This window comes from Lytechinus pictus, chromosome 13, assembly GCF_037042905.1.
Source record: "Lytechinus pictus isolate F3 Inbred chromosome 13, Lp3.0, whole genome shotgun sequence".
Classification (NCBI taxonomy): Eukaryota; Metazoa; Echinodermata; class Echinoidea; order Temnopleuroida; family Toxopneustidae; genus Lytechinus; species Lytechinus pictus.
This window is the reverse complement of record NC_087257.1, coordinates 1,735,853-1,880,031: the sequence shown is the minus strand read 5'-3', so window position 1 is coordinate 1,880,031 and position 144,179 is coordinate 1,735,853. Positions and strand designations below refer to the sequence as shown.

The 144,179-nt window shown below is 35.1% G+C and overlaps 4 protein-coding genes across 9 annotated transcripts; 1 reads left to right on the top strand and 3 right to left on the bottom strand.

Annotated features, from left to right (window-relative positions):
• The first annotated feature begins 27,549 nt into the window (after nucleotides 1-27,549).
• LOC129274888 (cyclic AMP-responsive element-binding protein 1-like) lies at nucleotides 27,550-48,044 on the top strand. 4 transcript variants are annotated; one of them, XM_054911631.2, is made up of 7 exons: nucleotides 27,550-27,682; nucleotides 30,916-30,998; nucleotides 32,884-33,020; nucleotides 36,013-36,159; nucleotides 41,412-41,574; nucleotides 42,431-42,576; nucleotides 43,585-48,044. In XM_054911631.2, exons 1-6 carry the CDS (start codon nucleotides 27,566-27,568, stop codon nucleotides 42,573-42,575), a joined length of 792 nt encoding a protein of 263 aa, XP_054767606.1. In that variant the 5' UTR covers nucleotides 27,550-27,565; the 3' UTR covers nucleotide 42,576; nucleotides 43,585-48,044. The 4 variants fall into 4 exon arrangements, with proteins under 4 accessions (XP_054767606.1, XP_054767605.1, XP_063964261.1 ...); XM_054911630.2 differs by having other exon boundaries at nucleotides 36,013-36,168; XM_064108191.1 differs by having other exon boundaries at nucleotides 27,551-27,613.
• Nucleotides 48,045-51,009: 2,965 nt separating this feature from the next.
• On the bottom strand, nucleotides 51,010-75,532 carry LOC129274889 (tRNA wybutosine-synthesizing protein 4-like). Of its 3 annotated transcripts, none has more exons than XR_010295406.1 (15): nucleotides 75,133-75,532; nucleotides 73,869-74,072; nucleotides 71,559-71,751; nucleotides 63,820-63,973; nucleotides 63,049-63,115; nucleotides 61,772-61,803; nucleotides 61,295-61,385; nucleotides 60,273-60,380; nucleotides 59,454-59,538; nucleotides 58,158-58,442; nucleotides 57,439-57,752; nucleotides 56,102-56,286; nucleotides 55,389-55,521; nucleotides 51,750-52,899; nucleotides 51,010-51,224 (listed from the first exon to the last, which is right to left on the bottom strand). XR_010295406.1 is itself a non-coding variant. In XM_064108189.1 (14 exons), the coding sequence occupies exons 1-14, from the start codon at nucleotides 75,181-75,183 to the stop codon at nucleotides 52,726-52,728; spliced, it is 2,076 nt and encodes a 691-aa protein (XP_063964259.1). In that variant the 5' UTR covers nucleotides 75,184-75,532; the 3' UTR covers nucleotides 51,010-52,725. The 3 variants fall into 3 exon arrangements, 1 of the variants encoding a protein (XP_063964259.1); XR_010295407.1 differs by having other exon boundaries at nucleotides 52,000-52,899; XM_064108189.1 differs by having other exon boundaries at nucleotides 51,010-52,899.
• A 6,230-nt stretch (nucleotides 75,533-81,762) lies between these two features.
• On the bottom strand, nucleotides 81,763-93,023 carry LOC129274369 (SH3 domain-binding protein 5-like). The gene is made up of 7 exons (XM_054911191.2): nucleotides 92,671-93,023; nucleotides 88,307-88,369; nucleotides 86,516-86,644; nucleotides 85,580-85,765; nucleotides 84,822-84,952; nucleotides 83,473-83,729; nucleotides 81,763-83,112 (listed from the first exon to the last, which is right to left on the bottom strand). Exons 1-7 carry the CDS (start codon nucleotides 92,725-92,727, stop codon nucleotides 82,418-82,420), a joined length of 1,518 nt encoding a protein of 505 aa, XP_054767166.2. The 5' UTR covers nucleotides 92,728-93,023; the 3' UTR covers nucleotides 81,763-82,417.
• Nucleotides 93,024-99,606: 6,583 nt separating this feature from the next.
• LOC129274890 (cyclin-dependent-like kinase 5) lies at nucleotides 99,607-121,238 on the bottom strand. The gene is made up of 8 exons (XM_064108333.1): nucleotides 121,054-121,238; nucleotides 115,109-115,197; nucleotides 114,336-114,521; nucleotides 113,617-113,712; nucleotides 111,246-111,417; nucleotides 109,309-109,439; nucleotides 105,601-105,681; nucleotides 99,607-103,577 (listed from the first exon to the last, which is right to left on the bottom strand). Exons 1-8 carry the CDS (start codon nucleotides 121,088-121,090, stop codon nucleotides 103,485-103,487), a joined length of 885 nt encoding a protein of 294 aa, XP_063964403.1. The 5' UTR covers nucleotides 121,091-121,238; the 3' UTR covers nucleotides 99,607-103,484.
• Nucleotides 121,239-144,179: the final 22,941 nt, after the last annotated feature.

Sequence of the window (144,179 nt, the reverse complement as noted above, 5' to 3'; positions counted from 1 at the left end):
CCACTCCTTGCAATGTAAACTGTGACATTCAAATATTGTTTCAAACAAATAGATGGTTTTCATGATGGTCATGCCACTGTAGGTTCAATTTCAAAAGTGCTGAGCTTCTGTAGGGGGGGGGGGGCTATGAACAAAGTGTGCTTTTTGCAAAAAAAAAGAGGACACACTCTGTCTATTTTCAATTTCTAACTTTTGTCTGTCATTTATATCATGTTCTGTTGTTTTTAATTGGACAGGAGGGACATTAACATGTATGTACAATACATACATGTATATCTGTAGAGTATGAAGGTTCACTTTTTTTTTTTTTTGCTCATGAATATTGAATTAATACATCGGCCAAGTGAGCCAACCATAATAGCTTGATCCTGCTTTGTGTTTACCTTTTTAAACCCTTATTGCTGCATCCCAAAAAAGGTAAAATTATGTCCTTGATAAATCAAGGTCAAAGGTCCTATTTGGCAGGTGCACTTTGCTCAATAAAAAGTCAATAGGTTTGTATTATTTACTATTTTTGCATTTCTGGGCCTTAAAGGCATAACACATTGGTCTGACGTCACAGGTTGGTATTAATGGCTGGCATCTCTGGCTGTGTGCGCTTCGCCGTGGCTCGTTATAACCATAGTGATGTCATCACTGACGTAGACTGTTCCTTTTACAATGAAGAGACCTGTCAAGTCAGCTAGAAGACTAGATGCAGTGGTGCTCTCTAGTGTGTTGTTCCATTGGTGGATTAATTGTTGATCATTTATATTTTAATCCCCTGTGTTTCACTCTGCCAATACACAGTTTATGCTGGTTGTTCATGTATTGTGAATCAAATACATGTATGTCAAGTGTTTGTTTTTAGGCAATACTGTGAGAACATTCCATGAAACAAATAGTAATTTTCACTGAAAACTATTGATAATAAAGCTACTGAAATCCTTGCATCTGATTGGCTCAGAGAAGATTTGTCAGTGAAAATCAGTGACACCATGCTTCATTTATAAAGACTCCCTGTGTCAGTATACACTGTCTTGGAGGCAGTTCTCATTATGCTTTCTAAAACTAGTTTACTGGAAACCGATTCAGGAAACCAGTTTGAAAGATCGCTTTGCTAGCTTTCCCACTTGATCACACGAAAGTGGTTCTCAAAATCACTTCACGTAAAGCGATCTTGTCGCTATGGAAACGCTCTCAGTGGGGTGACATGTTTCGTGCGAAATTTGAAACCTAGGCGTAGACATCCTACACATGTCATGTGGAGTAGCGCTCTCAAAATGTGCAAAGATCGCTTCCCGAAGAACAGTTGTGTCCTCAATACGCTAAAACCAGTTTAACGAGGCAAGGTGATCTTGAAAACTACATCGCAAGGTGGTTTTCCGAACTGGTTTGGAAGATCGCTTCCAAGACCGCTTCGACCGTTCTCACTACTCATTTTGGGGATAAGTGAGAGTAACTTCACAAAGATTTTTAAACAAGTTTATGCTAAGGAGCCAATCGTCCAGTGGGGGGGGGGGGGGGCTAGTCAAATGTATTGCGGTACACACATGTGGCCAAATTATTTCCAAACACCCCCTAAACAAGTTTTTCTCTGTGTGCAAAATGTTCCCACTTTAGAAACAAGTTTTTCGCGGGCTTTATTTACACATTTTGGCCCCTAAACAAGTTGTCGCCAGAATATGACCCAAGGTGAAAATACCCTAAACAGGTTTGGCTAGTCTTTAGAAAAAAAGCTTTTGGGAAAAAAATATACCCAAAATACGTTTAACCCTGCAATTGACCATGTTTTTCAAAACTACCCCCTTTTTTTTAATTCTGTTTTTTTGATAACCTTAACGAGTGCACGTGCGGCTCGCTCCAAAATTGAAAAAGACCCCTTTAAACACATTTTTTCGTCACGCCTGTGTACAGCAATTGTATCATCAAACAATCTTGTCCAATTTTTCTGTGCAATCTGACACTTTGACATTAAGATTTCAAACTCGTCTTGCTCATTATTAAAAAGGGATACTCCGGGGGAGATGTTAATAAAATGCTGAAAATTTCATGAAAATCGGATAAAAAATCACAAAGCTATTGAATTTTTAAGATTTGCATTATTCTGGTGAAACAGTTCTTGCCATGTCTATATGAATATTCATGAGGTGGGCTGATCATTGTCACATCCCCACTTTCCTTTTTCTTATTACATGAAATCCCAATTGTTTAATTTTTTTCATAAATGTGTAAAAGATGTGTCTCCATTATGATGAAATAAGTTGCTGCAATAAATAACTAATGCACTTTAATAATCAGTTGTCAATCCAATTGCTTTAGTTCTTGGTAGAAAAGTTTTGAATAAACCCAATTTCCTATTATGGTAAAATTGGCATTGCATATATATGGGAAAATTATGAAAACTCATAGAAAATCAAAACAAAACTTGTGAGATTTAGTCTTTATAGGTGGGACATGGACCCCCTATTTTACATCTTACATGTATTACTTCTGGGGAAAAAAGTGGTGTCATCTAATTAAATATGCAAATTAGGTCTTGTCCAAGGAAGAAATGTCCCATACACAACATTTTGAGGATGTTTTTTTAAGTTATTTCTCAGAACACAATACTTGTATTGTTTGCATCTCTGGGAAGTTCTGATTTATTGAGTATGAAAATGTTATACTATTAAAAGTTTAACAAATATAGTTTACTTTATGATTAAAAGTTGATTAAGAAATTGTTATACATGTATGGGACATTTACACACAATGTCAATGGGGGAGATTTGAGTACAAAGTGAATGGAGAAAACAAATTTCAAGAGTGCTCTTGAAAGTGATTTATTTACCTTTTCTTTCTTTTCTTGAGACTGAATTGTTATAAATACTGATATTAAAATGTAAACAATTGAAGCAAAGAATTGTGAATATGGAAGAAATATTGAAGAATAAAGAACAATAGAAATACATATTAAAGAAATTCATGAAATCATGAAAAACAAGACAAAAAATTGTTGAAATGGCCAATTCCTTTTCAGTCATATGATGTCGATAGAACATTAATATACATTCTAATTTTTAAAAGTACATGGGGAAATTTGTGTATGTTCTCTATGGGGACAAAATGTCCCATATGTTCATCATCAATTTGTTTAATTTATAGCGTCTGTAATTCGAGGGTTTTTGCTTATGACATGAAACTTGCCTTAGATATACTAGAGTGTTGTGACTTTTATCAGTTATCACACTATTAAAGCTTAAGTTGTGAAACACTTTCAGAGAATTCTCAGCTTGAAAAAATGTTTGAAAAATTGTCTTTTCTGCGTCCCATATGTAATGTCACGTCTTTTCTCTCTTAAAGGTCAAGGTCATGTGTCACCATTTTTTGCATAATTACTCTTGTTCTAGATATCCACCATCATCAGGGTATTCAATCTAATAAAAGTCATTTATTAAACACTATTTTTCAGGTCATTAAAAACCTCTGAAATGTCCCAGGCCATACGTAATGCGCGCAAATTCTTTGACTTGCCCATTTGTAATGTTGGGGGTATAAATTTGTTAAAATGCCATCATAACTTTGAAAGTCTAGATGGATCTACACTGAAGTTCATGAAACGTGAACAAAAGGTATTGTATCACTGATCCTTTTGTACACATGATCAAGGTCAAAGCTTAGGTCACATGATCAAGGTCAAAGGTCAATAAGGGTCAATGAACCTAGTATTTCATTACGGAGTGGTGTTTTTGTGAATAATTATTAAACTTAAGTTTTCAAACTCAGTATTGCTGCTATGATATTGAATGACCAGTGTATACAAAATGAAAATTTGGGAGACTGCAAAAGAATGAAAGGTTTTGACGAGGCAGACCCATATGATTTTCACACTGCACTTTTTGTCCTAAATTGGTGGGGCTAAGGGGGGGGTCTTAGCCCCACCAATTTCCCGGGGTTAAGCTTAGCCCACTCCGTTTTCACACTACGTTTTAGCAAAGTGGGCTAGCACGGTAAATAGTACGGTACTATCTGGCCCTGCAAAAAAGCAGGGTTAGCCGGCATATTGCGGTGCTAGCACTACAATTGCGATGCTAAGAGATGCAGTGTGAATTGAAACCGGGCTAAGGAAAAGTGGGGCTAAGCATTGGCCAATCACAGAAGTCGAAATTGCACGTTAATCGCGCTCTGTATGGTAAAATCATCAATATTAATGAGCTGTGTGATTGCCCGGGGTTAAGGCGTTAACCCCGGCTAAGCAAATAGTATGGGGTTAAGAAAGACAGTATGAATCGAAAAAAAGATAGTATGGGGTTAAGGATAGTCCGGGGTTAAGGATAGTATGGGGTTAAGGAAATGCAGTGTGAAAAGCATATCTGAGTGCCATCATGGCAATACATACATTGACATTTAGGTTAAAATGATAAAATGGGGGAAAAATGAACTTATGTCCTACCCCCCCCCCCCCCCCCCCCCAGTTTAAATGTTGATTGAGAATAATGCCAAGAAATTCAACATTTTTTCCTTTCAATTAGGGTATTGTCTATTAAATGGATGGTCCAGGCTGGAGAGATTTGTGTCTCAATAAATGGAGTCAAATTCACAGAGCAAAATGCTGAAAATTAGATCAAAATTAGATAACAAAGCTATTGGATTTTAAAGGTTTGCATTATTCTGATGAAACAGTTCTAGGCATGTCTTTATGAATATTCATTAGGTGGGCTGATGATGTCATATCCCCACTTGTTCTTTGGTATTTTATTATATGAAATCACAGTAGGTTTATTCAAAATTTTTCTACCAAGAACTATTTAAACAATTGGATTGACAACTGATTAAAAGTGCATTAGTTATTTACTGAGCACTGCGACTTATTTCATCATATTAGATACATGTACACATGTATGAAAAAAATGAAACATTTATGATTTCATGTACATGTAATAACATAAGAAAAAAGGAAAGTGGGGATGTGACATCATCAGTCCACCTCATAAATATTCATGATGATGTGCACATACATGTACCTGTTTTCACAAAATATTGATAAAGTTTAAAATTCAATAACTTCGTTATTTGTTATCCAATTTTGATGAAATTTTCAGCATTTTGTTCTGTGAATTTTACTCTATTTATTTAGATGTAAATATTTTCAGCCCGGACCATCCCTTAAAGATTTGGCACTGGTCTTCCATAATCAGTTTGGGTTGTGAAATACAATAATTTGTTTTACTGAGGTTAAGAGATAACTTATTACTATGTAATAATAATAATAATAATAATAGCTGTATTTATAAAGCGCCTTTTGCCTGAGGATACAAAGCGCTGCTATTATTACCCCGGCTTTACCTCGAGCTACCATCACCGGCGCTCAGTGCATGCAAGGAATTAATCCTGCCGGGTACCCATTCACCTCACCTGGGTCGAGTGCAGCACAGTGCGGATAAATTTCTTGCTGAAGGAAAACACGTCATGGTTTGGATTCGAACCCACGACCCTCTGTTTGTAGTCAGGTACATACGTACATGTACCTGTAGTTTACACAATTCTACATTGATAGTGACGATCATTTTATTATTATGAGAATAAAGCATTGTCGTATCATCTGCAAATAACACATACTTGTAGCTATTACATTTCAGAAAACTGTTCAATGTCGTTCATATCATAAAATGAAGCGGCCCAAGTATGGATCCTTGTGGGACGCCAAACTGGAGTTCTAAAATTTGTGATTTATTAAAGTCGACCTCAGTGTGTATTGAATTCTATTTTTTAAATAATCTTTAAACCATGCAAGAGGCGTACGGCCTATACCATAACGTTCAAGTTTATATTAAAATTGAGTGATCAGGCGCGTTGAACGCTTCTGAAAGGTCAAAAAATAATCCAGTTATATTGTTTTTTTTTTGCAAGGATACCAATTATGTATTTCTCTGATATTGTATCTTGTGTTTTTATTGAATGGAATTTGAATATTGAATGAAATGTATGATACATGTAGAAACGTGTACATGTAGCTACAAATGTATAATTGACTCTATAAATCACAAGGCTAGATGTGGGATTTTCTGGCCGCCCATTCAACCTTCTACATGTATGTTTATTCGGCTGCTATTTTAGGCCATATTCTGGCCTCTTTGGCACACTCACCTTTATTCTGCTCTGTGTTAGAATGACAATTTTGATGGATTTAGAGAGGTATTTGAGGCCTTCTGGGCAGATTCTCTTTGTGATATTCGGGTATACTTGGCTAGTAATTTGGGTCAATATTCGCTTAAAATGTAGGAAAAACATGTAGCACTTATACACAATATCTGAATTCATACAAGAAAGCTTGCTCTTCTTTAATATGGTTGTTGTACTAATAGATGGATGATGAGATTCTGCCTCATGCAACCCTACATAGGGATCGCATCAATAGAAGCCAATGACCTTTCTATCCCTTGTCTGACGTCAACATAGCGTTGAATGTCAAAAGGTTTCTCTCTTTTCCCTCATTGTAATGTATGAGTTCACTGTATTTTCCAGTTTTCTCTTTTATTGTTTGTTTTTATAAGTAGCTTTAATACCCTGTCCTTTTCATGAACAGTGTTTTCTTGATATATCTATTTTTTCTTTCTTTTTCATGCTCTTTATCCTTGTTTTTTTTTCTTCTCCCTGTTGCTCATGAAACATAAATTGTTTGTACACTCTATTCTATTAAGAGACGAGTAGTTGTCTGGATGTAAACTACATGTAGATGTACTACATGAATAGTATGTTTTTTTTTACTATTTCATAGGTAGAGAGGACTGTGTAGTGTGTACCAGAGAAAACTTGATGTACATTAACTTCTACCCTTTCTCCTAGTCATTTTGATAAGGGAAACCAAAACCCAAGAAGAGAAGCAATATTTAATTGGAAAGAGTAAAATTAGAGGAACAATTTAAAACAAGTGTCATCAAAATCGGTTATGAAATAAGCCAGTTATGGGCGTTTAAAAAGTCTTGTTGTACTTTCTATGGGGATCCTCAAATTAACAAACATGCTTCAAAATCGCTGATTTTGTGGACAACTCTTCATTTGTTTTGTACACAAATTTTCAGATTTTCCACTTTATTTTCACATTATCTGACCTTGTGGTGTGAATTATAAATTTTCCCATGACATATGTTGTGCTCAGCAGGAGGCAAGATGCAATAATAAGATAGCCTAATAAGGAAAATTTGTGTACAAAACAAATGGAGAGTTGTCCACCAAATCAGCCATTTTGAAGCACGTATGGCCAATTTGAGGATCCCCATAGAAAGTACAAGAGTTTTCAAACTTCCATAACTCGCTTAATTTTTTTCTGTAACCTATTTTGATAAAAAAAAGTTTTATATTGCTCCGGCTCTCATTTTTGTCTCACCTGCATAGCAGAGTGAGACTATAGGCGCCGCTTTTCCGACGGCGACGGCGGCGGCGGCGTCAACACCAAATCTTAACCTGAGGTTAAGTTTTTGAAATGACAGCATAACTTAGAAAGTATATGGACCTAGTTCATGAAACTTGGCCATAAGGTTAATCAAGTATTACTGAACATCCTGCCTGAGTTTCATGTCACATGACCAAGGTCAAAGGTCATTTAGGGTCAATGAACTTAGACCATGTTGGGGGAATCAACATCAAAATCTTAACCTAAGGTTAAGTTTTTGAAATGTCATCATAACTTAGAAAATATATGGACCTAGTTCATGAAACTTATACATAAGGTTAATCAAGTATCACTGAACATCCTGCTTGAGTTTCACATCACATGACCAAGGTCAAAGGTCATTTAGGGTCAATGAACTTTGGCCGAATTGGGGGTATCTGTTGAATTACCATCATAACTTTGAAAGTTTATGGATCTGATTCATGAAACTTGGACATAATAGTAATCAAGTATTACTGAACATCCTGTGCAAGTTTCAGGTCACATGATCAAGGTCAAAGGTCATTTAGGGTCAATGAACTTTGGCCAAATTGGGGTATTTGTTGAATTACAGCCATAAATTTGAAAGTGTGTTGGTCTAGTACATAAAACTTGGACATAATAGTAATCAAGTATCACTGAACATCCTGTGCGAGTTTCAGGTCACATGATCAAGGTCAAAGGTCATGTAAGGTCAAAGAACTTTGGCCACGTTGGGGGTATTTGTTGAATTGCCATCATATCTCTATAAGTGTATTGGTCTAGTTCATAAAACGTGGAAATAAGAGTAACCAAGTATCACTGAACATCTTGTGCGAGTTATAGTAGTTTTCAAAATCAGCACTGCTGCTATATTGAATCGCGTGATGCAGGTGAGACGGCCAGAGGCATTCCACTTGTATTTATTCTTTCTGATATTGATAAGATACATTTTCTCCTTTATAAAAGTTTAACTGTTCGGATATATAGTTTTTGCATACAGTGTACATAGGATGAGGTGATATTACTTTACAAGTCAGATTGTATTTGATAGTCTGCAGACTGCAGGCACAGATCCTGATTGAAAACTTTGATCAACAGGTGGGTCTTTACGCAAGACTAGCAGAAATACATACATCCGTATACATTTCAACCTGTTTATCCTGAATGAGAGCTCTGGCTTTCTATACACCAGTCATTTGCATTGACTTTTACTAGGCTGTATAGAGGTCTTTATGTACGTGTTTGTAGTCCACTTTCCTTGAATGAAGAGCATGAGAGGATTCTATAACATGAGTCACATTACATTACGTGCCCCGTAATATTTCGCTGTAAGAAAACAAACTAGGCCATTTTGGGGTCCTAAAAATGTTGAAGGTTCAAATGATTCTTCTTTCTTGTGGCAGAGTTTTGTGTAAAATTGAAATACCATTAATAACAAAAGTTCTATAGGCCTATGAATTGCAGTTAAAGGGGAAGTTTATTAATTAGGAAAATACCAGAAAATAGTTTAAAAAAATATTGGGTGAAGGCTTGAGGATAATCCATTAAAGATAGATTTAAAAGAATATCAGAAATTTGAGGGTTTTTTCTGTGGCATACTACATGTAGATCTATACGAGAAGCTGCCGCATACATGTACTACAGTACGTAATATGCATGATTTTTTGTTGTCGTTTATGATTACAGATATATTTTTTCAGAAGCAGGTGTGAAATTGTTTGTCTGATAGAGCACTGCAGGTACAGTACGATAACAAATATTTACTGATCTAATATTTAACTTTTTAAACCTTTGATGGATGAACTTCCTCTATGATAATTTTTTGGTTTATCGCTCTTTCTTTGTCTTTGAAAAGTTTTAGTTTTTCCACCCTTCATCTTTTTCTTATAATTGATCATGCACGAAGGAGTGTGAATTAGGCCCAGTGAGGGATGTTCATGAATAGCATGAACAAAAAAACTATGAAAATATAAAAAAGTAACAAATTTGAAATTACAATTCCACAATTTGAAATGTCAACCATTGAAAGTGATACAAAAAGTCTGTTCATTTTGTAATCCTCCAAATGGAAATACCCTTTACGGCTTAACTGATTTTTTTGGAGGGAACCAATAGTATGATAAGAAAAAAGTGAGGCATATTTACAAGTTGCAGGTGAAATTTGCATGTATCACGTCACATGACATGGATAGCGTACTCAAAACCCAAGCACCCTCTGAACTCACAAAAGTGGTGTGCCAGCGCACGTGGATTGCCATGATTGTAAGACGGCTCACTGTTATGAAGTATCAATGTAAAGAGACACGTGGTCTATCAACTGCGCGGCACTTGCTTCCCCCGCCTCCGAGATTACTATTTTCACTCTTTCTCTGCTCTGCTGTCGGGCGGGCACTCAATCTTTCTCTCGTACTGTCATCCCTCTCTATGCTTGTCATATTGACATCATTTCTTTGGACTATTAGTGCGCCGGTGAGATGCTGGCAATGACACGACGCGGCTCTAGATTGTATTTCAGCACGTCAGCAGCAAATGAGGTAGGTATGCTTGTGTTTTGGGGATTGCCAACTGCTGATTGTGGTTTACACTGTATGCCTTGGGCCCTTCTGCCGTTGACAGGGGTCTAGTTTAAGGTCATGACATCTGGCCATTGCTTGTAGACACTGGGCAGTTTCATTAATATTCAATAATTTTTCTTCTGTGATATGATAGTGAAATGGTGTTTTTTTCTTAATTGTTTGGTTGCTCTGCTTCAAAAGAGTGTCCTTTGGTGCAAAAGTTTTGAGAGTAATGTTTATGATGGTCTTTGGGTAGAAAGTATCAAGTGACACTGGATATAATGTTTATGATGGTCTTTCCAAGGTAGAAAGAAAAGTGACACTGGATGTGTGGAGTATGGTATCAGGAAAGCGACTTCAAGTGTCTACCATTACCATATATTTTCTCTTTCTTTCATTGATTCATTTTTGGGTGTTTAAAGGTAAATTCCAGTTGTGGGAACGATCTCAAAATGACTTTTTACAGAATTTAATATAATGATTATCAAAGTGTCTGTTTGTATGAATAAAAAATATGTGCCAAAGGATTCTGGAAGAAATTGTGTAATTGCTGAGAAATAAGCAAAATAAGCGCGGATTCGGTCACTTCCGTTGGGTCTTTATTCTAGCAATAATAATACACTGTCCCACGTGTGCTTATCTGTGTTGGCGATCTTCAGTGTGATCGTGTTTTAGCTAGATATTATGATTTCACAAAGTTCAGTTTATGTAACTCTACCAGATGATATCTAGATCCACGATGATATCAGTACTTTACCTTGGTTTTACAGACTTTCTCACGAAATCAGTGTTTTACAGCAACTACGTTCATTTAGCTTTAATGTAAAATATGACTCTTAATTGTAGTTGGTAATTATTTACATTAGCAATCAGTCTGACTATTAAAATGTATTTGTACTGTACTGTATTTCTGTTTATATCAGTAGAATTAAGAGAGAGAGACAGACAGAGTGATTAAGTGAGTGTGGATGTGTGTGAGAGAGAGAGAGAGAGAGAAATGACTATTAAATCACATTTATTTTCCATTGTATCTCTAGTATGGGACCAATCATGCTACGTGTATTTTGCTATTTTAAATTTGCTGCATGGCAATCAGTTTAAGTATGCTTTATATTGATATTATTAAAGGGATACTCCAGGCTGAAGATGTTTTATATATCTTAATAAATTAAGTAAAATTCACAGAGCAAAATGACGGAAATTTGATCAAAATTGGATATAAATAGATACTGAAGTTATTGAATTTTCAAAGTTCATTTTGCATTATTCTGGTGAAACAGTTCTAGGCATGTCTTCACGAATATTTGAGGAATGATGATGTCATATCCCCGCTTGTTCTTTTGTATTTTATTACATGAAATAGGTTTTTTCAAAAATTTTCCTTCCAAGAACTAAACAAAATTTTGGATTGACAACTGATTAAAAATGCATTTAGTTATTTATTGCTGCAATTTATATTTCATCATAATGAGACACATCATTTATGCATTTATGAAAAAATGAAACAATTATGATTTCATGTAATAACATAAGAAAAAGGAAAGAGGGGATGTGACATCATCAGCCCACCTAATGAATATTAATGAAGATATGCTGAGAACTGTTTCACCAAAATAATGCAAATCTTTAAAAGTCAATAACTCTGTTATATTTGTTATCTGATTTTGATGAAATTTTCAGCATTTTGCTCTGTGAATTTTACTCAATTTTTTGGTTATAAAAATATCTTCAGCCTGGAGTATCCCTTTGAGAGGTCAATGTCTTGATTTCTTTTATAGAATTGGACAGAGTAAAACTGAGCACCTGATATAAAGGTCTAACCCAGTTGTTGTGTGTCCAGACAATTGATGTCAAACAGCCATTTGGAAAAAAAAGTCAAAGCAAAGCAAAATTTCTTCAGTTTTTAGCACAAAGTCTTTATAGGCAATATTATAGAGAATAAAATCAAAGAAGATTACAACTTGAATTAATATTTTTTGTGTACTAGTAATCCAAAGACAAAAAAAGGGCTTCAATATTTTAAAGTGTCCCGACACCCAACCCCCCCCCCCTTCCTCCCTCCCCAATTCTGCATGTACCATTACACTACTGTAACTAGCACTCGCAGCAGTTGCATAGTACATTTTCGAGCTGAACAACAAGATGATGTCATGTATGCTGTAATATGCCTTCAGAGTTGCTCCAGACTTTTGGGGCAGGGTTTATTGAAAGGGTCTTTAATATAAAGAAAAAAAACAAAAAGAAAAGGAAAAGTGAGACCATGTGAGTTTGACTGCTCAAATACCATACTGGGACCCAAAGTAGAAGAATATTAAAGTGAAAGTGGATTGTTTCATGAATCCTGTACCAAGCCCTAGCCTACACATCTTTCACATTCTCAATTGCTTTTTGAACTCATGGTTATACACCAAAGCATTATTAACAACTCTTTTTCATTGCCTCTCTCTTTCTTTTCTTCTTGTGTTGATTTTTTTTCTATAATTTTATTCTTAATTGTACTTCTCATTCCTTTCCTTTGGACTTTGTTTAAACTTTAATGTGCTTCTTATTTCACCATTGTTACGATGAATGTACACATACAAATTAAATAATCTTTTTTAAAAGTTTCTATTCCTTAGATTTTCTCTGTGATCTACTTACATGTACATGTATGTACATACTTTCATACTTTTGTGGACAATGGTGCACTGTGACAGTAATAAAGTACTGTGTGTTTTTTAAAGCTGTACAGTCAACACTTTTTCTATTACTTTTTCATTGCTCTGACATTAATTTTCCTTTTGTAATGTGTATTTATACACATGTTGAAAACTCCCTTTTTTCATTTGGAATTTGCTTCACATCATTTCATAAAGGCTGTCATTAGTAAACAGGAAACTTTAACAGTTGATGATCCCTATCTTGTCAATTAAAAGGATTTTGTTTTAAACTGACAACTTGAGTCGAAGAAATAATCAGTTGTCTCACGATGCATCAAACATAGTTGGAGAGCGATGTTTCATCTGCAAGCTTCTAGACTTCATCAGGCAATGAGCAAACTGACAACTTGTAAAACTTGCCCTTTTGTGGTTTAAGTTTTCAGTATCTGTTTAGAAGTAATAAAAAAAAATAATTAAAAAGCTATTTGTATTGTTTGAATTCCCTTCGATGAATGTCAAGTCGACCCCAGAAAAAAATGCTGATTTGAATTCAAATATTTTTATATAAAAAATGCTGAAAACATCACAACATCAGATGTAAGATAAATTTTGCTCAATAGTTTTCACAGATCTATGTGTTTATAACTCAATGACATGCCAATGAGAGAATCAGTGATGTCATTCACTACATTTTTTATAGTTTAAAATACTTCTGTATACAATATTTCAAGTTTTACAGAATAAGGACTTAGCCACAAAATGTAAAAACATTCAGGTTCAGTGTGATTCTGTGACATTCAAGGAGGAAACCAACTATGAAACCAATGCTAAGAAAATTATAATATTTCATCTTTCATATACTAGAATGAAATAGTGAGTGGGTGATATCGATACCCTCATTTGTATACTAACCAAGCTATATAACTTTTTTTTGTGTAAAATGAACCGAAATATAAGAATGTAACTTTGTTATTTTACATCAAATATTAATGAAGTTTTATATTAGCCTTTTATTAATATTAAAATTGTTAACTTTTTGTTGTCCAGGGTGGAATTGCTTGAACTCTACCTAAAATCCTTTAAAATTTGAATTTCCGGATTTTTACTTTTTTTCATTCATGTGCATTAAACAAAACGGTCATACAATGTACATTTATACTAAATCTGGATTTTTGACATTTTTATTTGTGTGCTTTGATTTTCTGTAGGCCTACTTTAGTATTTTTATTTAAATGGTTATTCTTTGTATTCTCATGTTGATCAAGGTGATGCTGAATTGTAGATTGTAGTCAGAAAAGGGATTCTTGAAATATAATTCTAAGTATGGAATTTCATTTTTGGAACAATTAGGAAGTTCTTTCTTGGCCAAAATATCCACATAACAATTTTCTGTCTCTCCATGTTTTATATTTTCAGGTTAATCCTTCCAATTTTAGCAGGTCCGGTAAAATGGATGTTGTGGAGGAGGGCAAAGCAGTTGGTCAGGAGGAAAACGGCGGGCAGGTAGGGGAATGTTCAGTGCTTGCAGCTTGGCGCTTGTATTGGCTATATTTGCACTTGCTTCTCAAGATAAGCAAGAAAACATGGATTTCCCAGATAATGGATGTGGGATTATATTAGGTTTGCAAAGCAAATATTCATTCTGAATTACCTTTGATCATTTCTCTTTTTGGGGTGTAAAGGAGTAGATGGTGTATATTAATATTTTCTTCCAGCAAAGCATGGCAATTATAGATTGGCCAAATATTTAGAGCTGTAAATTGATTTTTTACTTGAGTATTAAAAAAATCCTACAAATGTACTTGCACATGAATATAAACACAGAATTAATCACCAAAATGTCAATTTGATAGCACACAAAATATTTCAATGTACTTTAAAAAATGAAATACACCTGTAGTGTAAGTAGCATCCCTGAGGTATACCATTTGTAGGTGTTGGCTATGCCTTGATATAGGACTTTAATTTCATTTGCTTAAATTTTAATCCAAGACTGTCCACTTAAATTCTCAAGAAAATGTTAACTTTCATTGGCCTTTTACATGAACCACTCGGTGTAGTGGGCAAAATTCTCATTAAAAATGATACCCAATTGTGACAAGGAAAATATATATCAAATGAAGAAGATACACATGTAGTAAAAAAAAAGGAATGGTTTCAAGGTAATCATGTTTTGTTTGATGATTAAAGCTGAAGACCTATGTTTACATTATCCAAGAGGATTATATAAGGAAAGAAATATGTTCTGAAAATAGCCAACTCAAGCTTCACACAATTGTAGCAGAGATAGAGCTGCATACCATTGCTTTATTTATACTGATATTGGATGTTTTGTGCACTAATACTAGTATTGTACATGAACAGTGTATTTTCGGGGTACTGCAGTACTGGAAACTAAGAGGCTGTTCTCACTACGTTCCTAAAACTAGTTTACTGGAAACAAGTTTAGTGGAAACTAGTTTAACGCGTAGTGAGAACGGTCGAAGCGGTCTTGGAAGCGATCTTCCAAACCAGTTTGGAAAACTACCTCGCGATGTAGTTTTCAAGATCGCTTTGCCTCGTTAAACTGGTTTTAGCGTAAGTGAGGACACAACCGTTCTTTGGGAAGCGATCTTGGCACATTTTGAGCTCACTACTCCACACGACAGGTGTAGAATGCCTATGCTGCGGTTTCGAATTTCGCGCGAAACGTGTCACCCCACTGAGAGCGTTTCCATAGCAACAAGAGCGCTTTACGTGAAGTGATTTTGAAAACCACTTTCGTGTGATCAAGTGGGAACGCTAGCAAAGCGATCTTCCAAAGTGGTTTCCTGAATCGGTTTCCAGTAAACTAGTTTAGGAAAGCGTAATGAGAACGGCCTCTTAAATTCAACAAGCAAAATTCTGAAACTTCTTCAAAATCTGATGTAAAATAACAGAGATATTTGATAACTTTTATAGTAATATTTTGTGAGAATGGCCATCATGAATATATGCAATAGGTAGGTCGATGCCACCCCCTATTTTTTCCCTCTCTTTTTCTTTATTTGAATAAAAAAACAGTTGTCATTCATGTTTATCTATGTCTCACTTGTAACAAATTATTTTGCACCAATTATTGTATCAGTAGTTTTTATAAGAATAACTTCATATACTAATACATCAGTAGTTTTTATAAGAATAACTTCATATACTAATACATCAGTAGTTTTTATAAGAATAACTTCATATACTAGTACATGTAAATGATACAAATAGAGGTGGGCTATAAAATGGGTGATACATGTATTTAAAAACCATCTCATTTGAAGTAGATTGTGTTCCTAAAATATGACATCAATTTTGTCTCGCCCACCAGAGGTGAAGGCGGGACTTTAATAGGGACCAAATGTTGTCCGTCCGTCACAAACCTCATTTGACGCACAACTCCGCAACCGTAAGTCACTTTTCAACCAAACTTGGATGGTAGATGGATTTGGGGGATCTGCATGTTATGCTGCAGTCGGAGGTCACATGGTAAGGTTAAAGGTCATTTTCAGGTCAACGTTAAAGTTTACATGCAAGACTCTCTTATGATACCTAACTCCCCGTAAGTCAGTTTTCAACCAAACTTGGATGGTAGATGTACTTACATTAAATTTATCTTGGTCCATTCATTTATAAAAATTCTCAGTTTGGGGGTTGGCATGAGGTCAAAAGAAGTCATATAATTCCCTCGTAGTATGACAAAATGTTATGAATTCGGTGTCAAAAGATGCGCAATTCTGTAAGAAACACAATTCAAGAAGCGGCCCGGTATACAACGCAGTGGTTTCAATGCAACTGCAAAATCTAATGAGGTATTTTTTTTAGCCATACTGGCCCATAAACTTTCTTCTCCTTCTTGTTTGGGTTTGGTTGGCAACCAGTCAAGAAATGACTATTTTTGCCACTACTTTTGGAAATTTAAAAATTGAAAGGATGAATAGCTTCTTTCCATTCTTCTTTTTCTGTTCTATTTTTATTTTATTTTTCTTTTGCTTTTTTTTTTTCTGTTTCCCCTTTTCTTTTATTTATTTTTTCTTCTCTGTTAATCTTTTTTTTTTTTGGTCATTTTTTGGTCTTTTTTTCTTCCCCCTTTTTTATCTCTTTTCTTTTTATTCATTTTGTTTTCTTTTCTTTTTCTTTCTTTTCTTCTTTTTCCCTCTTTTTTTTTCTTTTCTTGTTCTTTTCTTTTGTTATCATTTTTTCCTTCTCTTTTCTTTTTCTTTTCTGTACCTTTTTTCCTTTCCTTTTATGTTCCCTTTTCTCTGTTTTCTTTTTTTTCTTTATCTTCTTTTTCTTTTGTTCTTTCTCTTTTTCTTTCCTTTTTCTTTGCTTTTTTCTTTTCTTTTTTGTTTTGACTGCAAGAATTTCTTTTAGTACCTTCTGTTACAAGTGCCAAAGTAGAGAAAGCAAAAATGAACTGGGTTTGGGGCCTGAGTGAAAGGGAGTGAAGAGTGCAGGAAGGAGAAAAAAAAATTATAAAGAATTATGATAATTATTTATTTAAAAAACAGATGGGTATTAAAGTGAATAAACAAAAGAAAAATTCAGTACTTTTTAGAATATTATGTGGCATTTTTGACAATGCCAATGGATTTACATAGACACCAGAATCGTCACAATAGGCCTTCAATAAAGAAATATGAGGACTTCTCAAGAGACGGTGCCTCAACATCATTTTTTTGTCTGCACTGTCCCATTTTTCAACCAATTTTGAATTTTCTTAAAAATGATGTCATCGATGACAACATTCCGTTTTTTTTAAGTGAGATTTTGATTCTTGGATATCACACTGGACCTCTCTATACATGTAGCCCACCTCTATTATAAATACGAAAAGATAATGTTAGGAAATGTGTTTCAGCTAGAATTTATAGTTTATCCCAACTGTACAAAGATATTCATAGTGAATAAAACACTGAAAGTTCCATTTTCGTCTCACCTGCGAAGCAGAGTGAGACTATAGGCGCCGCTTTTCCGATGGCGGCGGCGTCAACACCAAATCTTAACCGAAGGTTAAGTTTTTGAAATGACATCACAACTATATCACAAGTATATCAACATCACAAGTATATGGACCTAGTTCATGAAACTTGGCAATAAGGTTAATCAAGTATTACTGAACATCCTGCTTGAGTTTCACATCACATGACCAAGGTCAAAGGTCATTTAGGGTCAATGAACTTAGACCATGTTGGGGGAATCAACATCAAAATCTTAACCAAAGGTTAAGTTTTTGAAATGTCATCATAACTTAGAAAATATATAGACCTTGTTCATGAAACTTGGACATAAGGTTAATCAAGTATTATCCTGCTCGAGTTTCACGTCACATGACCAAGGTTAAAGGTCATTTAGGGTCAATGAATTTTGGCCAAATTGGGGTATCTGTTGAATTACCATCATAACTTTGAAAGTTTATTGGTCTAGTTCATAAAACTTGGACATAAGAGTAATTAAGTATCACTGAACATCTTGTGCCAATTTCAGGTCACATGACCAAAGCAAAGGTCAATGAACTTTGGCCATAATGGGGGTATCTGTTGAATTACCATCATAACTTCAAAAGTTTATGGATCTGATTCATGAAACTTGGACATAAGAGTCATCTCGTGCGAGTTTCAGGTCACATGACGAAAGTCAAAGGTCATTTAAGGTCATTGAACTTTGGCCATTTTAGAGGTAAAATTAGATTGCTTTCATATTAACTTTCAAAGTCTATAGATATCCATGTATAGTGTATAAAAGGTGGATATAGGGGTAATCAAGTATCACTGACAAGTTTTAGGTCACATGATCAAGGTCAAATATCAGTGAACGTAGTATGGTATCATTATATGAATAGTGTTTTTTGTGAATAATTATTTTATAGTAGTTTTCAAAGTCAGCACTACTGCTATATTGAATCGCGTGATGCAGGTGAGACCGCCAGAGGCATTCCACTTGTTATTTATATGTGGCATGATTTTTCAGTTTCAATTTTATAGACCTTACTTTTTTTACCCCTCCCAAGGCTCCCATATTCAAGTGAGCAGTGAGAGAGAGAGAAAGAGAGAGATGTAAAATATTGTAATTAAAAATTTACATGTACTTATTATCATTATTGTTATAATTTATTTTTCTTTATATTATTGTTTCATCTCTCATCATCATAATTTATTATTCCAGCCAATATAGGCTGTGTAGATTAGTTTTATTAATATTTTGGTGACTGATATTCTCGTATGATGGGCTGAGGGCAGGAAATAGGGGGAGAAGTCAGGTGGACATTTCATTCTAATCTGGGCTCTTCAGGAAACGACTACATGACTGATGTTTCTAGGGAAATACTGTACTGGGATACACAGACGGAGGTAGACTGCTTGATTCAAACAAAAGTGCAGGATTCGTGATGTTTTCAAGAATCTATATTTAACCTGATAGACCAAGGGAGTATAGTGATAATTACAAGTTTACCCAGAGTCAATCAGATGCAAGAATTTCACTAGCTGATAACATAGTAAAAACCGCCATTAGTTTTATGTCTAGATTGTAGATCAATAGCATTATACACGTTATGTACATGTACCTCTTTCAATAAAAAGTTGAAACTATAAAAAACCCATTTGGCCATGTGCATTTGAAGGTGGTTTTTGTCTCGCCTGCATAGCAGAGCGAGACTATAGGCGCCGCTTTTCCGACGGCGACGGCGTCAACATCAAATCTTAACCTAAGGTTAAGTTTTTGAAATGACATCATAACTTAGAAAGTATATGGACCTAGTTCATGAAACTTGGACATAAGGTTAATCAAGTATTACTAAACATCCTCAGTCAGTCCGCAGCCCGTCCGAAAGTGCTCTATTTTATTCAGCGGTATGCAGAGCCGTCCGTGGTTATGCATACGTAATGAGCTGTGAAGACGAACTTTCCGATCGGTGTTTTTTGCTCTTAGAATCGTTTATTCCTCACATAATTGGTCTTATTTTATAGATAAAACTTTGAAATTTCTGATCAGCTAAATAAAATGCACATTTAATGTATTTTGAAGACCGATATTTAGCTTAGAAAAAATGATTTTTTTCAAGAAATATATGTGAATAAACAGAGCGCATTTTTGCATCGAAATCACACTTGCGTCAAATTGATATTATAATCAATATAAAGCGTAGAGATTCTTCTTTATGACTGAAAAAGAATTATGAAATTTTATGATGTAGCAAAGTCAGGAACCACAAAAAACCACGGCAATGTCCATCGCGAAATGATTGGAATTGTAGTAGAATTGCCGACGCGTTCTGATTGGTCAACAGCGGCGCACAGACTTACAACATTATATATAGCTTAAAAATCCCGGAAGTAGTACGGAAGAGATCGATGGCGGATTGCGTGAGAGTTATGTTTTGACGTGTGTAAGGACCCTGGTTCGAACCCGCCGGATTGTGTTTTTTTTTTTTTTTTTTTTTTTTTGGGGGGGGGGGGTTGATGGGGATATGTTTATGCTTTTTCTTTAAATCATATTCCTTCATCGTTCCTACCCAGCTTTATTCTCTTTTTACTTTCATATGAAGTTCTATTTAGGCCTGTATTTATTAAATCATGGAGCTATTAATAGCTCTATGATTAATTCTTACTTCTTCTTAATCACTGCTTTTGATTTTCAAGTTCTTGATTACACTTATTTGGGCAGGGGTGGGAAGGGAAGTGAGTTAAAGGTCAAGTGCACATCAACAAAAAAGTATTTGAATAAATACAGAAATTTCCCTGTTTTAACACAAAACAGTTATATACACAAAACAATGGTATGCAAATAGAGTTGATTATGTCACTCACATCAAATTACTTTTTAAAATTTTGTTGCATTTTTATTATATAAATTTTAGCAAATTTGATGTAAAAAATCATTCTCGAATCACAATAGGTTACGTTTATGGAAACTACGAATGTTAATGGAGGAATTAAAATCCCTCTCAAAATTTGTTAATGAAAATTAAAATAAAATATACATATGTCATGTACATGTATCAAACAAAAAAATACACAAGAAATTAGAGTGCGTGTGACATAATCGGTTCTGTAATTTGCACATTGACCAAGATGAGCATATAATTGTTTTATAAAATTAGGCAAATTTCTCAATGTCAAAATAGTAATTTTTTGAATTTTGAATCATAGTTTTTATGAAATTCTCTGCAATACTTAATTCTTCTTTAAATTCAAATTAATTTTTTGGTGGGGTGGACTTCTCCTTTACTCTTTGCTTGGAATAGGGAATGCACATTAATATTTATCCACGAACAAAATTGTCTAAACATATGCAAATCAGTAATTGGACACATGCTCACTTTCCTTTCATCCAGGCCACTCCCTCACATCCACCAGGTTTACAGTCTTATAACAAAAATTATGAATTAATTATAATACCATCACACCATAGCTCCATGATCACACAACATTCATACAGTGCTTCACAACAAATATTTCACTTCTGTTCATATATGCAATAATTACTGTGGAAAACAAAAACAAGGCGTAACCACATTCAAATACCGTTTAAAAGGACAAATATATTATACCTTTCGAAAAAAAAATTGTGAACATACATGGCACTTAACCTTCAGCACATTAGATAACATATAACACAGTTGCTTGAGAACAAAATATAATTATGGGGCATTGCAAGAAACTTATGTTCAATTGCAAATCAACTACATGTTTGTGTTTAATCAAAGGACTTACCCTTAATTTTGGAATGTGTGATTGAGTAGAAAGTTTCTTGCAATGCATTAAAAATGTTCTTTGGTTTTGAATTGTGAATTTTTATTTTTGTCAAGCTGTATTCCTGTCCTAGTCAGTATTCTTAGTCCTCCCCAAAACTGTGCTCTAATTTTTTTGTTTCCAATATCGATAAAGATCAATTTTCTGTTGTATCATTATCAGTCCAAAATTTGCAAACGAAAAAAGGGCTTTGTCCAAATCATGGTCTGACCATTATTGTACATGGAATCTCCCAGAATGAAGTAGCAAGCAGAGACCAGAGTCAGCAAGTATGCAGATCTGTGTGTAGAAGAGACAAAAAAGAGAGAAATAGTCTAAATTATTCAAAGTATGAATTATGTTACATGTAAGTCAATTAAGAGACTAACTAAGTACTGTCTGTGATAGCCACAATTTTTTTATTTGAACAAAATGGTTTATAAATACTACTGAGTACGGTAGTACCAGACTTTTTACTTTGACTTTAAACTGTTTATAGTCTCTAGAGTAGACTGTCTGAGCTAATCATCATTTAATTCTTAACCGCAGCCTGGGGCAAAAATCATCATGGGGCTCAACTTCAACTAATAATAATTAAGAAAAAGGGTTAACAATTTTCAACATAAATCAAGAAATATCTCAATATATAAAAACTTGATGGAATTCGGAAACCTGATAATCATTTGAATAAAACTTTAGAAGGGATCTACTTATTAAGCTTCGTTTATATTAAGTCTTAATTTAAAAAAAAAAAGTCCACCGTCCACAGTCACAAATATAATGCGAGCCATCTGCCATCATTACAGAAGTTTCAACGTATGGGACCAAAGGCGAAATTCTACCAACCCGCGACGAACGTAATTTTGGCATTATTTCGCGCCATCGTGGAGTGAACGAGAAGGTTACTTCCGGGTAAAACGTAAATTTCTTGATTTTTAGGGTATCATTTTCTCTAAAATAAAAATATAAGGTGAGTTTGCGTCAAGTTGGTTCTGACATATTTTGAACAGTGACTTTTCTGCTTTCTAAAAAACCCCGATAGAAACAATTTGATTATGTAGCAAAGTCAGGAACCAAAAGTGAAATTCCGACTACAAAATCGCAGTTAAAATATTACTAAAATAAGCATCAATTAAAGAGGTAAAAATGGTAGGTTGAAAATGTCAAAATATGGAAAATTATATACCAAAATGTAGATGAAGGTCTTGAGAATAACTTACCACAATTCGTTTCGACGTAAACTGAAGTTAGCGACCAGTACAGAGCTATAACTTCAGCCCCTCGGCCTCCAATTCAGTGGGAAAATCAAGCCAAATTGATCGCACGTTTTCCTTCGGAGACCGCTAGAGGGCCGCTGAATAAATCTCCGTGAATATGCTCATTATCGCGCGAGCTGCGGTCTGACTGTCCTGCCTGAGTTTCAGATCACATGACCAAGGTCAAAGGTCATTTAGGGTCAATGAACTTAGACCATGTTGGGAAAATTATTTTCAAAATCTTAACCGAAGGTTAAGTTTTTGAAATGACATCATAACTTCGAAAGTATATGGACCTAGTTCATGAAACTTGGGCATAAGGTCAATCAGGTATTAGTGAACATCCTGCTCGAGTTTCAGGTCACGTGACCAAGGTCAAAGGTCATTTAGGGTCAATGAACTTTGGTCAAGTTGGGGGTATTTGTTGAATTACTATCATAACTTTGAAAATATATGGATCTAGTCCATGAAACTTGGACATAAGGTTAATCAAGTATTAGTGAACATCCTGCTTGAGTTTCAGGTCACATGACCATGGTCAATGGTCATTTAAGGTCAATGAACTTTGGCCGTGTTGGGGGTATTTGTTAAATTACCATCCTAACTCTGAAAGTTTATGGATCTAGTTCATAAAACTTGGACATAAGAGTAATCAGGTATCACTGAACATCCTGTACGAGTTTCAGGTCACATGACCATGGTCAAAGGTCATTAAAGGTCAATGAACTTTGGCCATGTTGGGGGTATTTGTTGAATTACCATCCTAACTCTGAAAGTTTATGGATCTAATTCATAAAACTTGGGATATAAGAGTAATCAAGCATCACTGAACATCCCCTGTGAGTTTCAGGTCACAAAACCAAGTCAAAGGTCAGTTAAGGTCAATAAACTTAGGCCATGTTGGGGTAATTGTTGAAGTGCCATCATAACTTTGAAAGTTTATGGGTAGAGTGAATGAAATGTGGACATGGGTGTAGTTGACAGTCTTAAGTCTCCGTTCAAATGTCATTTATGGTCAATGAACGTGGTATTATGAATATATGAATGATGTTTTTGTGAATGATTATTTGATAGTAGTTTTCAAAGTTAGCACTACTGCTATATTAAATTACGTAATGCAGGCGAGACTGCCAGAGGCGTTCCACTTGTTAATCTAAAAAGTTATATTTTTTCCTTTAATAATACTGTCTTAGTGTCTTTTTAGACATATGGAGGAAGCAGAAAAAAGACCCTCCATCCTCCCCCCAAAAAACTCATATTCTTCATTTTCTATTATTATTAACAGGAGAAATCCAAAATTTGCAAGAATAATTTCAGTAGCTTTATAAGTCAATCTATGTTTCTTGAAAGTACTCCCAGTATTACTGAAAAGTGAAAACATGAAAGTTTCCAATGGATAGCAATCATGGCTGTACGCAGCAGGGGGGGGGGGGGCAGTTGCCCCCAGAAAATTTGCAAATTTGCATTTCTTTGCTGAAAAAAAAAAAATTAACCCAAAGTATGCACCAAATCCTTGAATTTTACTTTACAAAATGCAAAGCGCCCCCATGACAAGCTCAGTCACCAGCTTTGCTCCTTCGCTTTCAAGTTATTTTTTTGAAAATGTTTGTGACCCCCCAGCAAAAAAAATCTGTGTATGGCCATGTTAGCAAGTGTTGAACATGAAGTGTTTACTATAAAATGCACATGTACATGTATGCACAATGATTGGCCATTACTGAGCCAAGGAGATTTTAGCTCAGTACATGTACATGTATACATGCAGTGGACGATTATCATCTTTAGATTTTTGTATGTTGCCCAATCCAGGGCCTACAAGATTCCTGTATAGACAGGATGTGTATGAATTTGACTGGAGCTACGTATGGGGTCAAATATTTACAATATTTTTTTTGTCACTTCAAAATTTGAAACGTTTTCTACAAATGTATTCATGTACAAAATCATGAAATTGAAAAGCACATTAGATGACTTGTTTATATGATCTTTATGGGCATACAAAACAAAACTGAAAAAGATGCATTTAAATGGAAAAAGTTTTATACAATGTCGAAATATATACAAAGTCTACATAAAAATAAAGAAAGGCTACGAAAAAGTACATACTGTAGAAAATAAACTTGTTCAGTGATTATTGTGGTTATACATGTAATTCCTACCATGGAGATTCCCAATTCAAATGCTCCTACTTTTAATACCGGTACATGTACTATAGTATATTATTTCTAGAGGTACATGTACATGTAGTAGAAAAATGGTGTGTTTTCAAAATCTCTCAAAGCTACATGTATAAAGCATAAGCAATCATGAATTTAATAAATCTCAAGTATTACCATTTGATCAGTCTTTCAACTTTATGTTTCTCATTCCTTTAAATAATATAAAATGACTTTTGAGAGGGCACTATTCATGACCAACCAGATGCAGAACCAGATGAACTCCTGGGGAGTGTTTCATCAACATTTTTGTCCGACAAGTTATCAGATCTGACAACTTTCTTTGACTTTGATTGGCTGAGAAGCATTGTTGCTTTGGTTACTGTCGGATAAAATGGGACTTGACAGATAAAACTTCCGACAAGTCCTTTCATGAAACGCTCCCCTGATGGATTGCAGGATTAAATTGCATAAAAATCAAGCTGAATTAGACGATTGAATTTATAGAAACTTTTTTTATTCCCAGTGTCAATTAGGTATTAAAGGGCAATAGGCATCACAACCCGAATGAAATACTTTGGTTTACTATCTTTTCTAGAGTCACCTCAAGATCTGCCATAATACTCATGAAAAACTTTTTTTTTTAAATTCCACATGCGTATACATGTACAGCATACCTGAAGACCTTTTGTTCCTAGAAATTCTTAAAAAACACCTATTTCTGTTTAGTTACGTGATATATCCGGTTTTATTTGCACTTGTGTATTTAAAAGAAAGCAACCCTTGAAATGAAATAAATTATTCTCCCCTCCACAAAAAAGTGTTATTATTATTAAAGCAAATATGAATTTTGGCTGAAGTTTCCTTCATTGCCCCCTTTATAGTGCAGGGGGCATAAGTTGGAGATCTTCAAAGATACTGTACTTTTCTTGTGAAAGTAGCACCTGGAAATACATACATGTACTACACACATACACAGTGTGGGCCTTTTGTAGATTTTGCATTAATTGATTTTTTTTGTGCAAAATTATATTGAATTTTCAATACAGGTGCACATACTACATGTACAATGTATAGCATTAGCTACAGTAAATTTTTTGGAGTGTAATGTTTTTGGGGCTGCATATACATGCAAGTATGTATTACCACTAGAGGTGTTTTTCATAACAATTTCAATAACAACACCCTGGAAATGGATATGAATCACAAATACATACTGGAAATAGGAAGGTCAACAAAGTCATTAGAAACATATTCAAATATCATGTGTTTTCAGAAGGGAGGTGGGGAGGTGCTTTCATACTTTTTTCTTGCACCAGATTACACTGTTTGACTCTGATGAAAGATTTTTATAAAAAGATCCACTGTTGGCCCCCTTATCCCCTCCTTTCTCTGATTATTCTGACTTGGTCACTTTGTTCTCTCACATCTTTTGCAATTTCAGAATTTTTTTGGGCTAACCATTTACAAAAATTATGATTTCATGTACAATTTCAATACAAGATGTGTATTCAGTCAAAATTCATAATTGTGTTATTATTTTCGGTTTTACGGGTCAAAATTCATTAAATTTATGCAGTTTATGCTAGTGATAATGTCGACATTAAAAATCATTTTTTAAAAGCTAAAAAATGAAACTTAGGTAAAAAACTTAGAAATATATAAGAAATTCCAAAGACAATAGAATACATGTCCATAATAAATCAATCTTGATAACATTTTTTTCTATTGAGAATTAGTTAAGAACATTGGAAAGAGTATGTACATGTAGATACAAAAAATCAGTCATTGGGCCTTCATGATGATGAAAATAAACATTTATAAATTGTTTTATGCACTTTCCATTCACTTCATATGTACAGTAATGTCCATACAGTATGTCCTATACTGTATCGACATGTATTAGGCAATTGTCCCATACATTATGTTAAACACTTTTTAATTAGTTATGAAAATAAAAAACTACTAAACTTTCAACACTCTCTTTTGTTTCTAGAAGTCAAAGTAAATAAATTAAAACTTCTAAAATATGATTGGTCAATGTTTGATATTCAAAGAAAAAAACATTAAAAAACATACTCAAATCCTTACGTATTGGACACATGGATCAAGGAAATCGCATAATTTGCATAATTAATGAGCTGATCCTGTCTTATCAATTGCAAATTAACCAATGTCCATTGATAAACTAGATCAAAGATATATTAAACTTATTTTAGGTGAATATTTTTAAAGACCTATCCCTGTCCCATACATAAGGTGCTAAATTTCAAATTATGCAAATGAGGGCATGCATTTTTGCATGAATTTGCATAATTTATATGTATTGCACTACTGGAAATAGATTCTTCAACTCTTTTGATACAGTATCATAGTAATTGTTTTTACATTATTAAGTCAAGATTAAATTTTGACATTTAAAGGGACATTACCTTGGACTTGCCCCTCATTGTAATTCCATGAAAGATATCTATTCTTCGAGCAACCATCGTGCCCCCTCCCCCTTCCCCCCTTGGTCTTATTTTGAGCCATTACATTTTAGGTAGAAAAGAACTCTTGAACCACCATGAATGCAGCCTCCAGATAAACTCCAACTCCAAGGTCTAAGAAAAATAAATAAATAAGGGGGGGGGGGGTACAGAAATCGGCAAATTCATGAAGTAAAATAAGGAGCACAAAATTGACCTCGGGTACTATTACCCAGAAGGCCAGAATCCAATAGTAAAGATAGGATTTAAAGATGAAAAAAATGAAGCTAAAATTTGGGTGAGCAGATTTCCACTAGAAAGATCTGATTGGTTTCACTCTTTGTTCCCCCTTGCTAACAGGTGAACAACTGCTCACCTATGCCGGTTTCCATGGTGATGACGCCAACCACCACACCCCTCAATCAGGTGCAGTCAGTCATACAATCAAACAACCAGCATTCCGTCATTCAGGCTACACCTGTTGTACACATTCAGGTTGGCTGACAAATTTTAGTTCATTTTTTATTCCCCTCCCCCCCAAAAAAAAATGAAAAAATGAAAAATAAAAATAGATTTATTTGATAATAATAAAGTCAGACAAAATGTATGAATACTACATGTTTTGGGGTGCTTGGTAATATATTTAGTAGAAGATCTTCAGGCTTTTAATAGGATATTGATTTCATATGTACATGAAGACATAATTTCTGAACTTTGGTATAGTTTAAACTCTGGTCAAATTGTGGTTTAACTAGGGGTACATGTTGCATATATTCTAGCACAAATCTCTATTACAGTACAGGTTCAATTCACTAGCTCATTTGAAACTTAATAAAATCATTCATACATGTACATGTAGTTGTCTTGGAATTATATTAAAATACATTTGTTCACCATTTGCATGGGGAAAGAGATTTACACACAATTTTAACATTTTTGGTATTCCATGGTAATAGCAGAGTCTGACCATGGCCTACGGGTAAGCTTGACTAATAGAATATGTCCTTTTCAAAACTTGAGAATGAGATTCAAGGTTAATATACATGTATGCACCATTGGCAACATCGTTTTCATATACAGCAGAGTTGATTTAGTCTTTAATAGCTCTGTGGAAGCTGTAATACTGGGATCATGTGTACACTTTGGAGGTGACAAAGTGATTGATTTGGGGCGGCCTATTGTCTCTAAATGGCCATTTTTTTGTGTCGCCCACCAGAGGTGAAGGCGAGACTTAGGGATCCGTCCGTCCGTCACAAACATGACTATAAACTCTGCAACCGTTAGTCACTTTTCAACCAAACGTGAATGGTAGATGTACTTGGGGGACCTGCATGTTATGCTGCAGTCGGAGGTCACATGGTATAGGTCAAAGGTCATTTTCAGGTCAACGTAAAAGTTTACATGCAAGACTCTCTTATGACACCTAACTCCGAAACTGTAAGTCACTTTTCAACCAAACTTGGATGGTCCATGTAGATGTATGTACTTGGGGGACCTGCATGTTATGCTACAGTCAGAGGTCACACGGTAAGGTCAAAGGTCATTTTCAGGTCAACGTTAAAGTTTACGTGCAAGACTCTTATGACACATACATGTAACTCTGCAACCATAAGTCACTTTTCGACCAAACTTGGATGGTAGATGTACTTCTGGGACCTGCATGTTGTGCTGCAGTCAGAGGTCACATGGTAAGTTCAAAGGTAATTTCCAGGTCAACGTTAAAGTTTATGAGCAAGACTCTCTTATGACACATAAATCCGCCACAAGTCACTTTTCACCCAAACTTGGGTTGTAGATGTACTGAGGAGACCTGCATATCAATTCACAATCAGAGGTCACATGGTAAGGTCAAAGGTAATTTTGAGGTCAATGATATGACACAAAACTCTGCAACCGTAAGTGACTTTTATACCAAACTCGGGTTGTAGGTGTACTTAGGAGACCTGCATGTTATTGTGTTCGGAGGTCACATGGTAAGGTCAAAAGTCATTTTCAGGTCAACATTAGAGTTTACATGCAAGTGTATGACAAGTGTTATTCCACCCCAGTCATTTCACAATGAAGTTTAGATACAATTCTGTTGCGTGCCCTCGCAAATCACGATATTTCTGGTTATTTTCATAAGTGGGCGAGACACAAAATCGCTTATGCCTTGTTTCATGAATTCTGTAATCTGGTTGGTCAATTTCTTTCTGAGACAAACCCAAATTTACCAAATTTCTTTGTCAAAAAGATCAAACTGGTTGTATGAGCCTGTATCACCTGTTTGATGTTTTGTTGTTTTCATTGTTACCTGCAAGCCCCGTGCTGATTTCAACCACGTAGTATTAATTGAATGCTCAAGCGTCTGTTTGTTTCATATAAACTACATAATTCAGATGCATTTGTTAAAAAAACACATTGAATTTCTTGAATCCAATTGATTTTCAAGCAAAGTTCATTTCATTTGCAACAAGCAATCTGTAGAACATTATTTACAACAAGCAAACGGGAAAACATTATTTAAGTGAAGAAAAAAAACCTTATCAAAATGCATTCATATCTACCTAAGATTCAAGAGATTGTATTTTTTTTTTAAAGAACAAATGACATCAAGTATTAAAAGTCACATTGTATCTATGATGAAAACGGATCAACCTTTTTTTTTACAAATGGCTTTCTGAAGGCCAGTCTGTCACATGACCATGAATGATATGTGTAGTGGCGTATCTCGGGCAATTGGTGCCCAGGGCAAGTGCTATTAAATTTGTGCCCCTTTCAAAGTGTATGATAGTTATATGTGAGGTTCCCCAAGGTTCCCCACAGCTACCAACCCTTTGGAAACCTTGGTTAGGCCGAAAAATATATCTGGTGCCTTAACCACTTGACCACAGATAAGGGTTAGTGGCTAGGGCAAACCCGATATGATTGTCGACCCCACCAATTCAATTTCCTTTGTCAGACCGTGTACATAAGATGAGATTTGAACATTGACAAGCTGCCATGCCTCAGCTGGATCAAAGAAATTTTATGCTTTTATAGATGGAAAAAATGACACAAATACAAGAAATTCCATTTATGTACTATATTGCATGGAATAAGAGCTACATGTATTAATAAAAGCAAAACTATGAAAGGGCATAAATATTCTTTTTACATGTTACTCTAATTTTGATGAAATCTTCATTGTTGTACTTGCTGGATTTTCTGTTCGGGTTGACTTTAATTGCCGAGCTATTAACTATACATTGCTCACTGATTTTGACATAGTTCTTGAGTTTCATCAAGGGTCACTTTGCCTCATAGAGGAATGTACCTCGTAGTGTGTGTGTGTGTGAGGGTGTTTTTTTTTTTAATAAGAAAAAAAAAACCTTTTCAGTGTCTTTTTTTGGTTGCAGTTTCTTTTAAATCCTGAAAGATAGCAATCATAGGATCTAAGACCAGAGAAAAAAATTGCTGGTAATCTTGATACCATTGCCAGTGACCTCGATGCCATCCTTGAATAGAATCTGTGCATGTTTAGTTTCAACAATGTACATGAAATTGGCAACACTACAACAATATCACTGTTTAAAAATGTTAATTTGAAATTATTTGTGTAATGTTCGAAAATATATTTGATTCATTATACGGTTTGTATTTGATCAATGTTTTATTCCACAAAAAATCTAGTAATTGTTGCCAATTTGAGGATCTTAATTAGAAAAAAATTACCTTGTTTCCTTTCTTGTTGTTCTTGATTTGTGTAGGTTGAGGAAGATAGTTTGACTGTAGATGGTGAGACTGAGAGAAAGAAAAGACAAGAAATCCTGTCACGAAGACCTTCCTACAGGTAAACTCCTTCATATTACTCAAATACTTTTCTAACCCATATTGCATCATTCTGAGCAATATAGTCTTGAAATAAAGGCCCACTTGAATCATACAGTGAAACCTGTGTTTAATAGTGGCCATTTGTCTATAGCAGCCAACTGCCGATATAAAGACCACATTTTTGTGTTTTTCTTGGGTGGTCACTATCTAGACAGGTTTGACTGCACTTCAATTTTCTACTCAATGTGATGATTAAAAGTACCAAAATTAAGTACTTTGCTTCTCAAAGCATTTTAGTTTTTGTATAGAAATAAAAATATAAGCTAGATTATTCTCTGCATTAACTCTATTTTGACTGGGGTATTTCAGACCAACATAATTTATACTGGGGGGTCAATTTGACCCCCCCTCAGATCTTGGCCGTTGATAGCACGACCGCAAAAATTTGCTTGCGCATAGAGCCGGATGTAAACTTCAAGACTGTATAGTAAAATTTTCAAAAAATGAATTGCTTATAGTTATATTTTTTTTATTAGTTAATTATGCAAAAAAGCGAATGAAATTTGCCCTAATTTTTATTTTTTTTGTATGTTTTTGCCTTTAACTCAATTTATATAGCTAGTAGAATGCCAATTTTTGGTGAACATATATATTTTTACATTTCTAACAAAAATCTACAAAAAATTGTAGAAAAATAATTAATTTCATATGTATCTCATTGTCTATGTTTTCCTTTTTTTTCAAACCTTTGTTTTATTTTTTTTTTTCGATGAAATTTGTTGGGGACCCTTTTGCAATCATAAAGTAAAAATAATCATACATTTATGATTTTTGTTGAAAAACACAATTTGCATTGACTTTGTACACGTAATCATGTTTTTGAGCAATTTTAGGACCGACATGCACTAACAAAATATTGTGTTATTTCAAAACTGCATACCCGGGCATCGCAAATTTGGTCTCAAAAGATGCGCAAGACTTGAAAGTAAAAAGTTGGGGAGTGGCACGGTCAAAAAAATTTGTGCGCCGGCGTAGCGGCGAAATTTGTCGAGGGGGGTCAAATTGAGTCTTGGTCAATTCCCTCCTCCTTTTAAAGTGAAGAGAATAATATTATCAGTCTCTTGAAGGTTATATTAGATTTGGTGATAAGAGTTTTTATTTGATTGCTATTAAAAAATATGCACAAATACTTGGTTGTAAGCAAGTAAACCAGAATACCAAGAGTTTTAAAATCCTCTCTGAGGGACTTTGTAATGAGGAAAACACTAGTGCACCAAGTGAGATTCAATCCATATTCTGCTTTACTGACTAAACTCAGTTCCCCTCAAAATCTCAGGGGTGTGAGAGTTCAGATTTTTATCTGATTTTAGATTTTTTTTGTTTCGATTTTCAGCTGAATTTCAGCTTATATTTGGCTTTCCTCTGTACAAAAAGTATGGGAGCTCTTTCTATTTCAGACTTTTTCAATACTCTTCAGCTTTTTTCAGATCTTTTTATTTGTGACCACTCACCCCTGAAATCTGGAAAGCTATGATTTACTTCATGACCACTCAATAATCAAGGATCTGAATTATTGAAATTGACATTCACCCCTAAGAATTTGTATGAGTGGTGTACAATGAATATTTAGATGTAGGAGTATCGTCACAGTAACTTTGCAGTTTGCATGCCTGTTTGTTGTTTTAATGAAACACATATTGAGATGAAGTTCGGCTTAAGAAGCTTTGTTGTTATACAAGTATGCGCTTCACCATGTAATGCCTGAATTAGATATATGTACAATTGATGCATTTATTCAAAACTGCTATTAAGGTTGTTTCATTTCAATTGCTTCAAAACAACCAGTAGCAATATGTACATTGTGTTTGAAGTCAATGTTTGTAGTTGTTTTGTGTGGTCTATAGGAGGATATTAAATGACCTGTCATCTGATGTTCCTGGAGTACCAAAGATTGAAGAAGAGCCAGCAGGAAGTGATGAGTCTGAGGGTACACAGAGTATCATTGTATCTGGAGGAACAGCTATTCAAAACCTACCAACTGGTTAGTATAGGCCTCAGTCATTACATTTATTTTGAAAAAAAAGTTGCTATTAATAAACGGGTGCTTACAGTTAACCGGCAGGGATACATGTATATAATTTTTCATTTTCTTGATTGTTTCCAACTTAGCACAATTTCAAGGAAGTGTGGAAAATACAAGGGCATTTCATGGATGTTACATTTCAGCCACTTTGGGGGAAGGTTTATTTTTACTTCCCCCCTCCCCTCTCTAACTGCTGTTTATTATATAGTTTTTAAATATTTTTTCAAATAAACATGATGACTCTGGCCTACAGGTGTAGTACTTGGTCACTAATGTCTTTTATGTACTATGTGGGTTTTTGAGGAGTGGAAATGGTTAGGGAAGTTACATGTACATGAATTAGTTTGATGGTCTCTTTCCCTGGTAATTTAATGTGTAAAAACACAGTTTTATTTATTGTACATATCCTTCACAAAACTATTCTGTGGCCTACAATGACTTGGAATGGTGACCTACACTTAATACCACTTAATTACAAAACTTAAATCAAAATTGGCTTTGCTGGGCATGACATTCTTTTTTTTTTCAGAACAAAATTGAATAAATAAAGTTTGACAAATAGAATACTGTATATAGAAGATGTTTTTCAGGTAGGATACAGGTTGTTGGTCAGAACTATTAAAAGAAAAGGGAATCAAGTCCATACTGAAAGCAGATAATTATTTGACATTGGCGCTGCCATCAGCCCCTGATCACGTGATAAGATGATCGTAGATCCTCCGGGGGGGGGGGGGGGGGGGGGTAAACTAAATCTCAGGGATCAAGATACCCCTTGACAATTTACGCAAGTAAAACACAATTTACATTTCTATGAGGTATTAATAGGTACACTCTCAATGGCTTCATGTGTGGGTCTTTTTACCGACCACGCTTGATGGTTGTGTCTAGTTTAGTATTAATGCTATGTTGATGGTATTTGGGGTATTATTATCAATCTGTGTCCGTTATCCAGGCCGTGATACACGTGTGATTGGTGCATGACCAGAGAACCCTTGCTTGGTGTGCCTGATTTCCTCTGTTTTTATATCTTTGTCATACTTTGTTTGTCATCTGGTCTGATTCTTCAAATGATTCTTTGGGGAGTACCTTGCCTTTTTTCCTTGAATTGAAAAAAAAATTGAGGGCAATTTTTTAAAGTATAATGTAAGGATTTTGATTAAAGGGTTTGTAGTTTGTTTCTGAGATGTAGGGTCAAGTCTTGTATTCAGTACATTTTAATGTATACATGAGAATGTGGATTTCAATATTTTTTTCTTTCAATGTTCATTAGTTTCATTTTATTTCTTTATTTCTCTTTCATTTTCTCATTGTGGCTGTCTTTCTTTCATTTACCAAATCCTTCTCTTTATATACTCATTTCTTATTACTACACTTCATTGATTAAAAGAATTTATTTTCTTTACTCTGTATTTCTCTGCCTCTTTCTTTTTTTTCTTTCATTCTATCTAATTTTTTGTTCTTTCTTTCTTGCTTTCTTTCTTTCTTTGTCTTTCCCTATTTCTTTTTCCTTTATTTATTTATGTATTATGTATTTATTTCATTATTTATTTATCTATTTATTTATTTATATTTCTTTTGTTTCTTTTTCCCTATTTTCTTTCTTTCCTTCATTCCATCTTTATTTGTTCCTCTCTTTTTTATTTTGCAGTCTTTCCTTTCTCTCTCTCTAATTTATTTTTTTCCCTTCCTTCCTTCTTTAATTTGTAGTCTCTTTTTTTTTCTTCTTTTCTTTTCTTCCCTTTATTTTCATTCTATCCTTCATTTATTTCTCTTTTCTTTCTTTTTTCTTCTTTTTCCTTTTTTCTTTATTTTTCTTTTTATTTCTTCTCCTTTTTATCTTTCTTCCCTTATATCCCACACATTTTAACCCTATCTAGGCCGGGGTATTTTTGGAGTTCATATGGCCGGGGGGGGGGGGGGGGGGGGGTCTCCCAGGCTCCCCTTGAGATATTGGCCGATTGCACGCAAGTTGTCTTTGACATAATCTACAAAACTGTGTAGTAATTTATTTCATGCAAATTGCTATTTAGCGATTATGCATAATTAGTATGCGAAATCATACTTTTCCCTCTAACTCCCTAAATAAAGCTCCAAATGGTCTAATTTTCAGTAGAAAAACTCTTTTTGGTGTTCCTAGCAAGTGTGCATGAAAAAAATTGCGATATCAGATCAATTTCTTATGTATTTTATTGTTTTTTGCAATTTCTTATCTATTTCTTTGTTTTTTTGACCTTTTGTTTTTCATAGTTTTTTCAATGAAATTTGTTGGGGACTCTTCTGAGATCATAAACAACATAAAATAAATACATTTAGACCAGCAAAACTTAAAATAATTATACATTTATGATATTTCGTTAGAAACACAATTTGCATTGACTTTGTACACAAAATCACGTTTTTGAGCAATTTTGGGTCTGACATGCACTTACACAATGTTGCGTAATTTCGGAACTGCCGTGTCCGGGTGACGCAAAACTGGTCTCAAAAGTTGCGCAAGACTTGAAAGTAAAAAGTTAGCGAACGGCGCAGTAAAAAAAAAGTAGGCAATTTAAATCTGCATTGAAAAGAATATTATCAAAGCATTACCAGCAGCTTTCCCTCATTTTTTCTTCGTTTTCCTAATGCGTATTGAGACCTTTGTAAGGTATAATGCGCTATACAAAAACTGTTCTATTTTACTGTTTTTTCCTTCTTCCTTCCATTTCTACTTGTCTTTTCTTTTCTCTACTCTCACCCTTCTCTTTCTCTACTAATTTGATATAAACTGTGAAAGGTACAACATTATAAACTGTGAAAGGTATTATAACTGTGAAATTAGTATTATATTTTGTCCTTTGACATATGAAATTGGGGGGGGGGGGGAAATAGACCTCAGATATAGATTTGGTATTAAAAGACTTCAAATCTCCTTTAACCATTTTATTATACCTTTCTTTACTTTGATATGAAGGAGCAGCAACAATCCAGATAGCAAACCCTGCTGGTGATGGTGTCCAGGGTATCCAGACGTTAACAATGACCAGTGCTGGTGGCTCAGGAATTGTCCAGTCCATTCAGACCCAAGACGGTCAACAGTTCTTTGTGCCAGCTGCTACGGGTGAGTACCGTGAGTACAAACAATAGCTTTATCTTTTTTACACATGCCATGTCATTTACAACATGCATCCTATGATTTGTGGACTGTTAAAACCTTGTTTTATAAATTAAAATTTGAGACAGCTTTGAAAAAGCTAGAGCTATTTTAGAATTCTGACATATTAAGTGGCAACATTCTTTTTCTTCGAAATAGTTCTCTTCTAGAATTAGGAGACTGTTTTCAGACAATACTGAGGTTACCACCATTCTCATAATTCTAACATACTTATCACTTTTTTTTAGCTTTCTTCAAAACTGTAACTTATTTTGAGATACAAGGTTTCAACAGCCCATCAACACTCATTTCAAAACACACCTTTCACTAGCCAATAGAATCATTTTGAATGATGAATAGGTTTCTCCAGCTCCTGTCATGATATGAGATTTAAATCTCATATGACAGCTCCTGTCATGATACGAGATGTAAATCTCTTATGACAGCTCCTGTCATGATATGAGATTTAAATCTCATATGACAGCTCCTGTCATGATATGAGATTTAAATCTCATATCACAGCTCCTGTCATGATATGAGATTTAAATCTCATATCACAGCTCCTGTCATGATATGAGATTTGAATCTCATATCACAGCTCCTGTCATGATATGAGATTTGAATCTCATATGACAGCTCCTGTCATGATATGGGATGTAAATCTCATATGACAGCTCCTGTCATGATATGGGATGTAAATCTCATATCACAGCTCCTGTAATGATATGAGATGTAAATCTCAAATCACAGCTCCTGTCATGATATGAGATGTAAACCTCATATCACAGCTCCTGTCATGATATGAGATGTAAATCTCATATCACAGCTCCTGTCATGATATGAGATGTAAATCTCATATCACAGCTCCTGTCATGATATGAGATGTAAATCTCATATCACAGCTCCTGTTATGATATGAGATGTACACCTCATATCACAGCTCCTGTCATGATATGAGATGTACACCTCATATCACAGCTCCTGTCATGATATGAGATGTAAATCTCATATAACAGCTCCTGTCATGATATGAGATGTAAATCTCATATCACAGCTCCTGTCATGATATGAGATGTAAATCTCATATGACAGCTCCTGTCATGATATGAGATTTAAATCTCATATCACAGCTCCTGTCATGATATGAGATTTAAATCTCATATCACAGCTCCTGTCATGATATGAGATTTGAATCTCATATCACAGCTGTCATGATATGAGATTTAAATCTCATATGACAGCTCCTGTCATGATATGGGATGTAAATCTCATATGACAGCTCCTGTCATGATATGAGATGTAAATCTCATATCACAGCTCCTGTCATGATATGAGATGTAAACCTCATATCACAGCTCCTGTCATGATATGAGATGTAAATCTCATATCACAGCTCCTGTCATGATATGAGATGTAAATCTCATATCACAGCTCCTGTCATGATATGAGATGCAAATCTCATATCACAGCTCCTGTCGTGATATGAGATGTAAATCTCATCACAGCTCCTGTCATGATATGAGATGTAAATCTCATATCACAGCTCCTGTCATGATATGAGATGTAAACCTCATATCACAGCTCCTGTCATGATATGAGATGTAAACCTCATATCACAGCTCCTGTCATGATATGAGATTTAAATCTCATATAACAGCTCCTGTCATGATATGAGATGTAAATCTCATATCACAGCTCCTGTCATTATATGAGATGTAAATCTCATATCACAGCTCCTGTCATGATATGAGATGTACATCTCATATCACATCTCATTTCTTGATATGAGATGTAAACCTCATATCACAGCTCCTGTTATGATATGAGATGTAAACCTCATATCACAGCTCCTGTCATGATATGAGATGTAATTCTCATATCACAGCTCCTGTCATGATATGAGATGTAAATCTCATATTTCAAATTCAAATTTCAAATTTCAAATTTATTTATTTCACTTCCATCAATTGTACATACATGAATTGTATACCATATATAAACATAAATATTTGTATACGTTGCAAAAAAGAAAATAATGATACATATGTTGTGAAAAAAAACAAAAAAAAAAACACTTAGACAATTTTGGCAACACATTGTAGGTTTTAAATAAGTATACTATTTTTCAATAGAAATTAAATTAAGATGGAAATGGAGGGACCCACTAAAAAGCAATGCTTGTACAATGTGGGCCCCTCAAAAAATAGATAACACAACAAATAACAAAATAGCAAAGTATAAATACAGATAATCAAATGAGAAAAAAATCAATAACTGAGAGGAAAATACTCACAAAATAAATACAAAGTTATCAAAAATATACAGTTAGATAAAGGACAAAACAACCCGTCCTAAAAATATCCACCCTTCCCCACCCCACCCCCCCCCCCCCAGAAAAAGAGAAGGGGAAAAAAAATGCCTTGAGAAGATGGATGGGTGTTGTTGTATGTAGATAGAACACATGCCGTCGTGGACTCAAGCAAACTGGATTCAATGATGTGTATAAAAGGAGAAAAAGTATATAAAATAACCTGGAAAGAATATAATGCACGAAAAATGTGATTGATGCCGTAAACAAATAACCGGTAGGAAGGCGGAGAAACCTACCTCGTGTTTTTTTTTTTTTTGGTCTCACCTGCATAGCAGAGTGAGACTATAGGTGCCGCTTTTCCGACGGCGGCGTCAACACCAAATCTTAACCGAAGACTAAGTTTTTGAAATGACAGCATAACTTAGAAAGTATATGAACCTAGTTCATGAAACTTGGCCATAAGTTTATTCAAGTATTATTGAACATCCTGCCTGAGTTTCAGGTCACATGACCAAGGTCAAAGGTCATTTAAGGTCAATGAACTTTGGCCAAGTTGGGGTATTTGTTGAATTACCATCATAACTTTGAAAGTTTATTGGTCTAGTTCATGAAACTTGGACATAAGAGTAATCAACTATCACTGAACATCTTGGGCGAGTTTCAGGTCACATGACCAAGGTCAATGGACTTTGGCCATGTTGGGGGTATTTGTTGAATAACCATCATAACTCTGAAAGTGTAGGGATCTAGTTCATAAAACTTGGACATAAGAGTAATCAAGTATCACTGAACATCTCATGTGAGTTTCAGGTCACATGACCAAAGTCAAAGGTCATTGAACTTTGGCCATTTTGGAGGTGATTATTAGATTGCCGTCATAACTTCCAAAGTTTATAGATATAGTTTTGAAAATGTCGATATAGGGGTAATCAAGTATCACTGACAATTCTGAGGTCGCATGATCGAGGTCAAATGTAATTTATTGTCAATGAACGAAGTTCATAATTATATTCCTAGTAGTTTTCAAAGTCAGCACTGCTGCTACATGTATATTGAATTGCATGATGCAGGTGAGACTGCCAGAGGCGCTCCACTTGTTTATTTCTCACCCTAAAATCCTTCTGCATTAATAATCAAATACAAAATTCTAGTTGACCAATTGTGACTAATTCAATTCAAAGTTTAGAAACTGCTTTTTCAATCTATATACATGTCACTAAAAATTATTCTGGCCCAGCTTAATGTGGGTTTTAGCTGGATGGTCACTTGTATTCATCAGCCCTAATATGTCACTATTTTAGATATATAAGAAGCTACAGTATGTGTATTGTAAGGGAGGCAATGATGCTTGTAACATTGCAAAAATAATATACATCTCTAAATTCTTTCAGTATTATGATCACAAATATAACTTTTAAAAAGTATATCAAAATTATTATACCAAATATGTGTCAATTTCAAAGAATGTTCCCCAAGTGATCTCTAACTATTGATAATCAAAACCATCATTAAGAGATGCACTGCATTTCACGCCAATCTTCCAGTACAGTTTGTGGGTACCATTCCAGGCATATTAGCTGATACATATAGTAATATATTTTTTTAATCCGGTTTAGACCCTGAATAAATAATTGGGTGTATCTCACACTCACCATTTCCCTCTGCTTTACTCTATTTGATACACCTTCATCCTTCCATTCAACCTTCACAATATCCTTGCTTTAATACTCCATGTACTCCCCCCCCCCCCACCCAAAAAAAAAAGAAACAAAATTAAATTTTAGAAACTATTTAATTGTCTCCTTGCAGACTGTGTTGCACATGGGAGATGAATCAAAGAGTTTAATGTCCAATCCATACCCCCTTCCCCCCAAAATGATGATAATATTAAGAATGGTGAAATATAAATAGATAAATTAAAAAAAAACAAATAAAGAAGAATAATCATTTCAATGAAAAAAGTAGTTAAAACATTTAAAGGAGAATGAAACCCTTGAAACCAGCTGAATCCATATCAAAGAGAAAAATCAAAGAAACATATTGTTGAAAGTTTGAGGAAGATTGAATGAATAATAAGAAAGTTATGAGCATTTAAATATTGAGATCACTAATGCCATGTAGATCCTCCCATTGGCAATGCGACCAAGATCTGTGATGTCACACACGTACAACTCCCTCATTACTTTAGTACTTATTTCACTTATATTCTCACTTTTATAGAGTCTATCACAAGGTGATGTGTTCTCTTTTTGAGAGGACAAGTACAGAGGTTTCACGACATTATATCATTGATGAATCGTTTGTCATATGATTAGAATGAGCAAAAAGAGATGTTTTGGGGTATATTTTTAGTGTCCAAAAGGGGAGAGTTGTTCATCTGTGACATCATAGATCTTGGTCGCATTGCCAATGGGAGGATCTCCATAGCATTAGTGATCTCGACATTCAAATGCTCATAACTCTTCTATTGCTAGTCCTATTTTACTCAAACTTTTGTTGATCTTATTCTTTGATTTTTCTGCTTTCACAAAAGCTAACTTGCTCCAAGAGTTTCATTCTCCTTTAAAAAGTTAAGTTATTTGTTTGCCTACATGTATTTCACCCCCGCAAGTACTAATCATAACTAAGTAAAGTAACAAACATCCAATAGTAAGTGTACTATATTTATAAATGTATTGTTATTTTATAGTAGTTATTAAATAAATAAGTACATAAATAGATAAATAATAGATAAACTTAAATTAGATTATGATTGCAATACTAATTATCATAATAAATTAGTAAAAATGATAGATTTTGGGTACCCTTCTGAAGACTTTTCTATTGTGAAAGTTTGAGTGAAGTACATGTAGTCCATAATATATGCAGAAATAACGCTTGATCATCACCTTTGTTATCATTTGAACAGCTGTGAACATTGCCCGTCTTGGTGAAGTGCAAGCATACCAGATTAGACCCGCTACATCATTACCTCAGGGTGTGGTTATGACTGCACCATCTAACCTACAACAACAACAAGTGATGGTAGAAGAGGCTGGAAGAAAACGAGAACTCAGACTTATGAAAAACAGGTATATTATTATTGCTCACAGGTCCTTGGCTTGTCACATGAAATGTCGTATACATATAAACCAGGCTTTGAGTTTAAAGTATAACAGGAATTATTTGTCCAAGGTTGGACTGGCATTACTATTTTTCCAGTACAACTGAGGAGGAATAATTCCCTCTATACTTTCAAAATAAAGGCCTGGTATATTTGTTTTATAGTACATGTACATTTAAAAAGAACAGATCTGATAATCTAGTTCTTCAATACGTAATTCATCTTAATCTGAACCAAAATATAGATATAATGCGCTGCGCTGAGTGACCTTCTATTCCTGAAGCTGCGCGCTCAGCGTAACGCAGATTTGTGCCTGCACCTGACAGATTGCACGATCTGTGACATCAATGATGGTATAGTGCACTATTCCATCATTGACATCATGGAATAGTAATTTAGTCGTTGTTTAATTTTCAACATCATCGCAAAGTAGCGAGAATATGTTTGGTCACATGATGCTATTCAAACCAATCAGCATACAGGATTTAATTTATGTAGGATATAATGGGTTCTGACCCTTGTTTTGTAATCGTATGGCTGTGTGTTTAAATACTATAGTGTCGATTGGCTTGGCAATCAATCTCTATTTTGTAACTCTCCTAGCTAGGTTTAGGTAGGAACCTTTTAAGATGTGAAAGCCAATGCTGTATGTGCCTAGTCTGGATACTCTTATTGGAGCGCTCCCCAGGGAGTGGAGTGAGTTTTCTGATTCATCATTGGATTGTGTGTAACTGAGAAAGATCTCCCTCCTTCCTCAGTAAATTCTACCCGACTGGTGAATATTGCAATCATAAACCTTTTTATCTTATCTTTGTGAATTCTAGGGAGGCAGCTAAAGAGTGTAGACGGAAGAAGAAAGAATATATCAAGTGTCTTGAGAACAGAGTGGCTGTCTTAGAAAACCAGAACAAAACATTAATAGAGGAACTCAAATCACTCAAAGAGTTATACTGTCATAAATCAGATTAAGGTAAGAAGGTATTTGATCATTGCTTGTCTGTAGGAATTAGAATAATCCACAGTTGTAGTTTTTTGTTTGATTTCCCCCAAAAATATTTTTGAAAAGATGTCCCCTCCCATATACAGGCAACACTCAAATGAAGATGTAGCAAATGTGTTGATTCCTGAAATCTATGATTCCCATGGGCTTTATACAGGAAGCACCCAGGTCTAATAAGTAACAGATTAACAAAGACTTAACATCTCATTGTGTAAAGATGACAAAAGAAGGATTAGGTCTCTATTATAAAGTGAGATGATTACCAAGCTACACCTGGCTAAACACATCTTGTTCTATTCTATTATATACATCCTGGTCTGAATCGGTCTTATATAAAACTTGTTCTATCCTCATGGTTTGGGAAATGGAATGAGCTCATAGATGTAGTCTTGCAAAAAGACAATTGGCACTTGTATGAATGTGATCTCTCTGGTTGGTTTTAGATGAATGAGAGTAGAGAGAGGGCTGAGAGTTTTGACCGCATTTAACTTTGTATAGGTGTTGCAAAAGTCTTTTCATATGTTATTTCATGTAAAAAATGACTGAAGCCAGTCGATGAAAATATCTAAGAGTTTTATATCAAATTAAAATATGTCATCTCATCTATGAAAAAAAAAGGAAATTTGTTGTAATCATTGAAGTGATCATGGATGACTGATAACTCTTTGCAACTAGGTAAAAAACATATTGAAGTCAATATTCTTTCAGTTCGTTGGGTCTTATGAAAGGCTGGTTTATAGGAACTTTGGATTTACAGCATAGTTCACCATCTCCTTTTACAGTGATTGATAAATGTATTGTGTGCGAATAATTCCTTGGGATGCTGTATAAAGAAGAAAAACATAACAAAATATTATAACTGAATGAAAGCATGCACCTCAATCACAACTACATTGTATTGAAGGGACAAGTTTTCAGTAATAATGGAAATGTTTGAATATGAACAATTTGTTTATATTCGTCCCCTTTTCCCATTAGGTATGCTGGACATTGTGTCGGAGCTTATTTTGATGAACGCAAAGTGCCACAGAGAGTGCAAGATTGTGGAGTACTCTACGTGCACTATGTCAAGAACGTCAAGAGTTCTGTAGACTGAAGAAGATACCTGCTGGAAGTGCTTCTAATCATCATGTATTGCCTTGTATGCAATCATTGCACAATGCTCATTGCACAGCCACATCACCAATACAGGCAACAGAAGAAAGACTCTGGATGTGATCAATCAAATGCTGATGATTGGTTTTATTGTATATAAGTATTTTTCTTTTTACTTGTAAAGGAAAAAGGATGTCTGATCGCTCATTTCTTGTGCACCTTGACGGAAGCCATGAGAGCACTTTTTATAAAAGTTGTCAAGAAGTGTTATTGGTATATAATTGTAAGAGTGTCTATATTTTCATACTTGATTAAGACAATTTAAGGGGAAAGGATTTCGATCTTATCAATTGTACAAGAGCTAGTTGTTTGACAGAGTCAAGTTGTTGAAATGAATTTATACATAATCAGCTGAATCTTCAACCTGGTTCATTTGAAATATTTGAATAGGAAAGCTTGCATTGATTTTATCACAGAAAAACAATGTAATATTTATTTAATTTACTTTGAAATTTGATTGTATCTAATAGTTCATTTATTTTTAATATTTTCCAGGTTTTTATGATAATTGGTATATAGTTGTTTTGGTAATCCCAAAGAACAACTTTATGGATTTTTTTTTCCATAAAGATGTAAAACATGCAATTTTATTGTCAGCGTTAGGGAAACTAATTTCTTTATGGTTAATCTGACTTCAATAAGAGTTTAGTGGAATTCAAAGATTCCCATGTTTTATTTTTATGTTTGTGTGAAATAATTTCTTCCAAAATGAGGTCAATTATTAGGTTTAATATTGCAGGATACTCCTTCTGTACCTGTATTACACCATTAGCTCTGAACAGGTCTGCTCTGAACTTGACATACCACATAGTTTAAACAAGGAATTTCAACATGCATGTGCATGTAATATAATTTATATTAAGCATAAGCATAAAAAACCTAGTTAATCATATACTATTTCTTGCCATCATAAAGAAATTGTTAGTAATTGATCTGATAGCTGAAACAATTTAACTCTTGCACACAGTTTTAAAGTAAAATGCCCATATCCTTGTTTGTGTACTAGTTTTTTTTTCATTGATAACACCACAAGAAAGCATTTTAATACTCCATACAGTCCCAGCAAATTTGTGCCTTTTCTGAGGAACAAGTTTTCTTCATTTCAGAGGATAGAGAATTTGACAGCCTTACATCAGTCCTGTAACTCAAATTATAAGAATACAGTGTATTTAATAATACCCTCCCCCATTCACTTTTCCTCTCTTCTATGTATTTTGTTGAAGTTACAGGGTAATACTTTACTGAATTGAATGTGTATTTTCTCAGTCTATATGAGTACTGTCATTTTAAGATGAGATCTGCGTAAGCCCAGAGAATTTATAGCATTTATAGATGTCCAAAGTAAATTAAAAATGTAAATTGAAAATTTTACAAAACTTTGACAATGCCACTTGTTTGTTTTTTAACCTTTATTTGTTGTTAATTTTTGTCTCAGCAGCAGAGAGCCATTCAGGCCCGAATACACAAAGGTGGTTTTGAAGTTCATCGGTTTATGCAGATTTCAGGCGTCCATTTTGTCACTATGTGGCAAATGGACGCCTGTTGCCTTGGTTGAGTACGCCATTTATTCACGAGTCCACCTGTCATGAATCAATTCAGCACAGTGGATTTATCAGGCCTTTATGGCTGCCTATCCTTATCTTCATTCTCAATACAGAAATTGTAAATCAAAGGGCTGGTTTCTGCTATTGTGGAGTGATATCTCCTTGCATATATTTATGTAGCCATCTGAGCCATCTTATACCACACTTTAGTCAAGTGAGTAAATTAAGTAGTCAATGAAAATTACAGACAGCACTCTTCATGAATCGCTCCTCTGATTGACATGTGGAACTTAGGTTTGGAAATGTAACATTTTAGAACTTACAATGTAGGTTTTGAAATATAACATTTTAGAACTTAGGTTTTGAAATATAATATTTAGACATCACTCCTTTGAATAAAAGCCATTTTGCCAGATGTATGTTTATATGATGCTATGGGGGGCATTGGTAAAGCAATGGCAATAAAAACAATATTCATTAGGACTTTGTGTCCTAGCAAACCTAACATCCACTCTGGACACAGAAGATATGACACAAGAACTAGGATAGAAACAAGGAAAGTAGTTTGACATAGTAATTAAGATCACGTTTGGTTGCACTGTAGGCAACTCATAAGTATTATTTAACATCTAAATTTGAATTCAATTCAAATTAATTTCTAACAGAAAAGATACAGTTATTACATGATTATAGAGCTAAAAACAGATTCAAAGGGTTTATTTTGGTTTTTATAAGCAAATGAAATCTTAAAGCATGATGGCATTGTAATAGATCTCAAAATGTGGTTGTAATATAATGAACAACTGACTTATTTTTCCCTCTTTATTTTTATATGTACATAATATATACACACTGGGCCCAAAATATAAAGCTTTGAAATTGATAATTGGGTTGATTTTTATGATTGACTGTATTATGATCAATAGTTCCAAGATGAATCAATAAAGGCCCTGGTCTGCCTTGAAGTAAATATTGATGAGTCAAAATGAAGACTGGTTGTAGTTTCTCTCACTTGTTGTTGTACATATTTCATATCTTAAAGTGATGAGAACTACAAGACTGGTGCTTGCTGGGCAAGTGGTCTTTCAAGATGAAAGACAATCTAGAGAGGCAGAATTATTTTTTTTCTTGGTATGTTACATCGTCATAAATGCTGAATTTAGACTTTCCAAGCCGTTTGAATTTTCTCAAATTGGTATTTCTCTGGTGTCTTACACTGGATATGTATGTATGTGTTCAGATATGTGTACTTTTCCTACTTCTATGTTTGAATTATTGTGGTTTGTTAATACCATCCATGATCGAGTTGTAGATTGTATTTAATTTGTAAACACTTGAAATGTATAAGAATTAACAAGTAAAATTTAATGACAGAAGGATACATGTATGTTTCTATATGGACTTAAATTCTAAAGTTTTCATCTTGAAATTATTGCTAGTTATTTTTAATACAATGTGTTGTGAGAATTTTATTTGTAATCAATTTTAATTTTATTATGATTTGAATTATTGAATCTTTCTTTCAAATGACTATGTTTCATAAAACTTGTGAATGTTCATTGCATTGAGGCTAACAGGGATCCTTGCATTTGATTGGTTGTGCGAAGCTGAATTCTAGGTCTGTAGCCATTCTTATTGATAGACAAGTTTTATGAAATAGGGTCCATTGTCTTACTCACTTGCAACACAATCAAAATTGTGATTCACTTTCACAAACTTGCAAATTGTATTTGGTCATATCAATGATGTTCATATCAGTCTTGTGATTAAAGATATATAAATGTAGTTGGAATGAACACTGATTTCATGAGAAAACCTGTACAACCAATGTTGATTATCACTGTATCATCATAAACAGTTAAACCCGGGAAGTTGGAGTTAGAACTTAACTTTGTGAAATCCTTCCAACTTCCCTCCAACTCCAACTTTCGATCCAATTAATAAAAAAATCACACAGAAGACCGTCAACATAGATCAGCACAAGTGGGGCAGTGTATTACTACCGATATTGGATAAAGACTCCAAATTTCAGCTGGAATGCCAAGATTACATGTACTTTGCTAATTTCTCAGCAATTACCGGTACACAATTTCTTTCAGAATATGTTTTACACCGTCAGATTCTGAACAACCTCAGTTTGAAATCATTACCACAACTGGCACTTATGCCTAATCCCGAACGTTCATGTGGCATTATTGAGTTTGTGAAACTATTGTTGATCGTTGTATACTTGTTCACCATACTGTGAGGCTATTTATGTGGTTCCCATGTGTTAACCCTAAAAGGACTGAGCTAAGAAGACAGGGAGGGGGGGGGGGGGTGATTCAGCCCCCATATGATCTCGGCCATCGACCGTACAATCGTGATGAAAATTGGCATATGAATTACCCATGGCATAATTTACAAAACTGTAATATCAAATCCTACATAAATCTTTTTGCTGCCACATAACCATCCTCACATTTCTCTCCCTTTCACCCCTTCCTACAATTAATACCAGCGTAGGGATCAAGTTTTAATTAAATGTATGTATTCATGTCTATTTTTTATTCTCCGCTCTCTGTCCATGTTTGTATCATTTGAAATTGTAGATTTTTTTTCTAAATGGAGTTCTACAAGTGTCTTGAAATATACTGTGTTAAAAGTTCTGTCAATTGTCACTTGCAATTTGCTATTGTACTTCTGCATGTACATTGTATATATGGCATGCTTTCCATTAAATTGGAATATTTCAACAAACATGTATACTTTTGTCTGGATTTCTTAGGTGGACTATAACAGATAGTTGAAACACTGAAAATTTCATCAGAATTGGACAAAAACAAAGTTAAAACAATTCAAAGATTTGCATTATTTTATTGAACCAGGTCTATGTCCTCATCATGTGCATTGAGCGAGCTGGTGATGTCGTCTCCATTTATTTATTTATTTTTTTATTGTATGAAATTATGTTTTATCCAAAAATTTTCCTCCAAGAATTAAAAACATGATTTACTACTGATATGCTGTGTTAGATAGTAAGTTAAAATTGTTACAATGGAGACATGTTTTAAACATGTATGAACATATGAAATAGTTTTGATATCGTGTAATAAGAAAGAGGAAAGTGTGGGCTTCACATCATCAGCCCACGTATTGCATTTTTATGACAGCATACAGTTGAGGCCATAAGTTTACATACACCCATGAAATTCAGTGAAATTTGTTCACTTGCCAAACATCGTAAAATTTACTGTATCTTCAGAAATATAAATACTACCATGATGAATTTGGTATCAAATGAAAGAGTGTATTACGCTCTTTCACATGACTGGGATGCCCTTGGGATTAAAGTATATCTCAGGAGGAATTTTCTTTGAAGAAAAACAAAATATTTGTGCCAAATGTATTCTATTGTATTATATTTTCAAACATTGTTTCATAAAAAACATAAATGTCAAATCTATGATTTATATTACATTTTCTATCATATGTCACCACTGAACAAAAGTGTAATCTGAAATGTGTGTGTTGAGAACTAGCACAAATATGAAATGATTTTGTGAAGTTTGTATTTTTGATTGGTCTAAAATATGATTTTTTTTTTGGGAAAAAATTACACCTAAATATTTTTCAGCTCCTGATGACAAAGCAATGTGATGAAGGGGCATGACATACCAATTAGTTTGATATCAATTTTGTCAAGATAGCACAAATATTTTTATAAGATAGTAAATTTTATGATGTTTGGCAAGTGTAAATTTTTCTTTGAATTTCCTGGTTGTATGTTAACTTCTGGCCTCAACTGTATGTGTCACTCTTCTTGACTTTTCACATATAATTGCCAAACTCCAATTATCTTCTTTTTTCTTGTCCGATTTTTACGAAATTATCAGTGTTTTGCTTGTTGAAGTTTACTGTTTGTTTTGATATCACTTTTTGGGGAGAGTACCACTATAACCCTATATAACCCAGGATATTTTTAACTGCATAGAGGGGGGGGGGGGGTGGCCTTCCCTCTGATAGGAGTCTTGTACAAATCCTAACCTAACTGAGCTATTTCAGACCAGGATATATTGGGAGGGGGAGGGGGAGGTCAATTTGACCCCCTTCAGATCTCCGCTGCAGATGGCATGATAGCTGGGAAAATTTTCATGTGCATAGAGCATGATTTGGACTACACGAATGAATAGTAAAATTATTTTTAAAAATGTTTATATTTTTTAATTAATTATTACTCATTTCCTTCCAGAGCCATTTGCCACTTTTTTATTTACACATTCAAATATTTGGGTGGTCATTTCATTGATTCTGTTCCAACTCATTTGAGATCGTTACCACAACTGGTATTTATCTTTAATATAAAACTTGGATGGAGAGGTTCCCTGATGTGTAATGAATAAATGCTCATAATCTTTGTGATTATTGAACCATATCACATAAAATATCATTCAATTGGAGAAAATGATTTGCAGTTTTTGGCCCGTATTCTGAAGTCCGGTTTAATATGATCTCTGGTGTTAAGTTTTGGTTTAATTACTGATGGAAAGCCAATTGTGACATACATCTTTAACAGCAGAGTTTCATTGTATCAGCTCATTTGACCCTCAAATTATTCTTAACTGTCTGGCAAGGATAAATCAGATAGATGTCTTCATCATTAAGGCAGTAGGAAAAAGGAAAGTTAACAGAAGAAGCATACACTGTAAACAAAGCCGACTTCAAAATACGGGCCTATGGGTGTACAGATATGATTAATATAATGTCGTAAATAATGTTCCATTAGCATTTTTTGTAGCACACTGCAAAGTTTGTGTGGAAATTTGACCTCATTCTATTGCCCTAACAGTAATACACAAGGTTAGACAATTTCAAGTTCAGTATGGATCTTTTGGTCAAGGGCGTTAGACCAATTGTTCCTCAGCACAACACCAAACTTTGATTTAGTCTCATCAGGAGTTGAGATAATGTGAGTTGTAGTATTTTGTAAATTCATGTGAGATTTAAAGGCATAGAAGGGCAGTCTCAATTGTGCTTCCAACACAAGAACCAACACCAAACCATTGTATAAAAAAAACTCACTTTAAAGGTCAAGTCCACCACAGAAAAATGATGATTTGAATAAACAGAGAAAAATCAAACTAGCATAATGCTGAAAATTTCATCAAAATTGGATGTAAAATAAGAAAGTTATGAAATTCTAAAGTTTCACTTATTTTTCACAAAATATTGATATGCACAGTTCAGTGACATGCAAATGAAACAGTCGATGATGTCCCTCACTCACTATTTCTTTTGTTCTTTATTGTTTGAATTATACAATATTTCATTTTTTACAAATTTGACAATAGGGACCAACTTGACTGAACTACATCGTATTAAAAAAATGCCAATTCCACATGTTTAGGGAGGAATTAATCGTTGTTTCACTTGACAATGAGGAGAAAATTAGAATATTTCCTATTCCATGTAATAAAATACAAAAGAAATAGTGAGTGGATGACGTCACCAGTCTCCTCATTTGCATACCGACCAGGATGTGCATATTACTGTTTTGTGAAATTAAGCGAAACTTTAAAATGTCATAACTCTTACTTTACATCCGATTTTGATGAAATTTTCAGTGTTATGCTTGTTGGATTTTTCTTTTTTTTTCAAATTAACTTTTTGTTCGGGTGGACTTGTCTTTTAAATACACAAAGGAAAATCTGCTTTAGCTTCTGTATATAAATAATAATTAATTGATTTTAATGCGACATCATCTCTCTTCACACTAAGAATATCATTATGGTGACACATTATTTGCTACAGTGATAACTGCTCTGGGCTTTATTACACCTAAGATATAGGGGTTAGGATTGCAATAAGGTTTTATATTAGGTTTATGATAGGGCATAGTCCAGGGTTGAACTTGGTCTTTACATTAAAGGAGAATGAAACCTTTGGAACAAGATAGCTTGTGTGAAAACAGACAAATCAAAGAAACAGATCAACGAAAGTTTGAGAAAAATCGGAATAATAATGAGATAGTTATGAGCATTTGAATGCTATGGATATCCTCACATTGGCAATGCCACAAAGATGTGTGATGTCACTTGTGAACAACTCTCCCCATTACTTTAGTATATATTTCACTTAAACTGCCTCTTTTTTCACATCTATCAGCAGATAATGTGTTCTTTCTATAGAAGGGCTTGTAATACAGATTAAAAAAATACGCCATGGATAAAGAGTTTGTATCACCATAAGAAAAAGCAAAAAGTGACATTTTGGGGGTATTTTATAGTCCATCAAAGGGAAAGTTGTTCACATGTGACATCACACATCCTTGTCGCATTGCCAATATGAGAATCTACATTTTCACTTTTCACTACACTTTCTTTGTTCTTATTCTTGGATTTTTCTGTTTCGACACAAGCCTATTTGTTCCAAAGGTTTCATTCTCCTTTAATGTGTGGAATTTACAGCTGAGCAGATGTCATGGAACCAATAGTAATGACCTCCAAACCTTTCTTATTGGAAAAATAGAAATGACTTTCATAAAAAATAAGGAGAAAAGCATTTCTGAAAGAGTCGGTAGTAAAACTATTTTGAATAATTGGAAATAGAAGAAAGAGCTCTTTGATTGGCAAAAATTCTAATTCCTCCATCCGAAGATTGGAGGTCTTCTTGTATGATTACAATTAAACCATCTGATCCCTTGGAATGATTCTACAGACAAGAACTAGGAAGTGTTTCACAAACCCCCAACATACTAGACACACATACATACAGCTATATCAATATTGTGATTGTCAAATGAGACACATCACACCCAGCTACCCTTCGTTCAGCTATAGAACTGTTATGTGCTAATGAACTGCTCTAGTAAAGCTGAAGTTAGCAATAATAATAGGCACTTATATAGCGCCATCTATCTAGAAATATTCTATTCCGAGGCGCGTTGTTATTATTACCCCGGCTTTAGCTCGAGCTGCCTCTCAGCGCTCATGCATTCAAGGAATTAATCCTGCCGGGTACCCATTCACCTCACCTGGGTCGAGTGCAACACAATGTGGATAAATTTCTTGCTGAAGGACATTACGCCATGGCTGGGATTCGAACCCACGACCCTCTGTTTCAAAGTCAGAAGACTTATCCACTGGGCCACAACGCTCCACAAGAGAAAGCGAGACAACTGTGATTTGTTATTCATAATGGATGCTTTTGCGTTGCAGTTTCATCGTCCTGACAAACTTGTTTAAACCTCCATTTTCCTTGTATGCCATGGTCATACTGTGTGCTACAATGTACCTGGTTGACTTATTCTGAAGTGCGCCCTCAATGATGAAAGGTGTTTAGTCATGCCATGGATCATACAGAGTGCTCCCTGGTTGACTTATTCTGAAGTGCGCCCTCAATGATTACTGAAGTTTAGTCACGCCTTGGATCATACTGTGTGCTACCTGGTTGACTTATATTGAAGTATGCCCTCAATGATTACTGGAGTTTGGTTCAGATGGGTGCCAAAAGAGAAGCAATTTCCTCCGCCTCCAATGACAAGGACGCCCTCTCTGTCAGATAGCCAATGACTGGTATGGTTGTGAAGCATCAATGGACACTCTGGAGAAGACACCTACATTGGGAATAGAAACAATCAAAGCTAGTCAGGACTCCGCATCAATGGACCCTTTAACTTGAAAAATCTTTCCTCATAAAAAAAGTTTAAGTGTCATGTTAGGCTGTCATTGCCCATTGAGTGCCGTATTGCATTTAAGTTTATTATTTTTAGTTTTTCACTTTATCCATGGATCAGCAGCAGGATATAATGTTAATTTGTTGATGTCATACAATCCTCGACATTTGAGATCTTCTGATTGAAAATTGCTTGCAGTTCCTAAATCCAAGAAATCATGGGGGGGGGGGTGGTCATTTGCACATACTAGACCATCCTTGTTGAATCAGTTCCCATATTCCATCCGTAAATATTTCAAACATTTATTGTTTCCAAATTGCTCTAAAAAACCCATTTGTTTGAAATTGACTTCAAGTAGTTTCATCTCATTGTCATGATAGTGTTTCTTTTAACCTTTGTCTTTTCCTGCTCCATGTAATCTTTCTTATTTTCTTTTCTTAGGGCCTTGAGCACATAATCAATGTGGATTTGGCGCTTTAGAAATACTCTATATTATATTATCAAAAAATCAAAACTGCTTTATTTGGGAGTTCACATGAATGCCTTAACACCTTTGTCTAAAACCCTGAACATGTATGCAAACAGGATATAAAATGTCATATATGAGATTGCCATCTAATTTTTAATGACGTACAAGTATTTATACTATATTGGATGGCTCAGAAAAGAATACTAGAAATATTCCAAGAGTGTCAAAATGTTTTAAAATTAACCTAAAAACTTACCTCTTTAACTCACTTTATCAATGATTTTCTGTTACTTGTAATTTTGTTTGCCCCTCCCCCTTCACTTGTGCACCTTGAGCATCACTTACGAGATGTATATTGCGCCAACCAATTGCATATATTATTACTATTAAGAGTTTGGGCAAATATTCCACAAATCACTGAGGGGAATATTGGCGCTAGTGAGTGGATAATTTCTGGTATTCCATGAAATAAAGCCATCCAATATAATTATTATTATCTATCCACACCCCCCCCCCAAAAAGGGAAAATTTTGATTGAGCAAGTCATGTCATAACAACTACTTGACTCACTAGATCGAATTTGATTATATAAATGCGACAAGCAGTTAACTATGACATCATTGAGTATCATTGTGCTCTATGCTGCACATCGCTTTGCTTTCATTGTTGCATGCATTCTATATTTCACAAACTTGTGCATGCTCACTAGACTGTTGAATACAGTCTCATATTTAATGGCAAGTTTTGTACAGGAGCCTATGGCATATTCGTTGTATTGATACGTATTTTGCTGTATCGCTAAGACAATATATACTATTATTATTCAGATGTAGGGTTTTAGAGGTGCAGATATTTTTTGACGTCTGACGAGGTTAAAACCAAATAAACATTTAGCCCCGCCCACAAGGTTATCATTGGCTAATAAATGATTGTGCGCATGAAGCTATTGTTACGTCACAATTAAATTGCATTGCGTATTAGTTGCCCGGTGTGGTAACGGAGCGTCAATTCATTGAATTCGAATGTGCTTGCACTAGACGTTAGCGCATCTTTACTTTATTACAGAGATTTCTTATTTAAAAATGACAATACTCAGGCGCCATGCTCATGATTTACAAGATTGCCATAAATGATGGTTACTAAAAACGATTTTTTTTTGGCTTCATTACTTTATGTTTAGTTTTGTGGGGTATCTAAATAATAATGATAATATTGGATGACCAATTTTCGTGGGATGCGTAGAAATACTGTTACTCGCTGAAGAACAATATTTTATTCGTCTTCGACTCATCCAATATTGCTCTTCAGCTCCGACGTACAATATTTCTTCACATCGCACTCAAGGACATCCAATATTCCCTAAATAAATCATGCTTGTGTTCGGTACCTTTTCTACTATAAGAATAAATACTAAATATTCAATCAGAAAGTAGAAATCATAGAAAGAAACGTTTTTGTCATCTTGTTAAATATCTTTAGAACTAAACAACTTGAATGGAAACTTGAGAGAGGTTTAGCAGAAATAGCAAAATAAAACTAACACATTCTAAATATTGCACTTCAATAACAGATAAATGGCTTATCATTACAATGCAAGAAAAGGCTAAAATTTGACTTCTGGAATAATTCTTCTTTTTTTTTCCACCCATCGATGGTAATGACCTAAGAAATGTTTGTCTCCAAAAGAACTCGGGTATTTCTGAAGGATTTGTTACATGTAGATGATTTAGCTAGCATATGCTGGAATGCATGTGGTACACAATTTTATCATATTTCTTAATATTTAAATTTTCCAATGTTAACAACACAAAATATTTTTTTCAATGAAAACTTTCTTGATATACAAATTTGATTTGTATATATGATAAAAAAAAGTTTGCCATGCATATGACCACATAGACTGGCTAAATAGTTCAGGTTAGACCTTTCTATCATTTATAAGACCAACATATGTCTTTACCTCTAATCTGATTTCAAGTAGAGCCCATGTAGTAAGATGGATGATGGTTAGTGAGGGTGGGGTATCAGTGATTGGTTGCACCCCACCCAGGAGATACAGCTGGTCTTCTATTATGTGAGCTGTATGTGAATACCTGTTGTGAAAAATTTAGTTCAAACATAAATGTCAGTTACAGTAATGATCTCAGAATGAGTTTGAATCCTATGAAATAACCTCAAGTGTTTATGTTTATGTACTAAATGATTCCTGTAGAAAATAAGCACGACATTCCAGAAAATTGTTGATGTTGGGTCTTTTTGCAAGTAATCATAGAACAAAGTAAATGCATTAAAAATTCCCTTCAAATCACAATGAAAAGCTGAGAGGTCTTTGTAAAAAATTGGCGAACCCGGGATACACAAAGTCAGGTTTTTACAGAAAAAAAAACAGATCTAGATCAACAATGATACTGTGAAAGTTAATCTTGATTTTGAGACTTTCTGATGAAATCACTATGTGCTGCAACCGGCTACTATTAAGTGGATTATTCTGAGCCATGTACTTGCACTTAGCGAATTAGTTTGATTTGAATCAACCTAAATAATTTCTCAAGGGCATCTTGTTTCCTGCAGGATTATTATTACCAATACTCACATTTTATCATACACAAAATAATGCAAGGAAAGTTGCTAAGGAGGGGATCCTGGTAAAGACAAGTTGCCTAAATGACTAACCTTGGTTTTAATGATGGTATGGTTTCTTGGATGGTATGTGACTTGGTTTCTACATTGAGGATTACTATAGAGTGTAGGGGTGTGGTATCACACCCTATACCACCAGTTACTACCACATAGGAGTTACCCCAAGGTGTGGCAGAATGAGAATGTCTAGCATCAATGAATCCTCCTTCAAAGTGGATCTGTAAGACAAACACACAAGAACTGAAATCTTATATAGATGACAAGGTGAATTCTGAAGGGTGTCGAAATGCAAGTATATATTTAAATCTCATAAATCATCTTCTGCATCTGAATCTATAAATTGCAACTGTGGAATGTAAGTTTGAAATAATTAGCTCAAGTTGATATTCTAGAGCTTACTTCTGCCTCCAGGAAATTTGGGATGTACACAGTGCAATTATGTAGATGGTAAATGAATTCGCGAGATATATGTGTTTAGGATGGGCTAGTTCATACGGAAGCTATAAAGTGCCATTGACTTGTCCAGATGGTGAGATAAATTATCTTGCCAAGTCGACTTATGAAAAGTTGTATGTCAACATGGCGAGATATTTTAACTCGCCAAGTTCACATATAAAAAGTAGATGGCAAATTTTGATTTATATCTACAGTGTGCATGCACCACATCCCATTTAAATCAAATCCAAGCCTTGGCTTAGCTGGCTACAGATCATCATCCTCATGGGCGCACGCTGTGGATAGAAAGTTTGATCTTGCCATTTACTTTTATATGTCAGCATGGTGAGATACATGATCTCGCCATGTTGACATACAACTTTTCATAAGTCAACTTGGCAAGATAACACATCTCGTCATCTTGACAAGTCAATGGCACTTTACAGTTTCCTTACAAAGTTCTGTAAACATTCTGAGAATCATCCAGGAGCTAGGTACCATCTGAGGGGTGCCCTCCTACACCCATCCCACCATACACCAGAACAAATTTCCCTTTGGGCCAATGTGGTCTAGTGGTCACGACTCTCTTCTTTCAATCTGCGGGACGCCGGGTTCTAATCCCTGCCGTGGTGTGTTTTCCTTCATAAGAAATTCATCCATATTGTGCTGCATTTAACCCAGGTGAGGTAAAAGGGTAACAGGCAGGATTAATTCCTTGAGTGAAATAGGCAACTATATAATCAGTGCCTCATAAATGTTAAATATTATCAATCAACAAATGGCTGCCTAAAGCTATAACCAGCAATTCCTTACAAAGATATTCCACAATAAACCAATCAAAGCGGTTGACTGCTGCTCAGATAGAAAGTATCCTGAGTAAGGTTGATGGATCTTACAACCTTGTCATGCTGAGTGTTTTCTCATTGGATGCTCACCCTTTGCCATGCTATCTTCTCTACATCTAAGAGCCAAGTATCACCTAAGGGGTGCTCTTCTACACCCCTACCACCATACACCAGAACAAACTCCCGTCCAGCTAGAGTCAATGGGGTAGCTGTATGCCTCCACCTAGGGGATGGTGACACCCCTCCTCCCTGTACAGTGTGTAGCTGATAGGATGGTAGATGATGGGTGTTCTGTAGAGTAAGGATGTAAGGGGTGGAACAAGGTTTAGAAGGAGAGGTACGACCACCAAAGATGAGGAATTGGCCAGAGTTTAAGGCTGTCATGGTGTGATGGAGTCTCTGTCCTAAAAGAAAAACACACAGAAAAAAATATTGTCATGATTCAGAACACAGATTTATGTACATGATTCACCAAACACATACCATGCAATCACACTTCAGCTGACTATTAGGGGTTGGTGTCAGATTAAGACAACTTTCATGTTTGTCCCCCCCCCCCCATTTTTAAATTTTCTTTCATATAAGTGTCACAAGAGGGATCAAAATCCTTGAAATAATTGGAACATATAAAGTGCACAATAGCTATATCAACACAGTAATTGCAGTCAAGAGAGTTCTTAAAATGTATTTTGAAATTCATTTAGAATGTATTCAACATGATTAAAAACATCAAAATATATTCCACTGGTTTTTTTTCTCACTTTTCTCAACAATATTGAATATTAAAAAAAGGATTGCCAATATTCTACCTAACTTCTCAGACCCTTGAGTGGCGAGCAGCTCAATGGCGTTACCAAGATGAATATTAACCATGTGAACCTTGTCCAATCTTCTATGACATCCTGCTGAATCACCGAACCCTCCCGAGATCATAATATTACTTGTGTCTGGAATCAGTACACTGGCATGTGAAAACAGCCTCAACCAGGTGGTAGCCTCTAATGTAGACTGTAGAGGGTGTGGTTTCACAAGTACTGTTGGGTTGATATCAGATACGAAGGTATGCTCTGCTACTGAAGGTGCTAATGGCAATTCTAGAATCGAATCACAGAAACATACAGAACATACAGAACATACACACTTTCTCATTTAACCTCCTATCAAATAACAATACAAACATTCTTTGTAAGTTACCAAATTGCCAAATGATACAAATTCAACTGGGAACATTAATATGAATTATAAGATTCCCTCATAATTATTTAAACCCATTCCCAGTTTCGCATGTTTTCCAAGTTGTTGCAGTGAGTTACATGTATTTTCAGTATAAAACAATAATGTAAAACTAATTTGTACCACCATAACCAGTCATTCAATGGATGATGATTTGATATGCAACAAAAATAACAGAGTCTGACTGACAACTGTGCTTTAGACTTTTGGGCTGATCATAATTCCCTGATTTTTCTCTCATTTGAGGAATTTTTCCCTGATTTGAGGTATTTAAAAAAATCAAATTCCCTGATTTTTCCCTGACTGGAAAAAAAGTAAAATAATTTTCCCTGATGAGCCAGGAACCCTATAAAGGATTATCAGCAGTATTAACAGTGATAGTACTTTATTTGATAACCACACGGGACAATGTTGACCATTATTACAATCAGGGGGTAGGGAGGTAATTCCTGTTAGAACCATGCGACTGTATTTGCCCGAAGATTTTCATCGCACCGGAAGCATGTACCAAATGACATCATTTAAACACATGTACGATCCTGGTCTTGTGTAGACTTCCACAGAAATACTGATTCTGGATAAAAAACGATTTGAAATGTACCTTTTTGTAATTTACAATCGGCGTTCTGAAATGTTGTTTAATTGAAAATAAGCATAGACGCAACCATGTTTTCAACTAATCATGTATGAAAACACTGATTCTGGCCTGAAAAGTATGAGCATAAACATGCCTTATGTTGTCCAATTTTGTCTGTGCACCTTGAGTGTCATTATTCAAAGAATATATGCGCTTAATAAATCTTTCATTATTACTATCATTCCTAAGAGTTTTGCGCATGTTTGGGGCACATTTTTCTCAAATACGAACTTACCTGGAAAGAGATTTCTCCTGTATTCACCACATCTACCATTGAATGCAGCAACTAGTATGTAGTGAATACATTTCAAATGCCACTCCTGTTAAAAAAAAAACAATAGAACTTACTAATTTATTCACAGAAAAAACAATTACAGAACCAATTAATAAGATTTACTTTAAGCTCATAATATGGAGAAATTGACTTGACCCAGATGGGTACCTGGCATGAGTCTATTCCTTAAAACTCTTATAAGAGGCTGCCAGGGTAATAATATCCAATGTTCATTATATTATGATATGTGCTACACAAGAACAGGATATCATTACATTCTATTTGTGTAAAGTCATTCATTCCAGTATAGAGGATACAGGTTTGTTAAATTGAGTTCTTGTATAGGGCATACCATTTAACATGCTTTAAAAGGGACTAATTGAACTGTTACATGAGTGGAATAGTAGGTAGATATTTTAAGTCAACCAGCTCCGCGTATGTACAGCACACTCATATTACAGTACAGGAATTAATGAAGTTGACGTTTGTATTCAAATTCATTCATTTATATACGTGTAGATCTATGGGAAATCTTATTTCATTTTTTTTTTAATGTTCTATCCACATTGTCAGTATAGTACAATATTAGTCCACAGTAAGTTTCAAGGAAGTTCTTTTTTTATATTTCTATTTTTCAAGTCTGTGAATGATACACAATAATAATAATTATACTTGCTTATTCATATGCTCTATCAGAGGTCTCTATAAAGTGCTCTACAATAATGTAGCTTAATGTACAATAACACATCATACAGATTCATCTATTTCTTCAAATCTTACCTCAAACTCATCAAATAGCTCAATCTGTTCTACTCTTATCCTTTCATCCTTTGAGATGATTTGTGTGTAGTATTCATACATGTTAATAGCACAAGATGTATCCCAACCCTACAGAAAAGAATGTAAAAGAGGATATTTTGGTAGCATATTTGCAAAGAAGAAGTATTTTCTTTGCAATGTATAAAGGAATTGAGAATGAAGAGTTTTAAGATGCACAGGTTGTGACTCACCGGGGCTAATATACGTGTTCTTTCAATGGATGCAGTGTTTTCAAACTGTATTTACACCTGCACTGAATACAGTGATGAGTCACAAGGCAAATTTAAAAGAACAATTTCTTGGGGGGAGGGGTACTTTTCCTAAACTATTGACTGAACCTGCAAATGAGAAAAGCTCTAACATTGCAGTGAATGTTTTTTTTTTCAGGGCTTTTTAAAATCTATTTTGCAGGTTTCTTTTGAGAAATTTCCATGCACCCTTGTGTGATTTTCTTTCCCTGTGAGGCACACTAACATACAATGCCATAGCATCAAGTTTTTCTTGTTTGACATCATTCATATCATAATAATTACGTTACCAAGTGGCAAAACAGGTAATTTTCCTTTCAAAAACATTTTAATTTCTCTGCACAAATGAAATTATAATATAGGCTTAATTGTTCTCTGTAAAACTAATAGTTATCTCAAAAGATATAAGATAAGACAAGCTATTTGAAACAAACAGTCAATGAGAGACCTAACAAAGTGTTTGTCAGGTCAGCTATTTGCATCCCGGTCAAACATGAGGGAATAGGTTCTAGGGCCTGTTGCATAAAAGTTACCATGATGGTTACTTTGTCATGCAATGGTAACTACCATGGAATCCTTGATTCTGATTGGCTGTTCATCATCATTACCATGGTAGTTACCATTGGATGGCAAAGTTACCATAATAGTAACTTTCATGCAACAGGGCCCTGATCCTCTTTGTATTATTGGTCTGTCTAATATTGAAGGTGAATTCCATTTTAATGAAAGCCGTACCTGTTGTATAAACCTGGCACAGTGTTTTTGCTTACTGGTGTACTTCTGTATCGCGTTTAGTGGTGAGTTCAGCTTTTTGAAATGTTTCTGCCTGAAAAAAAAAAGAGAGGAAATTAGTATTCATCAATTCTGGTTATTTAAAAGATATCTTGGGATTATCATTTCAAAATGTTACGATATGCTGTAATTTAGTTAAGGAAAAAAAAAATGTTTTATTGTATGTCTTAATATCTAAACTTCAAATACAGATTATTTACTTTGAAAGTACTACAGTAAATATCTCAGTCATCATTATTCAGTATAATATCAGTTTTATATCGATAATAATGTACTACATGTACTTATATCTGAGTTGTTATTTTTTAGATAGCAAACGAAAGAAGAAAAAAAAAATCATAATAGCTTGTATTTCAGACAGTGAACCTGCAAATTTTTGTATTTTTTTTTCTTCTTTCAAGAGCTAAAATTTCAACTCACATTACAATTCCAAAAGGATCATCAGGCAAAACCTAAGAGAGAAGAAAGAAAATGAATGCAATGTTATCAAAACTGTCTCATAAGATTCTGTGTACAGACATGCATACAGATGGGCATACAAACACACACACACACACACACAATGCCTACAATTGAATGACATGAGCAAGGTGAGGTGAATACTAAAGGACCTCATTGGCAGATACATGTATGGTAAGGTCTGGGTATCTAATAATTGTAGAGCAGGGTAAATCTAATAAACACAACCTCTTTATGACGGAACCAGCTATTACCCAATCAAAGTATTTGTAAGAAGTAATATCAAAAGTGTTAATGTGGCTGAAAATATACTCAAACAGACCAAAAACATAGTTGTTGAGTATCACTTCTGGACAGATGATAATAATAAAGATGATTAAAAAAAAATCCATGATGTACGTATACATAAACACTCTAATAGTTAGCCAGCTCATGAACAATCATTACCACTTGGAAACTATCCTTCATTTTCTGCTCCATTTGTTTTTTTTCTCAATCAGGCCAATATTTTCTAGAATCGAATTACAGAAACAGTCTTCAGACTTAACATCTTAAGATGTTAAGTCTGAAGACAGGAAGATATTTGTGTACATGTACCAACTAAGTTCAGAAAAAAAATATTAAACAAAAATCATATAATGTGCTTAAAAAGTGAAACAATACTATTGCTTTATAGCACTGATCAATGAAAAACACTATAAACTTAATCTTGAGATTATTCCACTAATCTTGAATCCAAGAATTGTGAAGAACATTCCATCTTTAGGGTGAAATCTTCACTATTTTTTGGCAAAAGTATACAAATAATGCACGTAAGCGCGTGCATGCAGGGCCAAATAATGAACGATGTGCGAGAAGAGCCAATGGATATACCGCACCGAAGTCCGCAGGACCGAGTGCAGCATATCCATGTGGCGAGTCGAGCACAGAGTTCATTATTTAGGTCCTCTATGCACAAGAATGCGTGCATTGTTTGTTTTATACAACCCCCCCCCCATGTTACTTGCCCTGAATGCTATATTTGATCTAAATTCTAGATAATTTCAGACCTCGCACTATCCTGCACTCTGACGTAAGAGTGCAGGATAGTACATTTGGTATGATGTCAGAGTGCAGGATAGTGCATTTTGGATGCAGTATTGCAATTCGCTGAATATCATGTGATCCAATTTAGACCAATCAGATTACAGAACATTCTTGGGAGATCTATGTATAATTATAAACTCCAAGATACTTACTTGTTCATATGAAACAAACTGACCATGAGTAAAATAGCCTCCAGCCCACTTTATAAGAGCATCTGAACTGCAAAATACATTAAAAAATATGAAATAAAAGATGATAGGAAACCAGTGATTTCAAGCTCATTAATTCAACAGAAATTAATGTCCATAATAATATGAATCCCTAATAAGATATCTAGTTTTATTAAATGTTAAAGTGCCACCTTTATGTTGACACTAACTCAAGTGATATTTGTCATCTCACCGGTGAACTTTAAGAAAAAAACATATGACCCTGTATATTCATAATAAAGATGTAAATGTTTAAAAAAACATAGCAAAACAAAAAAAACAAAAAAAAAACAACGAAAAACAAAAGACGACATCTGTAAAAAAGAAGAAGAAAATTTGAAGTGAAATTGGGTGTTAAATATGCAAGTAATTTTTTCACGAATTAATTTACATATTTTATTCATAATGAATTAAAAATGATATTTTCATAATTTTTTATACTGGCTTGTACATATGTGGTAGAGAATATGCGTGCCAAATTTTGGCACAATCGCACAAATGGCGGCCGAGAATGGAAGGGGGGCATCATCCCCCCCCCCTCGTCCTCAATACTGTACATCTCAAATAGCCCAGTCCTTTTAGGGTTAATGCACCTCCCGTCTGTGGTGCTCTTTTATATTCCCGCTTTGTACTTCAATAAAGAAATATGGAAAAGTGGCCTTTCCTTAAAATATATCAAAATTCAAGGCCTGTGTGAATTACAATGGGGCTTACCTGTGAGTATCAATGTATGTAATGACACACTCAGAGAGAAGCAGGGTTGGCAATACTGAGTCAACACCAATGTCCTTGAAGACTCTCTCTAAAGTATCCAGATGCTTCAGGTCAACCCCAAGTAGATGGTACTTCTCAGATGATATATACACACCTGTTACAAGAAGATATCAAAATATAGGATCATATGTAGTACATGTAGAAGCTTCAAGCTGAAGTAATTCTTCATCTGAATCAAACCTACATGTAGCAGAATAAGAGCGAGTTGAACAAAAACTTAAACATTTTTGTATCAGACATACTAGTAGACCGGCCAAAACGATTTTTTATACTTTGGACGGCAAAATTTGTTAATGCTTGCTAATGCTTGGCATCCCAGCTAATAGTCTTGCAAAAATACCCAGGAATAGCGTACGGCCGGATGCCAAGCGCAATTTTGCGTGAAAGTGTCCTTTTTAGCGTAAAATCTGAAAGAATGTCGAAAATCACGCATTTTGATATTTTGACGGATTATTTTAATATTTTTGATTATCTTTGATATGAAATTATTTTTATTCAGAGTTTCAAATTATAAGTCTCATAAATATGCATTTCAAATTTGAATATTACACACACACATATGGCACAGGGAAACATAAAACCGCGATTTCCTCAAAATAAAAGTTTGTGAAAACTATCAATAGTTTAAAGTTTTTTACGCAACTTAAATTCTTCGATTTAAATGCGTTTCTCAATCGAATGTATAGTAAATGTCCTAATGCCACAAATATTAAAAGAATTTTCAAGTAAGATGGAATATATCTCATTTTATGTTATCCGAAAGGAGACAATGTGCATTTTACCAGGTGCGCATTTTGAAAGAAAAATTGAAAATACCGTACATTATGTACATAATTACATGTATAAGTACATACTAAAGCGAGTTTTTAATTACTAAGTACACGCTAAAGCGAGTTTTTAATTGAATAGCACAATTTGTCAATTCTTTGCATCCCAGTCAAATTCTTGCGGAAATACTGAGGAATAACGTACGGGCGGATGCCAAGTGCACTTTTGCGTGAAAGTATCATTTTTAGCGTGAAATCTGAAAGACTGTCGAAAATCACGCATTTTGATATTTTGACGGATCATCACCATATTTTTGATTATCTTTGATATGGAATTATTTTTATTCAGAGTTTCAAATTATAAGTCTACTAAATATGCATTTCAATTTGGAATATTACACACACATATATGGCAATATGACATAAAAAAATCGTGATTTACTCAAAATAGAAGTTTGTGAACACTATCAATAGTTCTAAGTTTGTTTACAACTTAAATTCTTCGATTTAAATTGGTTCATCTATTGAATATCGATCGTTTATAATGTCACAAATATTAAAAGAATTTTCAAGTAAGATGCAAGAAATATTTTCCGAAAGGGGGCATGCAAAATTTAGCGGGGGGGGGGGGGCATTTTGAATGTAAAATTGAAGATACTGTAAAATATTGACATAATTACATGAATAAGTACATACTTAAAACGAGTTACACAATTTCTGGCCGCAACTGGCTCTTCCCCCCTCCCCCCGCTGCCTAAGGTCATGTGTAGTGTCCGAAAGGATTACATGGAGCTGAAAGTATCCCGTTTTCAAGATAATATACCACTAGCGTAAAGGGGGGGGGGGCAGACTGCCCCCCGACGAGTCACAACAAATGCAGGGGACGTACCCCTGCCCCCCCCCCCGACGATTTTTTTTTTCTGGTACAAAATCCTTTATTTGTGGTTGAAAACTTTTTTTTTTCTTGTAATTTTTTTCGCGGACGAAATGTCCTAAAAAAAATTGCCCCCCCCCCCTTTGGAAAATCCTGGGTACGCCGCTGTAATATACCCAAAGTATTCTGATGGCGATTATAGTGTATATTTTATTGTGGTTTAGCGAGATAGGCACCCTACACGGGATTACAAAAAGATGGCAAATAAATTTTCGACTCGAGCTTCGCGCTGGCATTAATATATGAGATAAACAACTTGCTATCTGTTTAAAAAAAAACCTCGCTTGAAGTGTCAACTTCTCAGAATCCAGTCGCATCCAGTCCATTATTAAATAAATGTGAATACTGTATGTCTAATCTTTAGCTCTTAGTCTCTCCCAATTTTAGCTCGCGCTTTTGTGATAACGTTTTTGTTAAGTAAGATATTCATCTTTTTCTACATTAAAAACATGTTTAAAATCCTTCGTTTAATTCGACATTTTCAGTTCACGCTTCGCGCTCGCATCAAATGCTATAATTAAATACTGATCATTGTTCATGATTTGACGATTTTTGTTTTACCTCATTTGCTAAGAAAGCGTGAATGCTTCTAAGCAAGCAACCAGATGACCGATGGCTTAAGGTACTCTCCGAGGGACCTATAGGATTAAAATGCCTTACTTGGCACTAGCGCGCCAAGTGAGAATCGAACCCAGGCCACCGGAATCCGAAACCCCCTCACTACCGATTGAGCTGTCGCGCCTTAGAATGTTTCGTTTCTAATTTAAAAAAAAAGCCAGCTCGGCTCGTGATGGATTTTTTTTTAAAACAGATACATAACATTCTTTATTTCAAAACGTCATCAAAATGTCCAGTTTACGGATTGGAATATAAAAATCAGATTGCGTTTCGTGCTCGCATCAATAGCCTATATATCATTTTTTTTTAATACGTATTAAATGCTCCGTTTTCACGTCAGAATATTAAAAATTTCTGAAATTTTTTACATTACAATAATGTTCATGATTCGCTTACGAATTGTGTAACTTTCTAACTTTCAGCTCTAAATTTCATGGCATATTATAAAAATGCTTGCGCTTCGCGCTCGCATTATTCAAATGGGCCTTGTCAGATACTTAATCGCGCTTGTGAGAATAAAGCTAATATGTACTTAATAATAAATACTTGATGAATCAATCTATTTTGGTACCCCCTGCAAAATACCAAGCCCCGCCCCCGTGCTCCTCTGCTGACAAAATCCTAGCTACGCTGCTGGTGAGTGAGCTGACTGACCAAGTCTTTTAAGCAAAAGCCTTAATTTAGGGAAGAATTTGTTTTAAAATGTTTAAAATTACAATATTTACATTCAATTGAGGTCATAATAAATAAATAAATATGTATAAATATATAAATAAAAGAATAAATAACTAAATGACCCCCTCCCCAACAAGCTTTCTATTATTTTGCTTCTGTTGTTTTATGCCTTTTCTTGATTTGTTTTGGGGGGCAAGTTTCCCCTCCCCCTCACTTCCATGCATCTTCTATCAAAAGGCTTATGTCAGTGTCCGTAGCTCATTTCCCCAATTTTAGAATGTAGAAGGCGTTGTTTCATGCAACTGCGGTCTATTTGATCAGTTAATTGAACAGTTCATTAGACCAGAAATTAAAATAGATCTGTCAATAACCATTTACATGAGCTAAGAGTTTTCATCTGTGGAGAATGATATTTGAAATACTAAAAGAGTAGGTTCTTTAAGTTCACATTTTAATTCTTAAAACTCATTTCATCACATGTATTGCCATGTTGAGAAATGCAGTCGCACGACCATTATGACAAACAAATCTAAAGGCTAATGACCAGCGTCCAGCGCAGATATTGTAATATATAGATTGCATTTCCTAAATTGGCATTGGCAATACATACATGTATGTCCAGGGCTGCCCAGGGTCGGGCTGTCCGGCCCCCGTCTTAGACTACGATATATAACAGCATGGACCTATGATAATAGCAAACGCGAAAACTGTAATGAAGCAAAATGAATTGAATGAAAATTATAACTTGCAATGCAAAAGACCAAATAACATTTATTATTCATATTTTCACATAATAATTATAACAGCAGAACATTGGAAACAACTGAAACTAATAATTAATTATTCACAAAAGTGCCATTCATGTGATAATAAAATAATAAGCTCATCGAACCTAAATGACGTATAACCTTGATCATGTGAACTGAAATTTGTGCAAAATGATCCATGATACTTTAATACCCTTATATTCAAGTTTAATCATGAACTGGATCAATAAAATTCAAAAGTTATGATGACATTAAGAAAAAATACCCCCATATGGCCAAAGTTCAGTGACTCTAAATGAACTTTGACCTTAATCATGTGATCTAAAACTTGTGCAAGACGATCAGTAATACCTGAATACTGTTATAAGTGTCATTAATTTTTGTCTATACGTTCAAAGTTCTAACGAAATTTCGAAAACGTAACCTTGGTTAAGATTTCAAGGTTGATATGATGCTGTTATATCAAAACTACCGTCGCCTCCGCCGGCAAAGTGGCTCCTTTAGGCCTGCTCTGCTATGTATGCAGGCGAGACAAAAAAAATAGGTATTGTCGTGGCAACAGCCATATTTTTTTAGACTTTGATAATCCAATAACTGAAGTAAAATGTAGATTGACAGAGTAGTTTAAAAATGCTAATTCGATCGTTTTATTCATACATGTATATTTTCTAAGCACTATAGCGTAACCTACGGGGGGGGCAGAGGGGGCAGTCTGCCCCCTGACGAGTCCCAACCCATGCAAAAGACGTATCTATGCCCCCCCCCCCCCCCCGACGAGCTTGAAGACCTTTTTTTTTGGCTTGTCAAATTTTTTGGCCGACGGTTTTGCCCCCCCCCCCCCACCGTGGAAAATCCTAGGTACGCTACTGTTTCTATAATTTTTGGATATAGATATTCCTACAAAATTAATGTTACCATGGTAACGGCAAATTAAATATCAGACCTATTTATGAATATCGCCACAGGTAGATTTACGTTCAGCACCAATTAATTCGCGGAAATAGCAAGAAGACCAAACTCTACAAAAGTAAACATAATCCTATATAATATCATGACGAGGATCGCACTGATTAATATTAGTATGTGCAATATAGATGTAATATTGTGCGCTGTTTGTATTTTATCAGAAATGCGCATCCGATAAATGTACATTGTTATCTTTCGCATATATAACATAAAATGATATATCTTGCATCTTATTTCAACATTTGTTTTCACTATATGTGCCATGACAACAATTATTATGTATTTATTCGGTTAGCGAAAGAATTGACGAAATTGAGATGCGGAACACAAACATTATACTATTGATAGTTTTCACAAACTATTATTTATAGTAAATCACGATTTTATATTTCATATTGCCATATATGTGTGTGTAATATTCCAAATTGAAATGCACATTTAGTAGACTTATAATTTAAAACTCTGAATAAAAATAATTCCATATCAAAGATAATCAAAAATATGATGAAAATCCGTCAAAATATCAAAATGCGTGATTTTCAACAGTCTTTCAAATTTTACGCAAAAAAATGATACTTTCACGCAAAAGTGCACTTGGCATCCGCCCGTACGTTATTCCTCAGTATTTCCGCAAGACTTTTAGCTGGGGTGCAAAGAATTGACAAATTGTGCTATCCAATTAAAAACTCGCTTTAGAATGCACATAAATGTGTAATTAAAAACTCGCTTTAGTATGTACTTATACATGTAATTATGTACAAAATGTACGGTATTTTCAATTTTTCTTTCAAAATGCGCACCTGGTAAAAAGCACATTGTCTCTTTTCGGATAACATAAAGTGAGATATTTCCCATCTTACTTGAAAATTCTTTTAATATTTGTGACATTAGGACATTTACTATACATTCGATTGAGAAACGCAGTTAAATCGAAAAATTTAAGCTGCGTAAAAAAAACTTTAATCTATTGATAGTTTTCATAAACTTTTATTTTGAGGAAATCGCGGTTTTATGTTTCCCTGTGCCATATGTGTGTGTGTAATATTCAAATTTGAAATGCATATTTATGAGACTTATAATTTGAAACTCTGAATAAAAATAATTCCATATCAAAGATAATCAAAAATACGATGATAATCCGTCAAAATATCAAAATGCGTGATTTTCGACATTCTTTCAGTTTTTACGCTAAAAATGACACTTTCACGCAAAATTGCGCTTGGCATCCGGCCGTACGCTATTCCTGGGTATTTTTGCAAGACTTTTAGCTGGGATGCCAAGCATTAACAAATTTTGCCGTCGAATCCTTATCTAGAGCACTTTTTGACTTTTGGCCGGTCTACTATACAGACAACAGACCAACAGGAAAGGTCTCTGCCAAAACTTTGTTCAGGCAAGACAAAAATTAGGTTTGAGTTTGCCCACCCCACAATGTTAACTTTAAGAACCTACTGCACTATTCACAGAAGAAATAATTAATATGAGTAGTGTAAAGGTCCACTACACCTCCAATTGATTACATTGGAAGGAGAGACTCATGTACCACATCGATTCAGTTTGCGTTTCACCTCCAAGGCACAGATGATGCAAAAAAATATTGAGGGCAACATCAGATATATTGCCCGCAATAGAATCATATTGGCCTCTGAGTGTTTAGACGAGGGCAAAATGGTTCTTTTCACTTTTTAAGGGCAATATATTTTATGTTCCCTGACAGAAAAGCCAGTCAATATATTTATTATTATCCAAATCAGACATCTAGAGCAAAAATTTTGAAATTTTCAGATATTTTACCCTTTAAGAATGGGAATCTATTTTGTCATGCTGAGCAGACTGGGCCTCTGAACTTAACCATTGTGACGTAATTGAAATGTCGCGTCCCTGGCCTGGGGACACAATATCCAGCGTTGTCTCATCTTGATTGACATTATGACATATTTTGTTACTGCGCAGTTCAATAGGATGCCTAGAATAACGGCATGTTAGCTCTGCCTTATTGCCCGCTACATTTCCATGCATTTTCTCATTGACTTTTCCGAGCAGGTAGTAATTTGTGTCCGTGGATAAACAATTGGAAACTTATATTGACCCATCATTTGATCGCAGACATAAGCAGGCAATAATGTACATTAAAGTTGCCCTGCTCAGATGTCTGATACGGTTAATAATATTATCATCTATACAGTGTTTTAGCGATACATCAAAAAAGGTGTAATTTGGTCTGCATCAATTGCCTGTTCAGTCAATACCAGAGTATATCACTAAAAGGACCGAAATCTGATGAATATCTCATAGGCTCCTGTACAAAACTTGCCGTTGAATATGACAGCCTAGTGCGCATTGCAAGCAATCTGATGCGCAGCATAGAGCACAATGTCACTCAATGAAATCATAATGAACTACATGTAAGTCGCATGTCAACAACCAAATTTGATCCTGAAGTGATGAAGCCATAACGGAAAGTGATATGTCTTATTCAACCAAATTTATCCCTCTGTTATGGGGGGAGGGGGATAGATAAATAATAGTTATATTGGGAGGGTGTATTTCATGGAATACCAGAAATATGACCGATGTGTTGGTTCAGTTGGTAGAGCGTCAGAATCACAACCGGGAGGTCGGGAGTTCAAGTCCCGGCCGCGTCAGACCAAAAGACGTTAAAAGATGGGAGTTCTGCTACCCTGTTTGGCGTTCCAACAATTTAAGGAATAGAGCCTCGTCGATCTGGCGCTGCACTGCAGCTGCCGGGCCCACGATCAATTTGACAAAACAAATTTTTTGAGTATTTAATTCCTGATGTCTATTTCGAACAATAAAATCTGGATTTTCATTTTCATATTCCACGCATTACGGCCAATATTCCACTCATCTACGATTTGTAGATGCCAAAACTCTTAGAATATTTCTGGTATTCCTTTCTAAGCCATCCAATATGATATAAATATTTCTTACCAGAGGAATCTAGCAGTGAATGATAGATTGGGTTAAGAAGCAATTCAGTCAGTTCACTCTTTTTTCTTATCAAAGCAGTTTTTCTTTTCACCAGTTGAGGAAAATCAACTTCATAGAAAACAGTGTTGTCCAAAGAGCCATTAGCTTGTAGTCTGAAGTATGTTGAGTCAAATCCAGCCCCAAGTGAGATGATCTGGATAAAAATGATAATTTCACAGCAATATGTATTCACAGAGTTTGATCTCTCTAGATATGATCTATTCCCAGGTGCCCTATTATTTTCCTTCAGCAAGAAATTTACCCATCTTGTGCCGCACTCAACCCTGGTGAGGTGAATGGGTACCCGGTAGGATTTATTCCTTGAATTCTTTAGTGCCTATACGTTGGCTCAGCTACAGCCCAGGTAATAATACGATACCAAGTATCAAGTGCAGTAGCAGTAGAGTATATGCAATTATACTAGCTGCGCTAAATGGAATGCATTATCATTATTATTATTATTATTATTATCATTATTATTATTATTATCATTATCATTATTATTATTATTATTATTATTATCCTGACTTTAACTCAAGATGCTGCTTAGAGCACTTTGAACCATCCATAGTGTTAGTAAGGACCAACCAATTGGTTAAACTTTAAAGTTCTGAGAAAATATACTAAGCAACTTTTTCTACCAATAGAGGAAATTGGACTCTTATTTGTTGTGGTTTTAAAGTGGAATCCTGAACCATGGGACAAATTAATTGCATGCAATTTGTCTATTTCTGGTTCACCTGTTGGTGAAAGACTATCATCTTGAATCGTTCTCCACACATTGCGTGACACACATTTAATAGGCTTCATCTGGGAGCCTACTTGTATAAGTTGTAATTTTGCTTTTCCATAACTTTGGACTTATCACAACACATAATTTGAAGCCTAGGGCACTTATTCATGTCCTTAAGCCTAGATTATTCTTATCCCAAATCTAATCCAAGTGATGCATGTATGATGTACATTGGTACAGTGAACCCACCAGAAAATGCACTCCTTCATGCTGAGTGTTGAATGGAGATAATAGCACTACAATCAATGTCTGGCTAGCCAAGAGAAACAACCTTCACTGAATGTAATATTTTATCACCTGACTTCACAATAAAACAGGCCAGAACTTGGCAATTGAAATATATAAATTTTCTGGTGGGGTTCACAACATTTAGCACCACTGTACAGTGCGTCCCAGAAAAAACGAAACCGAGATTTAGCGATGATTTATCATAACTTAATCACAAATACAATAGGCAAATGACCTACCAATGTAAAGCTTAGAATCTCCTCTTTCATCTGATATTACTTAGATTATTCCTCATTCACGCATGAGTGAGCAAAAACAATTTGAAGAAAGGATACCAAAAACTCATTTGGCGGGGGGTATCTGAATTTCAAAAAGAAAATTACATTCCTAAAAAGTTCAATATCTGCTCTTTAATTTGATACCTTAATCACAAAAAATGGTAAAGAAGTAAAAAAGTTACGTTCCCTCGAAACAATGCTTGTATTTCCATAATTTCATTAAATAAACGTGTTTTCACCGGTTTCCCACAGAAGCTATCGCATGGTCAACAAAAGACTAAATGCATGGCTGATCGTCAACAAAACAGAATGTCGAGTGAGTTTGAACGCTAGCCTGTAAAACCTCTTCATTTTATGAAATTATTGAAATTCAAGCCTTATTTCAAATAACCAGAACTTTCTTATTTCTTGACCATTTTCTGTAATTGAGGTATCAAATTAAAGAGCAGATATTGAACTTTTTAGAAATGTGGTTTTCTTTTTGAAACCCAGATACAGCCTGCCAAATGACTTTTTGGTATCCCCTCTTCAAATTGTTTTTGCTCACTCATGCGTGAATGAGAAATAATCTAAGTAATTTCAGATGAAAGAGGAGATTCTAAGCTTTACAATGGTAGGTCATTTGTCTATTGTATTTGTGATTAAGTTATGATAAATCATCGCTAAATCTCGGTTTCGTTTTTTCTGGGACGCACTGTATATCCCCCATGACTTCTTTCAGTTTGGGCCACTTTTTTAATTAAAGTTAAAGTATCACCCTGTGCCTTTTATATCAATAATTAATGGGCGAGGCCGCTATCCCATTGGGCAAATATTATAGCACAAATGTAACAAAAATGGCAAAACAAAATCTCTCTAGAAATAATGTTAATGAAAGGAGCACAAGGTCAAAAGTCAAGAGGGCACCCAAGGCCATCATGATCTTGAATTAATTCAAGCCACCAGTCTGCATCTTCCCTCCATGTCACTGACCTGATTTGTAGAATCTCCAAACATCTTAAGGAATGCCTTTAGGACATCATCAATAGCTCTGGCTCTGATATAGTATCCTCTGTTAATCAGTGGTGCTCTCCTTGACGTCTTTGACACAAAATGATGAAGGTATGTATCTTTAAAGTATCCCAATGAAGCTACAGAACACTTGCTAACAATGCTGCTGTCATTGGTCCCTTGGACCTGTTAAGTACAAGAGGATGAGAGGTTCTACAAATTAACAAGTAACATGCATTAAATAACAATACAGTAAGAATAAGTGGCACAAATAGATTTCCCCTGCCAGCCCAGGGATTTTCTCTTCAATATCTAATCAATAAATCTCAAAATTTCAGCCACATTTCTCTTTTGGTTTTGATCTTGATATCAAAGCTCGGTTGGACTTCGTCTCCACAGATTTTTTTCCTCTTTTTTTCAGGGAAAAGAACTTGGGATCATGAATTGATTGATTAGTAGAATCAATGTAATTGGAAACTTTTGTTGCTTTCATTTTCAAAAAATTTTGTTGAATTTTAGTTTTCATTTTATTTATGACACACAGATCAGGATCAGCCAGGTAATTATTCTTTAATTGCTAGATCGCCGTCAGCTACAGCGGAGCGTGCAGACATGCTAGCACATTACCTGGCACGTTTGTACGCTCAGCTGTAGCTGCGCTGGCGGCGATCGAATAAGAACCTGGCTGATCCTGATCTGTTTGTCATCAAATTTTGCTATTTTCCAGCATATTTTTTTGAAAGGTGGTAAGCTGAATGTATTTGATATAAATTTATCTTTATTATTTCTTCCCTTTACCCCAGTCAAAAAGCAAAATTTAGGAGTAATCGAGAAAGGTGCGCCAGCGCACCCTTTTCTCCATAGACGCTGTAGTTAAGGCGTCGGTGGAGCTCCACCACTAGTAAGAGCCCAATGCATGCAATGGCCGTCAGCTACAGCTGAGTGAGTGTGCGGACCCGCCAGCAGATTGGCTGGCACGTTCGTACCCTCAGCTGTAGCTGTGCTGACGGCGATCAAAGAAGAACCTGATCTGTTTGTCATCAAATTCAAAATTCATTTTATTTGGTTTCTAGAGGATTCTAAAACCTACTTCACTGTTCTGCTCTTTCCACAGCTGTGAACATTGCTGATTCGACATCGGTACAGAGACCCATTTAGTTTTTTAAATAATTTTTAATAAAAATCGTTTGTCCCTGTCTACGTACGACATAATACCCAATCCCCATATTAATGTTTGTGATCTCACCGCAACATCATTTTGAATGGTGACGCCGTGATGATTTCGCTTCCCTTCCATGTTGACTGCGACCAGCTCATCGAAGAATCGATCATCCGACTGCAATGCACTTCTTCACTAGGCCGTTGTGGCCAGGTGCCCCCGCAGCTCTGGCCTAGGGCCTAGGCTCCACGCCCGGGTCGGGAGATTGCGCCCGTGCCCGAAGATACGGGTTGGGCTAGGCGCTAGGTAAGGTGTGCACTATACTCTCCCGAGCATGAGACAAGTCATTAATGTTCGAAATTTTAATTCCAAACAATTCCATCCATATTGAACAAGAAAACAACACTAATTGATGCCAAATTCTGCAAATTTCGATCACGGCTTCGAGATCTCCACGCATGAACAGACGACTTACTCAGCGAACTCTATCGTAGATGGCGCTCGAGCACAGTTAGAGTTAGTGTTCTATACAGGGACACTAGTTAGAGTTAGTAGTGTCCCTGTGGGACACTAGTTAGAGTTAACCCAGGGAGCTGCTCGTCGTCAGAGTATTCACACAAAAAATAATACTTATCATAATTATCATTATTGATTATAGACCTATTTCTGAAGACAGATCACCCTGACAAAATTATGTTGTAAACAGGGGAGTCAGAGCCACTACGGGTGGTATGGTATTAACCGTATCACTTTTTTTTTTCGGATTTGCAAGAAAAAACAAATTAAAGGGGGGGGGGGGGGGGATAGGTGAAAGGGAGAATGAACAGCAAATAACTTAACGAAAAATAAAAAGGAGGAAAAACAGGGGAAGCGGTGAGGTAATATATTCATACGTATAACCAACAGACAAAAAGGGACTAGGGGAAGAAAAAGAAAGATGAGAAGCAAAAAATCAAGCAAGGAAGAAAAGTGACTAAGGGGATGAGAAGAACTGGAAAATAATTAAAAACAATAACTTTCAGGACATTAGGCTTTTCAGCCAGCGCTCGCATTGACTGATCCGAAAGGGGATAAAATGACATGAAGTCAAAATAATTAAAGAGAATAGTTCACTCGTTGCAGTGGTCCACCTGCGCTTCACCCAATCATTGAATATAATTAATTTTCTTTGCTGATGATTCTAGTGTATTTTTTTCACATAGGAATCCTCTAACCCTGATAGAAACAGTGAATTGTGAATTGAAGAATGTTATCTTGTGGGTTTAAGCCAATAAATTATCACTTAATTTTCAAAAGACATATTATATGCTTTTTAGCAATTCCTTAAAAATGTTGCCTGGCAATGTAATGTTTAATAATGTCTCTCTTGAAAGAGTAACCTCAACTAAATTTCTTGGGTTATTTATTGAAGAGAAATTGAACTGGAAACTTCATGTAAATCATCTCTGCAAACTGTTATAAAAAATACTGGTGTTATATACAAGTTGAGATCAGTTTTCCCTAAAGAAATTTTATTCATATTATATTCCTCATTAATTGTTCCTTACTTAAACTACGGTGTGCTTGCCTGGGGCAACTCACTTAAAACGCAATTGCAAAAATTATTCATTGTTCAGAAGAGAGCTATTAGAAGTATATCTAATGTCAGTTATCGTGCCAATACAAATGTTTTATTTCATGACAATCACTTATTGAAAGTGGAATATATTTACTTTATGCAGCTAGGATCTCAGACTCTTATGTATGATTTTGATTCAGGAAGTCTCCCTTCAGCCCTGGCACTGATATTTAAGAAAAATAGTCAAGTACACAATTATAATACTAGACAATCTTCCACTCTCCATATATCTCGCGCAAGAACTCTAGTTTGCACTGGACCCAGGTTTTGGAATGCACTTGACCCTGACATTACACATGCTGTCAGTTCTACAGTGTTTAAACGAAAATTGAAATCTTATTTACTGAGTAACTATGGAAGTGATTCGTAAAGCCTATTTTTCGTGTGTTATTTATCAGTTAATGCTAAATTGTCAATACGTTTCACTCCCCCCTTTCCCGGGCCTGGCTGGTCTCTGTCCTCATGTCCCATTTTTTGTCCCTTTTGTACATAAATGTGTCCCTCTTCTCTCCCCGCCTCTCTCTTTAGTTATCATATATTTATTGCAATTTCTGTGTTATTTATCCAATGTTCTTTGAATTCGTAATGAGGAACCTTAATTTACAAGCATTGCTTCACTTAGGTCTCCTCGTCTTCCTTTAATTTTTTTTTTCTGTCTTAAGCTGTATAATGTATTTAGAAACAATGTTTTCTGCATACTCTGTTTTATGTATACCTGTATGTTTTATCATGTACTCTGTTTATTGTTTCATACACACTTGTATGTTTGTCATGTATTCAAACTCAAAGTTGGAAGACAAATAAAATGAACTTATGAACTTTATGAACTTATTTGCAGGAGGAGAGACCTAGGCTACGGGTCGCGATCACATCAGTGGTCGCGATATGGGTCATAGCACTGGCGTAAATCCGTGTTGATGGGGGGGGGGGGGGGGATGACTGAAATATTTTGACATTTTTTTCCAACAAGTTTTTTTTTTTATATGCAAGGAATATTGATATGTCCACAGTGGCGTACCGTGGGTCACGGAATTGGGGGAGGGGGGGGGCACCAGCAAAATTTTTGAATCACTGAGTGAGTGCGCTAGTGAGCGCGCGAAGCGCGCTCAGTTGCCAGTTATACTGACCTAATATAGACATTTTAAGGACAATGTCATTAAACGGATATGTATCTCACTAATCAAATAATGCGAGCGCGAAGCGCGAGCTGAAATTTTGTTATATTCACACCTAAAAAGGGACATTATAATCAAATTTGTGTAATCATGATAGGTACCTGTCTCGCTAAACAATGCGAGCGCGAAGCGCGAGCTGAAAACTTAGATAATTCAGACCTGAAGTGGGGCATTCTAAGGTTTCTTTGTAGGAATTAACTAGGACCATAAGTATTTCATTAACCAAATGATGCGAGCGCGAAGCGCGAGCTGAAAATTTTTGATATTCAGATCAGAAGAAGGGACATTTTAAGGACTGATTTTAGGAATTCATGAAGAGCAGACATATCTCACCAATCCACTAATGCGAACGTAATCACGGACAGGAAATGTTTCATATATACGAAGACCTTAACATGAGGCAACCACTTTTTGAGTCATGAAAAAGAAGCATATGTAACTACGTAAAACAACGATAACTCAAGTGCTAAGAAATATATTTGGTTTATATTGACTTGAAAACGGGATGTTTTAGTACAACAGGATTATATTTCTCGTTAAACAGACAATGCGAGCACCAGGAACAATGAAGAGGTAGGCCCTGGGCAAATTATGTTTCATAAAGTTATGATAAAAATGTTTCTTATGTATAATGTAACATAACATAATTATAATATAATATAACATTACAATGAATAATATTTTCTTCTTTCCCACTTCGCTTCTCTTCCTTTCTCCCTCTTTTCTCCTTTTCCCACTTTCCCAGTTTTTTTTTTTGTCAGCCGATGGGGGGGGGGATGTGCCCCCCCGTAGTTACGCCACTGTATGTCCATATGGTAAATACCCTCCAATATTATTATCTTTTTTACCCGGCCATGATGGTTAATGGTTTTATTAGAGATTACATTAAAAATGTTTTGACATTCCATCTTAATCCCTTCCCAAAGACCCCAACATTGATGAATTGGAAGAAACGGGGGTTTCTCTTCAATGTTATAATAAGGACATAAATATTTCGTTTGGAAATGGTGAACTGGCTCTTTATTTGCATTTTATGATTCAATAATATTGTTTTATTTGTTAAGCGGTATTTTAGGAAGAATTTTCACCAATAAAACAATTATCTCTTGTGATTTTTTTTTCATTTCTTTCGTAAAAACTGGGGGGATGTTTGTACAGGCCATCCCCCCTCCTCGAAAAGTGGGGGGGGGGGGGGGTATATTCCCCCCATCCCCCCCCCCCGGGATTTACGCCAGTGGGTCATAGTCATTCAGTTTGCTTTTAGCCTCACACTGGTGACGCTAAACTAGTAATAGTAATTACAATAATTCTTTCATTCTGTTCATGGTTTTGAGGTCTCAATGTCAGCTCTGAACAGGGCTATATCTAAACAGGGGCCGCGGAAGCGTGGGGAGGGGGGCTTCAGCCCCCCACTATTTTCCAAAACCGTGTACAAAAACATAACAATTACCATATGAATGTGATTTTTTGCATGGTCAGCCCCCCCCCCCCCACTTTTGGCTCAGCCCCCCCTTTTGAAAACCGTCCCGCGGCCCCTGCTAAAGGTGTGTGCGACACCCCAAACCACCCACTCTAGATATCTCGGTAGAACTGGGCTCCAAAATGGGAAAAAATAGAAAAGGGGGAGATTCAAAAAAGAAATTATTGGGAAAGAAGAAAGAAAGAAAAAATCGGAAAAACGGAGATGAAAATTTATAATTGTCGCCTGTCGGAAAATGGTTAACTGCCTGGCCATGCAGGTCTGTTCCAGTTTAATATTCATGATTACAAAAAGTTATTAGAAAGTCCCGGTTTTAGGCGTTAATCGCCAAGAAAAAAGTTTGCTTGGTTAGATTTGCATCCTGAGATTATAAAAGTGCTTAAAATGTCCCGTTGCTGGCTCTGAATATCGACAATTTTAGCTCATGCTTTGTGCTTTCATACATGTAGGCCTATTATGATTACAAAAAGTGCTTAGAATGTCATGTTTTAGGTCTAAATCGCAAAAAATTAGCTCGTGCTTCGCGCTCACATTGTAACTAAAATACATATTATATTTTAAAAATCTTCTAAAAACTTTTTTATTTAACTTTTAGCTCTTTATGCGCCTTGAGCACTCTACAGAGTGGACTTATCGCTTTATAAGTCACATTATTATTATTATTATTGTTGTTGTTGTTATTATTATTATAATTATTATCTTTGTTATTATAACTTTTTTATTATTATTTAAATAGGCCTACGCATGCTGTGATCGTAAATAGTGATTAAAGTGTCCGATATTTTGGTATGTGTGTTTTAAACCACGAGGCCTATATAATAAAACAAATCAAATCGCGCTTCCAGCTGAGCACACATTTATTACTTATAATTTTCCCAACTAATTCACGGTTGAACATCGTAATATCTATGATGAATCATATAAAAAGTATTATCATGATAATAAGGAGTGAGTAGGGGAGAGCGAAGCGAATCGGCCCTCGATAAAATTTTCTTTGCGGCCCGTTTATGTCCTTGCTGAATATTAAAGGGATGATCAGGGATGAAAATATTTATATCTAAATAAATAGAGTAAAATTCACAGAGCAAAATATTGAACATTTCATCAAAATCAGATAACAAATAACGAAGTTATTGAATTTTAAAGTTTATCAATATTTTGTGAAAACAGTTATATGCACATCGTCATGGATATTCATTAGGTGGGCTGATGATGTCACATCCCCACTTTCCTTTTTCTTCTGTTATTACATGAAATCATTAATGTGTCATTTTTTCACATAAAATGATGTGTAAATGATGTGTCTCCATTATGATGAAATAAGTTGCGGCAACAAATAACTAATGTACTTAATCAGTTGTCAATCCAATTGAATTGTTTTAGATCTTGGTAGAGAAATTTTGAATAAACCTAATTTTGTATAATAAAATACAAAAGAACAAGGATATGACATCATCAGTCCACCTAATGAATATTCATAAAGACATGTCTAGAACTGTTTCACCGGAATAATGCAAATCTTTAAAATTCAATAACTTCATTCATTATTTGTTATCCGATTTTGATCCGATTTTCAGCATTTTGCTCTGTGAATTTTACTTTATTTTTTGAGAAATAAATATCTCCATCCTGGGCCATCCCTTTAAATAAATATTACCTAGCCCTTTACATAAAAGAAATGACGGCTCTAGAAGAGCGGGGTAAATGGGATGAAGTCGCCCCGCTCTGGTGATCGTGGTGGTAATTAATATCGATTGTCGTATTTTTACTTGATGACCATCTTTTATAATTCTTTGATTTTTTTTGTTGGGGGGGGGGGTATGATATATGCTATTCTGAATATAACCACTCTTGATATCCTCCTACTGATAATTTTGTTGTCATTATCTAAAAAAAAGGTTCTAACGAAAAGCTCAAACAAAACAAAATAGAATAGGGTCTGCGTATATATTTATTTCATTTGGGAAGAAAAATCGCGCCATTTCTAATGAGTAAAGAGTATTTTGTGAGCAACTATTATTATCATTATCATTTATTTGTAACCTGGGATAAGATAATCTCCTTCTGTTGCCATGTACCTATCATTTTATGTTTTGTATAAATATATATAAACCAGTGAAAAAAAATAATTTATGGACATATACAGTTATTCTATTCAATTATTATCATTATTTGTCTCTTTCTCTCTCACTTTCTCCGTCATTTATCATTACTCTTTTTTCTACATCTTTTCCACACATTAATTCGTGTCTATTCCTTCATTTCCATTTCTCCCTCTTGTTGCCACCTGGGTTTTCTTTACTTTGAGATCTGTGTTCATCATCATATCAGCCATGTTCAGCCCACTGCAAGGCGAAGGCCTCCTCAAGTTGGTGCCAAAGGTGCTTGTCTTGTGCTGATGCAATCCAATTTATGCCAATGAATTTTGTGAGCACATCAACATCAACAATAATACATATATATTTTATTCATAAATTCTTTCATGTCGCATCAAACATTTACATTTGAAGATAAAGTTTATTTGAGTTATAACGGGATTTTTTTTCTTCGATAAATTAGAACATTCACTCAGCATCTTTGCTAGTGAATGTTGTAATATTTACTTTTTGTAATTCAATGTTCCAGACTTTAACCAAAGAAATACATTCAAGTCGAATTCATAAAATAACTAAAAGACGTCAATCAATAAAAGGCATCAAACCTTTAGAAGCTTTATGGGCATGCGTCATTATGTTTTTCATTTACAAATTACGGACGTTGCTTATTGATGACTTTCTTTTAATGATCAATCACAATGAGACGGTTCTGTGATGAGAGCAATGTAGATAAGACATTCAAAGACTTAAGGAAGTATACAAAAACAACATCTTTTTAAATTGATTCTATAGCCAAGAAGAATGGAACTTGTCAGGTCGGTAGTAACGGAAGGAAGGGATTCAATTCAACCCTAATAAACTTACGTTAGTGACACGTATACTCGCGGCCCCAATATGGAACATAAGCCCTCTAATTCTTATATCGTGGCATGAATACGGATTAATAAAGTCAATGATTAATATTCGTGATCATATTACAGTCACTCAATATGTCAATTATTGTTTAAATCCAAACGACGTCATCATCAGCTTTATCATTCTCGATTTCATCTACGCCGTCATCATGTTGATCTCCTTGACGCTGTGTATCGTCATCAACAGAATCCATAACATCTTTATTGAGTGTGACAGTTTCAGTAAGAGTTTCATCTAGGGTTTCATTCACGGGTTTGGTTGAATGACCATTATCATCATTGTTGCATGATTCATTGACTGTTTGATCGTCCACTTGTTTAGAAGTCACTTGACTCGATGTCGGGATATTCGATTCATTAGCCGTCACCGGTGTATCAATGTTTTCACCGTCTTCAAAGACGCTGAATGACTTGAGGTCACCAATGCTGATTGTTCTTAGCTTACGTGTGACACCGAGCTTTCCATCGGTGTCATCGTCACTGTCGCTGTCAACGCCAATAAAAATATCTTCATCATCAACGTCGTCATCATCTTCGACATCATCCACGGTTTCCATTTGTATCTTAGGAAGGGAATCTCTTTTTGGTTTCTCCTTACGACTGTTGCCTGGAATATTCTCAAAGTTAAAATGGTTGTCTGTCTTTATCTCTGTATTGTCCCACTCAGCGGGAGATGGTAGACTTGAGCCTGAGATTGATCTTGATGTGAACTTAGAGGGCGGTGATGTACAAGTAGATGGGTCGGATGAATCGGTAACAATGCTTTCATTATCCATGCCATCATCTGCGGAAGATACCAGGATAAAATAATGATTTACAAAGGGGACAAAATAATATACCCATGTGAATCAATGGGAAAGAAAACATAAGCAATCACAGTAGTAGGTTTACTGCAGCATCTCAGTGGAAACAAATTCTGAAAGTACTCCCTTCTAGAATGATAGCAAGTCAAACTTAAAATAATGTAATAACTAGAAAACGGGTATTCCATTTTGAATTGTTTATCATTAAATTTGGCTGTTTACTGGTGATGTTGGTGGATGTCAGATGGCCTCACAATGCTGGTTAACAGCCCTCGAAAAGACAACAAACCTGATGGGTAAACTGAATGCTTTACAACAGATCTCTGAAACATCAAACTAACCAATATTGAATGTGATATCAAGCTTCTCATGTTCCGATTCACTCTCTGTCTCCGCACCGACTCCACTCTGTCGACTTCCAGCTAGGATCACAGCAACTTGACGGGATTGATGAATGTCATCTGAGATTTCCTCCAAGTGCTTCAGAGCTCCTCGATACTTGGCCTTGCTTTCAGTGAGGGCGCACTGTAAGGCTTCAGTTCGTGTCTTCAGGTCGTTCAGCTGATAGAAGAATGACTTCTTCAGATCATAGTACTCTCTGTTTTTTTACAAGATAGAATGACACGAGCAAATAATTGTTAATGCAGAATGAGTTAGCCACATTCCTACATTGAGCAAGAAAAATTAAAGGATTACTCCGGGCTGAAAATCATATCTAAGTAAAAAGAGTAAAATTCACTTAGCAAAACGCTGAAAATTTTATCGAAATCTGGTAACAAATAACAATAATATTTAATTTTAGAATTTAGCAATATTTTGTGTCATATGTTATATGCACGCCGTCATGAGTATAGGTGGGCTGAAGATGGCATGTCCCGAAATTTGCCTTTTCTATGTTATTACATAATATCATAATCATTTTAATTTTTCATAGATATGTTGATGATATATAATATCAAAATAAGTTGCAGCAATGATTATTTTACACATTAATTCAGTAATCAATCAATAAAATTTTTGTAGTTCTTGGAGTACCAAATATAAAAAAAACACAATTTCATATAACAAATTACAAAAAAGAAGTGGGGAAAGTGGCATCATCAGAGTGCTCATAGCATATTCATGAAGGCATGGATAGAACTGTTTCGCCGAAACGATGCAAAACTTTACAATGTTCTTACTTTTTTATTTATTGTCTAACTTGATGAAGTTTTCAGTGCTTTGTCTGTCTGATTTTACTTGAGTTTTTCAAATAATACTATTTTCAGCCAGGAGTACTCCTTTAATGACAAGGGTATTTCGCCATACGTCCATCTGGTATAAAAAGTTGAACCAGGGCCCGCTATTGGTTATAAAAACTTCCCGGTGGCTCTTTCGACAACTCAAATGGGTCGCGAAATTTTACTGGTCCTTATCATGTTGTATAAAGTTGATGACAAAAGGGAACGCTGAAGCCCCCCCCCTGAAAATTAAAGCTACTCAAGCTATATATAATAAAGCTATGAATAGAATCATAATTTATATAAGATAAGGTTCTTTATTCACAATCTAAGTTTTCGCCCTTTTCCGGTTAGCTTTCATCTTACTATATGATGCTCCTGCAAGTGAAAGTTTACTAAATGGGGTAAATTTCTTGACTATAAAAAAATTGTTTAAAAAACAACAGTTAAAGGAAATTCCCAATACTTACGCTGATTTATTGATAGATCTTTTGAATTTCTTTGCCAGCTGATCGACTAGTTGTTGGCTGGTTATATAATGTTTAGAACGTTTCTCATGTTCGTTTTGACTTTCACGCTTCTCCTTTTCAGCTGCATTCAACTAAGAAATAAAATAAATTGAAGAAAAGACATATAGGGCCTATTGTTATAACAATATTGACCATGAATAAAAACGTAAATGTCATGACTAAATTCTGTCATATCCTTAACTGTGTTAACATTCTTATTTTGAGTGGATATACTGGTACAATTTATTTATTTTGTATTTTTTGTATTTTGAACAAAAAATTGTTGATGGAAATTGAATAAAAGTCTTGAATCTTGAATCTAACCGAAAATTTTGACCTTTGCGATACAAAATCAAAATTTTGTGATAGACATTGACATGATATCCAGAAAATAATACCATACTGGCCTTCTCTATTTTTTTTTCTTAGTCGTGAATTTTTTTTTTGGGGGGGTCCATGGCCCCCAGGCCTCACGCCCATCTGAACGCCAGTGAGCCGAATATTATGCGTGGAGTTTAAATATAAAGATAAAAAGATTTTTAAATCTTTTGAGATTTACAAGATAATCCTTGAGAATAAAAGAAAACAAATCCAATATTCGGATGGTCACTGTTCACAGCAGGTTAATATAAAATCCTTGAAATTCAGAGGACTATTGGATAAGAGTACATCATTAATTTGATCATTTCTATCATAATGATTAAAACTGTTACACTTACTTTCTCTGTGGATAGATTGAGCATTTCTTGAAGAGCTGAATCGAATCGTCTTCTAGAGGTTTGTTCTCTCTGTTTCCTGGTTGTAAGAGCGGCTTCTTCAGCTATTGAGATAGTTTCTTTAGCTGCTGAATACATGCTTGATGCTCGCTGATATCGTAACGCTGCTTCTTGGGCAAGCTCCTGAGCCTGTGGACAGAGAAAAAAAAATTCGCATCATTTCTAAGGATGATGATGATGGATGATAATGATAATGATGATGGTGACACTGATGATGATGATGATGATGACGATGATAATGGTGATACTGGTGATGATGAGGATGATGATGATGGTGATGATAACATAATTTGTTTAGCTCCATTTATCTCTGAAAAAACATTCAGAGTCGCTGGGTCCCATAATGTCACACATTAAAATATAGGCCTTTAGGTCAGATGGGATTGGTACAAGAATTCCAAAGACGAGTAGCAACTGACAGCAAAGTTCCATCATTTTATGTTTTTCAAATTCAGTTGCATGATGAGCCACCGTCAATTACCGATTTTTTCTACAATACGCAACTCTGAATATTCAAATGCGAATTAATTCAACAAACCACCACAACACAGAGATAGATCGACATTGTAGATAAAGTATTGGAATATAATAGAAGCAAGAGTCATTTGGCCTGACATTCAAAGAAATCTAATGAAAAAGGCTGTTGTTACTTGAAAAAAAAAAAGAGTTTTTGTTAAGCATCGTTACCATGGTAATTAGTTATAGGATGCCAAAGTAAACACAATTGCAATATGTATGCAGGGCCCAGATTTGTATGGATGGGAGGGGATGGCAAGGGATGGATGGAGACCACTAATCCCCACCAGTATGTCACTGTTAGATTATAGAAAACATAAAAAATAATAAATAAATAAATGAACCAGCGGTGACCCAACTTACCCTTCTTGCCTCTTCCTTGGCTGCATAATAACCCTGAGCTTTTTGAGCTGATTTTCGACATTTCTTGATCTTCTCATTCAAACTTTGTGTTGATTCGGTTAAGGTCTGTCGAAATGCTTGTCGAGATTCCTATCAAAATGTGTTGTTAAAACGGGAAATCGAGATATTGAGATATTTTTCTGATACCGATTTTGATGTTGATATTGATTTTTTTTTTATGAGTGAAGTGTATAATATGTAGCTATTAAGACTAGCACGATTCAAAATAATACAGGTATTAGACATGTATAGAGAAGTATATAAGTACAATCTTAAACAGAATTGGCCTGAACAGCCTTCGTCTTGGTGAGTAAGCTCCACCTGCCTACCCCCCCCCCCCAAAAAAAAATAGTAATACAACAATATTATGGTTATCATGAGCAAAATCATCACATTTTTGGTTGAAATAAAAAAAAAATACTTGAACTTTGGTTAATTTTGGCCACTTTTGTTGTCGGACGAAATCTTCACCATCAAATTGACATGATTGATTATTTTAACTAATCCTTTTAGAGACCAATGAGATAGACGGGGAGATATGACACGAGTGTGATGATAGATGAGGGAGAGAGGAAGGGAAAGAGAGGGGGGTCTAGAGGGAGAGAGAGATGGGGGTGGGAGACAGATAGTGAGGGGGAGGGTCGGGGGCAAGGGGGGGGGGGCATGCGAGAAAGAGTAATAAATGCAGTAATACATCCAGGGAGTAAGGAAGGATGAATCGTATGGGGGGGGGGGGGTCATCTCGACTTCAAGTTGAATTGATTTGAATTTATCATCAAATCTCACCGTATTTACGTTTTCACGAAACAGTACATAAACATAAAAAATGGTAATTGGAGCTTACGACTGTATACATAATATCAAATTGCTAATTGAGATTAGCTCTAAATAGATAATGTTATGATTAATTGTTTAAACAACAAATTATAATAACTCACATTATAAAAAAGTTAAGTACTAATTCTACTTATCACTGTTTCGGACAATGTTAGTCTGTGTTGAAAGAACCCAAAACAAAAGATTAGGAAAAAAATAGTAATGAGCTTTTCGACGTAATTTATAAAAATATAGATTAAGAACATTATGATTTATTTTTATTTATCACAGACGAGCACCTTCCCGTGTTTCATGTGATATAAAATCCACGGTAGCGTACGCAGGTTTTTTTTTTTTTAAAGGGGGGGGGGGGTCAAGCTAAATGAAATGCTGACGGTCTCCGGGTTGTTTCCTATATCCCCCCCAAAACAAAACCCACAAAAAAGGTCTTTTAAAAAATTAGGGGGGTTGGGTATCAAAACAATTTAAGGTGAGTTTGAACCCTTGTATAACCTCCCCCTGTATACGCAACTGCCATATATAATTACAATATTTTGATGGTTTGTGATTTAAAATGTATCATGCCTAGCTCTTTGAGGAAAACTGTAGCTCGTTTGAAAAATATTTGATAAATCGAATGCTCATGCAATACGATTTCGACTTTCTGAGAAAATTGTGATTTATGGAACTACTACATTAATTCACAGAACTAAAAGGTAAAGAAATATAACTTTCTCTGTATATAATCTTGTTATTCTGTGGTGGATCGAAAATGGAAAAAAAACCTAAACTTAGATAATTATGTCCCCGCCCCCGATTGAAGACAGTACATGATATAAGGTAGGCCTACATCAACATGACAAAATGAACCCGATGGTAAGGTCGTATTATGAAAGAGGAAACGGAAGTTGGAACCAGAGGCTAACATATACTTACATCTAATTGTTTTTCTAGTCGATTGATTTCCGCAGAAGCTGTATTTAATAGTTCAAGTTCTTCCTGTATAGACGGAAGTAAAAAAGGTAACTTTTTGTTAAAGGTATTCATCGAAAATCGGGAAAAAACAACAGTATATCAAGCTCAAAAACGAATTACTTCAAGTTCTGATTATTAAAGGACAAGTCCACCCCAACAAAAAGTTGATTTGAATAAAAAGAGAAAATCCAACAAGCGTAACACTGAAAATTTCATCAAAATCGGATGTTAAATAAGAAAAGTTAATTTCACAAAAAAGTGATATTAACATTCTGGTCTTTGTGCAAATGAGGGGACGGATGACGTTATTCACTCACTATTTCTTTTGCATTCAGAATGAAATATTCCCATTTTCCCCTCATTGTAAATGTAAAAGTAAGTTTTATTCCTCCCTGAACATATGGAATGACCATTGTTTTAAAATTTTACGGTTCAGTCAAGTTAGTCCTTATTGTAAAATTGGTAAAAATTGAAATATTGTATAATTCCATCAATAAAAAAACAAAATAAATATGAGTGAGCGACATCATCGACTCAGTCATTTGCATGTTATTGACTTGTGCATATATTATTTTTCACAAAATAGTTATTGACTATTTTGTGAAAAATAAGCGAAAGTTTAAAGTGTCATAACTTTCTTATTCTATATCAGATTTTGATGAAATTGTAGATGCTTGTTGAATTTTTCTCAAAATTGATTCAAATCAACATTTTGAGTGGACTAAAATTATTTGAATTGAAATTCTCTATTCAACATTAATTGAAAAATAAATATTTAAGATTGGAATAAAATCCAGAATTCCCTGTAGTCCGTCTTTAATTATGATTATGGAACACTGTGCATCGATAGAAACAAAATATGTTCTGAGTGATAGACCTAAAGGATAGACCTAAAGACCTAAATGATAGGCCTAAGCGAAAATCATGCTCAAATTGAATCTCCAAAGTCGATCCCCGTATACATGTTATATGCTATGGGCTATTACAATGTGAATCACAACACCTTCATTATGCACTATAAAAACTCCGGTGTTGATTTAACACCAGCCCGGAATCTATATATGTCCACATCAGAGAAGTATTGAAACAACACCAGTTTGGAATCAAACCGATGCTGTTTTAATACTAATTGGTGTTGTATAAACACCTATCTGGTGTTAGACCAAAACGAAACTGGTGTTGTTTAACACTTCTCTGGTGTGGACAGATAGAGATTCCGGGCAGGTTTTAAATCAACACCAGAGTTTTTGCAGTGTGATAATTTGACAGAATGAAGAAAAAATGAAAGAAATTAGAACATAAACATTGTCAGCAGTTGTTCTTGTTACAAAATGTTTTTCTTTTCAAGAGGTTTCTTTTCGAAACAAAATGAATTACACATTGCTGAAGCACACAATTGATTGTTGTTACACCCGATGTTATTACGATCGTCATTATATTTTATCTGCTATAGGATGGTAAATATAAAGAGGTTTGTCAATAATAATCTAACACAAAGAAAATGTCTTAAATTATAGGCGTCAACGTGACAGTCCATGTACATGTATATAATATTTCAACCCCTAGATCGTTATCGTTTGTAAATACATGATAAATCCTCTATTATCATGATCATGGTGTTTAGCTATAAATGTCCAAAGTTAATATGTTTCAACATGGAATTGCGATATCTGTTGTAAAATGCTTTCAAAATATGAAGATCAGCATTATCTGAACATTATCAACAATAGGTCTCTATAATAATTTATGAATAACTAGTCTACCAGAAAACATTGATTTTAGGACTGACGATCATACAAAACACTCATCATATAAAACACGAGCAGATATAGTTTTGGTGGTGCCCCCATAAAATATATAAATTTTTTAAAACGTGAATTTTGGTGTATCACTGAATTGAAATTTCAATATAATTTTTTTTAATATGCGTTTAAATCGACATTTCATATGCCAATTTCACCACCCCAAATTAAACAAAAATACTAAAAATAAGCAGTATTAAAATAACGCACTAATTTAGGCCTATGTCAAACCATGATACCACTGGGTATGATCTAAAAACTGCTAGAACTTCTTTTTTCTAGTTTATTACCATACAGCTTTATAATTCAAACATTACAGTTTGAATGGTTCTTCTTTCAGTAGTTCTTAGCAAATATCGGGATAACCTTCAATGTCTCTTCAAACATGACCTTCGTTCATTTGGTTAGATAATCTAATCTCGTATTTCTTGTATTGACATAACAGGTAAGTAATAAACCAATGCTACTTGAAGATATTTTCTGATCAAAGGTCTTTTTTGTGCTAGGTCACACCAGTGACACTGACTCCATGCTGATTACGTTATTTCTTATGACATACTATCGGGTCGGTTACATTAATGTGATTGTCGCATAACTAACATGATAACCTCTTGGCTCTTATTTCGGTCGTCACTTTAAATTACATGAAGAAGGATTTTTTATGTAATTTTGTGTAAGTGACATTGTCGCTGTCGTTATAATCACAATAAAATATTCATTCGTAAAACATCAATTTGTCTTCAGATTTTTTATTAACAAAATCAGCACATTTATTACGGCTAATTCCTTCGTGTAGATCTTTGTCGATAGGCACTATGTCTGTTTTTAAATGTATAATCCCTTTAAGGCTTTAGTAACAAGCCTGTAGCCTGGAGGGGGGGGGGTCGATCGAACACCCAAAAAGCAAGAAAACAGAGTAGGGAAACAGTTTTTATTTCGGAGACGAAATGGCTACCAGTTTTTACTGATGTCCTCTCCCTTTCCCTTTGTTTTTGCTTGTCGAATTTTTGTCGCCGAACTCCCCCTAATGACATCACTGGCTATATATTAAAGGGCTGAATAATCACGGTATTTACAACTGCATGTTGACTCTGATCATAATTGACAGCAACATACCAGTATATAAGGAACCTCACTGCCGCGGTCCCCAGCATGCTCATATCAAACGTTTGTTGTAACTGGGCTGAGAAGTACTTATATATCATTTTGTAATTGTAAAGCTAGATTATTTAAAACCATAGACATGTATAGGTCTACTAGTCTAGGTTGCTTATCCCCATTGGCGGCGGAAGCCAAAAATTTTAGGGGGGACCACCACACAATTTTTTTGACAATAAAAAAAAAAAAAGGTTATCAACCGCAAATTATAGGGGGGACGCAGGAAAAAAAATTGACAAGCAAAAAAAAAAAAAAAAAAAAAAAAAAAGGTTACCAACTAAAATTAAGGGGGGGGGGGATCGTCCCCCACCTAAAATTTAGGGGGGACACGTCCCCCCCCCCCCGCTTCCGCCGCCTATGCTTATCCCCCGTCCAAGTGTTTTTGAATGAAGCTTTTTGTGTATGCATTTAAGATTTCATACTATATAGCCTATACGCTCTGGTGACACCGATAATTAACTGACGTCTGTAGACTAAACAATATAATCATTCACGTAAAAGAATAGAGTGCAATATTGCCCAAAAAATCCTGTATAAAAGACATTGTCCTCATATGCAGTTCACTAGTTGTTCGAAACGGAAATAAATCGTACCATTTAGCTGATCAACATATCAAATTTAATTCTACGTTTCATGTGATACTTCGATGAATGTAATTCTAATTTACTGAATATAAACCCTTCTTTTAAAAAAAAGTACATGTATATGTAAGAGAGAAACTGATCGATCCACTAAAAGTATCGGCTCTTTAGTCAAATTTCGTTTCATTTATTTTTTTATTGATTGATTGATAACGAATTTATTTCATTCCAAAAAAATTTCAACAAAGTTACAAAGTAAAGCCAAATATAATATAACGTTATGAAATGAAATAGAAACCTTCTGAAAAGCAAAGCTTGTTATTGAAGGTTTCCTTCAATAAATAAGACATATTAATGCAAAATATATATACATAATATACAAATCATATCTTTCTTGTTGAAGTTCAAAATATATATAATATACAAATCATCATATCTTTTATATCTTTCTTGTAGATAATATTGAATCATTGAATCAATGATCTAAAAGAAATACAGCTACATGGAAAAGAATAATGTTTGGGGTTAGGCTATATTGTCAAGACAACAAAACCCACGGCTCCTGGTAAGTTATAACTTAGCTTTACTGCATACCAATCTGTAATGTTGCATAAATGAAAAAGAACTGAACGTGAACCATTAACATTAATCAACTTGATGCAATCAAACTTTAGCGGGGAAATGGATCAGGCAGTATACTGAATTCTCACCTTCAAAGACAAATGATCTTCTTATAAAATGAAATGAAATTTAATATGGAGAATAAATGATAAATATAAATTACCTTAATCCTAGGATCCAAAACTGCACCATCTTCAGCTTCCATATTAGCTCCAGACATCGTCCTTTGTCTTCACTCTAAACCATCAACAATGAAAACATCAACTCGTTCGGTAAAACCTTATACCATCACATCAAGTATTCCATAGCTCAGTTTTCAGAGAAGTTGTTTTTTGCGTATTAAAGCTAGGTGAACTCCCTCTTGGGAATGGTCGTGACGTCCCTGCTACTCACCCAATGCTAACTTTGGTCTTCGTAGTGCATGGGAAGTACTTTTCCAGATACTGGATGATGGAGTCATTCTCAGGCCAAGTGCGTATAGCTAGTTGCTTCTCATTGGCTGTACCAGATTTATGTGAACTTTGTTTTGTGCGCCAAAATTGGAAACAAAGGATTGTTCAATTGCGTGGATGAAGTACTGCCTGCCTGATGACGTCATTGTCAGAGGAGATATTAACGAAGTACATTCTAAAGCGATTATTTTTGGCTTAACACATTCCATTAATTTATGACTAAAACAAATCAATATTGGTATTCATAGTCCTTCTTATCATTTGAAAAGATAAATTATCATTGGTGTATTACAACAATTATTATTAGTAGTAGTAGTATCCATTATTGTTATTATTATTATTATTACAATTATTATTATCATAAAAATCATCATCATCACGATTATTGCCAATATTATTATAATTATTACCAGCACCAACACTATCATCCTCATTATCATCATCATCGTCATCGTCGTCGTCGTCATCATCATCATCATTATTATTATCACCAAGGATCATCATCATCGTCATCATTACTATTATTATTAGGCCTGTAACGAGTTGAAGGTATGACAGTGAAAATTATTGAATTTTAATTTTAATAAAGGGAGCTAATTTTTTTTTCTCGTGGTCAATAGATTGAATTGATCCTTTTGCACTTATATTGGATGATAAGATCTAAAATTTGGATCTACCCCGTAGATAAATAAAACAAAGAGGAAAAAATAAAAAAAAGACTGGGGGAAAAGCAAAGAAAATGAAGGAGTAACAGAAAGAGAATGAAAGGAAAAAAGGGTGTAATATGATAATTTGTTTAATGCTGTGTCATATCATGTCGAAATCTTTCACTTAATTAGATTTTCATTTTTTTCAATGGCGAAAATATTTATATATTATAACATATTATTATAAATTTATGAATTCTATAACAGTGGCAGACCGTTTTCATAATTCCCAATCCATTGACTATGGACTATCTTTTATTTCTGTCTCTACCATGCAGACACGCCCCTTAAGAGCGATCACCTCGTTTGGACCTTGACTTATTTAACCATACCCGCGTATATAATAATACTCATCAAAACAGTAGAAGTTGTACGAAAAAGATAATTTTCTCGAAATTCTGCGTGTTCAGATTCATTACTAAAATGTTAAAATTTATTTATTATTTATTTGTTATTGATTCGGTACTTCAAACATATTCAAGATTACAAAGCAATATCAATCATTACATAACATGACATAAAAATTACACAGGTACGTGTAATATTTGATAGAAGTTTGCCCAGTGCATCAGTTGGTGGCCAGGGAAGAGGAGAGCAAACTTAATCACTGTGACCTAATGGTCCCTCCGCCCAACCAACCGATGCACTGGGAATACTGGTAAAATATAGCTTGAAGAAAAATACAATGACAAGTGCCTGGATTATAATACATAATAAAGGTAAAACAAATAAATATTACGCCTTCATAACAAGGAAAAAAAGATATATTCAAGATAGAAAATATAATAATCGCCGTATAGAATTATTGCTTACTCCAATGGTGGATCCATCCAGCGCGGCGGGGGGGGGGGGGGGGGGGGGGGGGTGGGGGGGGGGGGCTTCCGGCCCGTGCCGAAGTGGAAAATGCCTGACATATGCAAGTGAATACATTCTTTTACTTATTATGCTTTATTTATTCACAGTGCTTGTCACATTTTTCGTGACATAAAACCTTCATCAGGGATTGGAGACCATTCTCCATTAAAAAAAAAAAAAAAAAAAAAAAGTGCCCCACCTTTGGAAAATCCCGGATCAGCCTCTGGTTCACGTCACACCGCACGATCTGACATTGCAAATACCAGTCATGGATATAAAATCCATTATAATCAAAGACAGACTATTGCATTTCAAAGAAAATGGAGTCATATTTTGAATGAGTGGATCCAGGTGGGGGCCGAATGGGCCGTTTCCCCTACTGGTGGTGCAAATATATATATAACAGTGCGTCCCACAAAAAACGAAACCGAGATTCATCGACGATTTATCATTTCTTAACCATAAATACAATAAACAAATGACCTACCATTGTAAAGCTGAGAATCTCCTCTTTCATCTGAAATTACTTAGATTATTTATCAGTCATGCATGAATGAGCAAAAACAATTTGAAGAGGGGATACAAAAAAGTCACTTGGCGGGATGTATCTGAGTTTCAAAAAAGAAAACCACATTTTTAAAAAGTTCAATATCTGCTCTTTAATTTGATACCTCAATTACAGAAAATGGTCAAGAAATAACAAAGTTCTGGTTATTTGACATAAGGCTTGAATTTCAATAATTTCATAAAATTAAGAGGATTTACAGGCTAGCATTCAGACTCACTTTACACTCCGTTTTGTTGACGATCAGCGATGCTTAAGTCTTTTGTTAATGTTAACCGCGTGACTAACTTCTGTGGAAAACCGTGAAAACACGTTTAATGAAATTATGGAAATAAATAATTGTTTTGAGGGAGCAGAACTTTTTGACAATTTTCTGTGATTAAGGTATCAAGTAAAAGGGCAGACATTGAACTTTTTAGGCATGTGATTTTCTTTTTGAAATTCAGATACCCCCCGCCAAATAAGTTTTTGGTATCCTTTCTTCAAATTGTTTTTGCTCACTCATGCGTGAATGAGGAATAATCTAAGTAATATCAAATGAAAGAAGAGATTCTGAGCTTTACACTGCTAGCTCATTTGTCTGTGATTAAGTTATGATAAATCATCGCTAAATCTCGGTTTCGGTTTTTGTGCACTGTATATAAAACGAAGAACAGAGAGAAAAAAGAGAGGGAGAAGGAGTAAAAGGAGGAGGTATATGGATAAAAGCGAATGAAATAAGGGGAGGGGAATAATTGGAAAAAATAGTAACTTTCAGGTCATTATATAACGATGAAAATTTTGCGAGCATTAAGAGTTTGAAGAAGATCTACTTAAGGACATGAGGCTTAAAATATTTAAATATGCACATGAACCCTACCATGCACAAATTCTTCTGCTCAGATTTTAATTTTGTGTTTAGTGATATCATGGACCTCTGTTCATGGTCACAAAAAGTGCTGAATGTAAAAAAAAAAATCAGCTCGCGCTACGCGCTCGCATTATGTAAGTAGGAATTTCATTAGAAGTACCTCTATTTTGAAGTGAAAACTATTCTTTTACTTGTTTTTTAAATTGTTCCTGACCCAAATCACTTTTTTTTGCATTGAAAATTTTTTTTTTTGCTTGTCAAATTTTCCCTTACCAAAATGTCAGTCATTTTTTTTTATTGAAAACCTTATTCATATATATGTATATTTTTTTCTTTGCTCATCAAATTTTGGTCGGCATCCCTATTAAAAAAAATCCTTCCCTGTTTCCAAATGATTTACAAATTCAAGAGAGGAAGGAGTAAACAGAAGAAATTTGATTTTTTTGTTAACGTGAACCAGTGAACTGGGCCAGCAGAACTTGTTTAAAAAAAGGGGCCTCACAAAATTATTTCAGACTTCTTGTAACTTTTAATTCAGATCCCTCATTCTTACTTTATCTTGTGTATGTATTGTAAATATGTTTCTTCTTACTTTTTCACATCTTGTCAACGTCTTTATCATAAGTCAACTAAGTTTTTCTTTTCTTGTATTATATTTACATGTATATCTATGTAAGGGACCCCTCTGTAAAACAGCGTTAATATGTTATCAACGCTTAGTAGGGCAATCCCCCGTCCTTTTAATGATCATTTCTTTGTAATGGTAAATATATCTATCATTGTTATTATATTCTAATTGACGGAAAATAAATACAATACAATACCCATAGTTTGTCTTTTATAAAGAAAATGGAAGTCATATCATAGGTCAAATTTTTCCGTGTCCGATGCCGGCCCCGGTTTATTTGTTGGTTCTCAACACGTGAATTATTAAAATGGTTATACTTGTACCCTGTGAAAACGAACAACCGATAGAATGGGCATACACCACCTTTAACCCCTTTTCACTCAATAATAATACTAGCACCATCAATGTTTTTTTTAATAAATATCTTTCCCTCTATTCATTATTATTTCTATTGTATTTGTATTTGTATTCATTTTATTTTAATTTTTTCTTTCTCAGGGGAGTGGGGGGGGGGGGGGAGCGGGTATTGCTCTGATATCAATATGGGGTTTGGAGGGAGAGAGAATATAGAGAGTATTGATATACATGTATATTGATATATTTAATGCTAAAACAATTCAAATGATACTCTCATGTCAGTGTATCTGACAACACTTTAAAGAACAGTATTCCCTTTAAAAAAGTAAACAAAACCAATACCCCAAAACAAATGAAAAGGTCAACTGCTCATTTGGTAAAAAAAGCTTTTGCTAGTTCTCCCACTCCAAGGAACACGCCTCTTCAACATTATGCAATCTGTAGTCGGTAGAGCCATTCAAATCCAACCATAAAGATATATCTATCCTAATCATATTTCAAAGAACCACATAACATTCTCAATCTGACCCCCCCCTTCATAAGTAACTACACACAACAGAAAAGTAAGTCCCCCCTTAAACAAACATCCATAATTTCCGAACCAATGAGAGTTTTAAATATATTTTTAACATGAGCGTGTAGGTAATTTTATAAGCTACCCTCTGAGAAAATGTTATGGACGTATTTTATGTCATGCTTCAGTGAGCACAACCAGAAGGCAAAATTGTCACTTTTCAAAAGTCACAAGCCAAATATCATGATTTTGATTCCACTTTATTGGAACGAATTCCAAATTCTCATCATGAAAAATAGTCAGAAGGCTTGTAAAAGGTACTTTCTACTAAAAGACGATACAAGTTTTTGGCTAAATTTCACGGTTGAATAAACATATGTTAAAATTTGCTATAATTTGATTTTTTACACATTTCTATCGATAAAAATGATCGAATATGATGACAGATATTGTTGGGAAGAGTATCTTCAACAATATTCATCGTTTCACGGATCAATGAACATTTAATGAAAACAAACAATACGAATTTCAAATATCATAGGCAAGTATTGTTTCATTTTGGTAACTGAAATGATCTTTCCTCTATACTTTTTCGTTATGTTCATGACCAATTAACATGATTTAATGATTAAAATGCGTTGAAGTAAACATTCACGTCATTAGAAAAAAATGCAATTGCTAACTTTGGATACCTGTCACAGACCTCCTTGCATAGTTCATTTGATTTGATTTTTACGAAAATCCCGATGTCTAATGTTTCAGTGAGCACGCAATATTCGAAATTTATGCAAATGAGAAGATAGTTTAAGGCCTTGGCCCCACTCTATGTAGTCCTTTGCCAGGACTGTTCTACTTTTCAGTTGATCAATAACACAATCCTCGACCTCTACGCCCGAAATGAAAACAGCCTCACGATTTCCTTCAAAGAGGGGATAGCGCGATCACTGGGGATGGCGCGCAGGGGAGAATAAAGCAAGGGGAGAGAAATAACAAGTACACCGACGTCTAGAATCTAGACTAAATGTTAATCTGAAGCCATGTGCGAAGTTTCATGAAAAAATTGTTGGCAGAAGTAACGAAAACGGTCCATGAACCAAACCCTCATTTCATTTTTGTTAAAATTTTGACTTCCTCTCTCATAGACATTGTGTACACTATGGGTGCATATGTTTAAGAATAAGTGACCCATTATTCAATAAGGTGGAACTTTTTTTCAAGGCTGTCTTTAGCAATGTCATTTGGCAGTTATGTTTATCAACCTACGGGCAGAATTCTGTGCAAAAATGAAATCGATATGTTTGTTTATGGATGAGTGAGCATGCATCAAAGTGGGAAAAGGAGCATTTTCAATGTCACAGACACATTTTGAGGGGTAATAAAAAGTGAATATTGGGGGCAAATTTGGTTTCAAATGTGACTTAGTTGCTGTTTTTATCATCCATCAGTTTTATCACCACACACTTTCCGAACTTTACATTTTCATGGTTGAGCGAGCACATTAAAAAATTTGGGAATGAATACTCTTTATACGGCATAAATGTATTCTTTTCCTAACAATTTCTCAGGATCAGTTGAATTTATGGACAAATCAGTGGTGGATCCAGAATTTTAAAATGGGAGGAGCGGAGTAATTGGGGGAGCCACCAACATTTTCCATTTTAACATGTTTTAACAAGTGGGATACTGCCATAAACCCCTATGATGATACGTCACAAACCATTGTGCTCACTCAACCATAAACATACGATATCAAAATTTTGTGTGAAGTGGCTAAATTATGGATAGTAAAACAGCATCAACACCATAAAATTCACCTAAAACAACCTTTGCCCAACTTTGTATTTGCACAATCTGAGAAACGACTCTTGTGACTTTCAAAACTGGTCATTTTTAATTCAATCTTTGATTACTCGTGCATGACTCAACTGATCATTCTCATCCCCCCCCCCAGGAATTGCTTAATGAGTGTACAAAACCACCTACGAAATACCACATTTCAAAATTAATCCGTTCAAAAGTTACAGTAATTTGATTTAGGGGGGCTTACTTTTTTGTTGTGTATAGATAGAAGGCATAGTTTATATGCTATGTATTATTATTAAACAAGTTGAACAAGTTAACATACAAACCCTAACAATGACAAAATATACAATTCATCCAAATGGTGTCTATTAAAATTTCACAAGTGACTTGATATTTAATAGCAACAAATACAATCAAAAACCACAAATGCTTTTGAATATTCTATACATATAAATACACTCCAAAACATAAAGTTGATAAAACCAATCTATTTTGATTCTTACAGTGAGACCTAGGCATAAGACTAATAATTGGATCAATTCTAATTCAGTTTCAAACAAAAAATGCCCTAAATCCTCTCCAACTTAACAAAAATATTATGACGATGTCATGAATGCATATTATATGAAATAAAATGACATGAATTTTTTTTGCAATAAAATTCAGATATCTAATGCTCACACTGGAGAATACATTAAGATAATAATTAAATTCTTCCTTTTTACATGACATATGTTGGTTTGTAACAGATAACTATACAGATGAAATATGTACAATGTACAAATATCTAAAGTAAAATATAAATGAAAAAAAAAAATCAATAATGAAAAGAAGTATAATACTGCACTAGTGTTGAGGCAAGCAGTGAACTATTAAAAGCCTTAGCCCATTTTCAGTCATCCCTGTTAATGTGATAATATCCCCCCATAATACATTTGGGTGGTCTTTCACAAACCTGTTTGTTAGTTACACTTAAAAGTTTAAGCCAGACGGTAACCCTTTCTTGTGCAAGACTGGTGACTCTTTTTTGTGCAAAATGTCATACCATCAACCCCTCGTTTTAACATACATGTACTTGAGTTCATTTTCAGCAGATCAAAGTTTGAACATATATTTGATTAATTTTTTCTTTCAGATGCTTGGTAAAACTGATAATTTTATTCTACAACAATCAGATTCCACCTTTGGCTGATTAGTAATCAAAATGAATGTAGAGGTGCTCAGTGGATAAGTCTCCTGACTTTGAAGGTCCCAGGTTCAAATCCCACTATGGCACCTGCATCCTTTGGCCAGACATTTATCTACATTTGCCACTCTTCGCCCAGGTGTAGTAAATGGGCACCCGGTAGGAAGGAATTCCTAAAATGCTCAAGCGTCCGATCAGGATAGCAGTGATAAAGCCAAGGTAATAGTATGCAGCGCTTAGAAACATCTAAAGCGCTATATAAATGTTGCATATTATCACAGAACGGAGACCATTGAAAGACCACTGAAAGACTTACAATTGGTGAGGTCTTACAGCGGTCTTCAAGATCACTGAAATTTGTCATCTCTGTGGAATGGCTCAGAAAGACCCATCAAAGAACTCTGAAAGACTGATGGATATTTATTGTCTTACTGGTCTTAAGACTAGTCCTATATAGATTTTTCAATGGTCTTTCAGAGATCTTTTATGCAACAAGTCATCTTTCAGAATTCTTTCCATGGACTTTGCCTTTCTTTGCCTCTCATGAGTCTTACAGTGATCTCCGCAAAAATCTTGAGACTGCCGAAAGATCATCGAAAGACTATTAAGACCTTTGAAAGTTCATCGAAAGACTGCTGAAAGACCATTTTCCTGTAAGACCGTTGTAAGACTGTTTTGAACCGTTTCAAAAAGTTTTGGAGCCCATGAAGACCACGAAGACCACTGAAAGATTGGTCAGGACTCGTGTAAGACCTCAAAGACCATTGTAGGTTCATCGAGAGATCTGTGAAAGATCAACCGAAATTTATGGTCTTTCAAAGGTCTTTCAGCGGTCTTGTTCTCTGTGGAATGGGGGTTTTAGCATCCATAACAGCTTTATGAAATGAATAGCCTCATCATACAGACATTCTCACCCACCACTTTCATTATACTTGCTATAATAATACATGGAGGTATGATAGCAACTATATGAATATACCATGGTATTATAATACATAGGCTGCGCATAATATTCAAAGTGAGTGGGGGGGGGGGGGCTAAACATGCATAAATCATAACTTGGTCATTGTGTGGATGGTTATTGTAAAACAGTTGGGGGGAGGGGGGGGGGGGCTGAAGCACCCACATGCAGCCCCCGACCCCAACCATCTTGCGGTCCCAGTATGTTGCTTAGGTACCCATCATTTGATTATTGTATTTGTTATATAATATGACTCAGAATAGACCTCTATTCTATAACAGGTTTGAGCACAACATCAAATAACACCACAACCAAGATATACACAACACTTTGACATCATGGTCACAAAGTCATCTATATTATCCATACTGTACAATAGAGCAGGAATGTATAAACCAATCAAAACTTTTATATATTACCCATTCACACAGTGGTTAAATAATGATTAGGTTTACACAAAACTTCAAAGGGAAAGTATAACCAACATGAAAAGTATATTTGGATAGAACAAAACACACACAAGCATAGTGCTGAAAATTAATTTACTTTTCTTCATCATTTCACAAAAGGTTACAATATTGATAATTCATTGAGGAATACAATTTTTTTTCACATCATAATGAAGAGAAAATGACAATATATCATTCAATGAAATACAAAAGAAATGGTGATTGATTTATACCGGAATGTGTTCTAATTATTTTCTTAGATTTTCAAAAATATTGAAATATCAGAACTTTCTTGTTTGATACCTGACTTTGATGACATTTTCAGCATTACACTTTTTTTTTAAATTTCTCTACTCCAAATCAACTTCTTATTGGGATCATGGACCTATATATGTCCATATTAGGATAGACTAGCCCGTTGAAGTTTTAAACTTGGATGATAAGCTAACATTTAGATCCTGTAAAGATGCACTGCAAAGTTGAATATAAAAATTACAACATTTCTTATGGTTTACGCTCTATTTGTGAGTTACGGGGGTCTCCACTTATATTTTAAGTAGTGGGACATGATAATGAATGAGTTCAAAGGTAAGTTTTACCTGTGCACCCATACATGGTTAAAGAGAAATTCCAGTAGTTGCAGTAAACACTGATTTCATGAGAAAGTCTGTAAAACAAGGCTTAATTGTCAGTATATCATCGAGGATCTAGATCTGGTACAGTTACATAAACTGAACTTTGTGAAATCTTGAAATCTACGCTGAAAAATGTTCAGGCTGAAGATCCCCAACACAGATAAGCGCACGTGGGACAGTGTATAATTATTGCTTCGAATGTCAAGGCCCGACGCTCTACCCGAATCCTGTGCTTATTTGCTGATTTCTCAGCAATTACACAATTTCTTCCAGAATCCTTTGGCTCATATGTTTTATTTATACAAACAGACACTTGGGTGGTAATTTCATTGGATTCTGTACGAACTCATTTTGATATCGTTACCAAAACTAGCATTTACCTTTAACTTGACACTTCAAGTTCCAGTACTTAATCATTGAGAGATACTCTTGCTCTTAAATATCAAGTGTCATGTGGACAATTGTGAGCTAATGATTAGCTATCCTATGAACATAATTTATCAAGAAGTGATCTTCTTGGATTCATTGATAATTTTTTTAAAAGCTGTTGTCATAAAAGTGGCCACTTGAAATAATAAAATATTTTGCTTGCAGTGTAGATATCCTGAATAAATATCTTATCACAGATGAATATTTGTTTTAACAAAAGACATATATACGTATGACAGGTAAACATGTTCTGTTGCACTATAGCAGGATGGCAAAATCTCCTTTCCAAAATCTAGAATTTCTTATTTACAAAGTGTAATGAATCTTGTGATACAGTTACACAAATAATTTATTATAGGATGCACTAACATATTTAAGCCTTACAATCAATGATGTATGTTTAGCCCAGATTATCACTTATACATAATTATACAAAGCATACATGTACGTACTCTTAAAAATACAAAGTGTTTTGTATTTTACTAAAAATCACCAAGTAAACTGGATATTTTTTTTCTTTTTATGCTCAGCTGAGAAAGAACAGTGCTTCAAGGATTAGGAGTTGCACAATAAAAGACTGCCCTCTCTAGTTGACGACAGAGTTAAGATCAGCAAAGTACTGATGCATAAGCCCTTCTTCAGCTGACATTCGAAGCGCTGGATTGCACATCATCAGACGCTGAAATGAGATGAGAGAGGAGTCATATATGACAGAGAACTGCAAATTTTATTTCAAAATTAATTACTGTTTAATTTGATATAATAATTGACCCCTATTCCTTCTTGTTTGGCAATGTAGCATGCAAAGATTCCATCATTTATAAAGGAAGTCTATGAGAATCATACAATCCATGTACAAATTATTGCAATCCATTAATCACCATTTAAATGAACAGTCCCAAGAACATTTCAGAAAAAAAAAAAAAATTATTTTGAGACTAAGAAACGCCGATACATGATTTTTTAAACCATGGTATTATAATACTTTAAGTCAGTGCTTCTCAATCTTTTTTACTTGAGGTCTACTTTGACTCTCAGATATTTTTAAGGCCCACCTTCCAAATGATTAAGAAAACATGAATTTAGATGAAAAAAATGTTTCGTGAAATTTGAACACAAAGTTCTGAAGCACATTCGAAACAATCAGTTTGAGAACTAATCTGCATTCACAAATGTCAGGTAAATGGGTGACAATTAAACTACATACACAATATGCACGCACATGAGGTTCACATTAAAGTTCGAAATCATAATGTGCATGTGCTATGCATGCTTTGCAACATGCATGATACCTAAGCGTGCTTTAGTTTGTTTGACCATGGACCTACTAGGTCCACATAAAGTCCATGACAATTTCCATTGAAAAAACAATTATAAACAATAAACAAAGAAATACATATTAGAAATCTAGAAAACAATAAAATACAAAAGAAAACATGATGATGTGATGTTGAAATTTTTGAAAAAAAAAACTTTTGATCAGATGGATATAAGGAGTCTGTGAACCAAAAATTAGCATTTTAGGGGCATCATTTAGTTAATTAGAGCAAACTTTTGATTTTACACATAGATTGGCATAGGGGTAATTAATTAGTAATGAGATTTTTCACAGAATTTGACCTTACAGCTTTGTATATTATGCCATGGGTAATGCGCATGCCAATTTTCGTCGTAATCACGCAATTGATGGCCGAGATCATAAGATGGGGGGGGGGGGGGGCTGAATCAGCACCCACCCCCCCCCCCCAGTCTTCTTAGGTGTCAAAATAGCCCAGTCTATATAGTGTTAACCCTAAATAGACTGGGCTATTTTGATGCCTATGAAGACTGGGGGGGGGGGGGGGGCTGATTCAGCCCCCCCCCCTATGATCTCGGTCGTCGACTGCGCGATCGCGATGAAAATTGGCACGTGCGTTACCCATGGCATAATCTCCAAGACTGTAGGATCAAATTTTCCGAAAAATCTCATCATTCATTAATTATGCTAATTTATGCGTAAAATCAAAGATTTGCTCTAATTAACTAAATAAGGCCTCTAAACTGCTATTTTTTTATTCAGAGACTCTTTGTAGGATTCTGATCAAATTCAATATCACAATTCTTTTCTTATGTATTTTATTGTTTTTTTAATTTCTTATGTATTTCGTTGTTTTTCGACTTTTTGTTTTATATTGTTTTTTCAATGGAAATTGTCCGGGACTTTATTCTGACCATAAACAAGATGAAATTAATTGAGTTTGATTAGTAAAATTGAAAATAATGATACATTAATGAATTTTGGCTAAAAACACAATTTGCATTGGATTTGTACACAAATTCGCTTTTTGAGCAATTTTGGGTCGACATGCACTTACAAAATGTTGCGTAATTTCGGAACCACGTACCCGGGCGTCGCAAATTTTGTCTCAAAAGTTGTGCAAGATTTGAAAGAAAGAAGTCCTGGAACAGCGCGGCGCCAGCTTTTAACGTTACAGATTTATCGCAAAAAATGTCTTTTTAGGGTTAAGCTTTCACATGATTACCTTTTTCAAAGTGGACTGTGAGTATGAGAGTTCACAATAATCAAGATACAGACCATGCACAGGAAATGATACTGTAAAACATTTGACTCCTAAACTCTTTGGATAACAGAACAACAGATCAATATTGATCATCTATTTATATAGCATATTAGCCATGTTGATATGATTAATGTATCTCACCTGTAATAAATCTCTTCCTGTAGCCGATAGACTGGGTACCACTGAAGCTAGTGGGGTTGTCACAGGATAAATAGGGTATGGCTAAAAGATACAATAAGAAGCGTTCATGACTAATAGATGGAATAAAAGAGTGCATGACTAATAGATGGAATAAAAGAGTTCATGACTAATAGATAAAATAAAAGAGTTCATGACTAATAGATGGAATAAAAGAGTTCATGACTAATAGATGGAATAAAAGAGTTCATGAATGATAGATGGAATGAAAGAATTCATGACTAATAGATGGAATAAAAGAGTTCATGACTAATAGATAAGATGGAATAAAAGAGTTCATGACTAATAGATGGAATAAAAGAGTTCATGACTAATAGATGGAATAAAAGAGTTCATGACTAATAGATGGAATACAAGAGTTCATGACTGATAGATGGAATAAAAGAGTTCATGACTAATACATGGAATAAAAGAGTTCATGACTAATAGATGGAATAAAAGAGTTCATGACTAATAGATGGAATAAAAGAGTTCATGACTAATAGATGGAATAAAAGAGTTCATGACTAATAGATGGAATAAAAGAGTTCATGACTAATAGATGGAATACAAGAGTTCATGACTGATAGATGGAATAAAAGAGTTCATGACTACTACATGGAATAAAAGAGTTTATGACTAATAGATGGAATAAAAGAGTTTATGACTAATAGATGGAATAAAAGAGTTCATGACTGATAGATGGAATAAAAGAGTTCATGACTAATAGATGGAATACAAGAGTTCATGACTAATAGATGGAATAAAAGAGTTTATGACTAATACATGGAATAAAAGGGTTCATGACTGATGGATGGAATAAAAGAGTTCATGACTAATAGATGGAATAAAAGAGTTCATGACTAATAGATGGAATAAAAGAGTTCATGACTAATAGATGGAATAAAAGAGTTCATGACTAATAGATGGAATAAAAGAGTTCATGACTAATAGATGGAATACAAGAGTTCATGACTGATAGATGGAATAAAAGAGTTCATGACTAATACATGGAATAAAAGAGTTCATGACTAATAGATGGAATAAAAGAGTTCATGACTAATAGATGGAATAAAAGAGTTCATGACTAATAGATGGAATAAAAGAGTTCATGACTAATAGATGGAATAAAAGAGTTCATGACTAATAGATGGAATAAAAGAGTTCATGACTAATAGATGGAATACAAGAGTTCATGACTGATAGATGGAATAAAAGAGTTCATGACTAATACATGGAATAAAAGAGTTCATGACTAATAGATGGAATAAAAGAGTTCATGACTAATAGATGGAATACAAGAGTTCATGACTAATAGATGGAATACAAGAGTTCATGACTGATAGATAGAATAAAAGAGTTCATGACTAATACATGGAATAAAAGAGTTCATGACTAATAGATGGAATACAAGAGTTCATGACTAATAGATGGAATAAAAGAGTTTATGACTAATACATGGAATAAAAGGGTTCATGAATGATAGATGGAATAAAAGAGTTCATGACTAATACATGGAATAAAAGAGTTCATGACTAATAGATGGAATAAAAGAGTTCATGACTGATAGATGGAATAAAAGAGTTCATGACTAATAGATGAAATAAAAGAGTTCATGACTAATAGATGGAATAAAAGAGTTCATGACTAATACATGGAATAAAAGAGTTCATGACTAATAGATGGAATAAAAGATGGAATAGATGGAATAAAAGAGTTCATGACTAATAGATGGAATAAAAGAGTTCATGACTAATAGATGGAATAAAAGAGTTCATGACTAATAGATGGAATAAAAGAGTTCATGACTGATAGATGTAATAAAAGAGTTCATGACTAATAGATGGAATAAAAGAGTTCATGACTAATAGATGGAATAAAAGAGTTCATGACTGATAGATGGAATAAAAGAGTTCATGACTAATAGATGGAATAAAAGAGTTCATGACTGATAGATGTAATAAAAGAGTTCATGACTAATAGATGGAATACAAGAGTTCATGACTGATAGATGGAATAAAAGAGTTCATGACTAATACATGGAATAAAAGAGTTCATGACTAATAGATGGAATAAAAGAGTTCATGACTGATAGATGGAATAAAAGAGTTCATGACTAATAGATGGAATACAAGAGTCCATGACTAATAGATGGAATAAAAGAGTTTATGACTAATACATGGAATAAAAGGGTTCATGAATGATAGATGGAATAAAAGAGTTCATGACTAATACATGGAATAAAAGAGTTCATGACTAATAGATGGAATAAAAGAGTTCATGACTAATAGATGGAATACAAGAGTTTATGACTAATACATGGAATAAAAGAGTTCATGACTAATAGATGGAATAAAAGAGTTCATGACTAATAGATGGAATAAAAGAGTTCATGACTAATAGATGGAATAAAAGAGTTCATGACTAATAGATGGAATAAAAGAGTTCATGACTAATAGATGGAATACACGAGTTCATGACTGATAGATGGAATAAAAGAGTTCATGACTACTACATGGAATAAAAGAGTTCATGACTAATAGATGGAATGAAAGAATTCATGACTAATAGATGGAATAAAAGAGTTCATGACTAATACATGGAATAAAAGAGTTCATGACTAATAGATGGAATAAAAGAGTTCATGACTGATAGATGGAATAAAAGAGTTCATGACTAATAGATGGAATAAAAGAGTTCATGACTAATAGATGGAATAAAAGAGTTCATGACTAATAGATGGAATAAAAGAGTTCATGACTAATAGATGGAATAAAAGAGCTCATGACTAATAGATGGAATAAAAGAGTTCATGACTAATAGATGGAATAAAAGAGTTCATGACTGATAGATGTAATAAAAGAGTTCATGACTAATAGATGGAATAAAAGAGTTCATGACTAATAGATGGAATAAAAGAGTTCATGACTAATAGATGGAATAAAAGAGTTCATGACTAATAGATGAAATATAAGAGTTCATGACTAATAGATGGAATAAAAGAGTTCATGACTGATACATGGAATATAAGAGTTCATGACTAATAGATGGAATACAAGAGTTCATGACTGATAGATGGAATGAAAGAATTCATGACTAATAGATGGAATAAAAGAGTTCATGACTAATAGATGGAATAAAAGAGTTCATGACTAATAGATGGAATAAAAGAGTTCATGACTAATAGATGGAATAAAAGAGTTCATGACTAATACATGGAATAAAAGAGTTCATGACTGATAGATGGAATAAAGAGTTCATGACTAATAGATGGAATAAAAGAGTTCATGACTAATAGATGGGATAAGAAATGAATTAATCAATTATCATAAGAGGACGATTGGTCCTGTCCATATATTCATGCTTTCTATGCATTCAGGTAAAATAATCACCACCAGTCAACAGTACTTATAACTTTGCTTAAAGCCCACTCCATACAACATGACCTAATTGACCAATGCAATCATAAATGGTTGGAATAGCAAGTTACTTTCCATTCATTTTTTCACCAAAAATTCCAGCTTTGAATAATATGATCTTTTGTATTAGAATTTTCATACTCATATCTAAAATAAATTTGATTGAAAAGGAATTAAAGATGGGAAGATGTGAGTAATATGGAAAGAAAGGAAGAAAGTGCACAAGGAGGAAATATATGATGATATGGCTTACCTTAAAATCAGGTAACTTTGATATTCCAGGCCATGTGTCTTCAGTTGGTGTACCTAAGAGTTTGAAGATCCTCTTCAACTGATCCTCAACATCATTACCAGGAAAAAGAGGGCGCCCTGCATTAGCCATCTCTGGACAATCAATGAAAGAAACATCACATCAGGGTTTAATCATATATACATCACATTAGTCATATCTGGACTATAATGAAAGAATGAAATGGGGCCATCAATAATAATTAAAGGAAACCAAAACCCAAGAAGAGAAGCAATCTTATTGGAAAGAGTAAAATGAGAGGAACAATTTAAAACACATTTCATCAAAATCGGCTGTGAAATAAGCAAGTTATGGATGTTTAAAAGGTCTTGTTGTACATTCTATGGGGATCCTCATATTGGCAAATATGCTTCAAAATGGCTGATTTTGTGGACAACTCTTTATTTGTTTTGTACCATATTTTTCAGATTTTCCCCATTATCTTTCAAATTGCATATTACCTCATTCTGAGCATAATATGTCATGGGAAAATATAATCCACAATATATATGCCAAGGCCAGGAAGAAATGATGTGAAATATATAAAATAAAGGGGAAAATCTGAAAAATTGTGCACAAAACAAATGGAGGGTTGTCCACACAAATCAGTCATTTTGAAGCAATGTTTGCCAATTGGAGGATCCCCATAGAAAGTACAAGACTTTTTAAACATCCATAACTTGCTTATTTCACAACCTATTTTGATGAAACTTATCCAGTTGAGGAAGATGGGTACCTGGCAGGAATTTATTCCTTGAAAAGTATATGTGCTGTAAAAGGCATGCCTGGCTATTGGCTAACGCTGCTAAAGCCAGTGTAATAATATCCAAAACCCTTTGGAAGCACATAGTAATGTTAAAGCATTGTTGGCTCAGTCCTTAACACGTCTGCCGTCATGGGTTCGAGTCCACCCCAGGCGGATGACTGAAGCCAGAACGTTGTGTGTAAACGTCTCTCCCATGTTTCATAGATGCAGGTTATGTTACAATGGAAAACACTCCGTCCCTCGGATAGGACGTTAAATTGAGGCTCCGTGTAGAGGAGAGTCACCACCTTTGCACGTTAAGAATCCACTGCACTATTCCTATTAGAGTAGGGGGAAACACCGGAGCAGTGGTCCACCTGCACTCCCCCCAATCAGTTATATCGGGAGGAGAGACCTGCGGGTCTTAGTGAATCAGTTCGCTTTTCGTCTCCCAGGCACAGGTGACGCCAAACAAATAATAATAAATTGAATGTATTTTACAAGAACTACAATAAATTGTATGTATTTTACAATAACTAACTATAATCATTTAAAGGTCAAGTCCACCCCAGAAAAATGCTGACTTGAATAAATAGAGAAAAATCAAAACTAGCATAGTGCTGAAAATTAATCAAAATCGGATGTAAAATAAGAAAGTTATGACATTTTAAAGTTTCGCTTATTTTTCACAAACAGTAATATGCACAACTAGGTGAGTCAGTCGATGATGTCCATCACTCACTATTTCTTTTGTTTTTTATTCTTTGAATTATACAATATTTCATCTTTTATAGACTTGACAATAAGGACCAACTTGACTGAACCATATAGTATTAAACAATCCTAATTCCACATGTTCAGGGAGGAATTAATCGTTGGTATCACTTGACAATGAGAAAATTAGAATATTTCATATAATAAAATACAAAAGAAATAGTGAGTGGATGACGCCATCAGTCTCCTCATTTGCATACCAGCAAGGATGTGCATATAACTGTTTTGTGAAATTAAGCGAAAATTTAAAATGTCATAACTTACTTATTTTACGTCCGATTTTGATGAAATGTTCAGTGTTTTGCTTGTTGGATTTTACTCTTTTTATTCAAATAAACTTTATGTTGGGGTGGACTTGTCCTATCAATGAATGATTATTTACCTGCAAATATACATCCAGCGGACCACATATCAATAGATGTAGTATAGACCTTAGCACCAAACAATACATCAGGTGGGCGGTACCAAAGGGTCACTACCTCTGCTGAATAACAACGTACTGGGATACCAAAGGCACGGGCAAGACCAAAATCAGCTAGCTTCAGTTCTCCATTCTGGGTAACATAGAATAGGTTGAGTAGGAAAAAGTTTTGAGAATACAAACTTGTAGTTTTGCCTTAGTTAAATCGGTTGGGACCAAAGAAATCTCTTTCACTTCTAAAGGAGAAATTTCACTGAGAAGAGATACATTGTAGAACACCAAATTTGCATAATAAGAATCTGGTCTAAAAATTGTTTTGACTTTATCTGACTTCTAGAAGGTGGGATTGAGGCAGTTCACCTGCGTCTCTCACATGATTAAAGGACAAGTCCATCCCAACAAAAACTTGATTCGAATAAAAACAGAAAAATTCAACAAGCATAACACTGAAAATTTCATCAAAATCGGATGTAAAATAAGAAAGTTATGACATTTTAAAGTTTCGCTTCATTTCACAAAAGAGTTATTTGCACATCCCGGTCGGTATGCAAATGAGGGAACTGATGACATCACTCACTCACTATTTCTTTTGTATTTTATTATATGAATTATGAAATATTTTGATTTTCTCGTCATTGTCATGTGAAATGAAGTTTCATACCTCCCTGAATACGTGGAATTCCATTATTTTAACATTTTGTGGTTCAGGCAAGGAGGTTTTAATCGTCAAATTCGTAAAAATTGAAATATTGTGTAATTCAAACAATAAAAAACAAAAGAAATAGTGAGTGAGTGACATCATTGACTCTCTAATTTGGATGTAACTGGCTCGTTCATATAACTATTTTGTTAAAAATAAGCGAAACTTTGAAATGTCATAACTTTCTTATTTTACATCCGATTTTGATGAAATTTTCAGCATTGTGCTTGTCTGATTTTTCTCTATTGATTCAAATCAACATTTTGTTGGGATGGACTTGACCTTTAAGTAATCTTTCAGATTTGTTTTTTTTTCTAATTCTAAATGTACATTATATTTTGATGCACTGCAGACTGGCTTAGAAAGCCTGCTGAGAAATCACATTCAGTAAACTGACATTATCACAGTGCATCTATTCCCATATATGATGAATGTGCATCTATTACATGAAGAGGTAAGTTCAAGCTCTGTCTGGCCAAACTAACCCTCAAAAGAGTTTCTATAGATATGTGGACATTTTGTGAAGGATAGGAATTGCAACAACGAAAACAATTTGTGTGCACATTTTATGAGAGCTGATAAAGCTTACTACATATATGTTAAAAATGCAAAAGCATCATATAAAAATCAAGGAGTGTAGAAAACAAAAATAAAATACTGTTAAATTCTGCAACAGACCCAGAGAACTGGCATCACTTCTTATCTCCCACTCAAGATTAACACAAACTTTTAAAGCATACAAGATGCTATTGCATGGCTCAGAATAGGCATGGACCTATGGAGTAGGATACAGAGATATTCAAAGATATATGGCCAATGCTTCAATTTTGGCCCTTAACCCTATCCAGCCCGGGGGGATTCGCACAATATTTTTGCCGCATGAAATTTTTTGACCACGCTGTTTGCCGACTTTTTACTTTCAAGTCTTGCGCAACTTTTGAGACCAATTTGCATCATCCGGGTACGCAGTTCCAAAATTATGCAACGTTATGTAAGTGCATGTCAGACCAAAAATTGCTCAAAAACGTGATTTCGTGTACAAAGTCAATGCATGCCAATTTTTGGCGCGATCGACGGCCGAGATCTCAAGGGGGGGGGGCCTGGGAGCCCCCCCCCCCCGGCCATATGAACTCCCAAAATACCCCGGCCTAGATTGGGTTAAACGTGTTACATGTACTTTTCTAGTAATTTATGAAATAAGGGCAGCCATTTACTATAATCATTTTTATGTGGCCCTCCCCCCCAAAAAAAGGGATTAAAAAAAATAAAAAATTGTGTCACTTCCCAAAATCAATAAATATGGCCAAACTTCATTTTACATACGATGTACATGTAGCTATTTATGACGTCATTTAAGATTACTGCGCTCTATGTTGGGCATTGAATTGCAATGATTATTTGTATATTTTGCACACTCCTGCAAGTGCATTAGACTGTTCAATATAGTATCATATCGAACAGCAATTTTTGTACAGTATGATACAGGTCTTCATCGGATTTCAGTGCTTTGAGTAATAATCTCCCGCACCGAAGGCAAGTGATGCAGACCAGAACACCCTTTGCCCATTTTCAATACTTGAATACATCATCAAAACATTCAAGGGTCTGTGAAAACCCACCTCTATGCCTCACCTTATTGATAAGGAGATTCTGTGGTTTAAGATCACGATGAAGAACATGATGACTGTGACAGAATGCTAACCCTCTCAATAGCTGGTACATGAACGACTGTACAAGACAAAACAAAAAAAAATGTGTTCACTTGTCTGTTAATGGGGCTATTACATCTGGACATTTGAGCCAGCTTACATGTATCCCCATGGCAAGCTGGGTTTTTTTTCTTCATATTTTTATTTTTGGTATCAAGAAATCAACAATTGTCAAATGGAAATTCTCGATAAATACAAATAATCGTTTAAAAAATAAAAATAAAAAGAGAAAGAAGTTGAATGATAATGACAATGTGCTCACAACATGAAATTCAAAATACTGTATGCTGATGCATAAAAAAAGAAGAAATAGATGTACTTTTCTTTTTTTATTGCCATTTATTTATTATCAGCATCATTAACACAGGAATAAGACCTATCATTATCCTACATGTAAGTAAAGAATTATAAACTTTATTCTTGATAATTCATCTTTTTTTTCCAGACATGTGAAAGAATCTGTATATTCTGGTGGATGTCATAACATCATCATCATCATCATCATCATCATCACCATCACCATCACCATCACCATCACCATCACCATCATCATTATCGTCATCATCATCATTGCCATCATCATCATCATTGCCATCATCATCATCATCATCATCATCATCATCATCATCATCAATGTCCTACCTTCACAGTATCGGGATCGATTTCCCCATTGCACGTGTCAAAATATTTCTTGAGATCCTGATCACAGTACTCAAAGACAAGGGTAAGTTTCTTCTCACTGTGGAGGACATCATAAAGCTGAACAATATTCTTGTGTTTGAGTTCCTTCAGGAGACAGATTTCCCTCAGCGCAGAACTCGGTACTCCCTAGGAGAATCACAAAATCAAGAGACAAAATTCTCTGTTAGAATTTGCAATATTTTGTACAGATGCACATTAGTTATGGAAAAAAAAAATTTATTCGCTAGCTGCATTTACAACAAACTCAATTGACTACGTCAGCAGGAGATGACTGAGTGCAAAAAAAAATAACCTTTAAACCTAAATAAAAATTTTAATTTCTATGAAAGTTCTTGTCATGATCACATATAAGGCCTAATTAAAGATATTCTTAGCAAAGTAAGATTTTATCACAGAAAGTCATTTGATTTTTTTTCCTGAGCAATTCATCCCGACATCATCATCATCTATGTCAGTGTGATTATAGAAAACGTCCATTATATCCATTCTTTACGTCATTATTGGTGGCATCCTCATATCTACATGTAGGGAGAGGTTCACACATACTTTGCAGTTTGAGAGCTGCAATCAATATCAAGCGCCACTTTGAAAATTTGTTGTTAAAGTGTAAATCCCCTATTGATTGATTTAGCAGCTCATCGAATCTTCCCAAACGGTACTTAATAACTATTTGTATTGAAAAATTAAAAAACTACTGATTTAAAGTGACCTACCTCATCATCATCATCTAATCGCACCCTTTTAAGGGCTACTATCTCCTGTGTGTCACGATTCTTTGCTTTAAATACAGTTCCATAAGTTCCTGCACAGAAAGTTAAAAGACAAAAATAAGTAAGCCATTGGAAACACAAAGGCGATCTACCCAAACAAACCTATGATTTCTCAGTTATAGGACCAAAGTTATCGAATCAACTGCCTATCCAAGTACGCCAAATTTCGTCAACAGAAACATTCAAATCCAACCTCTTATTACAATTTGATAGTGTGTTGTGTTCATGAAAATTCCAATATTTACTCTATTTCCATTTCTATTTCATTTCAATTATTGTTCGTGTTTATTTTGTATATTGAATTTCATCTTCTTCTTCTGTAGATCTATAACTTATAAGTGTATCCTTCTTGAACTTGCCATGAGCTCCAAAAAGTGGACCTGTGCAATTTTAGATTTATAAGTAGCCACTTTTATCATTATCATTACAATACGCAAGGTTTTATTATTGTAATTGTGCCCTTTGAGTGTGATAAAAAAAAAAGTTGTGCCATGAGGGAACATTGGGGCGAGTCTGACTCTTTGCAATTGTCTTTATAATTTCATTTTCTTTTACCTAACAATAAACTAGAATTTAAGAGTTGAAAAAAAAAATTGACATGTAAACGATGCACAATGTGACAAGTTTCCTTTTAAGACTTTATTAATTCTTGCTAATATTCCACAATGTCTCATAATAACGACAAAATATGATTTTATATTTTACACGCCTTGGGTGTCCAGGGGCGGATCCGGGATTATTGGAAGAGGCGGCTAACTTTTTTGACTTCCGCTGAAGATCATTCGAGGGCCCCGAAACGGGTTGACAGTCGGGGGGGGGGGGGGGGGGGGGTTGGGGGGTCGACCCGATGCAAAAATAAAATCACAATCAGATATTTTTGTGATGCGATAAAGCCATCCCCCCACTCGTTCTGCGATCCCTGGTTTCCACGGAGGTTTGGATTTGGGTGTCCATGTTCATATTTGATATCCAATCATGCGTTTTTATTATTTTGTTTACAATTATGTCAATTATAAGAAGAACTTTCTGCAATCATTGGTTTTGCAAATTAAGTTATGAACGTTCAGTCGCATTCAGGGCCTACATTTCCTTTTTAAAATATTCATAAGTTTCCTCCCCAATCATAAATTACCCGGTGTTAAAATTCTACAAATCGATAAAGGTGCTTTTTTTTGTGGTCAATGTTGTTATTCGAATCGTGACAGAATTCTATTTTATTCTATTTTGACAATAAAATTATGACGTTGCTTTTATCAAATGCATTTTATTTATTTTGGATTCTGAAACAAATGTATAATAAACGAAAAAATGGTTCGCTTCCTAAAAAGATATTTTCTACGGTTTCATTTGTTCCTGAATGTCCCATGCGGCGGATCCGGATACGACAAGGGGCCCAAACTGATGACTGCCCAATTACGAATGGACGTTTTCGATGTAGGTTTTAGACGTTTTACAAACGTTTTCGTTAAAGAAAAAAAACGTTTCGGAAGCTCGATGAGATGGTGATGATTGTGATAATGACGATGACAATGGAGATCAGATTATATATGGCCGTAATTACAATAATGATGTGAAATCATTTTAACAAGCAGTCTACCTTTTCATTGCATTCCAGACTTCCTATCATTAATCTTTCAATTTTTATAAATTATGTGCCAAAAATTATCACTTTTGTTTTAATTAATTCACGTTTTAATCATATTAACTGTTATTTTCTCTATCTTTGACTCGTGATTATGTTATCATCCAGTGCTTTTAATGAATTTGAAATAAATGCAGAATTGACATCGACAACTCATTGAAGCCTAAATAATCGGCATTATAAAAAAAAGATGGTTCGTTGATGAGGGCAGAAATTCTAACAAGAGATGCATGAAAGACACAAAATTGGTTGTTTATTTTAGAGACACATCACGCGAGACATTTTTTCCTTTTATTATTTTCTCCTCCATAATTTCATTTACAGAATGTCCCAAATATGATAACACAACAACAAACAATCAATCAAAACATTCACAATATCAACATAATAACTTATCAAGCGCCTTTTCAAAAGTTACAAAGCGCTACATCGCAACATTAAAAAGAAATTGTTTGGACAAAATAGTTCCCAAAAGAAACTCATGAAACAGCAATGGTAGTAATTATTACAATTATAATAATTTCATAGAAAAATTATCAAAAATCATTGGGTTAAGTGAAACCACTCAAAATGAGTTTTCAAAGGGGCGACTGAATGCAAGCACGTAATTTTGATATTGTTTTTATTTTCAATGAAATTTATTTCTTGTTTATTCTATACATTATATTTTCATTTTCATTACTTGGTTTTGTTCTTTAATTAGATTTTATGTATTCAATTTTATGATTATCAATTTAACCCTGGGACCCTCCCCCCTTTCATCCCTGGTAATGTTAGTGTTACCATGTCATAGTCATATTGTTTGTAAAGCCGATAAAATTTCCTTTTCTTTTTATTTGAAAATTTGTTCCCTCATTAGCACCATAACGTCTCAACAGCGGACAGTCTAGTTGGGCACGCGAATTGTCTTCGACTTCGCCACAGCGTAGAATTGCGGCACAAAACTCGATGTTTCGGTCTTTTATTTACTAGAATTTGATCAAATATCGGAGATGTTTGTCATATAAAGGCATTGTCAATTCACATTTTGGAATTATGCAGTTGATTTCAATGTCGCCATAGATTAACGTCCCAAAAGACCAGCGTACCGGAGATTGCGCTTGCGGCTGAGCTTGGCAGCGCGAACTACCGTAGTATTGCTTCATTCACCTCCGAGTTTCTTCTATGTTCGACTTTAAATACTGCACAGAAACACCGTAAATAATCCTTATAATTTTTATATACATGTCCACTCGGGAAGAGTAACATCTCAACATGTTTAGAAATCAGGCGATATTGTGAAATTGACATGGCAGCTAATATTAACCGATATGTTTGCCCCTTAACGCATGAAAAATCAAGCCAAGCGACTACTTTATTTTTCGGCCGGAGCAACGGGATGGTTGATCTGACTGCAGACTCCCCACGCGAGCGTCGCGTAACGTTGGGGAAGTACAATAAGAAACAAGATGGCGGCGTAAACATCGGGCAAGTCTCTTCCGTCTTTTCACAATATTTTTTCATTTTTTGGATGAATTCTTGTTTTAAAAATAACATCGAGAGCGTAGAAATGTCGGAAATTAAGTTTTATCCCATGTACATGATTTAGAGCTAGATCTTTTAGAAGGAAATTAGAAATCTCGGGGGTGAAAGTTTCAGGTTTTGGCTTCCTTTGTGTGGGTCTATGAGATAGAAGGCCTGGCTTCGTATGAGAGTAACCTTACGTTAGTAAATGATTTTTACTCTCTAGAAGCCGCCTGGCTAGGTCAAACACGGTCCCTTGTACGAGGTTAGTATAGCATACTAACCTCGTATTAGTGTGAGTGAGGAGGGCCCTCCATCGTACACATCCAGATCCAGCCACTATCGACCACCTAATCTTCTAAGCATCGTATCTGCAAAAATATTCATCAATTTTACCCAGTTTTCGTCTCATTTGTGCAGAAAATTGAGCAGATCAGATTCCCGTGTTTCGCTCGGCTACTCCGATTCAATCCGCGTATATATCGACGAACAACGAATACGACGATTTTGGGCAATTCCATAGGTTGGTGGACATGAGCTTAAAAATTCAAATTCAATATTTTCTTGAATTTTTAAATACTTTAAGTCCTTCATACATGATAGTTTCAGGAACAAAAAATAAAAAGTTTATTTTCATATGTATACTTTGGAAAAAAATGGTCAAAAGTTGTATCTTCCATTCTGTACCAAAATACAAGAAAAATAGTGAAAAATGAAATATGCCTTATTACCATTTTGTTATTGAAACATCATACCACTTTATATATTTTTGAAGTTTAGAAGAGTCAAATTACTTAAAATACACAACAACTTTTCAAGTAAATTTGTAGTACTCATTCAAAAAAAAATATTGAAACCTGCTCAGGTGATGTAACGTGAGTAACCAAAAAAAATGACTTTGTTTTCTGAGCGAAAAATTCTTCGCAGTTAACTGGTGGGATTTTAAATTCTCTTCCTTCAAACAATCTTTAACACGGTGATGACTATCAAAATCATTAAAAAATACAATTTTTTATAAAAATGATGAAGAAAAACTGTAACGTGAGTAACTGTGTAACGTGAGTAACCATCATGTAATGTGAGTAACCAGTAAAAATTATGCAGTTAGGTAATATTTTCTGTGGGATGTCAAGTTTTAAGTCTCATGGTGAGTTGTGAAGTTATTTTTGATTAATTAAACGCAAAATGAGGGTACACCTCTTTGATGCGACTCTTTTTTGTCATAAAAATATCAGTGGTCATACATGTACAATCACACAAAAAATTGAATACTAGTAGAAGTATTCACAATGTGATTATGCTAATTTATGCAAAATAAGTAAGCAAAATCATACTTTTCCCTCTTACTCCCTAAATAAAGCTCCAATTGTTCCAATTTTTGGTATAAAAACTCTTTTTGGTGTTCCTAGCAATGAATTTTACACACATTATTGAATTTTTAGTGACATTTTTGTTGTTAACCATACATGGACAAAATGTAACGTGAGTAACCGTAACGTGAGTAACCACTTTATCTGCACCCCTAGTAAAAACCTTGTGTTCTTTATTTTTTGAATTATATACAAAGTTTGTCTCCCTAATATACTTCTTTGAAATTGATATAATCAACTTTCATAAAAGCCTTGTATGAGGACACTTTTCACTTAAGTCGACTTTTCATTATATGCATGTCCAAATCATGTAACGTGAGTAACCGACACATTTCAAAGATTTGCCAGGAGCATAATAAAATTTCCCAAGTTTTTTTTTTATACAAAGGATAGTCAGACTGTGTACTTTGCTGTGATAAGGAGATGTTTAGTTCCTATCAATAATAATGGAGCTACAGCTCCAAGTATGAGTCAAGGTGTCTCCAAATGTAACGTGAGTAACCGTGGAATAGCCCTTTTACATTTGCTCATTTGCACCCATCTTTTGAAACCGACCAACCGCGTCACGCTAAGTTTACGGCCGATTCTTGTCGCGGTGGCGAAATATTTTTACTCTTCAAAATCAGTTCTATGATGTCAACATGCTAAATTATCGTCTCACTACTTCCACTGCGAGCTCCGGCACATGATTCGACGATTGACGACGGATATTTGTTCTAACTTCTAAAGCTGTTTCCTATCGGATTTCTTGGTTTTTCAGCGGGGTTTGGGTCTGGTCAATACAATTTTGATTAATTCTCCTAAATTTTTACTTTTTGTTGCTTCTTTTTTTCTCGTAAAATCGATTCTTACCGTTTCTATGGACACTGCGCCTACTCTCCCGCGCATATCGTTTGTAATACGCAATAATTTTAACGCGTGCAAGGTGGTCGGTTTCAAAAGAGGTGGTTGATATGTGGTAGTCTCACCATACTAACCTCGCAATAAGGTAGTCACAGTGTGAGTGCAGCCGGTGTAACGTTAGACATGTTAGTTACTAATGTCTTGATATATAAAAATTAAAATCACAACAATTTATGTGATTTTTATATTAAAAGATGGATTTCCTTGGGGAATCCATCTTTGTTTACATGTGTCTCTTATACATAGGCCTATATGAGGGCGGTTCAAGACTCCAATGATGAAGAAGTATATGTCAAAGTATTTAAAAAAAGACATCATCATGGAGTCCTCAACTCTCAAGGCTCAAGACTAGATGAGTAGGTCTCACACACAATACGCCAAACTTCGCATACGGGACTACATAAGAAATAGCCTATCCCTAGCAAATTAAAACGTATTTTTCACTAAATTTCAGTCACTTAAACGCTTACCTTCTCCAATTTTTTCAAGCCTCTCATATTTTTGCATTTCCAGATCTCTTGGCACCAGAAAACAGCATTCATCCACGGTTGTTTATACAAGACCGCGGTTTTGGCTGTGATTGGGGTCTGAACATAGAGATGTATACTAGTATACATCTCTATGGGTCTGAATTACAATTTTGATAATGATAATTGAGCGCGCGCGCGCGCAAGAAATCCGTTAATTTTTTTTTGTAGGCCGATTATTTGCAGAAAAGTTATGAGCATCGAATCTCGCACGCACCATATATTTCAGATAAAAAGTTTCACCTATAATTATGTTTCGATTTTTTTTAATACGACATAATATGAAAAAAATTATTCTTCTTTTTTACAAAATTACCAAAAACATGAAAGTTCATCAATATTTAGAGCAGCAATGGTCGAATAAAAACAGGGAGATTATACCTTTCTAGACTCTAGTCATATGACTTGGATGGATAAGGAGAATATGTCAACATGCAATAAACAAAAACAATAACAGAAACAAAACAAAAGCAAAACAATAGCTAAAATAAAAACTAAAGCAAAACATAAACCTGTAGTGACTTGACTATATCTTTTTATATATCTACATCTATATATTCTTTCCTTGTATATATTTTCATTTATATTTCAACATTCTGTATATGTATATAAATTCTTTCTTTTATTTCCAATTTCATATATTCTCACTTGTTCACGCCATGTGTATGTACTACAATACTGTACATTCACAGAGCAAGCCAACTCATTTTCTGTCCAAATCTACTTGGCAAACACATTCTTATATTGAGAAACAACCTTTCTTTTGTTCCTAGACTTGGAGCAAACATCCTTTCATTGTTCCTTGTTTATTGCAATGAACTTGCAGGTATACAACATCACTACAAGATGCTTGCATGTTTGCTTTTCTCACAGTCTGCTTCTCTCCTCTTTGTTCTTCTCAACTGTGTTTTGCCCCTTTTTGGCGCTTATTTCTTTGTCTCACCTTTTCTGATGTTGGTAAAAACAACTTGTTTTCTCCATCACATCATCACTCTACTCTCTGCCTTCGTCCTGTCCACTCATGCTGACCATCTCATCCAGCTGCTAGTGAGGATTGAATCAAATCTTGTGGAGGATCAACTTATACTTAATTATTTCTCTGCATTTTCCAATCTTATTCCTTACCGTCACTTCCACTCATTCGAAGTCTATATTCTCTGCATATTTAATGAGCTCATTACTTCGCGAGACATTTTGTGACATCTATCCCTTTTTTCTAATCTATTTGAAATTGTGAAGTGTATATATTTCTATTCACGGATTTGTGCAATTTATCTGAGATTCTGAGCGGCTGGATCCCATTCTATCTTCTGGCGAGCAAGAATTAAGGTAGGACCTAACTTTTATATAAATATTAGGAGATCGGCTTTGCCAATTTCCTAAAAACCAAAACAGTATTCACAACGACTGCCATATCAGGCCTTTTCCACAACCTGCCCTCTCAAAAGTTCAAATTTGGCACATTACGACACTGATAATTTGACTGGTAAAATCATGGACCTATTACGAATGGTAAAATCTATCTATACAACCTTCACGACGACGCTTCACGACCGAGAATACCATCCGATCCCGCCCTCCAAAAGTCCTATGTTCAGGGGCGGATCCAGCATTTGCCAATAGGGGAGGGGGGGGGGGGTGTAGATTGGGGTCAGAATTAAAGGAAATCGGGTGCTAAAAAATTGTTTTTGTGTGTGTGTTTTGTTATGTACGCGTTTTGCTTTTGCTTTTTTTAGAGGGCAGGGGCGGATCCAGCCTTCGCCAATAGGGGGCGGGGGCGGAATTTTTTTTTCAGCCATATTTTCACCGATCGGCCTCTCGAAGATGATTTTTGGTTTCTTTGAAAGTCACTAATAGTCACTTCTTAGCTATATTCTTATAAATTTACATAACATAATGGTTAGTCGCGTGCATTTGAGTGTCCGAAAGGTCCGAAATTCCACACACACAGCTTGAAGAAGTACTCTCCCAAAAGCGTACACGCTGTCCTGGAGAGGGTTGTGCTGTGTCAGGTGCTGCCAGTGCTTCAGGTGATGTGGTGATCCTGTGGTGGTATTCTTGGTGCACTATATACAGTGTGCTAGGTGCAGTGTGCGGGTGGTGCGTGTGTGTCCCTCTTACAGCATCTTAAGGGGAGGGGGAGGCAACATTTGCTGAATGATAGGCAATGTTGCTCCCCGGAAGCCAGCTATAGAGGTCGAAGTTACAGCAGCGTTTGGGAGAGTATTCCAAATACGGATGGTTCTTGGGAACATACTGTACATGTAGCAGTTCACTCTACAAAAAGGCTGGGTGTACTTGAGCTGATGTCCAGTGTGTTGTGAACGTTGTGGACGAGAACTGCTGCTTAACTTAATCTGATGTGGCATGTTGATGTAAACATAATTGTGATGAATTTTGTAGAACATCTCACATTGGCTAAGAAGGCGTCTGTGTTGGAGAGTATCCCAGTGAAGAGTTGACAACATCGATGTTACACTGGATTCTCTGCTGTAGTCATGAAGGACAAACCGAGCACCCTGACGCTGAATGTTCTCAACAATGTTTACATCTTTCTGTATGTGAGGATTCCATGCACATGAAGCATACTCAAGTTGAGGTCTGACAAGTTGCTTGTACGCAATGTCTCTCACTTTCAGGTCACATTTACCCAATGCTCGACGTATGATTCCAAGAGTACGAGCAGCTTTGGAGGATATCTTCTGTGCATGGGAGTTCCAACTCAGGTTGTCTGTGATGGTCACACCGAGGTATTTACAGGAGGTTGCCGTTGGAACAGGTTGGTCACTGATGGTAAAGTTGCAAGCCAAGGGTTGTCGTTTCAATGAGATACACATGTGGGCACACTTCTTGACATTGAAGGACATATCCCACAGTTTTGCCCAATCTGATAATGTTGAAAGATCTCGCTGGAGAATTGCGTGGTCAGCTCTTGTCTTGACCTTGCGATACAGCACACAGTCATCAGCAAAGAGTCTGATTGGTGATGAGATGCATTCACAGATGTCATTGATGTACAGCAGGAATAACACAGGCCCGAGTACTGAGCCTTGCGGCACGCCTGAGAGTACACTGGCTAGTGGTGAGGATGTTCCATCAACATGAACTGACTGAGATCTGCCTGATAGAAAAGCTTGGATCCATCCATGCATTTGACCAGTAATGCCATAATACTCCAATTTGTAGAGCAGCTTCCTGTGTGATACCTTATCAAAGGCCTTACTAAAGTCAAGAAAGAAGGCGTCTGTCTGACATTGCTGGTCGATGTTGTATGCCCAGTCATTGATGGCCTCAACAAGTTGCGTTTCGCATGACAGTCCCTTCCTAAATCCATGTTGGTTTGGGTTGATGATGTTATTCTTTTCCAAGTATTTTGACATGTGGCTCAATACAATGTGCTCTAGGATCTTGCAGCAGATGCATGTGAGTGACACCGGTCTATAATTGGCTGGGTTACTCTTGTCGCCAGACTTGTAGATGCTGGCCACTTGAGCTCTTAGCCAATCACTTGGAAGAATTCCCTCATCATAGGATTGTTGGAAGAGATGAGTAAGGACTGGGCTAATCTCATCTGCATAGTCTCTTAACATTCTAGCAGGTATTTCATCTGGACCACTGGCTTTGTTGGTGTTAAGTTCTTTCAGTTGTTTATTCACTCCTCGTAAGCTGATGAAGAGATCTTCAATTGGTGTGTACGGTGAGGGACCCTTGTCTGGTAGTACCGATGAAGTATTATCATGTGTAAAAACTGAAGAGAACTGAGCATTTAGAGCATTAGCTTTCTCCTCATTGGATACATAGGAAACATTTCCCACTTTTAAAGTTGGGATTCCTACCGACTCTCTCCGCTGAGCTTTGACGTACCTCCAGAATTTCTTTGCGTCAGTCATAAGACTTCCTCCAACAACATTTTGAAGGTATTCACTGTGAGCTGATTCTTTTGCTCTTTGAACAGAATTTCTCTTTGTTTTGTATGTTTCCCAATCTGAATGTGACCTTGAACGTCTTGCCTTCTTGTATAGCCTGTCCCTCTTATTCATTTCCCGTATTATCTTCGAGGTGATGTACGGGTGGCTTGTCTTGGGCCTCGAGTTCCTGTGGGGAATGTGAGACATGATTGACAAAAGAGAAGTCTTGAAGAATATCCAATTATCTTCTACAGAGATGTCTTCAGGAGATCTTTCAAAGTAGTCATATGACATCTGAGAGCAGCGCTCCTTAATGTCTTGTTTGTCAGCTTTGTCATACTGGTATATTCTCCGCACTGGTTTTCTTTGGAGTTTGGGTCGCATATTGATGTCAAACAGGGTGATGTCATGGTCACTGATCCCAGGTTTTGTTTGGGTATTATTCACAGCATCAGGTGTAGTTGTGAGTATAAGATCTAAGATATTTCCAGAGGCCGGTCTTGTAGGCTCCCTACCCATCTGGGTTAAACTACATCCATTCACAAAGTTGAGGAAGTGAGAATGAATTGCATGAGTTCTAGGATTCGATGTTACAACTTTACACCAGTCAATATCCGGTAGATTAAAATCTCCCGCTAGGACTAAAGCAGGCAGTTTCCTGTGCTTTCGAAAGATAGTACTGATGCTACCTTGTAATTCGTCAATCACCTCATCCTTAGAACCGGGTGGTCTGTAGAAGCTACCGAGATAGAGCAGCCCTCCTTTGACAAAGTCTATGGAAGCCCAGCATACTTCTGCAGAGCAATCAAACTCAGGACGCCTGATTGAAGCCAAGTCCCTCTTCACTGCAACAAACACACCACCTCCAAATGCATTCCGATCCTTTCTGTATACTTCATAGTTTTCTGGAAAGATAGAATATGTCGGCACGTCAGCATTCAGTTTTGATTCACATCCAAGTATTATGTCTGGATCATGTTGGGCAAGAGCAGCCTGGAAATCCAATTTGCTCTTCTCAGACTTCAGTCCATTGCAGTTAACTTGCATCCCACGAAGCTTTGTTCGACGAGATTTGGACTTCTTCTTCGCTCTTGGGGCGTTTCTCAATGGCGTTGAGGTCAGCCGAGGAGAAAAGGAAGACCTATCTACGCTTGAATTATCAGGACTTGATGGACTAGAGGACTCGTCAGTCATGAGAGGGGTAAAGGAATTCGATGTGTCAACAGAGATGAAGGTTCTGAATAACCCATGCGAAAAATTTGGAAGTCCACAACTGCAGATCCAGGATATGTTAGAGTCATTACACAGTGCTTCATAATGGCTGTCAGTAATTCCCATACATTGGCAATGAAACCAGACATTACAGTGGTCACAGGCTACACCAGCATCATCATCTTTAACTTCATGCCCACATTGGCCACATGGGAATAGAACCGTGTTGGGTCCGGGATTAAGCTCAAGTCTACCACTCAGGAGTAGAGAGAGGATTATCATTTTTCTACTCCTCAAGCATTTGCCATCAGACTCTAGGAGATGACCTACTTCTGGTACATGTAATCTGTTGAAATTCTTTCTTTGGTAGTTTCTCCTCAATTCAAATGGAGTTGATGAAAGGATGCTGTTGATATTCTGCTCTGCTGAGTTCGAGCACAATGAATCATAGATATGAAGAGTTAAGAGTATCAGAAATGATAGCCTCAGTAACAGTGGCTCCATCATGGAGAAAACACGGTGTAAGGGCAGAACGTACAAATTCCACAATGATTCTCTCAGTAATTATTCCAAAGAATTGGAAAAAGAAAATACCAAATGACTCCTTAAGCTCCAATAGCCAATATGTACATGGAATTGTTGATCCTTCTCACTGGTGCATACTAATACTAATGGCAAATTTTTTAAAGTCCATAAAATAAATGAAGAACAGTATAAAAATTCATAAAAAGCTCACAAATCCTGTATCTCTCCACTGGCCACAAAGAGTAAGCATAGCTTAACTGAAGTAAGGGTGTACTTTTCAGTTCTCAATGATGATAAAAAGCAAGTTCTCACCTCTGCTCACCTAGATATTTTGCTTCAACACAGGGAACAGTGGTCTTCATGAAAGTAATATTGCAGAAATCCGGGTATATCTTTATAACTATTAATAATCTCACACCACTTTAAAAATTGCCACAACCTTTTGTTTCTCACACCTTTTTTCTTCTCCGTTTTTACCCTTTCCGGCTGTGGGAATCGTATATTCTTGCCAGAAGTTATAAAGTATACATGGGAGTAAAGAGCATGAAAAGTCTTTTTTTTTCATATTGCATTGATACAAAATTTTTGCTCCAGTCTGTTCGGAGCGGGTAAACATTACCATCACTCCCCGAATCCCCAAATGCTATTTTATTCCGCTTTTCAGCAAGTAATTTTTGATATAGTATCTGCTCAAAGGGGGAGGCATTAAATTCGTGCCGTGCTATTTGCAAAAGTATGTATACGATATTAAACTTCTATTATTCTATATCGATGCTCATCCATCTCCTGTCTTTTTTTGCGCCATTGATTTGACATTTTGATTATCACTGAAGTTTCTTAAACAAAAGGAAGCGCTTAATATGAGCGAAATTACACAATTGTTTTTTCTTCCAAAATAAATCACAGAGGTTTCCGTACTTCGCGAGCATGGGAAAAGAAAAGTCTCTCTTCTAGCTTGCGCCATCCCGGCTTTCATATTTTGAGCTCGTTTTTCTTCTCTAAAAAGTATCAAAATTAGAACAGGTTAAAGTTTCAGAGAAATTTCTAAACTTCAGAGCTTCAATGCCATTCGAGGGAAGGAATAGGGTCTATTTCCTTTCTTTATATATATAGGGTCTATTTCCTTTTTTTATATACCCGTCTTCAACTCTGTTTTGCGACTTGAGTTAACGAAATTTAAACTTTTTACAATCAAATCTGGTGTGATCAAGGTAGGCACAATATTGTAGGCTTATCATTTCTGTTCTCTATTTTTATGAAACGTTTTAAGATTCCGCGCTTCGCGCAGTAAGAGGAATTATTTCAAATTCTTCAATCTTTTCCCATTTTTTGGAAGCTCATAATTTCTTTAGAATTTTTTTTTTTTTAAATCAGAGCAAATCAATATTCGAGTTTATAAGGGTACTAGAGACGCAAAAAACGCCTTCTTTTGATTTGAATTTGATTAGATATAAAAAACTTCGCGCTCCGCGCGGGAGGGGGGAAACTCCCCCCTCCCTGCACCCTCCTCCTAGGGAGCACGCAAAGCGCGCTCTGTAAGTGTTGGTACGCTTTGCGTGCACTTACAGCCCCCTCCAAAATTAAATCCTGGCTACGCAGTTGTAGACTGCATGCAATTATGAAGACGTTACATATTTAAAAAATCAAATAATGCGAGAGCGAGCTAAAAAATTTTGACATTTTTACCTGAAGAATGGAAATTCTAAGCACTTTTTGTAATATAAACAGAATAGGTATAATATAACTAAACAACTGATGCGAGCGCGAAGCGCGAGCGGAAAATTTCGAGATTTAGACCAACTGAGCGAGACACTCTATTCATGTTTTGTAAATCATGAAAAGGATGAGTAATTGGGGATATTCCTTACATTAATAATGCGAGCGCAAAGCGCGAGCAGAAAAGTTTTGTATACATTTTGCACTGATCGAAAAGATACCTGTTAAGGACTGCTTGCACTTAGCCATGAAGACGTTACATATTTTAACAATGAAATAATACGAGCGCGAAGCGCGAGTTGAAAATTTTTGACATTTTTACATAAAGAATGGTTAGTTTTAATCAATTTTTTTAAATCGCGAACAGGATGGCTATGTAACTAAACAATTGATGCGAGCGGGAATAAAATCTAGATTTTTACCTAAAAACCGGGCACTCTATTCATGTTTTGTAAATCATGAAAAAAATGGGTAATAGGGGATCTTCGTACATTAATAATGCGAGCACACATTTTTTGATATCGTGATCTGAAACTGGATAATGATTTAAATTAAGAGAACAAGTTGAGTATTTGAATAAACATGCGCGCGCGTGTTTCATATTTAGACCTAGAATCTAGGCATTCTAAGTACATCTTTTATCATGAAAATCAAAGCGAGCGCGAAGCGCGAGCTTAAACTAATTGATATTCCGATCTGAAAAAAGAGTCAATTTCAACTCTCTATTTCAAGCACTTTAGGCTGATATGGAGCTTGTTTTGAAGTCAAATTACAAAAAAAAAAAGGAGGGAAAAGAGAGGAGAAAAAAGAAGAGAAGGAAGATGAGGGGAAGACTTGGAAAATAAAAAGAATCTTTTATGTCACTAGATCTATGTAAAATTTTTACAAAACATATTTCAGCTCAAACATCGAGCTTTCATAATTTTTTTTCATTTACAAATTTAAGTGCTCTGTAAATTGTCCGTTTTATGGTCTACATAAATTATCATCAACATTTTAAGCTCACGCTGCGTGGTCGCATTATTTGATTTGCAAAGTTCCTATTGTCTTCGTGTATTCCATAAAGTTCTCAAAAGATCCATTTTCAAATATGATTGTCAAAACGTAGGCCTATAAGTTAGCGCTGCGCGCTCGCATTTTGATTGGTGAGTACTCTATATCAATTCTTTAACCAAACAAGCTCCGCTTTTTATTACATTTTATTTTAAAAATTAAGCTCGCGATTTGCACTCACATTAATTGTTAAAAATGTATTAACTATCGTAATGCGTATTCATAATTACAAAATGCTTAAAATTTCCAGTTTTCAAGCCTTAAAAACAACAACATTCACGCTGTCATTACGCATATTAGATTAACAAATAAGAAAATATTATTTTCATGAATCCCTAATAACTAAATAGGGTCTTTTCAGAATGGAATATCGACAAGCTTAGGAATAATAGGAAGATAGTCATCATTTTTATATGGTGACAAAAACGTCCTTAGAATGTCCCGGTCCTTTGTTAAAATCATTTAAAAAAAATATCAGCTCGCGCTTCGCGCTCGCATCATTAATTAAGTGTGATCCACATCCACTTCACAATTGTCCTACACAGTGCTTGAAATAGTGTTTAAATTAACCTTTTTCAGATCAGAATATCAAATGTTTTCAGCTGGCGCTTGCATTATTGATCTTCATGATTAAAAAATGTATTCAGAATGCCCAGATTCTAGGTCTAGATCTAAAACATGCACACGCATGTTTATTGAGATAGCATGCATGTTCTTTACTTAAAATGTGCTTAAAATTATCCAGTTTCAGATCAGAATATCAATAATTGTCTGCTCGCGCTTCACGCTCGCATTATTAATGATACCCAATTAACCATATCCTGTACATGATTTACAAAATATGAATAGAATGTCCCGCTTTTAGGTCTAAAATCTCAATTTTCTTCCGCTCGCGCTTCGCGCTCGCATCAATTGTTTATTTACACACCTATCCTATTTATGCTTTATAAAAGTGCTTAGAATGACAATTTTTTAGGTCGGAATGTTAATTTTTTAGCTCGCGCTTCGCGCTCGAATCATCTTCGTAGGTAACTGTAAACAGTCCTTAACAGGTCCCTTTTCGATCATGCTAGAACATTTATTAAAATTTTCTGCTCGCGCTTGGCGTTCACAGTAATTATCTACTGTGATGCGTATATGTACGCATCTTGTTCAGGATCACAAAAATTGCCCAGAATAAATTTCTCAGGACAAAATACATGAAAGTAAAAAAAAAAATTGCTCGTGCTTCACCCTCGCACTCTTTTTATAGGGCTTATGAGATTATTTCATATGTTGTTTTAGAAGAATAAAGCTAAGAAGTGTCTGATCGGGAAAAATATAGGTGAAGATAATTTCGGGCCCCATCCCCTATTGGCATCCGCCCTTGTGACACATACACACACATAAAAAATGTTGCCCCCCTGAAAAAGCAAGAACCCCCCAGTGCCCCCCCCCCCAAGGAAAAAAAATCCTAGCTACGCCACTGTGACATTCTAAGCACTTTTTGTAGGCCTAATCATAATTGCGAATCAATGCAGAGTGCTTTAAAAAAAAATTGACATAATATACACTGTTAACTATGGGAATCGCATAATAGTTGTTTAGATATTTTAAACAAGTGTTTAAATCTTAAACAAAAAAGTTTGAATTCAAATATTTAATTTTCTATAATAAGCATGATTGTTTAAGATTTTAAACACTTGTTTAAATTGTTTAAACAACTACTGTGCGATTCAAATAGTGAACAGCGTTGTTTAAATTATTTAACAGTGTACTGTCCCGATAAGGGACATTATTATGAATAACGGTTGGTAGGAAATAGGAAATCATGGGCGAGTGCCGTATAATTATATAGCGCGAGCTGAGAACTTTAGCAGTCTTTTGTAGTCATGAACAGGATTTGTATCTCGTTGAAAGAAAAATAAATGATAAAAATGAAAAGTAGAATTGCGAGCATAATTTTTTTGTGCATAATGACTTGCAAAAAAAAAATAATTCAAGCTCCTTTGTATCCATTCTCTTGAGTCGATTATTAAAGGTCATACAGTTACACCTCAGAAAAATGTAATAAGCACCAGTTCGTCTATGACCATTTCGTCTCATAACCAGTTGGTCTAATATCCATTTCATTTTCATTTATTTTGTACAATTAACATTATTCCAATCAGACTACAAGGTACCAATTGGTACATGGATTAAATGGCTATTGGACCAACTGGTTATTAGACGAAATGGTGAGTGGACGAATTGGCAATTAGACTATGTGGATAGTAGACGAACTACATCTGGTGGTGGTGATTTTTTTTTACTTGATTACTAAGAAAGCATGAATGCTTGTAAGCAATCAACCAGAGGAACTTAAGACGTCGCGACGTCAGATGACCTGGTAATGAGGATTAATGCCTTACCAAAGAGCACTGTACTAGCGCACCAAGTGGGAATCGAACCTGGGTCATCGGAATCTGAACCCCCCCCCCCGCTCTATCTGTCTACCGACTGAGCTGTTAGACCAAATGATGGTAGACGAGTTGGCAATTAGACGAATGGATCTAAGATATCATCAGTGTTACTCAACCAACTAAAGCCAAACTTGACACAGTAACGCTCATTGAAGTAACAGAGATAAGAAACAGGAACCCAGATGAGAATCATGGTACATAATCTAGGTGATAAAGAAATTACATGTATGTTTGATGAAATAATGTTGATGAAGACGAGTCACAATAAGTAAACAGCGCCATCTTCGTTCTCTGATTCCCAGGTCCAATCCAGGGTAGGGTTTCACACGCCAATACTTGGTAAAGGGTGCATTTTCGGAACATGGAAAATACTTTTTAGGGTGCTTTTCGAAACCCCATGGTCACGAATGGTATCCACTTATGGAAGTGCCACCGGGGGAATATACCAACCCCCTCCCCCTCTTCCCGCATTGGTTAACAATCGAAGAACGTACATCAGCGAAGCTTGTCAGAGTTATTCATTTTAGAATGTTGGTTTAGTGGCGTAACATGCGACCCGCTCTTGAAGGGATGGTCTGGGCTGAAAATGTTTAAATCTAAATAAATATATTAAAATTCAATGAGCAAAATGCTGAAAAATTCATCAAAATCGGACAACAAATAACGAAGTTATTGAATTTTAAAGTTTATCAATATTTTGTAAAAACAGTTATATGCACATCATCTTGAAATTGAATATTCATTAGGTGGGCTGATGATGTCATATCCCCACTTTCATTTTTCTTATGTTATTACATGAAATCATAATTGATTCAATTTTTCATAATTATATGTGTAAATGATGTGTCTCCATTATGATGAAATAAGTTGCGGCAAAAAATAACTAATCAGTTGTCAACAGGGTGACCAGACGTCCCGTATTTTGAGCCTTGTTCTGATCGGTGCAAATTGTAATGGGATGGGAGAGATGCCTGTATGTATGATGCTGCGATGTTTCATCAAATTCTTAAAGGTCAAGTCCACCTCAGAAAAATGTTGATTTGTATCAATAGAGAAAAATCAGACAAGCACAATGCTGAAAATTTCATCAAAATCGGATGTAAAATAAGATAGTTATGACATTTCAAAGTTTCGCTTATTATTAACAAAATAGTTATATGAACGAGCCAGTTACATCCAAATGAGAGAGTCGATGATATCACTCACTCACTATTTCTTTTGTTTTTTATTGTTTTAATTATACAATATTTCAATTTTTACGAATTTGATGATTAGGACCTCCTTGCCTGAAGCACAAAATGTTAAAATAATGGAATTCCATGTGTTCAGGGAGGAATGAAACTTCATTTCACATGACAGTGACGAGAAAATCAAAATATTTCATATTTCATATAATAAAATACAAAAGAAATAGTGAGTGAGTGATGTCATCAGTTCCCTCATTTGCATACCGACCGAGATGTGCATATAACTGTTTTGTGAAATGAAGCGAAACTTCAAAATGTCATAACTTTCTTATTTTACATCCGATTATGATGAAATTTTCAGTGTTATGCTTGTTGAATTTTTCTCTTTTTATTCAAATCAAGTTTTTGTTGGGGTGGACTTGTCCTTTAAGTTTGACAATGTTTCACTTTGAAATTTTATTCATTTTTAAAACATTTCATTTATTTATGTTTTAGAAAATATATTAAAAATACATCAAATATCATAATGATCTTTTGTCATGTTTGTACAGTAGATATGTCCTTCCAATTGGCAGCCATTTCTCAATAGTCCTGTACCCTTTAATAATGTCATTAATGATTTTCAGTAGATTAGTATGAATGCTACCAATCCTCTTTATCCAGAAGTTTTGTACACCATCTGGTCCATGGCTCTTCCAGTTCTGAGTGTTCTTTATGATATTGTGTAGCTCAGCCTCAGGTAAGGTCAGGTGTACTAGCTGCTGAGCTGGCACATTTGACCATTTGTCTGCTTCCGACTGAATCCAGGGAGTTTCTACGTGAGTGATATCATTATCCCAAAGTTCTTTCCAGTAGTTCTTCATATCATCTGTCGATGGAACATCTTTCGATTCAGTCATCTTTGAATCCAGCTCACGAAAGAATTTCTTTCTGTTTCCGTGGAAGAGTTTATTCTGCCGTTTGAAATTGTTACTCTTTGTGTATCTGTTAACACGGTGTTTGAGAGCATTTATCTTCATTTTGAGGGATCCTATAACAGTTGTCCCCGGGGGGACCAGTCAAATATATTGCTGTACACACGCGTGACCAAGGAATTTCCAAACACCCCCTAAACATGCTATACGAGTTTTTCTCTGTGTGCAAAATAACCCCCTAAACAAGTTTTTCGCGGGCTTTATTTACACATTTTGGCCCCTAAACAAGTTGTCGCCAAATATGACCTCGGGGAAAAGGCTTGGGAAAAAAAGCATAAAAAGTTTTGGCGAAAAAACATACCCTAAATAAGTTTGACCCCCGTGATTGACCATTGACCAGTGCGTGTGTACAGCAATATATTTGACTGGCCCCTGGCAGTTGTCCTAGTACGGGTCTATCGTCAATGCGATATTTCTTCTGAAGTCTTTTGGCATTGCTCTTCATCCGATTGGATTTGATGTTTCCCTTATCTACTTCTCCGAGTTGAGCCACGTCTTTATGTAGTTCTGCTATCTTGTAGCCTTTTCTTCCATTCAGGAGTCTTCTTCTTATAATTGGTAGAGTGGTTTGATGAATGCAACTTGAGTCCCATATGTTCAACAACAGTTTTTGCTCCTGCCCAGATAAGACAGTTTACCGCCAACAAACTGGAAGGACTAGATTGCACCTTTTCAAGCATTTTTTCTACTTTGTCGATCACGCTCCTAGTAGTACAGCACCTTTGTGTCGATCTTGGGAATTTGTGGTCTATCTGATATTGATATTCCCTTCACATAATCAAAGTTGCTCCTCAGTGCTGATAATAGCCGTTGATCGGAATCTCTGTCTTTTGTCGAGTCTTCGGATACAATCGCATCTTTCACCGGTACAGATGATTTGATATTTTCAAGTTCTTTATCTCCTTGAATGTGACGCTCTCCGCCGCATAGAAAATGGGCAACATCGTCCGCATGTCAAGTCTCAGTAATTTCTGGTATTTTCTCAACCTTTTCTATTGCTGTATCTCGAAGAGTACGAGATTTCACTTTAGGTTGTTGCAAGTGCTGGTGTAAGTCTACATTTGAAGAGAATCCAGTCTTATAAGATCTGGTTTTTTTTCTTCTGTTCATCGTTGATCCCTTTCCCTCTCCACCAGTGTGCTTGCTCGGTGTGCTTGTTGTCAGATGTGTCACAGTACTGAAGAATCAGGGTACTAATGGATAATTCGTTTTTCCTTTCCAATCATCGCAGAGCAAAAACGGAAATCAGCCTCGTGGTTTGGTCTTTGAAAACACAAAAACGAAATCACAACGAGAAAAACGTGTTGTGAATTCGTTTTTGTAGATCAAAAACAGAATATTGAAATCAGAAATACTTTTGGGCTCTTTCTGATTTCTCATTCTATATTTGTGTTTGTTATATATCAAAAAACAAAATCAGAACACGCTCTCCGCTCCGTGATTCTGTTTGGAAAAAGGTGCTCCTCTTTGGTATTCGGCCTCAATCTGTGTGTCTACCACTTCGATTTCATCTAGTTTTTGTAGAAGAGACAAGGAACATGCACCAAATTGAGCGATGTAATCATGGTAATCATCTTTTTTTTCTCTCTCTGAGCCCTGTCCATATCAAGACGATTCATACGTTGCTTTTGTGATATTCTTTGGTTGTGTTCTCCTTCTCGTAAGCCCCTATCACTCTGCATCGGTACATCCTTTTGATTGTTGAGTAAAATCCCCTCTTCAAGAAATATATCTACTGTATTTCCTGAATCTGTATTTCCTTCCTCATGGGTAGAATTTCTCACCTTCTCAATACAATTACTATTATTATTATTATTATTATTATTGTTGTTGTTGTTATTATTGTTATTATTATCATTATTATTGTTATTATTATTATCTTTTACATTTACTTCACCTCTTTTAGACCATACGGAATTTGAATTGTGTTCTCTAAGCTGGAAATAATATGATTTGCGATAATACGATAAACTAAAATAGAAGTGAATATTATGTACATCAGAATTGGATGAAAAACAGCGAAGTTAACATTTTGTCATTTTTAGGTTTTTGATTTTTATTCTTAAAACGGTCAATTAGACCTCTCCAGCTTTTGTTGATAAGAATCACAATAATCCATTTTTCTGCTCTGTAATATAAAATGCGATTGAACGTTGATTTTAAGCAGTTCTCTTTGAACAGACAAAGTAAAATCAGACAACGAAAACACCGAACACTTTCATCAAAATCGGAAGAGGAATAATAACGTTAAAGGACAAGTCCACCCCAGCAGAAAGTTGACTTTAATAAAAAGAGAAAAATCCAACAAGCATAACACTGAAAATTTCATCAAAATCGGATGTAAAATAAGAAAGATATGACATTTTAAATTTTCGCTTAATTTCACAAAACAGTTGTATACAACTCCTGGTCGGTATGCAAATGAGGAGAATGATGACATCACCCACTCACTATTTATTTTGTATTTCATTATATGAAATATGAAATATCTAAATTTTCTCATTATTGTCATGAGAAACAAGGTTTCATTTCTCCATGAACATGTGGAATTACCATTGTTGGAACATTTCGTGGTCCAACCAAGAGGGGCCTTACTGTCAGATCTGTGAAAATTGAAATATTGTATAATTCAAACAATAAAAAACAAAAGAAATAATGAGTGACATCATCAACTCTCTCATTTGCATATCACTCAGTTGTGCATATCACTGTTTCTTATTTTACATCATATTTTGATGAAATTGTCAGCATTATTCTTGTTTGATTTATCTCTATTGATTCAAATCAACATTTTCTGGGGTGGACTTGCCCTTTAAAGTGTTGCGTTATTTCGGTGGAACCGTACTATGCGCATGTCTTCATGAATTACAGATGAGAAAGCAGATGACGTCATATCCCCACTAATTCTTTTATTATTTGAAATTAGATTTCATTCATATTTTGTCCTCCAATAATGAAAAACAATATACTGACTTTATACTGCTTTACTATGTAATGAATCATTGTTGCAATTCATTTTGTTTCAAGGGAAATATATCATACCGACATATGATTACCATTATTACATGTATTATATGAAATTAATTAGGTTTTCATGTATTATACTAATAAAGAGAAGGCGAAGATGACATCCACAGCCCACCTATTGCATGTGCATGACGGCGCGGATAAGTTCACAAAATATTCGCTAAGAGAGCAAAGTTAGCTCAGTGGGTAAAGCGTTATTATATATAATAATAATTATTTTGCAACAACTTTTTTTGTTAAGGAAATATTATATTAATGTTTGAAAAAAAAATCATGTAAAGTCTAATTGAATAGGGACATTTACCCATGCCTATTCATTAAGACATAATATCTGTTTTGCTAAAATATTGCAAAGATTTAATGTAATAACTTTCCTATATTTGTTTCTATTTAATTTGGATGAAATTTTTAATGTTTTTCCTTATTCAAATGTTGCATATCACACTATATAACATCAACCAGGGTTTGGTTCAATCGCAGGCCCCCTTTCTTTTTGTTTTATTCTTGGAAAGCTTACCCACCTCATTCAACTTTTTAAAAATCTTTGTTGTAAGCTACAATAATAATAATAATAAGTTCTTTTATAGCGCATAACAAAGCAACGCATGTCCCTATGCACTTGGATGAAATTAAGGAAAGAAATTAGAAAGTAAGTAAAGAGTGTTGGGCACTGAATTCATTACAAGTTAAACAGATACTTTTTTAGGGAAGTCTTAAACTTATCTAAATCATGTATATTTCTCATATAATTAGGAAGTGCATTCCATAAGACGGAAGAGGCATGTGCAAATGAACGCTCACCAAATGCTTTGGTAACAATGGGAGGAATAGCAAACAGCCACTTTGTGCTTGCTTGATCTTTAGAGTACGAGGAATCTGATGTAAAGTTAATAGTTCGGTTAATTATGATGGAGCTATCTCATGGAAGCATTCATATGCAAAAACTAATAATTTGAAAAGAAATACGAGAATGAACAGGAAGCCAATGTAAGTTTCCTATCAGGGGTGACCGTGATTGATTCATATTTTCGAGTTTGAGTAACTAATCTTGCAGCAGAGTTTTGGATAGTCTGTAGTTTCTTTATTTGTCGCTGTGGTAAACCGAAAATTAGGCTGTTACAGAAATCAATATGACAGAGAACAAATGCATGGATTAGTTTTTCAGTTGTAGGTCTATCCAAATGATTTTGAATTTTTCCTATTCGATAAAGAGCGTATGATGCAATGCGACATTTATGTGATATAAAGTTCTCAAATGTCATCCGTGAGTCAAATTAGATTGCCCCTAGGTTTCTACGTGATTTGCTACTAGGAATTGATGTTTCATCAAGATCTAAACTCTGTATTGCGGTTGTTTCTCGAAAACGTGATATAATATGAAGGAATTCTGCTTTACTACTGTTCAGTTTAAGACTATTCTTACCTCTTTAATTCGTTGTTTCATGGTGTGTATTATTAGCTTTTGTTCGAAATAAAATGAAGAAAAAGCAGAGAATATTGAGAAAATTTACAGTTGATCACAATCACGAAATTTTGTCTGTTTCTGATTAACTTTCACTTGCGAGGCTGTGAGCTTCATCAGAACTTTGTCGTAGATGGCGTAGTTTTTTGCAGGAGTTTCACAATTTCTTTTATAAAATAACGCATCACATATATCACATATATTAGTAGTTTATTAAAATATTTTGGTAATTTGTAATTTTTATATGCGCCGCTTTCCGACGGCGACGTCGTCAACATTGAAATCTTGACCAAGGTTTTCCCTATCAATAAGAGTAAGTCCAGATGAACAAAATTATTTTCTCTTCGTAATTTGACCAAGGTTAAGTTTTTGAAATAAAAACTTAAAAATATATGGACCTATAGTTCATGAAGCTAAGACATAAGGGTAAATAAGTATCACTAATCATCTTGCATGAGTTTCAGGTCACATGTTGGGGGGTATTTTTATTTAATTTTATCATAACTTGGAAAGTTTATGGATCTTGTTCATGAAACTTGGACATTTAAGGGTATAATCAAGTACTTCTGACCGTCTTGCACGAGACACATGCAAGTTAATAACTAATAATCTTACATGAATTTTAGGTCACCATGACGAAGGTTGACATTTTGAGTCAACGAACTTTGACCATATTGGCTGTATTTTTTAATGTCATCATAACTCTGAAAGTTTATGGATCTTGTTGATGAAACTTGCAAAATATATACACACTTAAAACGATGGGCAACATATTGTGTTGGGTAATGTATATTCGTAAAAATTATATATTCTGGTCAATTATTATCCAATAAATATTGAGCAGATTTATTACCCAATTATTAGTTTTATTACCAAATTTGGACAGATTTTAACCAATAGTTGTGTGGACAGAATGTTGTCCATTGATGGTTAAAAATTGGGCCCTTTTTGCCCAACCTTTTTAGGAGTGTAAGGGTAATATAGTATTTCTAATCATCTTGGGTCAATGGTCATTTAGGGTCAATTAACTTTAACCATGTTAAGGGTATCAACATTGAAGGTTAAGCTTTTGAAATGTTGTCATTTCAATGAATCTATTGTACGAAACTTGGACATAATAAGGGTAATCAAGTATGATTGATCATTTTGCACGAGTTTCAGGTCAGTTGATCAAGCTCAAAGTTCATTAAGGGTCAATGAACTTAGAGCTTAATTTGAAATCATAACATGGGTTTCTATGTGAAGAATAAATTCATTTTAGTTGTTTCCAAGGTCAGCACTGCATATCGAATCGCGTAATGCAGGCGAGAATGCCATGCAGAGACGTTCCACTTGTTTCGTCTTATTGTCTAAAACTCTATAAATGAATAGCGATGAAAAGTAATTATGGAAAATCGTTTTTTTTATTGTATATAGCTTGCATTACAGAAACAATTATTGTCAAGAACGTCGAAAAAGTGCACCTTATACACATGACATTAAATATTATTTACATGAAACATTAATTAAACAGTAATGTACAAACATAATCACATTTTCAATTAATGCTTTTGACTTCACATTCATATTACGATGGTAACATTAAAGTGATGTGGTATATAATGAAAATGAAAAAAAAACAACATAAGTGTTCAAAGTGCAACAAGTCGTCGATCAAAATGCTGTAAACCGAATCACCTTTTCACTTTCTCAGTCATGTCATCATGCATGTATGGTTATTCTCAACTTTATTACTTTCTTTCGAAATACCATCGGAAACGTTATTATATTTCTGTACATTGTTTAGTATCAATTTATTTTCAAAACGCCATTTGTCAATCTTAAATTGCTCCTTACAAATTAAAGGGTAAAGAGTGCAACATCCTTCAAAGGGGAAGTTCACTCTAACGAAAAGTTTGCTGCAAAAATAAGAAATAATAATAATAATAAAGGTTCGAGAAAAACCCATTTAAGATTTAAAAAGTTATCTGAATTTTAAGTTTTGATTTGTGACGCCATAAACGAGCAGCTGTTCCATATGTTATGTGATATAAAATCCATAATTTTTTTATTGTTCGTGGCCACTAAAAAATTTCTTCTTTCAAGAGCGGGTATATAATAAAATAATTTGTCTGATGATATACCTGCAGGTACAATAAAACCCATTTTCATTTTATCGATTTCTTTTGAATTCATGATACAGTATGGGAAGTTGCTTGCATATGACGTCAGAATTTTTATTTTAATCGTGAATTTTCCTCAAATTTTTACCAATATTTTGATCATTTTTTTCTGCTATTGTCAGGGTGAATCAAAAGGCCGATGACTGAGAGCGTTTTAATAATACCTCGGTCACATTTGCACTACGGCGGCCGTACGGCAAGTCGAAAAAAGCCGTTTTATTATTATATTTTTTCAAACCACCTATGTATAGCTGGTAGAAAAAAATGATAAAACGGCTGTTTTCGACTCGCCGTACGGCCGCCGTAGAGTAAACGTGACCATGGACCTATAGGTCCATGATGTGACCGAGGTATAAGGGTGGACGAAACGACGTCACTTCTCGACCATTTCCACCTTCTGGGTTATTAGAGTGTGACACAAATTATTCAGATTTGGGAAGACAGATTGATTAAGATTTTGGGTATGGCTAAGTTGAGGAGGAGGAGGAGGAGGGATGATTTATAAAGGGTTTGTGGTTGGTTTGAGGAGGAGAGGACAGCCAAAGAACATATGAAAGAGAAGAGTAATAGATGAGTTGGGATGTGGATGAATGGACAAGGGACGATGCATAAATCCAACCATTTCCCGTTTAACAAAACTTGATTTAACATATTGGACATCTTGTACTGGGTCCCGTTCATAAAGACTTGTTATAATAACAAATGCACAATTTCTACAGCAAGTTCACTATCAGCAAATCAAATTGATTGATTTCAACAGCTTGAAACTGTTGTCGCAATTTTACTTTACAACTTTATATGAAATACGTCCAGATGATCTAGAATAGAAACACAGATCAAGCCTATAAGTTTAACCCGGAAACACCGAGTTATGAATGACACTTCTACATGTCTTGATGTATAATTTAAAACCATGATCAATTATCATTCATACCAGACGCAGACATAATCGAAAGTATTTTATGTCACATAATGTCTAAATAACGTGATATTAATAATATTGTCCATAATCTTTGGCTGTGAGAGGGGTAGGGACCAAGGGCGGATAAAAAAGGTTATCACCCCAAAAGTAAGGTCATCTCGTTCAAAATACATGTTTTATTTCGATTTTCAATGATGTATTTTTTTCCATCATAAAAGACCAAAATAGTAGGGGGACATTTTATAATGTGTCCCCCCTACTATTTTTGGTAGGGGGGACGCGTCCGGTCCCCCCTGTCCCCCTGGGATTTCCGCCCATGGTAGGGGCCCTGGAAAGCGGGATTGCTGGATGCTGCGTATCGTGTTACACACAGCACCCCTCGGGAATTGAGCTGGAAGTTGGGAAAATGTAGAGATTTGACCCAAACGTCCCTTTTTTTTTGGGGGGGGGGGAGGGGGGTATCTTAACTTAATCGTAACAAACCAGCACCTCTTAAAAAACATTCCAAGGCCCATGGTTTGTGAGAGGGGCGGAGGAGTCAACAATCGAATACATTATAAACAAATGTTCAAGTATTAGTGCCATCGTCTAAAATCTATTTCTTATAAATATTAAAAATGTTGATACTTCACTGAATCATCTTGTTTGTGTGTGTGTGTGTGTGGGGGGGGGGGGGGGGGTCGGCACCACATAGACGGATTTCGATTTCTTTTAACATTACTACATGATTGAATACAGTTTTTTCCTAACATAAATCCTGATTGGACACTCAATCCATTTCGAGTATTTCATCATAATGTTGTATCTAAACTGACTAATCCTGTAAACCTTGTAAATGGGCTAAGCATTTTTGAAAACTTACAAGACTAACGACAACATAAATTTTGACTATCATAAGATTTTTAAGGTAGACAAATTAATTTACATGGTTTGATTATACGATATACAATATAGAAAAATAGTTATAGGCCTTGTTTGGTCCGAAAACATGCTGGAAATGACGTAATGTAATAATTATAGAAAAAGTTCAAAAAGGCAAGAATGAGGGAAGTTTCCATTTTGTATCATTATCATCATTATCAATAAGGCAACAAAAGGACACTTTGCTGAACATTTATTTTCAGCCTTAAGGTGTCAAACAGTACCCACATATAAACAAATTTAACGAGACATAGGCAAGCTCACATATCAAATTAAATCGTAATTCTACAATTGTTCAAAATTTATACAGATTTTTAAAAAAAGAGGAGAGTTATTTGCTCCTTCTTCACTGTTTTTACTGGAAGATATTATTGCTTATTAGTAACATATGACGATTTCAAGCAAGAGATGCAAATGTAAATAAACGAAACTATACTTAGAAATCCCTATCCCACAGAAGGAAGCACCATGCTAAATATTAATAACCAAAGAACATGATCATTATTTTGATCAAGACCAAGAATGTAATACCGATAATGCCGCAAGCGATTGTATAAAATTAATACTCTACCAAACCTCACCTCCAACTCATATATAATTCCGTCGTCATGCCTGTCAAAAACATTACAAAAATGAGAAATGTTGCAATGGTAATATCAAATATCTAAGCTCCCATCAATATAACATTTATTTTGCCAGCATAACATATATTTTCGTAGAGTAAAAATACAGTATGCTGAAAGCAGTGTGAAGGACTGAATTTTTTTTGCGATTTTTTTTTAATTCTTTGCATTTTGTTCAAGATTTCCGCGAAATTTCAGGATATTCAAATCATTATTCCACTTTCAACGAGAAAAGAACGTAGTTACTGAGATCAGTGTTCAAGAATATTTTCATGCACCATTTCATTCTTAGGTTCGTCTCATTCGGTGTGACGGTTCTCTTACGGACAATCCTTTTTATGAATTCATGAGTGCGGCCTGGACGCGGGCTATTAAAGGACCAGAAGAGTCCGGACTATTTTAGTCCCTCTGCCCATGACACAGAACTATCATAAACAACAACGACAACAATAACAACGAACAACAATGTATTACTAAAACTCAGATAAGAGTCCTTGCTCCAATTCTAAAGGAAGTCCTCACATCACATTCATTGACTGAAGAATTGTAGTTAATTCGTTTTACCTCCATGATTGAAGCACAGACCTACCCACCTCTAGTTAATGATTGAAGAGTCCCCATGTTCATGCTTTTATTTGGTCATCATGCTCCGAATAGCTACAACAAACGCGAGGGGTGGGGAAGGGGGCATTCGTCATCGAATCTCATAGTTTGTTTTATCATCAAACTACCGTCATGGCATTTGGCAATGGATAATTGTCACTTTCATACTTTTTGTCCTTTCTGTAATGGTTTGGTTTTCCTTAATTGTCACATCTCATACGTGGTGGACCGGCAACCAGAACAATTCTTTGTCTTTTTGGACACCCTCTTTATGACATCAGCTGCTTCTGGAATATCACTGCATTGACATGTTAGAATACATCTGAATACCTT

Coding starts and splice junctions, on each gene's coding strand:
- LOC129274888 (XM_054911630.2), top strand. CDS start 27,566: ATGCCGGTTTCCATGGTGATGACGCCAACCACCACACCCCTCAATCAG. Junction 33,021..36,012: donor TATTCAAAACCTACCAACTG/GTTAGTATAGGC, acceptor TTTGATATGAAG/GAGCAGCAACAATCCAGATA. Junction 41,575..42,430: donor CTCAGACTTATGAAAAACAG/GTATATTATTAT, acceptor TGTGAATTCTAG/GGAGGCAGCTAAAGAGTGTA.
- LOC129274889 (XM_064108189.1), bottom strand. CDS start 75,183: ATGGAAGGGAAGCGAAATCATCACGGCGTCACCATTCAAAATGATGTT. Junction 57,753..58,157: donor TCAAGGGTCTGAGAAGTTAG/GTAGAATATTGG, acceptor TTTTTCTTTTAG/GACAGAGACTCCATCACACC. Junction 55,522..56,101: donor ATACCATCATTAAAACCAAG/GTTAGTCATTTA, acceptor TTTTCACAACAG/GTATTCACATACAGCTCACA.
- LOC129274369 (XM_054911191.2), bottom strand. CDS start 92,727: ATGTCTGGAGCTAATATGGAAGCTGAAGATGGTGCAGTTTTGGATCCT. Junction 88,370..92,670: donor TTTTGGATCCTAGGATTAAG/GTAATTTATATT, acceptor CCGTCTATACAG/GAAGAACTTGAACTATTAAA. Junction 83,730..84,821: donor AGATCTATCAATAAATCAGC/GTAAGTATTGGG, acceptor GTAAAAAAACAG/AGAGTACTATGATCTGAAGA.
- LOC129274890 (XM_064108333.1), bottom strand. CDS start 121,090: ATGCAAAAATATGAGAGGCTTGAAAAAATTGGAGAAG. Junction 114,522..115,108: donor GATTAGATGATGATGATGAG/GTAGGTCACTTT, acceptor TGATTCTCCTAG/GGAGTACCGAGTTCTGCGCT. Junction 113,713..114,335: donor TCGATCCCGATACTGTGAAG/GTAGGACATTGA, acceptor TGTCTTGTACAG/TCGTTCATGTACCAGCTATT.